We start from the raw sequence: 144,179 nt of genomic DNA, 5'->3' as shown, positions 1-144,179 counted from the left end.
GGGTCACATGGTGGTAATGTCGATTTGCTGTCCTGGGGGGGCTGCGGTGGTGGAAAATATGCAATGGTTCCATGAATAGGGCCTGGATAAGGCATACATTTGAGACAATATGTGGAGGTAAAATGAGTTGCATGGTGCACAGGGTCAAATCTAACGTGGATGGTATCCAGTTTTGTATGTTCTAGGAGTCTATAGTCGGTTGCGGGTAGGAAGGCGGACGGTGAGTTGGAGGAGTTTTTGTGTGCCGCTTTTCTATCTTCTATGGGGTCTATAATAGTGAATCACGGTGGACCGGGGCGGGGGTGAGGGTTTTGGTCTTCTTCCTATATTACCAGTGTTGGGAAGATTTAGTTAAGAATGAAGTGTGATGGAATTGTAAGAGAATTCCTCAGAGGTGAGTATGGTGTGCCGAGGGGGGGTCGATTTTTGTTCCTTTTCATAGTGGCTGTATTTCCGTAAAGGTAAACGGTGTCGTGGCGGGGCTCGGTCTTAATATAAATTTCAGGCCGATAAACCTTTGTAAGTCATCTATAATTTTATTACACAAATCCTGTTAAAGTTGTGAGAATAGCTTTCGTTGGGTGATAGGGTTTGATTAATTTCGTTGTAGGGAACAAGGTTAAAGCTAAGCTAATGTTTGTGAAATGGGAAAGAGTATGTATATCGGTGCAACTAAAGTAACGGCTTGGTGACAACAAAGGATGACAAAAGTTTAAGAATAGGATAACGGCGGGTGGAGAGGTATGGTACTATAATGGTGGGCAAAATGCTTTATAGGACAAGAAAAAAGGTCATATGACAATGGAGGGGTCAGTGTGGTGATCAATCTTGAAATAATCACATAGAACGCGTCTTGGGGGTTTCCAGATTCATGTTTGTAAGTTGATTCAGAATTGTGTATTTGGCGCGGCTCCTTAAGTTTCTCTGATCTGAAGACATACACTTATCAGAGGGTTTCTTCACTTCAAAAAGGGGCGTGATGCAGGAGTGTGGACTACCAATTGTCCGCCGTATATTTTCATCATCTATGAAGAGAAGTATACTGTTGCTTGATGAAATTGGAAAGAAAAAAGCTTGTGTTGTGATAGCGTATATTTAAACCGTTTGCAGACATCCGTGTGGTGCCCTTCTGTAATCGTGATGTGGACTGTGATGTAGACAGAAACAGGATGTGTTGTTATAATTTTGCTAAATGGTTAGAAAAATAGATATGTTAAAACAGAATAAAGTGGAGTGTGATTAAGGAGATAAGGAAAACTGGGACTAGGCCAAAGGGTGAATAAGATAATGCAGGCGAACGTTTTTTTCTGGTCTGCGAAAGAAAAAGTTGTGGGTGTGCAAAGGAATGGAGAAATTCCTCAGACACTGGGTTTGTTGGTAATGTACGTGTGAAATCCTTTTACTGTATTTGTTTGGTGTGCCGTGCTGAGGGGTTGATTGTAAGTGGTATATAGGGCTGTTATTTGTGAGCAGAAGAAACTTTATTCAAACAAATAAGTAAAATAGGAAATTAGGGGGCTGGAACAGTAGGATTGTGTTGTCTCTCAAGTAGGTTAAGTCGTGCTGTGTTTGGGTTGGAAAATGTGAGACAAATATATGGCTTGTCGACAATTTGGTCTTTGCTCTGTTAAACTGTGTCTGAAGGGAAACAATAAGGTAACAAAACTAGGCACAAGGCATGGGGTAACAATAAAAAGAGAAGAAAAAGACATACGGATGGTATGGGGTGTTTGCAATTTTTGCATTATTGAATTCCTGGGTAAATTGTTAATGGTGATGGAAAACATAAAAATCTCAAATTTAATGGGTGGTGGGTGAAGAAATACAATTACATGAAAAATATAGCTCCTGTGAGGAGGAGGGCCTTGGCATTAAAAAAGGAACACATATATTCGGAATATAATCACACGGATTCTGTAAATGTGTGCGGTGGGAACAGGAAGGAAAAAGGTTGTGAGTGTGAATTTAGCCATTATTTTTAAAACTCAAAACTCTTTGCTTGGCTCGATATTGTTTTTACTGCTGAGATGGTAAGTTAAAGTGGAAAGGTAATCATATTGCTCTTTGCAATCCTGCATGGGGAGCGGGAAATTCTGACAATGGAGTCACGGTGGAATATGGTGGAAAAGATAAGAGGAAACAGATTCTATGAAAGTGGTAGTGGCACATAAGATTTCTTACAAAGTCAGGTCTAAGTGGAAGGGTAGAGAAGGAGATGTAAAATTGTAGTATGATAAATTTCTAGATTCAGGACCTTTGTTTGCAGAGTGTCCAGATGGTGCGCATTCACATATCAGATTGAATAATTTGGTTATCAATAATGAGTGGGATGTGAAATATTTTCAGAGGATTCTGAGGTATAATAAAGCAGAAGAAGTGATGGAAAAGGTGGGATATCTTAGAAACTCTTCGGACCTACTGCTATAGCTCCCGAAAAAGGATGGTAGCTTTAATACAAAGTCTGCATAGGATGTTATCAGAGTTAGAGCTCCAAAGTTTTATTGGGCAAAGTGGGTTTGGAATAAATGGTTACCAAATAAAATTGCTATCAGCATGTGGAAGGCCGCTTTTGAGTGCTTAAGTGTTGATGAAAAGGTGAGAAGGGTGAGGGTTTCGCTGGCTTCGGCATGTAACTGTTGTGAGATAAGGCAGCCAGAAGATATGGAGCATGTGTTAAATAAGAGAGACCTTGCTACTGAGGTTTGGAGGAAGGTTTCGGTGGAGGTAGGTGTCCCTTTCCTTAGACAACAAAGTTGGAAAGAAAGAGTCCAAATGTGATTTAATAGGGCTTCCATATTTTCTCAAATGGGATCATTAATGGGTTATGGGGAGGAATAGTTTGTTTACAAATATTAGTAAACTCCCTAGAGTTATCAATGAGTTGTATAAACTAGAGAAGATGGGTACGGCTTATATGAGGTATGTTTAGCTAATTTCCTGTTGGTTTTTGGTTTGTACTTTATGTTATTTACCTTTTGTTTGTTTTGTTGCTTGAGATTTGTTTTGTAGGTCCTTGTTTTGTTTTGTTTTTCTTGGACTTGTAATCCTGTTTTGGCTGGTTATTGGTGTTGTTTGTTTGGGAGACCTTTATTGCTTTGTCTTTTGTTCCTCCCATTGACTGTCTTGTAACCACGGTATTCCTCCGTCAAAAGTGAGGGTTTATCAATAAATAAATAAAGGTGCCGCCCTTCTTAAATATATATATATATATATATATATATATATATATATCAATGTTTCACATATTAGTATTTCTCAGAAAATACTCATTAATATTTTTCACTTTTCATCACCTCTTGTATTTCAAAAACCAAAACACCACAATTCAATATAAATCATGTCACACAACTTTATCTAATATTCATATCATAATAATTTCAGGCAAAATATCATATTCTCATTTTCACATATTAACTAAATTAGTAGTTTTCAAAATAACTGTAATAATTTATTCTCCTTACCTGGTTTCCAGAAACTATGCCAGCAGGGACCCCAAAATTATACCCGTGGCGCTCACCCGAACCCTGTATTCCAAAAAACCTACTTACTCAGTTCAACCCCAAAATGCCCAATATTTTAACATTTCCAAATCTACATTAATTAAATAAAAATTAATTTCTAAATAGCCCCCTTATCCTAATTTTGGGGTTATGCCTACGATGACCCCACGAGAAATCTACTCCGCTAGACTTATAGAGAATCATCTCTAGATTCTCGTGGTGGTGTCTGATCGTCAATCTAACTTAAGATTTAAAAAAATTGAGGTAAGAAGGAGAATTTATCTTACCCTCAGGGGATATGCCTACGTCGCTCCCACGATAAATCCGCTCCGATAGAAATGTCAGTGGCGGAGAATAGAGTTCAGTGGTATTTTCTAATTTTTGATCGGCCAAATATTCGTCAAGAAAATGAGGAGAGAGAGAGAGAGTGGGGAGCGTGAGGAGAGAGAAGGTGTGAGAGAGAGCACAGAGAAGCTCTCTACTTCTCAGAAGGAAAAAGGAAAAAAAAAATCTTCCTAAAGGATATGTTAATCCTTCAGGTGAATGGATATATTATATATATATATATATATATATATATATAATATTATAATAATCTATTATATTATATCATTATATTAGTATATTATATTATATTATTTAATTAATAATAATTAATTAATTAACCCACCCCCCCTTTTTTTTTACACTTCCATTCATATTATTATTCTGGGGTGTTGCATGTTCCATAAAGATATATTTCTCTAACTCACCATGAAGGAAAGCTGTCTTTACATCCATCTGTTCCAGATCTAAATCATGCATGATAACCAATGCTAATAAGGATCTAATAGAAGCATGCTTAATAACAGGAGAAAAGATTTCATTATAATCTATATCTTCTTCTTGTTTGTATCCTTTTGCTACTATCCTGACCTTATATTTTATCCCTTCTGATTCTGAAGTAGGTTCTTTCTTTTTGAAAACCCACTTACAACCAATCAGCTCCTGTCCTTGGGCTTTTGAACCAACACCCAAGTGTCATTCTTATGAAGAGACTTCATCTCCTCAACCATTGCTCCAAGCCAACTATCTCGTTTAGAACTCTGAACTGCTTCTTGAAAATCAAAAGGATCTCCACTACTAGTAATCAGAGCAAATGCAACTAAGTCTTCAGACCCATACCTAACTAAAGGCTTAACATTCCTCCTTTCTTTGCCAGTGGCTAGCCCTGTAGGCTCATGTCTATCACCTGTCTGAGGAATTTCTCGTGGAACTATAGCCTGTCTCACTGTATCCTGTGCAATAGAATCAACATCAGTAGTCTGAGTATTACCCATACCTGAATTTTGAATACTATCTAGCTCGACCTGAATAGGTACTCCCGCTGAATCAGACTCCACCTTCTTATCAGCATTCTCCTTTAACATGGCTTCCTCATTGAAGACCACATCCCTGCTAATGACCACCTTTCGTGCTATAGGGTCCCACAACCGGTATTCCTTCACTTCTTCTTGGAAACCAAGAAATATGCATGGTTTGGACTTAGAGTCCAACTTTGATATGTCATGTTTCTACTAGCTTACATATCCATACCTCCTCAGGAACCTTTGCGTTAATAGCTGCAGAAGGAGACCTGTTTACCAGGTAGCATGCCATACTCACTGCTTCTACCCATAATGACTTAGGTAGATTAGCCTGAATCCTCATACACCTTGCCCTCTCTAGTAATGTTATGTTCATCCTTTCAGCCACCCTATTCTGTTGTGGCCCATGTGGAACTGTATAGTGCCTAGTGATCCCCTCTTCCTTACAGAAGTCAATGAACTAGCTGTTTTTGTACTCTAGACCATTGCCAAATCTCAGAAACTTCATTTGTTTCCCTATTTGCTTCTCAACTTGAGCTTTCCATTCCCTGAACTTATTGAATACCTCACTCCTGTGCTTCAGAAAATACACCTAGACTTTCCTGGAAAAGTCATCAATAAACGAGACAAAATAGATAGCACCACTGTGAGACTATACCTGTACTGGACCCCATACATTTGAATGAATGTACTCCAGCACCTCCTTGCTCCTATGTTTTCTTGTTCTGAGACTCACCCTACATTTTTTACCAAACAAACAGTATTTACAGAACTTAAACTTACAACAAGAATTACCTCCCAATAAGTTCCGCCTGTGCAGCTCCTGCAAACCATGCTCACTCATGTGACCTAACCTCATATGCCATAAAGTAGTATCATCTGTATCTGTATCTGAAGAGGTACTAGCTGCAGCTCCACCTATCATTGTGCTACCCACCAGAGTGTACAAATTGTTCCTCAAATGACCCTTCATTACTACTAGTGAACCTCTAACGACTTTTAGCACACCATCCCTAGCTGAAAAAGAGAAACCATTACTGTCCAAAAAGCCCAAGGAAATAAGATTCTTTTTTAAATCTGGAACATGCCTTACATCCCTGATCGTTCTAACCACACCATCAAACATCCTGATTCTGACCGTTCCAATACCAAGAATACCACAGAAAGCATCATTACCCATCAACACTGTCCCTTTAGAGATTGGTTCATAGGAGTCAAACCAATCCCTATATGGACACATATGATAAAAGCACGTCGAACCCAAAGTCCAGGTGTAAAAATTCGAACCGTGATAAATGGGTTTGAATAAATAAGAGAGGGGCAAATTGGGGATTTAGCAGGATTCGTCGACGAAGTCTATGTAAGTCTCGTCGTCGAAGTTCAGAGGCTCATCGATGAGGAGAAGCCGAAAGATTTTAGGAAACCATGGATTTCAGGCTCGTCGACGAGGCCACCGCTTCATCGACGAAGGCAATGGCAGACTCGTCGACAAGTACGCCATTTCGTCAACGAGGACACCCGAGTCAAAGGGCTATAAATAGGAATCTCTTTACTTCCAAGCTAAGAAAACTCAAATATCTTCTCTCTCTCTCTCTCTAGAACTCTCTCTACTCTCTACTCTTTATCTCTCTAGATTTCTTCGCCGTTCGTCTATAGAATTGTGAATCTAAAGTTACCACGAGGATCATGGAAGGATTCTCTACAAGTTCTACGGATCGGAATCCCGTTTCGGAGATTTTTGGGTTTTGGCGTAAAATCGAGGTATGGCTCGATTTTCAGTTCTGATCCTGTAGTTTAGTAGAGAACACTATTGTGAGTATATTCTATACTGTTGATTGTAGGTTTTGGAACTCCATTTGCTGTTTAGGGGCCTTAGAGTTCAGGATTTGCTATTCGGGGAAAAGGTAAGGGGAATTGTGTTTATATTAGTTATTTTTGAAATTGAACTTGGTAGAACATTGGTTAACGGTCCTGTGTGTATTTTGGTTACTCATTTAGGGGGATCTAACGGGAAAAATTGTGGGTTTTTCATGATTACAGTTTTGGGAAAAGGGGGCAACGGGCTGCATCCCTAGTTTTGTTGAAAACCAAGCGTATATGTTGATTTATACTGTGTTATAGGGATGGTCATGCCTTGACTTGTTTAAACTGAATTTTTTGGAAAACCATGATTTTAGATTACCAAATGGGTGTAGTTTGTTTGGTTATATAAGCATGCATATGTGTGTGATTGGTTGAAATGCTTGTAGGAACGCGGTTTCGAAATTGTTCCAGGTAGTGAGAGTGTCCGGCTCTATATCCGAGGGCATATGAAATCGCTAGCCATAGATTGGCAGAGGTCCGGCTCTATATCCGAGGGCATGAGCCTATTCCGAAAAATCAGGCCGAAGGGTGTGGATCCACTAATTAGCGCCGGTACGATGCCATGGGAGTCAGGGACTAGCCATGTGCTGGTGGCGCCATGTTCGCGGGTTGGCTACAGGCCAACATCGTATGTCGCGGGCCGGCTTCGGGTCGATGGGTGTGATGACACCGGGATTTCTGATCATGTGTGTGTTTGTACGTGTATGCACTGTTTTGAAATTAGTACTGGAACTGCATTTAACTACGTGTATGTTGCATCATGATAACACCCAAATGCCACACACCAATATAACATGTGTTCTTCCTTACTGAGAGGTGTCTCACCCCTACTGTACATACATTTTTACAGGTCCTTCGAGTAATCGGAACTAGCGTCCTGGTGTGGGGAGCATAGTGGCCGGTGTACTGCGGTTAGCGCTTGGGTAAGTGCTAGGACTGTATTTTGGTGGGTTGCCATTTTGAGATGTATTTGGGTACCCATTTGTACATTTGTGATAGAGCTTTGTTTCTGCTCTTGTATAGACTCTGGTATGGTACCGCATATATATATAGAATGACCTTTTCCACTGCGTATATTTTGTTATGATTGGATGTGTATAGGGTGCCTAGGAACCCCGTGAGGTCGGACCCTCATCCCTTGTCCTATATCTTTGGATGTTTTGTATGATACAGGGACTGGTTGGTTTACATTTTCACCCCTGGGTCCTATTTCCGGGTTTGGGGCGTGACACCAGGTATCGACTAAGTAACTAGAACCTGTAGTAACAGCCAAAAGATCCCCATCAAAAACTGATAAACTGCTGTCCACTACAGTAGCCTGCTCAGTCTTCTTCCTGTTTTTTTCCTCCTTAGACAATCCTTCTTCATATGCCCTTCTTTCCCACAATAAAAACAATCACTCCTCAAGTTCCTACTCTTACCCCTAGATTTGGATTGAGATTTCCATCGATTCCAATTACCTCTGCTAGAACTCTTGCCCCGCTGTTGGCTAGACTCACCCTTAGCCACCAACCCTTCTCTATGTCTTGGATGATCTGGCTTGTAAAAATTCTCACTCTCCAGAATGGCAGTAGTCACCTCATCAACTATAAGAGTCTCCTTACCTAGCAGTAGTGTGGTTTTCAAAGTATCAAGTGAACTAGGAAGCAAATACAACAGAATCAGTGTTTTATCTTCTTCCTCAATTTTTACCTCAATACTCAACAACTGCGTAATTATCTTATTGAAATAATTGAGGTGGTCTCTGACTTCTGTGTCCTCAGTCATCCTCAACTGATACAATTGTTTCTTCAAATACAGTTTATTAACAAGGGACTTGGACAAATAAATATTCTCCAATTTTTTTCCAAAGTTCAGCTGGTGATGTTTCATTCGACACACTGTATTTAATTTATGGAGCTAAACTTAAGTGAATGGTACTTACCACTTTCATTTTCAGCTCCTCCCACTGATCATCTGAAATGGTCTCTGACTTTTTTTTTTTCCCTATACAGTGCCTTAATTAGTCCCTATTGGACCAACACATCCTTCACAGTGCTTTGCCACAAACTGAAATTATTTTTCCTATTAAAAGGCTCCACCTCAAACTTGGCCGTCGAAGTACTCGCCATTAAAAAAAAAAAAAATTTCTCTGCTCTGACATCAGCAGTGACGTCAACACCTGTTAAGATTATGTCAACAACAACGCCTGCATCAACTTCTACGTCAGCGTGACCCAATTCTGAATCCGTGTTTGTCACTCAATTATGGCACTATTCATCATGTTCTTCATCTGCGAAAAAAAAAATTTTTCTTCCAAATTTTTTTTTCACACCTTCAATTGAAAAAATGATCCTCCTTCAATTGAATAATTTTGAAATAATTTTTTCAGCAACTGATCTGAATCTTTGCGTACCTCAATCTGATCTAAACGAACCACCCTGATCTTGAGCACTCCCGCGAAAAAATTTTAAATCCAAAAAATTTCTTTCGATTTGATCTGATTTATCAGATCTGCACCCAATCGAAATCGTGCTCTGATACCACTTGTTGACGCACAACAATTTTAATCTTCCGATCAACAAAATAAATTACAAAAAGAACATTTACAGAAAAATGGAGACAAAAGATTTTACGAGGTTCGGCAAGGTTGCCTATGTCCACAGAGCGTGCACCTAAAGAAAAATCCACTATGAAACGATGGTAGTACAAGATCTAATCAGTCTCTCCCCAATCCCAGATCCCCTGTACACCCCTTCACTTTCAACCTGTTGAAGAAAAGTTCTTCCTAGAGAGAACCCTTCTTTATCTCTCCTTGCACAAAATGACAACCAATCTCTATATTTTCTCATGACTTACAAACATATATATGATACCACACAATCATTGGATTTAGAGATGATCCAATAGTTATGATAAAAGTCATAATAAATAAATAAAAATAAACATATTTTTAACATGTGCAAACTCTTTGTTCTGATTTTTAATAATTATAATTTGTGACTGCCAAAAAGCTACAAATTCATTTTAAGGCGTTGTGAAAATTTGGCAACTTGGGGGCTATTGTAGAATTTACAAAGAGTATGGGGGTGCAGCCACAATTTCCGGCATTCAACTTTCCCGAGTCTCTCTCTTGGGATCCCACCATTTCGCGCCACTCTGTCCATCCCCTTTGCCGTCACAATCACCTCTGTTCTCCTGCCACCCCTCACATGCCGCTTTGACTCTCTCTTCTTCCTCTCTGGGAATCCCCTGTTCCTCTTTCTCCAACACGGAGGGACGGATTTCTCAAGAAGAGAGAATTAGAGAAGAGCAATTAGATCGATCGACCTATACGTGAATATCAGAGTTTATTTTGAAGCTCATATGTTCATGGATTCCGTCTCCTTTGGTAATAATTATGGAAACAATAAGGTGGTCGCAGTTCAATCCAACATTGCTCTGCCACCAGAGGCTCTGTCTCATCTCCGGGAAGGGATATCGGTGCTTCTCTCCCGGTGGAACGGCCTACAGATGGCCGTCCAGAACCAGTGGGGCGGCCGAGACTCCCTTCAGAAATCCCACCAGCTCGCCGCCGACATCCTCTCTTGGCTCTATCCGCCCACAGGTCAATTTCCTTCCTACCTCCCATCTTCTTCTAAGCCCTAGTGCCTTTCTCCGATCTCTCATCAATTGAAAATGTTCATTTCCATTACGTACAGAGAAAGGCATTTTCTATGCAAATTCTGGGCTGAGTTTATATCTCATGATCTGCTAATGTTCTTTTACAGCTACAGCCCCACTTGATGTTGAAGATTTAGAGAACTTGCTCCATGAAAGCATGCTACTTTCTTTCAATACAGAGGTTGAGGACGGCAGCATCGAAGAGGCATGAATATATTCCCATGCTTTTAAATGAAGTTCTGCTTGTGTTCTACCACTAGCAAAAAAGTTCCTTTGATTTGTGTGAGGGGTTAAGATACTCATGAGTTTAATTTTCGGTGATTTCAAACAGGTAGCAGAGGAATTGATGATTATGCATGAAGAGTGGCTGCAGCAAGGCAATTGATCATCTGTGGATGAAGAACGTCAACTGAGGGAATCCAATCTTGAGGAGGGAGGCATGCATGCTTGCAACAATTTGCTGAATTTTGAAGCAAGTTAAGATCCAAGACCTACTGGTTTGTACTATTGGGTGAACATTCAGAGGGACAGAGATAATATAAAATGGTTAATTTGAAGCAAAGGATGAATGGAAGTTGCTGCTGCGGGAAACACGCAAACCAGACGGAAGCAATACTTTGGTTGAAAATTGCTAGAAACCTGTCTTTGTCCTGTTAATTAATTCCATCGTCTTTGTTTTATTTTGTTTTGTTTTATGTTCCTCTTTCTTCTTTTTTTTGGGTTCATTGAGTGTAGGGAAAGAAAAATTCATTAATACGAATTGAATTGAATCCACTTAAATCGAACCATAATCAATCCACATATTACATCAGTCCAAACATAATTTAAACATTTTTTATCTGTTCTAAATGAGTTGATTGGCTGATTTCGGAGTTTTATTGGATGAAAATATGTCCTTCCCATAATAACTAATACCTTAATTCAATGATGATCCTCCTAATCCATAAATTAAAAAATAAAAAAATTATAATTTTGTGACTAGTGCCAAATTATAATTTTAAAATTAACTTCGATTATTATATTATGAAAAAATTGTTCCTCGAATGGTAAAAAAATAAAAAATTATGCTAGGAATAGGAAAGACGGATTATCGGTCATCTACTCCAGATTATCTAATTCAAATCGTCAATAAATTTGTCACTTAATTAAGTTAAATATGAATTGCAATATTTTCATCTGAAATCTAATTCCTTATGAATTATCTTACTTGACCTGCTCCTACACGTAAAAGGTCTGTTGTAGAGAATTATTTTATTTTTTGAATCCCACCCCTCCCCCCTCTCCTTTCTCAATATTAAAACTTTCAAACATTTTTACAAGAATCCTAGACATTATCTCTTTCATTTGAGAAGCTAAACTTAAAATAAAATCAAATTTTAGAAATGGAATCATCCTATGTTTGTTTTGCAAAATTAAGAACGAAATTATATTCCAACTAAATATAATTTTTACAAATGGGAAAATTATAATTCCAACCCGGATGAGCTGTAATCCATGGAATCAAAGTTATTTTATAATAAAAAATTATAAAATAACAAAAGATATTAACAATACTAATTATTATTATACTATAACAAAAATAATAATCATTGTAATAACAATAATATTCATTATTATAAAAATAACAAATAGTAAAAATATGAAAGGCAAAAATAATAAAAATTAATAACAACTAATTATAATTGCAACAAAAATAATATTTTTCATTGTAAAATAATAATAACAACATGAACAATAAGAATAAAAAAAAAAAGGCAAAACTAACAATAATTATTCTTTTAAGGATGATTATTATAAAAATAATAAAAAATAGTAATAACAACAATAAAAAACAATAATTACTCTAATGATAGTCACTATTATGAAAAAAATAACTATCAAACAAAAATAAAAATAAATAATAATATAACACTAATTGTTATTATTATTATAAAAACAATAACAACTCATAATAATTACAATAGAAATATGAAAGTTAAAATTGTGTAACAATAAGGACAATAATAATAAAACTGCAAAAAAATAAAATAATTATTGTTATTTTAAGGATAATAATAATTATTAAAATAATAAATAATAATAATAACGATTAATTAATAAAAATTACAATGATATTAATATTTATTACTATAAAATAACAATAACATTAAAAAACCTTGTTTAACTATAGAATTTAATTTAAGTCTTTTTCCTTTATCTCAAGAGTTGATCACTCTTTGTGTGATGACCCAAAAATATATATATGATTAAAGCACAATAATAATAAAATAATAAAAATGGTCATTAAGTTAATATCAATACAGAAGTGTTTTTCTGTATGATCCTTAATTTCATGTTTGATGCTTAAGAAAGACCTTATTTTAGCGAGTGCTCAGAGACCATTGCAGCTCAGTCGCTCCCTGGAGGTCGGCCTGGTCAATATGAAATTTCATAGGATAAATAGGATAGACATTGTTTGTACACGTAAATAAGTATATATACATAAAATAGTATTTTGACAGACATAATTTATAGAAATACATAGTAAGATAATAATAATAATATAGGTATCATATGTGAGGCCCACAAAACTGTGTGGGGCCCACATGAGTCCCTAAGCCATGTGGAGGTTTACACGAGTCTTGAAACTGCATAGGGCTCATAAATCGTATGAGAATTATTGGAGTTACGTAGGATCCATTTTTGTCTCGAAATTATGTGGGGCCCACAAGACCATGTGGGGCCCACATGAGTTTTCAAAATTCAAATTTAATTCTTATTCAAAAATAAATAAATACTAAAAATAGTTTAAAATTAATAACGATGATAATAATAATGATTAAGAAAAATAATAAAATAATTAATTAACTAATTGATTAATTAATTAGGTAAATAATTAATTACAATTTTATTTAATGGAAATGGTGGCAAGCACTCCCACATGGCCTCCATCCTCATCCTATACTCAACCCATACCTTGCCTATTCTTTAATTTTTAAAAATTATAATTTCACCCATCTCCCCACACTTTTACAAATTTCATTTCTTCCCCAAAATTTTCCTATAAATAGGGAGCTCACAACCTTCATTTTTCACAACAATTTTCCAAAAAAGAGAAGGATTAGTGAGTGAAAGAATTTGTGGTAGAGAGAGAATTTTTGAGTAAGTTCTCACTCACCCACTCTTTCCGATCTCATCTCTTAGAGATAGTTACAGTGTTCGTAGCACAAGGTAAAAGAAGAAGGTAAGTAAATTTTGATTATGTTAGTTTTTTTTTATTTAAAATTCATACCCGAATTTATTTTATAAATAAATTTCAATTATGTTAATTAGTTCCACAAAATTCCCATGAGTTTATTTTTACGTATATTTAATTATACCAATTCTATCTTTAATATATTTGCATCTATTTTTGGGATAAGAAATGTTCTAATCCTCTCGGGTAAATTTTTAACATTTCTTTCTATTCAAAAATAAAATTATATATATTTTTAACACAAAATTTGTGTGACATGAGTTTATTTCTATGTTGCATTTTTTTATGAAAATATGAGTAAAGATGAGATTTTCACGATATTATTTTAAATTGCATAAATTATAATAAGATGATTTTAAAACCCTTTATGACAATGAAAGTTCAAAGTTACAGATGTTTGGTACCGCAGCTTAAAGTTTAAACGGATCAGAGTGCACCCACACTGTTTACAAAGTAATTATTTATGTCAATGGATTTCTCCTGAGTGCACACCTGGTTCCGGACCAGGACTTAATAAGGAAAATCTCACTTAAAGTTTACGTACGTTGATTTAGCTTGGTCGGCCAGCCAGCTAAGTTCAGTCTTCGGACCGCACAACCCAGTCATGAGGGTAAACATGACTTACGGCAAATAGGCCTAAGGGTGGTTTTTATAATATATGTTTAATTACGTGTACAAAGTTATTGATGATTTGAAGGGAAAGTGTAAGTTTACATGAAAATGATCATTCTTATGCTTAAATGACGATCTAAAGAAAACGTATAAGGAAAAGTATATGTATGTATATAGTTAAATATTTTTACAGTTTTAAAGTTAAACGTGTAATTTAACAGTCACAGTATATGATTATTAAATTTTACTGTTATAGTTGATGGTAAAAGTTTTATGCAAAAATTTTTAGATCTACATTTATTTTAGAAGCAAATTTGGAAGTTATAGTATTAAATATTGTTTTACGAAATTTTTAAAAAACTCATTTTGGCCACACGCTAATAATAATCTTATTTACTTACTGAGTGTCGTCTCACTCCAATCATATTTTTATTTCAGATAACTCTGAAGGGCATGTTGGAAATCAGGTTTAACAAGCATGCAGATGGGGATTAGAAAAATAAAGATTGATTAGAAATATTAGTATGATGCTAGATATTTATGCTTGTATAATTTTTCTTCTTTTAAAATAAATGATTGTAATATGGATAATTAGCGCTTTGGTTTAATAATAATTGAGTTTATTTGCTTCCACTGTAAATCAATAGTAAAAAGTTAATATCCCAGACCCTTCGGGGTCGGGGTGTTACACTTTGGCTCACTTTGAGTCAGTTTGGTTCTATTTAAGCCAATTGACCTACTTTTAGCTCAATTTGAGTAGTTCTTTTGTCTACTGAATAGCTCTTTTTATCTGTTGAGCAACTCTTTTATTAAGTAGATTTTATTTGTTGAGCAATTCTTTTTATTGAGCAGTTGTTTTATCTGTTGAGTTGTTCTTTTATTTATTGAGCAACTCTTTTGCTAAGCAGATTTTATCTACTAAGAAGCTCTTTATCTGTTGAGCAGATCTTTTACCTGCTGAACAACTATTTTATCTGTTAAAATAGCTCTTTTGTTGAGCAAATTCTATTTGCTGAGCAACTCTTTTAATTGCTAAGCAGTTTTATCTATCGAGTAGCTCTTTTATCTACTACGTAGATTTTGTCTATTATGATTCTATCTATTGAGCAACTCTTTTAATTTGTTAAGCACATTCTATTTGTTGAGCAACTCTTTTATCCGCTGAGTAGCTCTTTTATCTGTTGAACAACTCTTTTATTTGTTGAACAACTCTTTTGCTAAGCAAATTTTATCTGCCAAGTAGCTCTTTTATCTATTGAGCAGTTCTTTTATCCGCTAAGTAGCTTTTTTATCTGTTGAGCAACTCTTTTGTTGAGCAGATTCTATTTGCTCAGCAACTCTTTTATCTGTTGAGTAACTCTTTAATCTACTGAGTAGCTCTTTTATTTGCTAAGAAAATTCTATCTGCCAAGCAACTCTTCTTTTTTTTTGTTGAGCAGATTTTATTTGCTAAGCAACTCTTTTATTTACTGAGCAGTTCTTTCATCTGTTGTGCAGCTCTTTTTACAAACAAATTCTATTTATTGTGCAATTCTTTTATCTGCTAGGCAGTTCTTTATCACTAAGCAACTCTTTTTCTTTTTTTCTTTTTTTTGCTAAGCAGATTTTTTTGCTAAGCAACTCTTTTATCTGCCAAGCAGTTCTTTCATATGTTGTGCAGCTCTTTTGTCAAACATATTCTATCTATTAAGCAGTTTTTTCATCACTGAGTAACTCTTTTGTCAAGGAAATAATCCTATCTACTTAGCAACTTTCATCAAGCATGCATTTTTTGGCCTTATGAATGCTTATTGGATAAGTTCTAGTTTGGTGAGTTGTGCTCTTTTGTTGCCTCATGAGTTGTGCTCATCAAGTGGGCATGTCTTCAGGTTTTATGAGTAGTGCTTATCAAATGGGTCATTCCTAGTGAGTCGTACTCACTCTTGCATTGCCTCATGAGTTGTACTCATCAAGCGGGCATATATTTGGGCCTTATGAGTGGAGCTTATTAGATGGGACATTCTTGGTGAGTTGTGCTCACTTCTAGTGAGTTGCCTCATGAGCGGTGCTCATTAGATGGGACATTTTTAGTGAGTCGTGCTCATTGTTAGGTTGCCTCATAAGTTGTGCTCATCAAGTGGGCATGTCTTTGGGCCTTATGAGCGGAGCTCATTAGATGGGTCATTCCTAGTGATTTGTGTTCACTCCAGAGTTACCTTATGAGTTGTGCTTTTAAGTGAGCATGTCTTTAGGCCTCGTGAGCGATGATTGTTGACCTTATTGGTCATATCCCTGTTTTGATTATGACAAATACTCTAATATTTAATATCCATCAAGTTTGTCTACAAGTTAATATTAGCAAGATCACTTGATGGCATATGAAGACATAAAGATCAAAGGATTCATTTTTGTTGTAATTTATTTTACGCTTATTAGGGTCTGTAATATTTTAATATGGTCTATAATAACTGTATCTGCATGCATGATAGGGATGAATGCTCAAGACTGTAGATTGACCTTAGGGATCACCTTTCGGTCGACTGACGCCGGATTTTTTCGGTAGACCTCAAAAGACCTTAGAAAGACCTTAGGTTCTTGCACATACACATAAGATAGTCCTCAATATCATATATACTATCAGGGGAAGAAATTGAATTGAAATAGGATGTAAATAGCTAAATGAATGAGGTTTCGGGCGACCGAACTATGGTGTTCAAAACACCTCGGGCGACCGAACCTTTGACTAGTCAGAAAGTTGACTTAGGCTTCGGGCGACTGAACCAAAAATGACTGTAATGTCCTCGGGGATAGGGAAGATTACTCGCCCATACAAGTAGCTTCCCTCTGCTCTAGTACCATTACTGCTACCAGGGCACTCACCTTTCTTAGTAAGCCCTCAAAGTTATCTTATTAATTAACCATATTCACATAAATTTACAGAGATGCATATAAGACACTCCCTGTGACAAACACGCCATTTACATCCCCATGGCACGGGTTGTGCGGCTCGAAGACTGGACTAATGTCCTAGGGGATCCACCCAAACAGTAGTCATCCATACTCTCCGCTAACATACACCGCGAGTACATGCAGCTACAACTGCTGGTCCGATTGCCCTCACCCAAGGGTGCATTCTCCTCGCGTAGGCAAATAGAACAAGGCTACCCTACACCTCTCAGCACAGATGTGAGCGCACATGGGCACATAACAAATCTCTAGCAACGGTACCGTGCTCACAACACATTGGTCCCTAGGATTCCTAAAGCATATCATGCAATTTAAATAATAGAAATATCATTTAAAACATCATTTCACATATATTTCTTGTTATTCCAAAAACCCGGCCCCCGGCCAAAAATGCAATTCGGCATATAGCCATCAATTAAAACTCAGCCCTCGGCCATCAAATAATAATCCTGGCCCTTGGCCAATCAAACAATACCCGGCCACTAGCCGTTAGTTCAAACCCCTGCATTTCATAAACAGTTCCAGTATTTTCACAAGCATTTCCAGTATTTTTCACAATAATTCTAGTATTTCAAAATCCCAAATCCAGATATACAATAATCCATACAAATTAAATCATCTGCCACACAATTTTCCACATTCTAACATATCTATATAAATAAACAAGCTTTCCGCCGTTCATTTTATTCAAAAATATCATACCGTATATCCTACGTTTGTAAAACCCATTTCGAACGGTTGGTTTTCAAAATAGTATTTAAATTCTCAAATGAATAAATAAATAAATATATTAATTTAATCTTTTCAAATTAAATAAAATTCCTAACTTAACTTAATCCCCTTACCTGATTCCTCCAAAAAGTACACTAACACCCCAGCCTACGCCCCAGATGTTCAAAAATCCCTAAACCCTGGAATTCAAATTTCACCATATTATTCGTTATAATTCCTAGAACAACTTTCCCCAAAATTTCCCTAAGTTTTGAATACCCTAAATAGTCTAATAAAAACCTAATATCAAACTTACCCCCGATTTAGGATTGGTACCCCAGAACTCCAATTCGAAAACTCGCTCCGGCTAGATTGTAGAGAATCTCCCCATGAGTCTCCTGACAATTTTCGTTTGTTAATGGGGCATATAATTTAAGAGAAATTGAGGTAAGTTTGAGATTTGGCCTTATCCTAGGAGATATGCTTACACTGCTCCCACAACAGATCTGCTCCAGTAGAAGTGTCGGTGGCGGCGAGTAGAGCCCAATGGTATTTTCGGATTTCCGATTAGACAAATATCAGAGACGAAATTGAGAGAGTGGGAGAGAGGGGATGAGGAGACGAAGCTGTCCCTTCCTCTGCGTTTCTTCTTCCTGAAGGATCTTAGATCCTTCAGGATATACATAACATATATATATATATATATATATATATATATCATTATAATATTATATTATATTATTTAATTAATAATTATTATTTAATTAATTAATTTTATTATTTTAATTTTAATTTTACTTATTACTTTTTTTAATTATTTTTTTATTTTTTATTTTTTTAGGATCACTACATTCTCCCCTCCTTACAAAAATTTCATCCTCAAAATTTGTTAACTATCACCAATCACATTCTTAACTCACTACCCCTATCTATAGAAGAGTCGGTAGCCACCCACATAGCAGCCACATCCTGAGTTTATTAACTACCCTCATTTATGGCGGAGGAATACCATGGTTACAATTCTGCCTTTGGGAAATTATAATAATCATAACAAAGTTTCCCAAATACTATCCATGATTAAAACTATACACAATTAATCACACAACCTACTCTAATCCCTCTATATACAACCATACCCTTACCCATTTGGCACTATCCCTCGCTGAACAGTTGTGGGTACTTCTAATGTATTTCTGTTTCTAACTCCTAAGAAGTCTCCTCAACTGCATAATTTCGCCACAACACCTTCACTAATGGTATATCCTTAGTACGCAATTCCTGTATTTTTCGATCCAAAATTTGAACTAGTACCTCCTCGTATGCTAGAGCATCCCCGATCTCCAACGACTCATAACTAATCACATGTGAGGGGTCTGGAACATACCTCCTCAACATGGACACTTGGAACACGTTGTGTATCCTAGACAGCGCCGGGGATAGAGCTATCATGTACGCCGCCGAACCAATCCTTTCCAGGATCTCAAACAGCCCAATGTATATAGGGCTCAGCTTACCATTCTTTCCATACCTTATCACTCCCTTCATCGAAGCAATCCTCAAGAATATCATATCCCCTATTTCGAATTATAACTCCCGTCGGCGAGTATTCGAATAACTCTTCTACCGACTCTGGGCTACTTTAATCATTTCCCTAATAAGTTCAACCTTTCTAGAGGCCTACTGAACAAGTTCTGGTCCCAAAATTTGCCGCTCGCCTACTTCATCCCAGTACAACAAAGATCTGCACCGGCGACCATACAAAGCCTCGTATGGTGCCATTCCAATGCTGGCCTAGTGACTGTTATTGTATGCAAACTCAATCGACGGCAGATATCGATTCCAACTACCCCCAAAATCTAACACACATGCCCGTAGCATATCCTCGAGAATCTAAATGGTTCGTTCGGACTGTCCATCCGTATGAGGGTGAAATGCAGTACTGAAAGTGAGTTGAGAACTCGACGCTCCCTGCAAACTCTTCCAGAAACGGGAAGTAAACCGCGGATCCTGATCTGAAACGATGGACATGGGCACGCCATGTATTTTGATTATCTCCTGAACATAAAGTTCAACTAGCTTATCCATGGAATAACTGGTTCTAACCAGAATGAAATGGGTAGTCTTCATCAATCTGTCAACCACTACCCATATGGCATTCTGCCCATGCAACGCTGAAGGCAACCCCGATACAAAGTCCATCGAGATATGCTCCCACTTCCACGTAGGGATGTCCAGTGGTTGAAGTGGTCCTGCTGGCCTCTGGTGTTCTGCCTTCACCTGCTGACATGTCAAGCATTGACCCACAAATTTAGCAATTTCCCTCTTCATGTTACTCCACTAGAATGTTTCACGCAATTCTATATACATCTTCGTGCTACCTGGGTGAACAGTATAGAGAGAATGGTGAGCTTCCCCTAGAATCATCCTCTTTATCTCTGCATCATCTGGCACACACAATCAAGTGTGAAATCTAAGAACTCCATCCTCAGCAACATTAAAGTCTGTGTGTTGCTCATCCTGTATCTTATCTACAATCTTCATCAACTTTGCATCTTTCAACTGAGTTGTTCTGATTCTTTCCCGTAAAGTCGGTTGAACCACCAAACTAGAAATGAGCGCCTGATGATTCCCTTCTACCAAATCTACACCCAACCTCTCCAGGTCCATCACAATATGATAAGAAGCCATAACTGCTGAGGCTGATGTACCCCTAGATTTCCGGCTCAATGCATCAGCTACCACGTTCGCCTTTCCTGGGTGATAGCTAATGGTGCAGTCATAATCTTTTATCAACTCAAGCCACCTGCACTGCCTCATATTCAACTCCTTCTGGGTGAAGAAATACTTAAGAATCTTATGGTCAGTACAGATCTCGCACCTTACACCATAAAGGTAGTGTCGCTAGATCTTCAATGCAAACACAACTGCTGCAAACTCCAAGTCGTGCGTAGGATAGTTCTTTTAGTACTCTTTCAACTGGCGAGATGCATATGCAATGACTTTTCCCTACTGCATTAGAACACAACCAAGTCCCTTTTGTGATGCGTCACTGTAAATTACAAATCCACCCTCACCTGATGGAAGGGTCAACACTGGGGCAGTGACTAGACGCTGCTTCAACACCTGGAAGCTCTGCTCGCACTCGTCAGTCCAATCAAACTTCACATTCTTCCTTGTGAATCATTTCAAAGATCCTGATAATCTGAAGAACCCCTCGACAAATCGGCGGTAGTATCTGGCAAGACCTAGAAAACTTCTGACTTCCTGCACGTTCTTCGACCTTGCCCAATCAACTACAACCTCCACTTTGCTTGGATCCATTGAAATCCCTTCCTTGGATATCACATAATCCAGAAATGCAACCTGCTCCAGCTAGAATTCACATTTCTTAAGTTTAGCAAATAACTTCTTTTCCCTGAGCACCTGAAGTATTAGTCTCAGATGAGCTTCATGCTCCTCAAGGCTCCTCGAGTAAACCAAAATATCATCTATGAACAAAACAACAAATTGGTCTAAGTACTCATGGAATACCTTGTTCATCAAATCCATAAATACCGCTAGAGCATTCGTCAACCCGAATGGCATAACCAAGAACTTGTAATGGTCGTACCGAGTTCGAAAAGCAGTCTTCGATACATCATCTGATCTAACCTTCACTTGAAGATATCCAGATCACAGATCGATTTTAGAGAAAATATGCCTACCCTGAAGCTGATCAAATAGGTCGTCAATTCGGGGTAATTGATACTTGTTCTTCACCGTTACCTTATTAATCTCTCGGTAGTCGATGCACATCCTCATCAACCCGTCCTTCTTCTTCACAAACAACACCGGTGTACCCCAAGGCGATACACTCAGTTTGATAAACCCCCTGTCTAGAAGCTCCTGTAGTTGTTCCTTTAACTCCTTTAATTCAGCTGGAGCCATTCTGTATAGGGCTTTGGAGATTGGTGTTGTCCCTGGGATCAAATCAATTGCAAATTCCACCTCACGATCAGGAGGCAACCCTAGTAAATCCTCTAGAAAAACATCTAAGAACTCCCTTATCATTGCGATATCTTCCAACTTAAGTTCCTCCTTCGGCACTTCCTTCACCACTGCAAGGTAACCCTAGCATCCCCCCAAAAGAAACCTCTTTGCCTGGATAGCCGAAAGGATCCGTGGTGCCGAACGCACACACGACCCAACAAATACAAACTCCTACTCCCCAGGAGGTCTGAATACCACCTCCTTCCCGTGATAGTTAATGCTCGCGTAGCTGGATGTTAGCCAGTCTATGCCCAGAATAATGTCAAAACCATGCATATCAAGGACTATCAAACTAGCAGGCAGCACTCTCCCCTGAATCTCTATTGGATAATCCCTGATCACCTTACTACATACTAGCACTGACCCTGTCGGTGTGCCCACTACTAACTCTGTCTCCAATAGTTGAGCCTCTAACCCACATAGTTTAACAAATCCCCGAGACACAAACGAGTGAGTTGGTCCTGAATCAAATAATACAATGACACTATCTGATAAAATGTAAATAGGATATAACTTGACTTAGAAATTCACCTTTAACATAATTAATGTAAATATGAAATAATGGAATTGATATAATATGCAGATTTTAATTTAATAATTCATACTCCAATTCTATCACAAAACCATTAGGGTAAAAATCTCCATCCTAACATTAACTTCACACACATACCCACTCATCCTAACATTGCAACCTAAATTTTTCGAGTTCAAGTCCCTCTACCTAGAAACGAAACCATCGATGGATTTACCATGGTTTTCTGAAACTCGCGACTAATTCAGAAAATCACAGAATTCCATCAATAAATTTCTGCCTCCAAGCTTCCAAACTAAAACTCATCTTAACCTACCCAATTCTATCCCTATCTTATTTCAACCTATACTTTGGTAATTATCAATCCTCAAAGTTTGTAGAACCTAACAAACCTAGGCTCTAATACCACCTGTAACATCCCCGACCCGCCACGTTGGCCCGGAGTGCTACTTTAATAACGTTAATGTACCTAACACCTTATTCATAAAATATAAAACACACATACGCAACGAAAATAAAATATAAAATCCTCAAATTACATTACTAGAGTTCTAATTATCTTTATACACAAATATATCCATTTTCACATAATTACATCCCACAAAACTAAACAAAAATAAAATCTCTATCTACACACTACCTACATAAAATTCACACCACTAGCCCGGCTCCTCTAGCCTGCTAGACCCGATCTATAGGATTCCCTGAAAAGACAGTTTGTAAAGTAGGGGTGAGGCATAACTCAGTAAGGGAAAGAGTAAGTTAATGTCAGTGTGTGGCCAGTATGCATTTAGTGTACAGAAAATAACCAGTTCACCAAGCAGTTAAACATATTTATGAAAACATTCTTGTTTCACACTCACACACACAATTAGCCGAGGATAGGGAAGATTACCCGCCCATACAAGTAGCTTCCCTCTGCTCTAGTACCATTACTGCTATCGTGGAACTCACCTTTCTCAGTAAGCCCTCGAAGTTATCTTATTAATTAACCATATTCACATAAATTAACAGCTATGCATATAAGACACTCCCTGTGACAAACACGCCATTTACATCGCCATGGCACGGATTGGGCGGCCCGAAGGTTGGACTAATGTCCTGTGGGATCCACCTAGATAATAGTCATCCATACTCTCCGCTAACATACTCTGCGGGTACACGCAGCAACAACTGCTGGTCCAATTGCCCTCACCCAAGGGTGCATTCTCCTCACGTAGGCAAATCGGATAAGGCCACCCTACACCTCTCAGCACAGGTGTGGGTGAACACGGCCACATAACAAATCTCTAGCAACGGTACCATGCTCACAACACACTGGTCCCCAGGGTTCCTAAAGCATATCATGCAATTTAAATAATACAAATATCATTTAAAACATCATTTCACATATATTTCTTGTTATTCCAAAAACTCGGCCCTCGGCTGTCAAATAATAATCTTGACCCTTGGCCAATCAAACAATACCCGGCCACTAGCCATTAGTTCAAACCCCTGCATTTCATAAACAGTTCCAGTATTTTCACAAGCATTTTCAATATTTTTCACAACAATTCCAGTATTTCAAAATCCCAAATCCAGATATACATTAATCCATACAAATTAAATCATCTGCCACACAATTTTCCACATTCTAACATATCTATATAAATAAACAAGCTTTCCACCGTTCATTTTATTCAAAAATATCATACCGTATATCCCACGTTTGTAAAACCCATTTCGAACAGTTGGTTTTCAAAATAGTATTTAAATTCTCAAATGAATAAATAAATAAATATATTAATTTAATCGGTTTAAATTAAATAAAATTCCTGACTTAACTTAATCCCCTTACCTGATTCCTGCAAAAAATCCGCTAACACCCCAACCTACGCCCCAGGCGTTCAAAAATCCCTAAACCCTGGAATTCAAATTTCACCATATTATTTGTCATAATTTCTAGAACAACTTTCCCTAAAATTTCCCTAAGTTTTGAATACCCTAAATAGCCTAATAAAAGCCTAAATTATTAAATTTACCCCTGATTTAGGATTGGTACCCCGGAACTCCAATTCGAAAACTCGCTCCGGCTAGATTGTAGAGAATCTCCCTACGAGTCTCTTGGCAATTTCCGTTCGTTAATGGGGCTTATAATTTAAGATAAATAGAGGTAAGTTTGAGATTTGACCTTACCCTAGGAGATATGCTTACGTCATTCCCACGACAGATATGCTCCAGTAGAAGTGTCGGTGGCGACGAGCAGAGCCCAACGGTATTTTTGGATTTCCGGTCGGACGAATATCAGTGACAAAATTGGGGAGAGTGGGAGAGAGGGGACGAGGAGACGGAGCTGCCCCTTCCTTTGCGTTTCTTCTTCTTGAAGGATCTTAGATCCTTTAGGATATATATATCATTATAATATTATATTATATTTTTTTAATTAATAATTATTAATAATTAATTAATTAATTATATTATTTTTTAATTTTAATTTTAATTTTAATTTTTTTAATTTTTTCTAATTACTTTTTTTTAATTATTATTATTTTTTTATGTTTCTTTTTTTTTTTTAGGATCACTACACAGATCGATTTACCAAACTTCAATACCAAGTTGAATGCATAACAATCGTTAGAATGCCTTTTGAAGATCAATCTAGCCTTAGCTCAGATTTGACGTATAAGCTTTGAAATCCCAAGTAAGAATTCAGCAGTGTGTTCAATGCTTTCCCAAGTTGTGCTAAACGTTCAATATACTCAATCGTATGCCAAAAGTTGAGGCACTAGGATTTAGAGGTTGATTATATAGGTAATCTTGGCCTTAAGATAAGTCCTGACCATTGGATCAAATTGATCAAGTGTACAACCCACGTGTTCTCTCACTAAAAATCAAAATTTTAAACTTCCCGCAGGTTCAGACGTCTAAGGTCTCCGGTTCATACGACTAAAGTTCCTTAAAGCTTTGAAAAATTGAACTAGACACATGGTCAGACGTCTGAAGTTGGGGTTCAGACTTCTGAAGTTGTGGGTTCAAACAACTAAAGTCAAGGTTTAGTCTTCTGATGTGCTTCTGCCTGTTTCTGTGTTTCTCTAATAAATTTTCAGACGACTGAACTTAATCTTTGGTCTTCTAAAGAAATTCTTCAGACGACAAAGCTTAAACTTCAGTCTTCTGAAGTTGAATCTTCAGACGACTGAGCGTAGACTTCGGTCTTCTGAACAGTACACTTTCTAGGTTTTTTTATTATTTTAGTTTCAAAAATCTGTTTTGCTCTCTTTTTTTGCTCTTTTATAAAATATTTTTCGGGGTTTTAAAAAAGGTCTCTAAGTCCATAAATATCCCCTAAATATTTTCATGAGAAGTAAGAGTCCTAAGGTCTGTCTAGGGTATATTTTGAGTTTCGAATTAAATCATATGAAATATGCAAATACATTCACTTCTAAATACCCATTCCCATGACAATCTTGAACTTGCAGCTTGCATCTTCATTCTCCTATTCTTTTAGTTCCATGGATTGTGCTAAGATGTATATACTTTAATCTTCATGACATCCATGACTTTCTAGCCTTTCGTGCATGCTAAATATTGTTCCTGTTCACAATTGCAATGCACAAATCAAATACCAAGTGATTTGTCATTATCAAAACAAGATTGAACTCATAGAGTCAACAATCTCCCCATTTTTTATGATGACAAATACACAAGCAAAAATATAGAATGGGTTACACCTAACAAGACTCCCCCTCAAATAATGCACAATCAAATATGCAGCAATATGAAATATGCTCATACACAATTAGTTTTGCCAACTATTTTTGCTATAACCTGATATTCTTCTCCCCATTTTAACATCAACAAAAAGGTGTATAACAAAACATAAGTGGATATAACCTTATATTCTTCTCCCCCTTTAAATCTTAAATTTTTTTTAAAAATATTCAATCGTTAGATTTTAAAAATTGTACTATGAAATATGTCTCCCTGTGTTAATTCAATTTACTTCTCCCCCTTGCTAATGCAGAAAGCTGTGTTGTTGAATTAAATTGTAATGTGAACATATACAGTGTCTCAAATTTCATAAACATGGATAAGCAAAAACAGTCACTAAAGTTCAAAGATTATGTGAGGATTAACATGTGTAAGTTAATATGCTCTCATCATGATATGAGTTTAATACCAAACGTGAACAAATGTGATACTAAATGGAAACAAATGAGCCAAATTTGAAATTTTTAACCAATTGTGAATATTAAGTGATGTTGCTCCCCTTGAATTATGTCATCTAATATAATTCTAGGCAACCTCTCGACTATGCATCAAGCCTAATTCATGCCTAATTTGGATAAACCTATCCTTCACAAGTGGTATCGTGAATATGTCTGCCCATTGTTCATTTGTGCATACAAACTCAAGTGTCACATCTCCTTTTTGTACATGATCACGACGAAAATGATGTCTTGTTTCTCTATGTTTTTTTCGTAAATGTAATATAGGATTCTTTGAAATGTTTATTGCACTCATATTGTCGCATCTTATAAGAATTGTGTCATAACTTAATCCAAAATCCGTCAGTTGTTGCTTCATGTATAGTGTTTGAGTACAACAACTTCCTACCGCTACATATTCTGTCTCAACTATGGAAAGAGCAACTGAATTTTGCTTATTAGAAAACCAAGAGACTAACGAATGTCCTAAGAAATGACATGCACCACTCGTGCTTTTCCTATCCACTTTGCTAATCAGCATCTGAATAGCTGATAATCTCAAAAGATGTATACTTAGGATACCATAACCCAAGTTCCACGGTTCCTATCAGGTATCTAAGCATTCGTTTGACAGCTAACAAATGTGACTCTTTTGGTGCAGCTTGAAATCTTGCACACAACATACGCTGAACATTATGTTAGGTCTTCTAGCAGTCAGATATAGTAAGCTATCGATCATTTCACGATAGAGCTTGACATATACTGGTATACCTTGTTCATCTTTGTCTAATTTCAAAGACGAGCTCATAGGTGTCCCTTGTATTTTTCCATCTTCCATATTAAACTTTTTAAGCAGAATTCTGATGTACTACGATTGATTTATAAAAATTTCATGTTTCACTTGTTTGATCTGAAGTCCTAGGAAGAAATTTAGTTCACCCATCATACTCATCTCAAATTCATTTTGCATAGTATTGCAAACTCATTGCACAAGTTTTTATTTGTAGCTCCAAAAATGATATCATCTACGTATACTTGAACTAGGAGCATGTCATCTTTCTTAGACTTTATGAAAAGTGTTGTGTCTATCCTCCCTATGATAAATCCATTGTCCAATAGAAAGCCGCTTAGTCTCTCATACCAAGCTCTAGGAGCTTGCTTTAAATTGTACAAGGCTTTAGTTAGTCTATAAACATGTTTTGGATACTCATGGTTTTCAAAGCCTGGGGTTTGTTCTACATATACCTCTTCACTTATGTAGCCATTTAAAAATGCGCTTTTGACATCCATTTGATGCAGCTTGAAATGCTTAAAAGCAGCATAGGCTAAAAACATTCCAATGGCTTCCATTCTAGCTACAGGTGCAAAGATTTCTTCAAAATCTATTCCTTCTTCCTGGTTATATCCCTAAGCTACTAGTCTTGCCTTATTTCTAACATCTATTCCATGTTCATCTTTCTTGTTCCTTTATATCCATTTTGTTCTAATATTTGTCTTATCCTCAGGTCTAGGAACTAATGTTCATACTTTGTTTCTCTCAAACTGATTTAACTCTTCTTGCTTGGACATCACCCACGATTCATCCTCAATTGCTTCACTCACATTCCTAGGTTCTTCTTAAGATTGAAAGGCAAAATGACTAATCATATTCCTAAGTGAGGATCGTGTGGCTACTCCACGTAATGGCTCACCTATTATTTGATCAGTGGGATGACTCTTTATGTACTTCCATTCTCTAGGTAGTTCATTAACCTCATTTTCAATTTGATTAGTTTCAGCAGATGGTTCCTTAATTTCATTTCTCTTTTTTGAATCATTTTTAATGGACAGTTTTTCAAATTCCTTATTTATCTCAATTTCATCTTCATCAGTCCTTTTGGAGAAGGGATTTGACTCATCGAATACTACATGAATGGATTCTATAACGGTTAATGTTCGTTTATTATATACTCTGTAGGCTTTACTATCTAAGGCATACCTTAGGAAGATACCTTCATCTGATTTCACATCAAATTTTCCTAAATGTTCATTATCTCTAAGCATAAAACATTTACAGTCAAAGACAAGAAAATATGATATGTTTGGTCTATGGCCATTCCATAATTTGTAAGAAGTCTTATTTAGAGATGGTCTAATCAAAACTTTATTTAGTGTAGCAGACAGTATTTACTGTCTCAGCCCATAAGTATTTAGGTAGTTTATGTTTATTAAGCATAGTTCTGGCCATTTCTTGTATAGACTTATTCTTCCTTTCAATTACACCATTCTGCCGTGGTGTTCTAGGAGCCGAAAAATTATGAACTATTCCTAATGAATTGCAGTAATCTTCTATGTTTTGATTTTTAAATTCTCGACCCCTATCACTTCAGATTTTAGTGACAACATAACCCTTTTCATTTTGAATTTTCTTACACAGATTTATGAATTGTTCACACGCTTCATCTTTGTGACTTAAAAATAGTACCCATGTATATCTTGAATAATCATCAACTATGACGAATGCGTATGATTTTCCTCATAAACTCTAAGTTGGGTTTGGACCAAATAAATCTAAGTGTAGCATTTGAAGTGGCCTAGTAGTAGAGAGTACTTTCTTCTTCTTAAAGCTCATTCTTGCTTGTTTTCCTAGTTGGCGTGCAGATTCACGTCATGACCAATAATCAGAATACTCAAGCCATTGATGAACTGAGAGAAACTATTAATAAGATAAGTACAAAACTGAATACCTTAGAAAAAGGAAAATTTCTAGCACAACCTCAGCCTAATCCCAGGTATATCGACAACAACAACAACCATTGCATAATGTTTCAAGGGATTCCTTTGAGTCAGCAAAGGCCATCATTACCTTGAGGAGCAGAAAAGAAGTTTCCAGTCCTAAAATACCCATTAACCAAAAAATAGTTGCTCCAACACCTGAAGTCACAACTGCGATAGATGAAGCAAAAGAAAAATTAGATGAAGCAAGCTCAAATTCAAAGAAGTCGGGTAATAAGGAGGATGAGACTATTAAGGAGTATCAACTTGTGGTACCTTATCCTCAGAGGTCGACATTTGGTCAGAAGAATAAGTATCACACTGAGATTCAAGAAATATTCAAGCAAGTGAAGATCAATATCTCGCTTTTGGATGCCACACAACAAGTTCTTGAATTTTCCGAAGGATCTATGCACAGTGAAAAGAAAACTGAATGTAAAGAAGAAGGCTTTCTTAACTGAGCAAGTCAGTGCTTTGATATTGAGTCAAACTCTTCAGAAACTCAGAGATCCTGGTTCTCCCACTATTTTTATCATGATTGGTGAATCTCCTATCAGGAGAGCTTTACTTGATTTGGGGAGTAGTGTGAACTTGCTCCCATTTTCGATATATGAGCAATTGGGATTAGGTGAGCTGAAGAAAACATCCATGATGCTACAAATGGAAGACAGATCAGTAAAAGTTCCACGGGGCGTTATTGAGGATGTATTGGTTCAAGTTGACAAATTTTACTACCCAGTGGACTTTGTTGTTTTGGACATGCAGCAGCCTGCCTCCACCATATACCAGGCCCCAATTATTCTTAGGGCGACCATTCATTGCTACCTCCAATGCCTTGATTAAGTACTTAAGCTCACATTCGGGAAGATGACATTGGAGATGAACGTGTTCAATGCTCACAAAATGTCGAGTGGGTGTGATGATGCAGAAGTACATGCAGTTGATGTAATAGATGATTTGGATATTTTAGAGATATTGTTAGTACTTGATGTTGATGGTGTGTTTGAGAATGACTCTTCCGAGCAGCCTAAGGTACTCGATTAAAAAGTTCCCTTGATTTAAGAGTTGCCAAAATCAGAGGGGCAGTTCACAGAGATAGATGGTTCCCCTCACTTGTTGGATGCGAGTTGCACGAGTAGTTGACGTAAGCCAACTTTTGAAGCTATTGACCTACCATAAGTTATGAAGTCATCAGAAGAAGAAGTTCCGACACTTGAGTTGAAACCATTGCCTGAAGAGCTAAAGTATGTTTTCCTGGGTCCAGCAGAGGGCATATTTCCGGTGATAATCTCTTCTCGCCTTACTCTTAAACAAGAAATTGAGTTATTGTACTAAGGAAGCATGGAGGAGTGATAAGATGGACCATTGCAGACATCAAGGGTATCGACCCTTCAATTTGTACTCACAACATCTTCCTAGAAGGAGATGCTAGACCAGTTTGTGATGTGCAACAAAGACTGAATCCAACCATGAAGGAGATGGTAAAGAAAGATGTGTTGAAATTATTAGCTACCAACATCATCTATTCGATCTTCAATAGCAAGTGGGTAAGCTCGACACAGGTAGTTCCAAAAAAATCTAGTTTGACTGTCATTGAAAATGCTAATGGAGAGTTGATCTCATCTAGGAAAGTAACGGGTTGGAGAATGTGCATTGATTATCGTAAATTAAATTCGGTAAGCCGAAAAGATCACTTCACGTTACCCTTCCTAGATCAGATACTCGAAAAAGTAGCCAGTAATGCCTTTTACTTTTTCTTGGATGGATTTTCTAGCTATTATCTAATTGTTGTAGCACCTGAGAATCAAGAGAAGACTACCTTCACTTGTCCCATCAGTACTTTTGCCTTTCACAGAATACTATTCGGTCTATGTAATGCACTTGCTACTTTCCAGCACTACATGATGAGTATTTTCTTTGATATGTTAGATGGCATGTGTGAAATTTTCATGGATAACTTTTTTGTGTTTGGTAAGTCCTTTGATATTTGTCTAAAAAATTTGACTGCTATTCTGAAAATATATGAAGAAAAGAATTTGCTTTTGAATTGGGAAAAATGTCAATTTATGGTAATTAGTGGTTTAGTACTTGTTCATTTGATTTCTGAGTGTGGTATAGAGGTTGACAGGGCCAAGGTAAAGCTGATTTCCTAGTTACTTTTCCCTATGACAGTTGGGATATCTGTTCTTTCCTTGGTTATGCTGGCTTCTATAGGCGTTTCATTCAGGGCTTTAGTAGTATTGTTAAACCACTGTGTACTTTATTGCAAAATGAGACTGAATTTTTGTGGATTAATGAATGCCAACAGGCTTTTGAGACACTGAAGAAACATTTGACTATTGCACCCATTATGCAACCTCCTTGGTGGGACTTGCCATTTGAAATCATGACTAATGCTAGTGATTTTGCTTTTGGTGCCGTTCCAGGTCAAAGAGTCAATAACAAGCTGTCTGTCATCTATTATGCGAGCCGTACTTTAAATGATGCTTAGAAAAATTATACCACCACTGAGAAGGAATTGTTGGCTGTTGTGTTTGCTTTAGAAAAATTTCGTTCTTATGTCATTGGATCTGTTAGCTTTACCGTGATCCCAAGAGGGGGGGTGAATTGGTATTTTTAAAATTTATCCCCTAGTTATTCCTCCTAACAGCAGTATGTTCACAATCCTATGGTCACTCTAGTGCAAGTAATATAAATATATCAGAAATTAAATAAAGTGGATTAATCAACAACACATGCACCAGAAAGCAGTAAAGAGAGGGTGACACACAGATATGTTATCAAGGTTTGGCCAACTGCCTACGTCCCCACCTTGGCTAACCAGCACAAGGATTACCACAATAACTTGCTCACTTAAACGGGTGAAGCAGCACCTATACAAACCAGGTCAATTAGCACAGAGCTGACCTCAACCTTTACACCAATCCTTATCGGGCTGGATTACTGCCCCCTCGGGCCACACTTGGAATCACTCAGATATACAATCAAATGGTACAATATAAGGATGCTTTCACGTAAAGCAAATTTGTACCCAAAATGCACACAATCACAAACACCACAAATGATGTAAAATGTAAGCTCAGTGTGGTCTAAATAGTTTAACTCTCAAATATATTTTTTATCAGTGTGATGCGTACGTAAGAGTGTCAACGACAATCTGTGTATATCAAAATATTCAATCAAACATGCTCACACAGTATATCAAGCAGGCCTCAAAAGTATTGATCAGCAGAATATCTCAATCACATAAATATGTATATGCTTGTACTTGCAAAATATATATAATCTTTGTTTTCAGAAAATAACATATGAGTGAATGAATATTGCAACAAAGACGTTTCCTCTCAAAAACAAAGATCTCCTCAAATGGTTTTTAAGATAAAGGATACTAGATATTTGTAAATGATTTTGAAAATATTTCGCAACCAAAAGCAAATATGAGCTTCTTAAGATGTTGCAACAAATATGCAATCTCAGAAGATCTAATAAAGTTTTCTTAGGAAGAACTTATAAGCAAAGTCCCCTAAGAATCCTTTTGGGTTTGGCTCTCAACAAAATGAATCAATCTCACAACAATGAGAGAGCAAACCTTCCTATCTAAACACTCAAGAACACTTACAGATGATTTAATGACTTTTGAATGTAAGCTATAGTGTTTGGGAAAGAGTATGAGCAGTGAGAAATGTTTTGCTTGAGAGAGAATTTGATTTTCTAATTGTATCTTAATTTTTACAAATGATCTCATATATATAGACGTGAGAGGAAATATGACCGTTAGGGACCTATTGGGTATTATTAGGAAAGTTTAATAATGTTTAAAACATTTTAACGCTGTTTAAAAAATATTTAACTACAGTAAAAATCAGGGCAACCCGAGAGATCCGGTCGACCAGGTCTCATATGGTTTGGTTGACCAGGAGAAGGTGATTTTTCAAATCTCCGAGGTTCGGTCGACTAGGCCATTTTGAACTGGTTGGTTCGGTCGACCAGACTGTTGGGATTTTTCCCAAGGACCCTCGGTCGACCAGGTAGTTGGAGTACAAAAATAGCTCGGTTGATCAGATGGTCAAAATGTTAACCCAAGGAGGTTTCGGTCGACTGGGGCTTTATGAACTACCTAGTACGGTCGACTAGGGCCTTGGTCAACAGTTGACCCAGTTCCAATTCAGTCAACTAGGCCAAAATGAACTGTGTTGGCCGGTCGACCGAAAGTGCACCAAGTGTGCATTTCGGTCCCGTTTTGAAACATACAAACCCTATTCAAGTACCTAATACATGCAAGTGCAAATGTGTGTGTCCTAGGGTCACTTGGGGTCCAATTTTGAATACACCGAAAAAGTCTGGTGTCGGTCGATCGGACCCTATTGTCTTTCTATTGTCACTTTTAGTTCATTTTTGGTTTGAGCTTACAAAATAAACCATGCATGTGTTGTGTGTGCTTATTACAAACCAAATATCCTAATTACTATTATAGACAAATTTCACTACTGAATATTACAATTGAAAATATGAACCACTTCAAGCTTTCACGTGCCGTCAATGTGTCTGCTAATATAGACCTGCACATGAACTAGATATTCATTAAATACAAGAGTATTTGTCATTATCAAAACCAAGGCTTGACCTATAAGGTCAACAGGATCACCTGTCATTGTTTTTACTAATTACTCTGCTTTGAAATATTTGTTGGCAAAGAAGGATGCTAAACCCAGGTTGATTATATGTATTCTACTTTTTCAGAAATTTGACATCACCATTCGAGATAAAAATAGAGTAGAAAATGTTGTAGCTGACCATCTCTCTCGTTTGTAGCTACCTGATGTCTTTGTATCTCTTTATCCCTTAAATGATGATTTTCTTGATGAGCGTCTTTTTGCAGTGTCACACACTCCATGGTTTGCTGACATTGTGAACTACCTTATCATCAACTGAATGCCAGAACATTGGTTAACTCAAGATAAGCATAAGTTTCTTGAGGAAGTACGACATTATTATTTTGACAACCCATATCTATTTAAATACTGCTCTGATTAGTTGGTTCGTAGATGTGTTCTTCATTATGAATTCATTTCTGTGATGCATTTTTGTCACAGTGGAGCATGTGGAAGCCACTTTGCTGCAAAGAAAACTGTTTCAAAAATTTTGTAAAGTGGACTTTACTGGCCTACTATGTTCAAAGATGTTGAGAATTTTTGTAAAACTTGTGAGGCATGTCAGAAACTAAGGAAAATCACAGCCAAGAATAAAATGTCTATGTCTCCCATTTTAACTCTTGAAATCTTTTACTGTTGAGGAATTGACTTTACGAGACCTTTCCTAAACTCTTTTGGGAATTCTTATATTTTAGTTGTTGCGGATCATGTTTCAAAATGGGTGGAAGCTATACCTTGTACAACAAATGACCACAGGGTTGTCATCTGGTTTCTCAAGGAGTTATTTGCACATTTTGGCATGCCCAAAGCGATCATTAGTGATGATGGGTTGCACTTTTGTAACAAACCATTTGAAAAACTAATGCAAAAATATGGAGTTACCTATAAGGTCCTTGCTCCATACCACCCTCAAACTAATGGTCAAGCCGAGCTAGCCAATAGAGAGATCAAGATCATACTTGAGAAAACGGTTCATCCTAATCAAAAAAACTAGTCAAAAAAGCTGGTTGATGCACTCTGGGCTTACCGAACTACTTTCAAGACAAATTTAGGGATGCCTCCCTACAGTTTAGTTTACAGTAAGGCATGTCATTTACCTATTGAGATTCAACATCGTGCATTATGGGCTATTAAATAGATTAACTTTTCGCTTGATGATGCTAAAGGTTTAAGAAAGTTGCAGGTATGTAAGCTTCAAGAATTCATGAGGGAAGCCTATGACAATGCTCGCTTAGCGAAGGAACGAATGAAGCTGCTGCATGACAGGAAAATCAAGGATAAACACCTTTTCCCAAATCAGCAAGTTGTTCTCTACGACTCTAGATTACATTTGTTTCCTAGGAAGCTGAAATCCTAATGGGGTAGCCCATACATCATTAAATATGTTCATCCTCATGGTGCACTAGACATTGTGGATCCAAAGAATGGTAATGGCTTCACGGTCAATGGACAGCGGCTCAAGCCTTTCATAACTCCCTTCGATCCAAATGAAGAGCTCTCTCCTATTACTTTTCTTTTTCTTTTTACTTTATTTGTTTCTTTATTTGCATTTTTCTTTTATTTTTCTGTTGCATTAGTTGGTAGTGATTTTCTGTGTTTTTTTAGCTTGTTTCCCCCGTGCACAGTTTTTTTTTATTTCCCCTATGCTTTCACATTGAGGACAATGTTCCACTTTAATTGGGGGGGATGAGAATTTGCATGTGACACTGTGCGCTTCTACTTGCTGAGTTTTTACTATTTTTTTTTTAAAAAAAGAAGGAGTATTGAAGATGGATGATTGCTATGATTAACACTGACTTATACCCTTCACATACTTGCATATAACCTAAGAGTTACACACTCGAGTTATTTATGTGTAGTTTTTCTTTATATGGCTTTGTAACTCCATGAAGGTTGACTGGTAGTTCATTCGTGTTAATATGACAATATAAACTCTTGTATTTACATGGTATCTCATGAGGTTGAATATACACATTCACGTGATTCGTAGCACTTAGGGTTTCTTGTGAGCACTGAGAGAACACCTGTGGTGACTATGACACCTTGTGAGGTATTCTTGAGCCATTTGTCGTTCTTTTGAGTCGTTAACATCAAATCAGGCTTCATAGAACTCAATTTTCTTTTTCTTTTTTTTTCTAGATATTCTTTGTACACTAGTCTCAGTTTTTGACTTGCTAGCCTAGAGGTGACATCTAGTGGGGAGATAGAAACTTAAGTCTTGTAACCTACTCAAGATGTGAAGGCTGAGCACCCCCTAGAAATAGACTTAGTTCATGGACTACTATTCGAACTTATTTTGCATAGGTGGTATGAATATAATAAAAGAAATGTAATGATTTTCTTAACTGACCATGAAAAGATAGAAATTGAAGAATGAGCAGAAAAAAGAAAAAGAGAAACAAAAATGCATAAGAATGAAGTGAAAGATTAATACCTGCTCCACACAAATACCACAAAAGGTCATGGACATGACACGTGTTCTCCACATATGAAGACTCTTCAACTGCCTAATGCCTCAGATATATTCACGTCTGGTTTGTAAATAAGTTGATCTAGGGTGGTCTTGGTTGGATATGGTGAGTAGGTGAGAAGATGCTAGGGTGAAGGACCTGACACCTCACAAATAGATTGGATCCTTTTCAGACTAGTCTCCTCCATACATTTAGTGTTTTTTTCTTACAATATGTGAGATATTTGATCATGACACTCCTCCTCACATATGATGAGTGAACCCATCCTTTTTGAGTATTTTTTAGGGTATACCAATTAGGCCGAGTCAAAACGACCGTTCTGTAGGTGTCCACTGGAATCCTGGATGTAACGAGTCATACACATTACATATGCTTCGAAATTTCCTTATTTATACTCGAATTTATATGGCTACATCAACTCTAAATTGTAATTGCTGGTTGAATTTATGTGAGTATGTTGTTCTTAATGACTATATAATGATGAAACTTGCATGAGTGACTTGCTTCGGAGTTGCGTGAATTGTGTATAGGTTGTGTGTAATCTGGTGATATTCATGTATGTGAAATGATACATTTGGGTCGCATGTGCATTCATTTAATATTCATTGGAATTAGAGTTTGTGAGTACCACCTTGAATTTCATTCATGTTATTTGCTAGAGACTACCAAAACGTTAGTTGGGGGTGTGATTACGTGTCAAAGTTGCATATTTAGGCATTTAAAATTGTATATTAAAGATTATATTTTTAATAAAATGCCTTAGTATATTCAATATTTTAGCATTGCGCCCAATTTGTAATATTTAATCTTATTTCAAATAATTTATAGATTTTTGTATTTTATTATTGCAGGAAAAATTCTGGAGATTAAATCCGAGATTAGAATGTACACGGGGTCGTAAGCATGAAGAGGTGTCGTGTACGTGAGCATTGAATGAGATTACGAGCCAGAGGACCTCTTAGACAAAAATATAAAAAAAAAGAAAAAAAATGTGTGTGTGTGTGTGTGTGTATTGAAGCCGTGAAGTGGGCTGTTGGAGCATGCTTGAAGGCCGAATGGTGGGCTGGTAGCATTGCAAGGAGGCTGAAGAGAGGTCGGGTTTGGAAACCAAAAAAAAAAAAACAAGAAAACAAGAAAACAAAAAAGAGAGGCCTTTGGGCTTGATGTGACCCGGCCATGCATGGAGTGTGCGTGCGTTGGGGGCTGCTGGGAGCTGTTCTGAGGGGCATTAAAGGGAAAGGAAGTATGGTTTAGAGGGGGATACTTTTCTTGGAGCTTTTGGTAGGGTTTGGGGATTTGTTTTTTTTCTACTAGAGCAGCAATGCAGCAAGGGGTCTTCAACATAGCAGGGGGTCCTCACGCTCAGTAGGGGGCAGAGAGCAAGCTACTGTGTTGCATCTTTTGGAGGGGACCCAAAAGCAACACGACAGGGAGGACACGAGCAGCTTCATCTCACAACTTGTAGCTTCTCCTTTTTTTTTTTCTCTTCTCTTGTCATCTATTCTCTTATCTCTTTTATCTCTCTTTACTCTCTCTCTCTCTCTCTCTCTTCTCTTGCTCTTCTCTCTTTTGTCATCTTACTTTTTCACTTTGATTTTATTTTAACGTTTTGTTTTACATTAATCCTCTTTAATTATTGTTGAAGTTGGTATTTTTATTTGAGTTATTTTATTGTGAGTTTAATTTGCCTCTACTTATTTCCTTTGTTCTACTTCATTATCATTGCCATACTTAATTTAATAATTAGTTTGGGTTGATTAGTGAATTGAGTATTTTTGTTTAAGTATTGTTAGGCTTATTTATGCTCGAGATTTTGTTTGGTTAATTTATTTAATGGGCTGTTTTGTTCAAATGTTAGTTAAATATTTTGTTTAAGCCTATCATTGAGTTTAGTTTAATTTTGTTTAAGAATTTATTTGGATATTTCTTTAGTAATATTTGATTGGGATTTTGTGGTTGAGAGCTTAATTTGGTTAGTAAAGTTTTGATCTTTAGGTTTTTGTTCAGAATTTTCATATGCAGTATTTATTTATTGTCTGAATAGGATTTTATTACTGTCATTCGTTTCTTGTTATTTTATGCGTATTAGGATCTTAATTTATGTTTTAATTTTGTCACAAAAATCTCAAACATCCAAGAACCGAATATGAATTGTGTTCAGTATACCTTTCGTTTCTTATTTTCTTTTGGAATTACACAAAATTTGGAACTAAACTGCATTCTCTAAGGAGACGATCTGTCCCTTAGGCTAATTATTACACGACTAAACTCCTATACTTGGGATAGCTTCCGAGATGCTCATTTTTAGAGTGAGCCAATACTGTTAAAATGTCATAACACAAGTGCCATAAACATTTCCAGAAATCCCATCTCTCACTCAAGGAATAAGCATATTGATATTCATCATCATTTCCTAAGAGATCATGTGCAAAAATGATACATAATTCTTGAATTCGTAAATACGGATAAACAATGGGCTGACATTTTTACAAAACCTCTTTCAGAGGATAGATTCATCTCAATATGACGAGAATTAGGCCTTTTACATAGTAAAGAAGTGAGTTAAGAAGAAGACGTTAAAGTGAATGAGTGGTTGAGCTAAAAGAATATGTATGTCACTAGCCTAAAGGGCAGGTGACTGACTCTTTGGAGCGTAGTCGACAAACTTGTGAAAATTCTGAGAATTACATAGGGTAGGCGACTGACTCTTCGAGCACAGTTGACTGACCTGCGACGGTATATATATTTACTGTTCGTAAAAATCCTAACTTTTCACATCTTAATCTACTGGCCATATATCCCCACTCTCCTGAGCTCTCTATCTTTCGTCTCAAAGTCAGATTTCACGAAGATTCAACCGATTAAACTTCAAGATATCCTTCAATATTTAATTTCCACGTCGTTTTCAAGGATTTCACTGTTTAGTTCATCAAGAACATGCCTAGATCAAAACTTCAAGCAAGCTGAGGTTCTTCTTCTAGAAAATACGATGCAAACAACATCGAGAAATGGTTGGTGACTCCTCAAGCAAAGCAAATCGATAGGAAACATCTTTGATCTATCGAACCCATTTTTGGTAAGGTTTTGAACCTTAAGTTCTTTAGAGATGATTTTCTAGATATTTTACCAATGTTTAATGCTCTGGGTTGGGAAAGATTTGTAACCTATCAAGTTAGGGGCATGTATTCGAATCTTGTTAAGATTTTTTATGCAAATCTGGTGAAAGGAGAAAATGTAATCTCTACTCAAGTTATGGGTAATATTATAGCTTTGACTCCACAGATTTTAGCTGTTAGATTTGGAATTCAAAACGGAGAACTTGAATATCCTTTGATTGGTTCATCTTGAATAATGACACAAGGTTTTACTCTTGAGGAATTTTTGCCATTAATCATGAAAGAAGCTCTTGTATATTTTGGTAATCCTCCGTTGTACCATCAACTTAACTTTCGAGCACAAATTCTACAAAAACTCATCACGTACAATATTTTGCCTAGGGTAGGATCTCATGATGACATTTTCGACCTTGACTGTTTTGTGATGTGGTGTCTACTAAAAAGAAAGAAACTTGATCTACCTAGTCTTATTTTAAAATGGATGATCACGCGAGAAGAGGCTAGACGAGTTATTCTACCTTATGGAGGAGTGTTGAATAAAATTTTTGATCATTTAGGTGTTCCACTTCATCTACCGTATTCATAACTCGTTCTCGCTATGATATGTTTTCATCTACTACGGTTAAGCAAATGGGGTACGAACGACATAATCAATGGTGATTTCTAAAAGGTGGTAGGAGACGTAAATAAGCTCTGGAACCTCAACAGGCTCCTGAACCACAGCAAGATGCACCACCAGCAGATGACGCTCCCTCCTAATTTGTCACTTATCAGCAGTAGCAGAATGCCTTATATGGTGAAGTGCATACTAGTTTTAGTTCACCTTAGTCGTGTTATAATTCTTTGGATCAGCGTATTGGATGCATTAAATAGTATATGGATAGTTCTTCATCACGTGGCAAAGCTCCTATGGAAACAAACTCTGGAGATGAAGATGAAGATGATGAGGAAAACATTGACTTAGATGATGGAAATACAAATTAGCTTTCTGAACTTTTAACTAATTTAAGTTGTAATATTTGAGTTGTTTACAGCTCTTTACAATTTCTTTATCCTTGATTCTTTTGAACATTACCCTTTCGTGTTGAATTTTGATTATATTGAATATCTTTTGCATGAAACTTGAATATTTGTTGAATGTTTGCTTTGAGAAATGGCATGTTGACTACTAGACTATGATAGTGTACAAAATTCTGATTTTTGGTCCTTTGTTGCATTGCATGTTCATTTTTTTTTAAAACTCTTTTTGCTGATGTCAAAAGGGGGAGAAATATGTGCAAAATGAGATACATGTTTGAGAAATACTGAAATGTTTGAACATGAGATATGTTGACATAATGGAGAAATATGTGCAAAATGAGATACATGTTTGAGAAATACTGAAATGTTTGAACAGATATGTTGACATGGTTGAGAAATAATATATATGCAAATTTTATGATTGAGTTTATTAGTCACATATGAACAATCAAGGGGAGTTACTATGGATGATATGAGTATTGAAAAGCATGATATACATTGAAAATTCTGAATGCTTGATTGACATGATTTATTGAAAGCATGATATATATTGAAAATTCTCAATGCTTGAAATTGCTCTCATATGAATGTTGAAAGCATGATATTCTGAACACTTGAAATATTATGGAATGCGTGTAACGACCTACTATTTTACTGGGTTTTTTTTTATATACAATGACATTCTACATGCTCTGATACCATACTTAGGTAAACCCAATCATTAGCCTAGGCAGCGAGAAGCAGAAATCAAATAAACATATCCATATATAATTATATATAATACCAGAGTGCTAACAGGTTTCCCAAAATATACATATATATATATATATCTGTTTTCCCAAAACACCCTCAACTGGCTAGGGTTATACAAAAACACTCCCAAAATATACTCACTCTCTCAGACAGGGCAGTACTATGACCCCTCTATCTACGAGCCTGGTCCGCTCGCCCAACTAGCTCACCTGAAAAATAATCCAACACTGGGATGAGCCAAAGCTCAGTAAGACGAAATATGCTATTACTAGTGTGTGGCAATTGAGTTACAATACTGAGAAAATATATTATTATATAGTCATGTATCACTGAATCTGTAAAGCACAATACTAAAGATATAGTCTTCATCTTTTACCTGTTGCTTAACATTTCTGTATTTTAGGTTTCTATTCAAAATACTGCTAATATATGTATATATTTTCTGTTTCTGTAAAGCTGTATAACATAATAATAACTGTAAACTTCCCTGTGGATAACTGTGTATCATGTTTAACCCCTCATGACAGGGTTGTGCGGCCCGTAGGCGGGATTTACCCTGGCTGGCCAATTAGGAATAAATCACTATACTCCATAGTCTGATCAGCCCTCCTCAACCCATATCTGATAGGGAGCCTGTCCACTCGTGGGCTCTATGTGATCGATCTTTATACCACATATTATCTGAATAGGTGGTTGCACTCTATAAACTGTATGTAACTACGGTACCGTGCTCTGTAATTGTATGGTCCAATAGGGTCTGATACTATATAATACACCTCTATATACAACTATCTGTTTTACCATGATTCTATAATAACTGTATAAATCGTGACGTTGTAGAAAACTGTATCTATATCAACTGTGTTTCTGTACTAAACTATAAAACTATATGTCATTGTACTGTAAGTTATATCTGTATCAACTGTATTATCATGGTATTTTGTAATTACTATAAAACATAGCCACTGTCTGTATATTCAGTAAAATATAACATAGGAAAATAATATATAACATATTTCTATACTATATCTATATTCTCAAGCCACACAGTACTTTTAAAACATATTTAACATACTTGATAAAATGTGTAAATTTCTGTTGTGAACAATAATCTAGTAAAAATATATTTACTATACTGAAAATCATAATAACTTTGCCTAGCATAGCATATTTCCCTTATTTGTCTACTGGAAAGCCCCTATGGTATATTGGCCTAACCCCCGCAGGGCTTCCTACACAACACCCTAAAAACAACATTTGTCATAACAGAATATCAGTATTTCTTTGCCTACATCATTTACTATAATTGTTAGAAAGCCAAAAACTGAATAAAAGGCCTTACCCTATATTTGGGATGAATTCCAACTTCGTTTCACCAATGATCTACTCCGGTAGACTTGAAGAGAACTCCGTTAGGAGCATCGTGGTGGCCTCAAATCGTCAATCCGGCGACTGATGAGGCCAGAATCAAAGAGTGAAGAGGGAGAGGCCGTAGGAGAGAGAGAGAGAGAGAGAGGAGAGGGTCTGCGGCTAATTTTATGTGATTAAATTGATTTTAGGGATATTTATATTGTGGAATTCGTTGACGAGCCATGTCATCTTATCAACGAGTCCTTAAGGAAATTCGTCGATGAACCTTACCCTTCGTCGATGAAATTCAGAGTAGCCCAAATTCTTCCCTCGATATTTTCTCGTCGACGAACCCCTATATTCGTCGACGAAACCTGGAAATTCCTTGAAATTATATTCTCCAAAATACAATGTCGTTGATGAACGCTCTACTGCCTCCTTCTGTTACTGATTCCATTTCTCTCTCTCTTTTTATTATTTAAATACCATTATTTTCTAGGTCGATACAATGCATGTATGACTTGTTAAGGGTATGCTTATTGTAAGGAGGAGCCTTTTAAGGTTTTCTTATTTTTGCTCATTATTTGTCATCATAAAAAAAAGGGGAGATTGTTGGCCTAACAAGGTTTAATCTCATTTTGATGATAACAAATCAAGGTTACTTAACATGTCTATGCAAGTTTGAGTTTCAGGATTTAAGTGATCTTAAGGTTTCAAGAGGATATGCTTGAAGAGTTTGAATATATAATCACAATTAAGGCTATGAGGCATGATTAACATGAAAGTTCAAGTCATGTGAGACATAAAGCTCGTTGAAGCAGTGCACAAAGCTCAGAAGACATATTGGAAACTTCACAACATGAAGACTTAAGCACTTAAATAGAATAGTCAAATAGAAGTCTCATGTAAGTACTTCAAAACTCAATATCAATTGATTAAAGCTCCTAGGATATGTCATTGGACTTAGATACCTGATTTTATTCATAGAAAATGTTTTCTTAAAGTCCAAATTAAGTCTTCCAATATATGAATTAAGTTTGGAACCAAAATTATTGAAAAAACAAGTATTGTTGAAAGGCAAGCGACTGATGTTAAGTCATCAGGCGACTGTGGTGCTTCTGTGTTTGAAAATATACAAACAGAATAGGCACAGGAGACTGACCTATCGAGCACAGTCGACTGACCCCATTTTGACTTTCAGAATGCGCTAATTTTAAAAGAGTACATGTAACGACCTCCTTATAGGAATAAAAATCTTTTCTACTATTTTAAATTAAAACAATTTCCTACACAACGGTAAGCAAATAACATGAAAAACAACCTTATATATATATATATACACAATACCAGAGTGTCTAAATATTCCACAAATATTACATATTTCATTGTACTCTCGAGAACTACTCTTACTACTACCAGGGCTAAAAAAATTGTACCCCAAAAACACTCACCCTCAAAAAGGGCAGACTAACAACTCCTCTATTTGCGAGCCAGCTCCGCTCGCCCAATTGGCTCACTTGAAAAATAATTCAACACTGGGATAAGCCAAAGTTCAGTAAGACAAAACACGCTATCACTAGTGTGTGGCTACTAAGATGTAGATCTGTAAAAATTAATCCGAGTTAAGAGTAGTACAAATAACTAAAATTGAAAATGCTGATACTACATAACATATTATAAAACCTTTAACTACATAATTTAACATGTCAAACTATATGAAATTACTTTTCATAATAATACTTTTAATTCGAAAAAATCTGATAATACCATAATATTTGAGAATATTTCCCTGGATGGCTGTATGTCATGATTTAACCCCTCATCACTGGGTTATGCGGCCCAAAGGCTGGATCTATCCTAGTTGGCCTATCAAGGTAAACCACTTTACTCCTCGATCAGATCGGCCCTCCTCAACCCATATCTTATAGGGAGCCTGTCCACAACGAGGCACGATCGACCTCATACCACTTACTATTTAAGTTAAGTGGTTGCACTCTGAACTGAATATCTGTATATCTATAGCTACGGTACCGTGCTCTGCTGTTTGATCCTTCAGGGTGTGATACTATATAATACGTTTCTATATACAACTAACTGTTTTACCATGATTCTGTAATAACTGCATAAACCATAACACTGTAATAATCTGTAACTATATCAACTATATGTTTTCTGAGATAATTGTAAATCTACTTGTTATGGTGCTGTAAAACTATAAAATCATGGTATGTTGAAAAATATTGTAAATGCATTTCACTGTTTATATATCTGTAAAACACATTCCTGAAAATACTGTATATGTAAGGACCCAAATTAAAATGGAATTTAAATGATAAAGAGGAAGGAAATGGAAACTGAAAATAGAAGGAGGCAGTCGACTTCGTCGACGAACGCTTCGACATTGAACTTTGGAAGGGAAAACTGAGGGGAGGTCATCAGGGCTTCGTCGACGAATACAGGGGATTCGTTGACGAAGAAATACCGAGAGAGGTTTTTGAGCCACCTGAATTTCATCGATGAGGACTGAATTTCGTCGATGAAATTAATGAAGGATTCGTCGACGAAGGACGTGGCTCGTCGACGAATCCAGTTCTATATATATATATATGTGAAAAATCCGGATTTTTACTTCTAACTTAAGAAATCTTTTTCCTCTCTCTCTCCCCTTCGGCTCTCCCTCTCTCTCTTTCGTCTATTTTAGGCCATATTTACGCCAAATCGACAGTACGAAGTCACCACGACGCTCCTAGGGAAGTTCTCTCCAAATCTACCAGAGCGGATCGTTGGTGAAATCAAGTTGGAAATCATCCCTAAGTTGATATATATACATATATGTTTTTCCAGATTTGATAAAACAGTACTGAATATGTTATGTATCGCATATATAGAACACGGAATACTCATGTTGCCACACACTGGTATTAGTTTATTTCCCTTACTGAGAGGTGTCTCACCCTAAATCTTATAAACTTTTCAGGAGCCCCAGATAGGAGAATGGGAAAAGCCCCGCTGATATAGTGTTGTTTATCTGCCCTTTTTGAAGGGTAAGTTTTGTAGGGACAGTTAGATTTTGTGGGGAATGTCCCTAGATCTTATTTTTGGGTTGTATATACTGATATACAGTGATTGTAGTAACTTTGGTATGGTAATATATGATATGATGGGATGTATATGATTGTATGTTTCCTACTGCTTAGGCTTCCATTTTGTGTTCTGATATATCCCTAGTACCCACGGGTCCATATGGATTGTGACCTACTGAGCTGGAATGTATGATGTTAATTTTATTATTATATATAAAAAAATGTGAAAAATAAGCAGGTCGTCACAGTTTGGTATCAGAGCCTAGGTTGCTATGTTCTGTAGACTTTAGAATGCAGCGGAAACAATACCAGTGTTTAGGAAATGATTTGAGGTTTTGTTCTACAGCCTAGAGACAGGACTTCCGTGGTAGTTTCTATGTTTTTCCTGGGGTGACGATTTCAGGAAAACCATAGCAAGCTATTGTCGGGTTGTGTTCCTAGAATATAGGACTAGGGATTAGAAATAAGTCAAAGATGTTGAGATAAGTGGGGAGGATAAGTGAGTAAATTATGAGGATATAATCTCTGAGTTGTGTTTGTTGTTTTCAGAATGGATTCAGGAGGAAATAGTGCCCATGCGAGTGGAAGTGATGGAGCAGGGCCTTCGGGTGCAGCTAGGACCGACTCTGATGCGGTATTACGTAGCGTGACTCAGCAGGTTATGGCTGAGATCGCTAGAAGCTCAAGGGAACATAGTGGTCCATCTATAGGCCATGGGTGCACCATAGAGAAGTTTACGAAGATAAATCCTCTGGTGTTCTCAGGTGGGATTAATTCGGTTGCTGCTGAGAACTGGATGCAGGAGACCGAGAAAATCTTGGCTGTGTTACAGTGTACTGAGGAACAGAGAGTCCTCTTCGCCACCTATAGACTGACAGGAGAGGTCGAGAGGTGGTGGACTGCGGTGAGACTATTGGAGCAGCAGAGGGTGACTCCGATAGCCATGACATGGGACCGGTTCAAAGATTTGTTCTTTGATAGGTATTTTCCAGCTACTGTCAGGGAGGCTAAGGTAGAAGAGTTCCTGAGTCTGAAGTAGAGATAGCTATCTGTCCAACAGTATGCAGCACGTTTTATCGAGCTCCCTCGTTTCGCCCAATATATTGTTCCCGATGAAGTGAAGAAGGCGAGGCAGTTTGAGAGAGGCTTGAGGTGGAGTATATTCAGCAGGTAGTGGTGCTGCGGATCCAGGACTTTGCTGAGTTAGTCGACAGGGCAGCCTTGGCAGAGATTGGTGAACGTCTTGATACAGAAGAGCAGGGACAGAGGAAGAGATCTGCATCTACCGGCTATTAGCAGGGTCATAGACCGAGTCAGTGAAGGAGAGGAAATCATGGTAGAGGACGGAGACAGGAGATGGGAGGACGTGAGGTGCAAACAGGGCAGAGTCCTCCAGTTTTTTAGACTTGTGGTAGGAGGCACTGGGGAGAGTGCCGAGCTGGGGGTGTAGTGTGCTATCGCTGCGGTAGGTCAGAGCATATGGTGCAAGACTGTCCTACCCCACCAGATGCAGTTCCAGCTCCAGCTCCTAGACCATATCGGGGAGGTTATCAGGCGCCACGTGAGGGTCAGCAGAGGAATATGGCTCTAGGCAGAGTGTTCACTCTAACGCCGGGTGAGGCTGAGACGTTAGGTGATGTGGTGATAGGTATGGTCATTATGCTTTCTTTTAAAGTTATTGCATTATTTGATTGAGGAGCTACACACTCGTTCATGTCATTAGGATGTGTTAAATTATGTGGAGCTAAAACACAATCATTAGATGTTGAATTGTTGGTATCTACACCGACTGGGTCGGTAGTGAAATGTAGTAGGGTGCTTCAAGGTTGTTTAGTTGATATTCAAGGAAAGACTTTGTCTGCTGATTCGATAGTACTAGACATGCACGGGTTTGATGTTATATTTGGCATGGATTGGCTAGCAGCTAATTTTTCCAGCATAGATTGTCGAGCACGAGAAGTGATATTCAAATCTTCGGGGAAAGCAGAGTTCAAGTTCGTAGGGTTGCGAGTGCATTCCTCGCCTCAGCTAGTTTCAGTTATTCAAGCCAGGAGACTACTACCGAGTGGTTGTCAAGGGTTGGTGGCTGTTGTGAAAGAGATGTCAGAGAATGAATTGAAACTTGCTAGCACGCCTGTAGTAAAGGAGTTTACAAATGTTTTTCCAGATGAGTTACCGGATTTGCCACCTGACCGTGAGATAGATTTCACTATTGATCTACCTTTTGGTACAGTGCCGATTTCTAAAGTACTGTACCGGATGGCACCAGTAAAGTTGGCAGAATTAAAGAATCAGTTGCAAGATCTGCTTGACAAGGGCTTCATACGGCCCAGTGTATCTTCATGGGGAGCTCCAGTGCTATTTGTAAAGAAGAAAGACGGGTTTATGAGGATGTGTATAGACTATAGGGAGATTAATAATGTGACAATCAAGAACAAGTATCCTTTACCCCGTATCGACGATTTATTTGACCAGCTCCAAGGTACACGGGTGTATTCAAAGATTGACCTCAGATTCGGCTACCATCAAGTAAAGGTGAAAGCAGAAGACGTCTCGAAGACTGCCTTCAGGACCAGGTACGGGCATTACGAGTTTCTTGTTATGCCGTTTGGTTTGACGAATGCTCCTGCGATATTTATGGACTTGATGAACAGAGTCTTCCACCAATACCTAGACCAGTTTGTGGTTGTTTTTATTGATGATGTACATGTCTATTCAAGGAGCTATGAGGAGCATGAGGCGCACTTGAGGCAGGTATTGCAGACACTTCGGGAAAAGAAGTTGTATGCCAAGTTCAATAAATGTGAATTCTAACTTGAGAATGTCATGTTCTTGGGGCATGTTGTATCGGGAGACGATATTTTTTGTGGATCCTAGCAAGATTGAGGCGGTAGTGAACTAGGTTAGACCGAGGAACGTCCAGGAGATTAGGAGTTTTTTGGGGTTAGCCGATTATTATCGTCGTTTTGTTGAGGGGTTCTCAGCTTTGTCAGGACCTTTGACACAACTGACAAGGAAGAATGTCATATTTAAGTGAGACGACAGCTGTGAGCAGAGTTTTTTGGAACTAAAGCAGAGGTTAGTTACAGCACCAGTATTGGTTATCCCATCAGGGGGTGAGGGGTATGTCATTTACAGTGATGCGTCCTTGAAGGGACTTGGTTGTGTATTAATGCAGTATGGCAGGGTAGTGGCGTGTGTGTCCAGGCAATTGAAAGAATATGAAAAGAACTACCCTACCTATGATCTTGAATTAGCTACAGTGGTACACACATTGAAAATTTGGAGGCATTACTTATACGACGAGCAGTGTGAGATTTTCTCTGACCACAAAAGTTTAAAGTATTTCTTCATGCATAAAGAACTGAATATGAGGCAGAGAAGGTGGTTGGAGCTTATTAAGGATTTTTATTGTACCATCAGTTATCACCCAGGGAAAGCAAACGTGGTAGCTGATGCATTGAGCAGGAAATCCAAGAAACCAGTGTTGATGGCTATAGAGATCCAGTATCCGATCATAATGGATCTGGAGAGACTCGGCATAGAATTGGTAGAGAGTGATCCTCCAGTGTGTATTGCCAGCTTAGTAGTACAGCCTACTCTACAAGAAAGAATTAAAGTTGCTCAAAAGGAAGATCCAGAATTAGTAGAGGTGATAGACAGAGTACAGAGTGGGCAGGGGGAGGAATTCAGTATTCGCAGATGACGGAGCCCTGCTGTTCTGTACCAGATTATGCGTTCCTGCCGACACTGAGATCAGGAAGACTATTTTAGAGGAGGCTCACAGATCCTTGTATACAGTTCATCCCGATAGTACGAAGATGTACAGAGACCTGCGAGAGTCGTACTGGTGGAGTGGTATGAAAAGGGAGATTGCAAAGTATGTAGCCTAGTGTTTAACGTGCCAGCGGGTAAAGGCTGAGCACCAAAGGCCGGCAGGGCAATTGCAGTCGTTATTTATCCTAGAGTTGAAGTAGGATCATATATCTATGGATTTTGTGTCAGGACTGCCGACGGCATTATATGGCCAGAATGTCATTTGGATGATTGTTGACCGTTTGACTAAGACCGCCCACTTTATTCCTATCAAGTTCAGCTATTCTCTCATCCATTTAGTAGATATTTACATTCACGAGATAGTTCATTCTCATAAGGTGCCAATATCTATAGTTCAGATTGAGACCTACGTTTTACATCACGTTTTTGGAGGAGCTTGCAGGAAGCACTAGGGTCTCAGTTATCGTTTAGCCTGACATTCCATCCGCAGTCAGATGGACAGACTGAGAGGACGATACAGATACTAGAGAATATGCTACGAGCGTGTGTATTAGGTTTTGGGGGTAGTTGGACTCAGTTCATGCCACTGGTAGAATTCACGTATAATAACAGTTATCAGTCCAGTATTGGCATGGCACCATTTGAAGCACTGTACGGTAGGAGATGTCATTTTCCTTTATTTTGGGATGAAGTGGGTGAGCGGGGAGTAGTGGGGCCAGAGCTTGTGCAGCAAACGTGTGATAAAGTTCAATTTATCAAGGACAGGATTAGTGCAACTCAGTGCCGATAGAAAAGTTATGCTGATAATCGTTGTAGGAATCTAGAATTTGATGTGGGCAATCATGTGTTTTTGAAGATAGTTCCATTGAAAGGGGTTATGTGATTTGGGAAGAAGGGTAAACTTAGTCTTAGGTTTATCGGTCCATTTGAGATTCTAGATAAAGTGGGGCCGGTAACCTACAGACTAACTTTGCCACTGGTGTTGTCCAGGATCCACGACGTATTTCATGTTGCTATGTTAAGGAAATACGTCCTAGACCCTTCTCATGTCATCAGTTATGACGAATTAGAGTTTAGTGATTCACTGGTGTATGAGGAGGTACCCATACAGATTTTGGATAGGAAAGTATAGGAACTACATAACAAGAAGATTCCTCAAGTAAAAGTTTTGTGGAGGAATCATGCAATTGAAGAAGCATCTTGGGAATTTGAGGAGCAAACGAGACAAAGGTATCCGCATCTATTCCAAGAAGTTTGATTGGATAAAATGTAAGTAGTTAGGTAGTTTTCTTTTCCAGGTACATGTAATGGTTTAATTAGTGAAGTATTTTAGTTTTGGGAGAATTTCTCTTTTGTATAAGTAATCTCCCAGGACTCAGAATGTAACCACGGTATTCTTCTGCCATAAGTGAGGGTAGGTAATAAAATAAGTAGACCATTTTCTTATTAAGGGATGACGAGTTATGTACATAGTAAATTTCGAGGATGAAATTTTATAAGGAGGGGAGAATGTAACAACCCGAATTTAAAATGGAATTTAAATGATAAAGAGGAAGGGAAATGGAAATCGGAAATAGAAGGAGACAGTCGACTTCGTCGACAAACGCTTCAACATTGAACTTTGGAAGGGATAACTGAGCGGAGGTCATCAGGGCTTCGTCGACGAATACAGGGGATTCGTCGACGAAGAAATACCGAGCAAGGTTTCTGAGCTGCCTGAATTTCGTTGACGAAATTAATGAAGGATTCTTTGACAAAGGACGTGGCTCGTCGACGAATCCAGTTATATATATATATATATATGAAAAATCCGGATTTTTACTTCTAACTTAAGAAATTTTTTTCCTCTCTCTCCCCTTTGGCTCTCTTTCTCTCTTTTGTTGATTTTAGGCCGGATTTACGCCAGATCGACAGTACGAAGTCACCACGACGCTCCTGGGGAAGTTCTCTCGAAATTTACTGGAGCATATCGTTGGTGAAATCAAGTTGGAAATCATCCCTAGGTTGAGGTAAGACTTTTTAAGCCAAATTTGGTCTTGTGGTAGTTATAGGAAATGATATACACGTAAAAATATTGACATTTAATACTAAGAATTTTCAGTTTCAGGGTATTTATTAGGAAATTCTACAGGGGTTAGATTAGGATATTTTGGGGGGTCTTTTTAGGAATCAGGTAAGGGGATAAACTAAACTAGTTCTTTTTGAGAAAATGTATGTATATATGTATAACATTTGGTTTCAGGAAAATAAATATATTTATATATGATTTATATTTGGGAAAAATACTGTGAAAATGATCGTATGTTGAATATGCGAAAAATCTGTTAGTGTGGCATGAGTATTAAATGTATGAGATACTGTTTCCTGGAAATGTGATTATGATATGGATTTTTATGATGGAAAACTGGCATATGGACTGAGATTTTATATATATATATTTTTTCGGTGTACAGGCCGTGCTATGTGTATGATTTGCCAACGTACGAGCTGGGCTATGATATGATTTGCCGGCGTACGGGCCGTGCTATGGATGTGATTTGCCAGCGTATGGGCTGGGCTATGGTATGATTTGCCGGCGTATGGGCCGAGCTATGGATGTGATTTGTTAGCGTACGAGCTGTGCTATGATTTGCCGGCGTACGGGCCGAGCTATGATAAAATGTGTAATACCGGTGTACGGGCCGATGATTTTCATGATACACGTATATATGCAAAATGATATGATTGATGTGAAAATAAATGATATGGACATCTATGTATCACAGTTTTAGTATATGTTATATGATATCAAAACCTGATTGGCTTGGACTAGGCTAGCACTTCCACGGTACTGTTGCTATGTGTCCACGGTCTTCGTGATCATGATATTTGTGTTAACGCTGCTGTACGGAGTGGTGTGAGATTGGATGGTCGATGTGGTTATTAAGAAGTGTGTGTGATCGCCCCTGGTGTACGGACCAGGTCAAGAAAACCCATCGGACTTACAGACTGTACGTTTGATTTGGCCGTAGTCGATCAACCATTGTCAAGTCCCACCTTCGGGTCACACAACCCAGTCATGTGAGGGTAATACATGACAACAACCAGCTAACCTATCAGGAATGTTTTTGTGTTATTATTATTATATGAGATGAGATATGTTTATGAAAATACAGTATGTTCTACCATGTGTTGATATATATATATATATATATATATATATATATGTTTTTCCAGATTTGATAAAACAGCACTGAATATGTTATGTATGGTATATATAGAACACGGAATACTCATGTTGCCACACACTGGTGTTAATTTATTTCCCTTATTAAGAGGTATCTCACTCCTAATATTTATAAACTTTTCAGGAGCCTAAGATAGGAGAGCGGGAAAAGCCCCGCTGATATAGTGCTGTTTATCTGCCCTTTTTGAAGGGTAAGTTTTGTAGGGACAGTTAGATTTTGTGGAGAATATCCCTAGATCTGATTTTTGGGTTGTATATACTGATATACAGTGATTGTAGTAACTCTGGTATGGTAATGTATGATATGATGGGATGTATATGATTGTATATTTCCTGCTGCTTAGTGTAACGACCGAAAAAAAAATTTTAAAAATTAATTAATATTATTAAGAAAATTAATTAAATTAAGAAATTTGAGGATTGTGGATATATATATATATATATATGTATATTTAATTATATATATATATATGTATGTATATATGTAAGTAATATATATAAGTATGTATAAGTATATATTTAAGTTTAAAGTAAAGGATAAAGGAAAGAAAAAAAAAAGGAAAAAGAAAACTTAAAGGCTAAGAAAGAAAAAAAAAAGACTCACGCTAGGCAGACAGAAAAAGAAAAAGAAAATAATGGAAAATATATATATATATATATATATATGTATATATATATTCTCTCACATTCTCCACTCTACTTCTTTCTACGATTTCGTGGTGGATTCTCGCCCAATTAAAAATCCAAAAATACCACCGAACTCCATTCTCCGCCACCGACATATCTATCGAAGTGGATTTGTCGTAAGAGCACCGTGGGCATATCTTCTAGTGTAGGACAAATTCTCATTCTTACCTCAATTTTTCTTAAATTTTAAGCCAAATGGGCAATCGGACACCACCACGAGAATCTAAGGATGATTCTCTACAAGTCTAGCGGAGCAAATTTCTTGTGGGATCGTTGTAAAAATAGCCCCAAAACTAGGATATATGAGTTATTTAGAAATTAATTGCTATTTAATTATTATAAATTAGGAAATATTAAAATAATATTTTATTGGGGTTGATATGATTGAATCAGGATTCGGGTGAGCGCTGCGGGTATAATTTTGGGAACCCTGCAGGCATGATTCAGGAAATCAGGTAAGGGGGAATAAAATTATATCAGTATTTTATTAAGGTGAACGGGTTATTTACGAGCATATGAAATTTATTATTTATCTATATGATCTTCAGAATAGCATGATTACTAGAAAAATGATGATTATGGTTTAAGGTTATATTTGGGATTATTGCTTTGGATATTAAATTCGTGTGACATGAGAACAATTTTTCCTAATAAATTGAATCTGAATTACTGTGGTATTTGGGTTTGCATGTGGGGTTGTTTGGAATGATGATGACATGATGAATGAATTGTTATGTTTGACTTCTGTATGAAAATGTATTGATCTGTTGGGATACTGTGTGGGAAATGAATTGATCTGTTGGATTCCTGTGTGGAAATGTATTGATGCATTTGTGTGAACTAACTGGTTTGGTTATTCGTATGCATCTCAATATAACGTTGGCATGAGGGGGTTCTTATATTGCCTAGATGTAAATCATGATATGACGTTGGCAGGTTGAGGAGCTTGTCATATTATCATTTATATGGGATAGGACATTGGCAGGTTGAGGAGCTTGTTCTACTGATGTATGACGGGTAGGTCATGGGGATTGGATACTGGTGAATAACGGCGTCTGTGTGGGTCATGTTATATACCCTGTGTTGGTAGTGGTGCTTGTGTGGGCCACGTTATATCCTGTGTGGATAATGGCGCCTGTGTGAGCCATGTTATATACCCTTTATGGGCAGTGGTGCCTGTGTGGGCCACATTATATACTGTGTGGATAATGGCGCCTGTGTGGGCCATGTTATATACCCTGTGTGGGTAGTGGTGCCTGTGTGGGCCACGTTATATCCTGTGTGGATAATGGCGCTTGTGTGAGCCATGTTGTGTACCCTATGTGGTTAGCGGTGCCTGTGTGGGCCACGTGTAGATAAGAAGTACATAGGTGCTTGTGTGGGCCACGTACTGACATGTACGCAGTTGCTCTGTGTGGACCATGTACCGAGGACATTGGAAGACGAAGTATAAGTTGCATGATTCCTGTGTGGATGTGTTGTGCGCATGTGAATTTAATTATATCATAAAAATAATGGTATAGCATATTGTGAATACATATGTGTGCATGCGGCGAGGTAAACATACCACCAGGGGCTTGCTAAGAAAGGGGAGTGCTCTACTAGGTAGTTTATTGGTATCAGTGCAAAGGGATGCTACTTGTATAGGCGGTTAGACATCTCAATCCTCGGAAACCTCCGCCTTTAAAATAATAAAGATGTGTGTACTGGCGGCGAGGTAATACTTCACCTGAGGGCTTACTGAGTAAGGTAAGTGCTCTGATAGATAGTTTTTAGTACTAGAGCAGAGGGAAGCTACTTGTATGGGCAGGTAATCTTCCCTATCCTTAGAGACTTTTGTAACACCCTGAACCCTTAAACCCGGGTCCAGCGTGTTATACCTTATAAAATTTGCATTCTAATATCATTTATGCAACGGAAAACATACCTATAATCTTCCAACAAAATAATATCAAAGTTTTCTAACCCTATCTAAATTTCACAATATCCATCCAACACCTGCATTTCCATAAATACACAAATTTCCAAAACAATTCAGTATTTTCACAATCATTCTTTACTCAATAGCCTTAAAACATAAAGGTATAAAACATAAATATTTACATTCCCCAAAATTAACATAGAAATATATCCTTTTCTTTTTCTATTTCCCAATAATGCTATAAAAATCTCGAGCTCTCAAAGCTTGATCTCGAGGAAATCCTGAAAAAAAAAAAAAAAATTCATATTCGGGTGAGACACATCTCAGTAAAGGAAGAAACAATATATTAAAGAAGTGTGTGGCCAACATGAGTTTATAATCAACATAATATTTAACATTTGAAAATTCTTAACATAATTTCCGAAATCATTTTCTGATCCTATTCAAACACATGTAAGATATTTTACCCACGAGATTACCTAAGAATAGGGGTGATTACTCGCCCATACAAGTAGCACCCCTCTGCTCTGATACATTTGGCAACCCAAAGGTCACAACTAAAGCATACCAGGGCACTCACCTTACTCAGTAAGCCCTCAAGTGATAAATTGATCTCGTTCTCACACAGTTCATACAAAAGTTTACCAACAAAGGCCCTACAGATAGGGAAATCTACCCGCCCATACAAGTAGGTTCCCTCTACCCTAGTGCGTTATACGACTACTGCCACTTCTGTAGCTACTAGTGCACTCGCCTTACTCAGTAAGCCCTCAGGCGAAAGGTGCGCCTCGCCCAATCCTAACATGTTCTACGTACATACATACTTCTAATATCATAATACATCATTCTTTCTATCATTATTCAATCATACACATCTATTCATATTCATGACTTAACATTGCATTACATTTCACTTCAAGTGACTTTTTCCCATTTTACATTGTTCACATTTCACATTTCATTTCCATTTCATTCATTTCTCATTTCATTTCATTTCATACCCAGCATCTTTCAGTTGTTTTACCCAACATTTTTCAATTGTTATACATTTACCCAGCCACTTTCAGCTGTTTCACATTTATCCAGCCACTTTTAGCTGTGACACATTTACCTAGCCACTTTCAGCCGTGACACATTTACCCAGCCACTTTCAACGGTGACACATTTACCCAGCTACTTTCAGCTGTTACGCATTTACCCAGCCACTTTCAACTGTTACACATTTTCCCAACCACTTTCAGCTGTTACACATTTACCCAGCCACTTTCAGTTGTTACACATTTACCTAACCACTTTCAGCCGTTACACATTTACCCAGCCACTTTCATCAGTTCATTTTCACACATACATATCTAATAAATAGTCCTAAACTCGAAACAAAAAAATAATTTAAAAAATTGGCATTTTACCCATACTGAAACTTATACACGTACATATAATACAATTTATTTTTCCATTAAATTCATAAAAATTCTTATTTAATATATATTTGTCCCCTTGCCTGGTTGAACTACGCCAACAGGGACTTCGAAAAATATCTGTGGCGCTCACCTGAACCCTGAAATTAAATTCCTAGTTCCAATAAATTATTCATGAATAAAATATTATTTAAATATTTCCTAGGGTCATAATTCCTAAATAAATAATAATACCCTTAAATATAGCCAAATTTTTCGAATCCCACTCTCGCTTTGGAGTAGGGCCTAAAAAACCCCAATTGAAAAATCACCTACGCCAAAATGATGATAACGATGACTAGGACCACGTGGTGGTGCCCGATCGTCGATTTAACCGCATATTTATAGCGAAATTGGAAAAATGGGAAAAAATTACATTTCTCCATGAGCAGTGCCAAAGTCGTTTCCATGAAAAATCTATTCAAGTAGAAATGTCGGCAGCGGAACCAGGAATCCAACGACACCTTCCGTTTCCCGATCCGCTACAAACTCATCGAGAAATTGAAAGAGAGAGAGACGGAGACGGAGGTGGCTAGCACGCGCAGGAAATATTTAGGGGGGGCGTTCTGTTCTGCTTCTTCTTTCTTCTTTCACTTTATATATATATATATATATATTACTTAACTTAAACTTATTTTATATATATATATATATATATATATTTCTCTTATTTCAATTAGTTTTTTTTAAATTCAATGTAAAAATGTTTAATTTAATAACTAATTATTTAATTTATCTTAATTTAATTTAATTTCTTTAATTTTAATTTTTGTTTTCTTCTTTTTCCCGCATCATTCCTTTTATTTCTTTATCTGTTATTTTATTCATTATTTTTTTTTCCAAATTATTTTAATCCATTTAAATTTTTGGGTCTTTATATTCTCCCCTCCTTAAGAAATTTCGTCCTCAAAATTTGTTACCTGGTCTTTCATTCCCATAATTCTACAATTTACCATATCCCACACCATAATTTTAACAACACAATTATATACTTTAAATCCAATACACATCCAAGTTCTCCATATAAGGACCAGTCTCACGGCTAAGAAACATCACCGTTGATGGATTTACCGTGGTTTTTAGAAACTTTCGAATGAATCAGAAAATTACAGAAGTCTGCCAAGGGATTTCCGCCTCCAAGTTATAAGACAAAATCCTATACTTCCCTACACCATACCTACTTCTCAACACCTAACCTAACCCATCCATTTAGCATCCTTATCTTAACTGTTTCCTATACTCTGGTATAAATCATTTCTAACCTAATACTCTAACATTTCCATATCCAGGCGATGTGAAATTAATCACACTTCCGGCTGGACATTGCTCTGATACCATAATGTAACACCCCGAACCCTTAAACCCGAGTCCAACGCGTTATACCTGATAAAATTCACATTCTAATATCATTTATGCAGCGGAATCTTCCAAAAAAATAATACTAGAGTTTTCTAACCCTATCTAAATTTCATAATATCCATTCAACACTTGCATTTTCATAAATACACAAATCTCCAAAATAATTCAGTATTTTCACAATCATTCCTTACTCAATAGCCTTAAAACATAAATGTATAAAGCATAAATATTTACATTCCTCAAAATTAACATAGAAATATACCCTTTTCTTTTTCTATTTCCTAATAATACTATAAAAACCTCGAACTCTCAAAGTTCGATCTCGTGGAAATCTTGAAAAAAAATAAATTCACATTCGGGTGAGACACATCTCAGTAAATGAAGAAACAATATATTAAAGCAGTGTGTAGCCAACATGAGTTTATAATCAACATAATATTTAACATTTGCAAATTTTTAACATAATTTTCGAAATCATTTTCTGATCCTATTCAAACACATGTAAGATATTTTACCCACGAGATTACCCAAGGATATGGGTGATTACCCGCCCATACAAGTAACACCCCTCTGCTCTGATACATTTGGCAACCCAAATGTCACAACTAAAGCATACTAGGGCACTCACCTTACTCAGTAAGCCCTCAAGTGATAAATTGATCTCGTACTCACACAATTCATACAAAAGTTTACCGGCAAAGGCCCTAAGGACAGGAAAATCTACCCTCCCATACAAGTAGGTTTCCTCTGCCCTAGTGCGTTATGTGACTATTGCCACTTTTGTAGCTACTAGTGCATTCGCCTTACTCAGCAAGCGCTCAAGCGAAAGGTGTGCCTCGCCCAATCATAACATGTTCTACGTACATACATACTTTTAATATCATAATACATCATTCTTTATATCATTAGTCAATCATACACATCTGTTTATATTCATGACTTAACATTGTATTACATTTCACTTTAAGTGACTCTTTCCTATTTTACATTGTTCACATTTCACATTTCATTTCCATTTCATTCGTTTCCCTTTTCATTTCATTTCATTTTATACCCAGCATCTCTCAGTTGTTTTACACAGCATTTTTCAACTATCATACATTTACCTAACCACTTTCAGCTGTGACACATTTACCCAACCACTTTCAGCTGTGACACATTTACCTAGCCACTTTCAGCTGTGACACATTTACCTAGCCACTTTCAGCTGTGACACATTTACTCAGCCACTTTCAGCTGTTACACATTTACCCAACTATTTTTAGCTGTTACACATTTTCCCAGCCACTTTTAGTTGTTACACATTTACCCAGCCACTTTCAGCTGTTACACATTTACCCAGCTACTTTCAGTTGTTACACATTTACCCAGCCACTTTCATCAGTTCATTTTCACACATAAATATCTAATAAATAGCCCTAAACTCGAAAAAAAAATATAATTTAAACAGCTGACATTTTACCCATGCTGAAACTTATACACGTACATATAACACAGTTTATTTTTCCATTCAATTCATAAAAATTCTGATTTAATATATATTTTTTCCCTTACCTGGTTTCTTGAACTACGTCAACAGGGACTCCAAAAAATATCAGTGGCGCTCACCCGGACATTGAAATTAAATTCCTAATTCCAATAAATTATTCCTGAATAAAAATTATTTAAATATTTCATAGGGCCATAATTTCTAAATAAATAATAATACCCTTAAATATAGTCAAATTTATCAAATCTCACTCTCGCTTTGGAGTAGGGTTTAGAAAACCCCAATTGGAAAATTACCTATGCCAAAATGATAACAACGACGACTAGGACCACGTCGTGGTGCCCGATCGTCTATTTAACCGCATATTTATAGCGAAATTGAGAAAATAGGGAAAAATTACCTTTCTCCAGGAGCAGTGCCAAAGTCATTCTCATGAAAAATCTGCTCCAGTAGAAATGTCGGCAGCGGAACCAGGAATCCAATGGCACCTTCCGTTTCCCGATCCGCTGTAGACTCATTGAGAAATTGAGAGAGAGAGAGACGGAGACGGAGGTGGCTGGCGCGCGCAGGAAATATTCAAGTGGGGCTTTCTGTTCTACTTCTTCTTTCACTTTATATATATATATATATATTATTTAACTTATACTTATTTTTTATATATATATATATATACACATATATATATATATATTTATATATTATATTAACTTACTATATAAGTGTATATATATATATATTTCTCTTATTTCAATTAGTTTTTTTTTAAATCCAATGTAAAAATGTTTAATTTAATAACTAATTATTTAATTATTTAATTTATCTTAATTTAATTTAATTTCTATAATTTTAATTTTTGTTTTCTTCTTTTTCCCAAACTATTCCTTTTATTTCTTTATCTGTTATTTTATTCATTATTTTTTTTCTAAATTATTTTAATCCTTGTAAATTTCCGGGTCTTTACAATTTTCGCCTGTATAAAAATTATGTACTTGTGCATATTGAATGTGTGTATGATATTAGATGTCGGGAATGTTATTAATGGTACATTTTCTCAGTTGTTATTGATATTATGTAAGAAGTAGTTTATTTTGATATGTAAATATTAAAACTCATTTGTCACACACTCTTATAATTTATTCCACCCTTACTGAGAAGTGTTTCACCCTAGTGGATTAACAATTTTTCTCAGTTGGGATTGTTTTTGCTGGTTTCTTTTTGGTATGTATATACAAATATATATTTGTACGGGATTATGTTTTAAATATTGGTCGTGGATATGGATATCTGGATGTTGTAGTATTCGTTTTTGGGTTGTTATATAGAACTATGGTATTTATTTGAGGTTATTTATTTATGTTCCGCTGCGTGCATGATAATTATGGTATCAAATGTAGGTGATTGGAACACTTGACACCCGGGCCCCGCTTGGCGGGTTTCAGGGCGTCATACTTAGGCTTCCGTTTTGTATTCTAATGTATCCTTGGTACCCACGGGTTCAGGTGGATTGTGACCTACTGAGCTGGAATGTATGATGTTGATTTTATTATTATATATATAAAAAAAATGTGGAAAATAAGCAGGTCGTCACAGTATAAACATGTTTCTATACTATATTCATACTCTAATGCTACACAATAATTTAAAATACTTTAACTTCAATAATAAATTGCATAAATTTATGTTCTGAATAATAATCTAGTAAAAACATAATCTTCAGACTGAAATCATACTAAGTTTTCCTAACATAGCATGTTTCTCTTACCAAACTGTCGAAAAGCCCCTATCGTATACTGGTCCTACACCCACAGGGCTTCCTATTTCACACCCTGAAAATCACATTTGCCAAAACAGAATATAAATATTTATTGGCTTACATCATTTCCTACAACTGCCAGAAGGGCAAAAACTGAATAAAAGACCCATTTATATACACTTGTTTAGTATTTTGCTATAAAGTATTCAAGGTATTTTAAATTACTTTTGCTACTTTGTATTTATTACGTCATTTATAGAATATTTATGAAAAATCGCACCTCAGACCCAACTGGGTTCGAGGGCATGACAAAAGTTGTCTTTAATTTGATTGGAAATCTTTTCCAAGTATAAAAGTAGATTGTTTTGACATTCTTAAATGAAGTTTCTTAGTGACAAAAATGATGTACAATCTTGACAACTTATCTAAGTGCAACCTTGCTGATAAAATGACATATATAACACATACTAATATAATAAAAATAGATATATTGTGTACACTTACAATACGTAAATTTATGTTGTATAATAATATTGATTGTGTCATTCTTATGCACTTTTTTGGAATATAATGATTGTCCTTCATTTAAGATAATTGTCTAAAAAAAGAAGTGGCTTAGATAAGGTGAATCATCACATGTTGTCTAGTCACAAATAATCTAAATAATGAAATCACTTACTAAGCGATAGAGAAATTGTAAGTAGCCACTCAGTGTACAGTCATTAGGCGAGAATGGCCGCTTAAATCATCAGGTGAAGTTTGCCTATTATCAAATGACAAGACAAATAAACATCAGACAATCATATTAACTATGATAAATTTGACTTTAAATGTTTTAAATGATATCAATTTGTGATTAAATTTTAAATGTTTTATTAACGTCTCTTATTATTATAGTTTGTTATTTTGAATTTAAATTCATATTTATAAAGTTAATATAAATACGTCTGATGATTATTGTAAAGAGATATTCGAGTCAACCAACAAATATCATACAATAGCTCATCTACAATTCTTACTATCACTATCATTATACTTTTAATAGGAATTGACATAACAAATCTATTCACAACCAAACAAACATCTATCCATCTAAATTTATATCATTCCTTAAAATGTTATTTTATTTTTTATCAAATAAATATATATAACTAGAAAATATACTAATAAAATTTAAATTATTTTAAGAATTTTTATTTTATTATTAAAAATAAAATGTTTTTGTACACAAAATAATATATATTATTTGTATTTTAATATATATCTTTTTAAGAAGAAAAAATAGCTAATTTATTTATGTACCGAAAATACCCTTAAAATGGAGCTTAGTTCAAAGGTAAAACGGCCTTTCAAGTTTTTATAGCTGAAGAGCATTAAACGAGATAGAATGCGGACAATATTTCAAATGTTTTTTAGAGGGGCAAGACGATCATTATCATCATCTTCTCCATTTGCTCCGCTTTCATGGCTAGGGTGGCAAAGCGGGTCGGGATCCAATGGGTGACCCGTGATGGATTTGGGTTTACTTGTGACCCGGCCCGTTTATAAACGGGGTGAACTCGGGTTCGGGCCGGGTCACCAGGGAGGTGACCCGTTTACTTATTATTATTATTTTTAACCGCATTACCAATTTACCCATTTATGATTTAACCTAACCGGCCAGCGAAAGCCCTGGGCCATTGCCATTTTCCTCCTGCCGTTCTTCGTTGCGGCTGCCTCTGGGTCCTCCTCCTCCTACAGGCTGCAGGCTGCTGCTCCTCGAGTGACCATGACCGAGACTCCGAGTCGTCGTCTCCTACAGTGTCCACAGGCCCCAGCTCCAGTCTCCACTCCACAGGTCGTCTGGCGTGTTTCACCTCTCGTCTAGCCGTCTGGTCGTGGTCGCTCCTCACACGCAGACTCGTAGTTCTTCTTCTTCTTCAACGTAGAGAGAGAGAGAGAGATTTACGTAACCAAGGAGAAGAAAAACAATCAAAGATTGAACATTCTGGCATGTTATTTTTGTTCCTACTTTATCTATTGCCGTAGAGTTTTTTCAATATGTTCAGCAACAGTTCCAAAATACTGTGGCAAAAGTAAAATATGATTTTTTTTCTTTCAATATTCAGCAACGTCTCGAAAAACATAAGCAGAGGTTGCGTTTTTGACTACTGCACTTCCTTTAAAATCTTAAAATAAATAAATTATATATTTTAAACGTGTAATCCTAAACAGGCGGGTTAAGATGTGCATAGTTGTGAACCCCATTTACTATCCGTCCGGACCCTACCGTGAACCCGTTTTGCCATCCCTATTCATGGCCCAGCCCCTGCCCGATTGCAGCCATCCGAATGTGGAAGGCTACCCTTTAATTTTGTGTCGTCTCTTTTGTAGGACTCTATTCGTCGCACAGCTCTAATTTCCCCTCTCCTGCTCCTGCTTCTGCTCCTGCTCTTCATTTTCTCTCCCTCATCAGAATAGCCACAGAGCTTGTTTCAGCTCCGTCTCAGGTAATTAGTGCTTGATCACAACCTCAGAATTATTTTCAATATTTTTTCATGCTTTCTGTGTTTTTTCTATTCTGAAGAAACTTATCTGTAATGGATGCAAGTTGTTTTAAAACTTCAAGCTTTACTTTTGAGGTTTTTTGAAATGCATGTGGTGCTCATGGTGAAGAGAGAGCCATGGAGTTCTTTTGGCTCTGAGGGCTGCAATTAGATGACCCAGGCTCGTCAGAGGACTCTCCCTCTGCCACATTTTGGGCAATTTAACTTACCCGTGTGCTCAATGATCTTGATTCTCGAATGTTGTTCATTTAGGGTCCATTTGGATCAAAGATTTCTGGGAGGAAAAGAAAAGAAAAGGAAAATGAGAAGAAAACCCATTTTCTACTATATTTTTTTTTATATCAAATACTACTAAAAATAAAAGTTTATTTTAATATAATTAAAAATTAAGGAAAATCAAATGAGGATGGTGTATAAAACTAAATTTTTGTTCATTGATTTGATATATTTTTTATTTTCTTTTTCAATTTCCTTGATAACCAAACATGAGAAATTGGATTCATTTATGTTTTCCTTTCTTTTCCCTTGTATTTTTCAAGTTTCAAACGGGGCGTTAATGTCTTATTCATTTTCATTTTCACTTCATTTTTTTTCGGTAACACTTACTTTTCATGAAATATTTATAACCTACATTATTGGTGGTGGAATCAAAGAGGAGCAAAAGATTGGGAGAAGAAAAAGTTTTCATTGAATTATTAGGGTTTTACAAGAGATAAAGATGACTTATATAGCTTACAAGAATAAAAGGAAAAATGGCTATTCTACCCTGATATAATGCAAATAACTATTATCACTAACATCCCCCCCTTAAACTCACGATGCGGCAGCAAGAAGCATTGAGAGTTTGTCAACCCAAAAATGAAAGCACTGGACGGTGTGGGACTTTGTAAAGAAGTTAGTGACCTACATGGAGGAGGGAACAAATGGCAAAGTAATAGTCCCTTGTTGAAGGTGGTGTTCAGTGACATGACAATCAATTTCAATGTGTTTGGTCCGTTCATGAAACACTGAATTCCTTGCAATCTGGATAGCACTCCTATTGTCACGATACAAAGGAGTAGGAGCAAAAAATATAACACACATATCAGCCAACAACCAACGTAACCACTCAATCTCAGTCGTGGTAGACGCCATTGCACGATATTGAGCTTCAGTGGAAGAGCGCGAAACAACTGCTTGCTTCATGCTTTTCCAAGAAATAAGGGAGTCGCCTAAAAATGTGCAAAAACCGGTAGTGGATTTTCGATCAGTAGGATCAGGAGCCCAATCCGCATCAGAGTAGGCAGAAAGCTTCAATAACGAGGTTGAAGAAAATAGAAGATTCTGATAGAGTGTCCCTCGAAGATATCACAAGATGTGCAAAACAGCTGACTAATGCACAGATGTAGGTGAAGCAACAAACTGACTCACGATGTGGACAACATATGCAATATCTGGGCGAGTAATAGTTAGATAGATCAAACTACCAACAATAGTACGATACAAGGTGGGAGCAGGTATGGGAATACCATTAGTGGGAGTGTAGCGGGCATTAACCTCAAGAGGAGTATCAACAGTCCGACTATTTGTGAGACGAGCGGGGTCAAGAATATTTGCAACATATTTCGATTGGGAGAGCAAGTAACCTTTTGGGGAGTTGGCTACTTCAATTCCCAAGAAGTAGCCGAGTGGCCCCATATCTTTTATGTCAAACTCCTAAGCCAACTTCTTTTTCAAGTCCACAATACCATCAATATCATCACTCGTAATAATCATATCATCAACATGCAAAGAAAGAATGATACGACCAACAGAAGTACACTTAACAAATAAAGCATAATCATGAGCATTGGAAGAGAAGCTAAGAGAAGTGACAACCATCGAAAGCTTCTCAAACTAAGCTCGAGGGGCTTGTTTGAGACCATATAAAGCCTTCTTGAGTTTGCAAACCTCACCTGGGTTATGAAAGACGCTAGGCGGAGGTACCATGTAAACTTCTTCCTTCAAATCCCCATTTAAGAAGGCATTTTTAACATCCAACTGAGAAATAGCCCACCGACGAATAGAAGCTACAACAATAAGAGCACGAACAGTTGTCATCTTGGCAACCGGGGCAAAAATCTCCTCATAATCCATACCATACTCTTGGGTAAAACCCTTAGCAACCAAACAAGCTTTGTATCGCTCAATAGAACCATTTGACTTCATTTTGATTTTGTAAACCCAACGAGAACCAATCGATTTCTTACCAGGAGGGAGTGACACCAAGGCCCAAGTATGAGTTTTATACAACGCAGAAATTTCCTCAGTCATAGCCTGTTGCCAAAGAGGATCAAAAGCAGCCTCCTTATACAAGGTAGGCTCACAAAGTGGGTGAATAGCTGCTAAAAAAGGAAGTGAAAGAATTAGAATAACAAGAATAAGCAAAATCTGGTATCTGAGTGGGAGTTACGAGCACGCTTGGGATAGTGAGACTGATGAGAATTCACAACCAGAGGAGATTCTTTGGGGACCACAAGAGGGGCATCATCATCACCACCACCATCGCCGCCATTTTCGTCGTTAGAGAAAGGGTCAATACGAATAAGGTCTGGCTGCGCCATACGAGGAGAGCTAGTAGGAACGGTAAATAAAGGAATGTGTTCGAGGAAGACAATATGACGAGAGACATATAGCTTCTGAGCAACTAGATCAAAACACCTATAACTCTTTTGTCCCTCTCCATAACCAAGGAAGACACACTTGGTAGAACGTGGCGATAATTTAGTACGCTCAATAGTGGGATGAAGGACAAAACATTGGCAACCAAAGACTTTTAGAGAGGAGTAATCAGGCGGGACTCATATAATTTTTCCCAAGGAGAGAGACCAGAATTTTGGGATGTGGGGATTCTATTAATCAAGTGTACCACTGTAAGAAATGCTTCCCCCCATAATTCACTAGGAACCTTAGCAGATAAGAGAAGAGAGCGAGCTGTTTCAACAATATGAAGATTTTTTCTTTCGGCAATACCATTTTGTTGATGAGTATTAGTATAAGAAGATTGATGAAATAGTACCATAAGAGATGAGCAACTCAGAAAGTGTCTTAGAAATATACTCACTACGCGACTCGGAACAACAAGACTTAACTACATCAGAGTGTTGAGTACGAACAAATGATCGGAAGACAGTATAGATATGGATGAAATCAGATCGATGTTTCATTAAATAGACCCAACAATACCGAGTATAATCATCAATAAAAAAAACATAGTATCTAAACCCCCCTTTTGTGTCAACAGAGCTTTTGTGTCAACAGAGGTAGGACCCCACACATTAGAGTGCATTAAATGAAAAGGTTTAACAAACTTAGACTTGTTGTGATTAAAAGTTAATGCAGTATACTTTTCTAATTTGCAACCACTACAATCAAATATGTCATGTATCTGTTAATCACCCAAACATCACTAGATACCAAAAATTTTAAATGAGAGACCGACACATGACCAAGTCTAGAATGCCACAAGTAAAAAGCAGAAGATGATGAATTCAAGCGGAAAGAGGAGAGGTCTACTCTCGATGCTGCCACATGATCAGGAACACATAGCTCATCCAAAACATATATGCCACCCTCACGACCAGTCCAAATTAGCTTCCTGAATTGAGGATCCTGCACATGACAAGAAGTAGAGGAAAAATGAACAGAATAACCAGCATCACACAATTGACCAACAGAGACAAGACTCATGATTAGTTTAGGAATGCAATGAATATCTGAAAGTGAAAAATTATGAGTACGAATGGAACCAACACCCTTTAAAACCATAAGTGTGCCATCAATAGTTAACACAGAATTTGAAGAAAATGATGGATGTATAGACGCCAATGAAGAGGAGCTAGGGGACATATGATGAGATGCACTAGATTCTAAAACCCACAAAGAAGAGGATATACCTGAGGGAGTAGACGATGACAAACTTACTGCAGATGGAGTGGACATGACATTTGGTTGTGAAGCAATAAACTTTTGGAACTATTTTGCAATGACACTCATACGAGGGTCAAATGAGGAATCATTCCTCCCTGAGTTATTCGATTATGAAAGGGGCAGGCAACAACTGCTTTTGTATTGGATTGGTTTTGCCCTTACTTGGTCGACCTTGCTGGGGGCATGGGACCCCTTGAAACGCTTGAGATTTTGTCTTTCCTTCCATTTCGCCAACAAACTGTTGAAGTTTGAGTCCTTACTTTTATTTCAACAATGTTGGACACTGAGCCTTCCAAATGTTCCCTTTCTCCTTACAGAAAGGGAAAGTTGCACTCAATATTGGGGTGAGGCAAAGATCGATTCTGACTGGAAAAGAAGATGGGTTTAGAGGAAAAAAAGGAAACATCCAAAAAAGAATGCAGGAAGATGGGGGGATATGTTTCCTTTTCCAGTCTGACGATTTTTTGATGATGGGATTCTTCCTTTTTGCCAAAGAAACTCATTGACCACCGAACAAAACTGAAAGGCAAGTGGAACGCATTGTTTAAAAATCGATCAATGAAATGCCCTCGGAATCATCACGGGAGCCATACATAAGGAAAATTGGATTCAATCGCATCTCTTCCCACAGCAATATATGGACCGCGAAACTTCTTGGTAATTTCCATAGATTATTGTGAGAGCCAATTGATCCCAAAAAATCAGTCAATTGTTAGAGAATAAATAAAAAAATCATGAAACACTCCTATCCTTTGTTCAAAGTGGGCTCGAATATCCATTTCCAAATTGATACTGTAACAGCAAAAAAGAGTTAAGACGAAAAACATACAATCTTTGCCAAAGGACCCAAAACTTAGCGTTTCATATTTTCAACCAATTGAATTTCCCCATGCAACATCAACAGGAATTGTTTTCCAAGTAATAACCTTAGGAGTTATGCGTTTTCCGAGGAGCATCCAATAAGGTCCTAAATATTTATCAATTCCCCCCACAGGTTTTAACAAAGCCAGACCCGAGGCATAAACTCCCATTCTTCGTACCCTTTAAGAAATTTTCATCACATAACTCCAATAAGAGATAATTTTACCATCCACCGTACAATTACACTAATAGATTGTAGAGAATCATCCTGTTCACTAGACATTTACGAAACAAAAAAAACAACAAATATACCCCAAGATAATAAAGAAACAAATCAAATCTGAGAATGACGAGCGAAACCAAACATGGCCAATACCGAGCCAAGCAGGAATCCAACAAAATCATGAGTCAAACTTCGAACCAAAAGGCAAAAAACCACAGTCCACCAAATTCCTTCTATTTAACTTCTAAAGCCAGAATCCACTAGAAAAAACCATAAGTTTCGAACCATTTTAAATCCAAAAACATGTCGAGCCCGGGAAGGGGGGAAAATCGATTTTACCCACCTCAAGTTCTTGTATCCCAGCAAAACCCAAGTGTAAAAAAGTAAAACAAGGCGGATTCCATGATGACAATAACGAATTCAGAAAAAACAGGTTTTATGTTGGTAAGAACCCAGGAAAACACCAATGACTACACGAGGAGTCGTTGGAGATGCAGAACATAGCGGGCGGACAATTCCCCAGAAATGGGACAAATTTTTTGGTGTGCGCGGAGTCTATGCAGTTCAAATTTCAAGGGTTCTAATAAATTCCAAGTTCTGGGTCAGTGTAGGTAGTTTAGAGTTTTAGAGTGCGAGTAAGGAGTCCAGTTTCTTTGCGAGAAACGGCCATCGAAACAGGATAAAGCGGGGATAGAGACAACGAAGGAAGGAAGGAAAACGATAACGATTTGCATGAGGAACAACAAAAATGATGGTTTGACGGGAAAAACGAAACGGGAAAAACGACGCTCCTTCGGGAAAGAAGGGAAACGTATCTGAAGAACATAGATGTGAGGATGATGGGAACAAAAAAAACCAAAGTAAAACCTGACCATGGCTCTGATACCATGGTTCTTAGAATCAAAGAGGAGCAAAAAAAGTTGGAAAAGAAAAAAAGCTTTCATTGAATCATTAGGGGGTTTCTAATAAAGAGACTTAAAATATGGGCTTTATAGCGCCTACAAAGGGAAATAAAAAGGGGAGGGGAAAAAGGACTATTTACCTGATTATAACAACAAACAAACAAAACCAGCCTTAGTCACACTAAGTGGGGGTCGCGCGCTATATGAATCCTTTCCGCCAATTATTAATGCGATCATGGACCATTTTCTTTTGGATAGATTCAAAAGACATTAATCCTTACTCACTATCTTCTCCCAAGGTTATTTAGGTCTACCCTACCCTTCAACTGCCTCCCACAGTAACTAAGGTGTCACTCTTCCTTCACAGGTGCACTAATAGGGCTCCACGTTGCAAAGTGTTCATAACAATTCTGAGGTGTGTCCTTCCCTATCTTATATTCTATAGGAGCTACACCAACTTACACGAATATGTTCATTCCTTAATTATCTTTTTAATGTTATTACCACTCAACCTCCATCTACAGCATCCCCATCTTGGCAACTTTTACTTTTGGATATTATGTTTCTTCATCGCCCAAACATTCTGAATCCATATAGCATTAGGCTGGTTCTTATAAAGCTGTCCTTATAAAAATTTCCCATTCAATTTTAAGGGTATTCTAAGATCAATAGAACACTTGAAAGGAAACTTTCTCCATTTACCCAAACTTGCTTTTTAACTCTATTTTGCATACATCATCTTCCAATTCTCCGTCAGGCTGGGCATAATAGATCCAAGGTATCGAAAAAATCTACAAGTAGGTATATTTATTTCTTCATCAATCCAGTTTGTTTAACTTTGTCTCCATATTCATCCTATCATACTTTAAAAATTAACATTTCATATATTCTGTTTTATTTCTATTTATCTTTTCTTAAAGCCTCTCGATTTCCCAAAGCTTCTTCTCTCTCCATAATTCTAACTCAGCATTACTCCATCCTAGTTTCGTCAATTATTTTTAATACAATATTCATCTGCAAACAAAAATACACCATGGAACCTCCCTTTTGATACTCTTAGTCAATTTGGTCCATCACTAAAGCAAAAAAAGATAAGGACTCAAAAGCAGAGAGATCCTTGATGACACCTATGGTAATTGGAAATTCTCTAGTTCTCATCTTATTAGTCTTTACACAGTCATTACCTCCATCGTACATTATCCTTAATGACATCGTTATGTTTTTTTTATACCTACAAACATACACCATTTTTTCTAAAACCCACCATTTATAAAAACTTTCCTAGGGATCCTATCATATGCTTTTTCAAGGTCAACAAATAAATATCATATGCAAGTCCCTCTTCTTTTCCCTAAAACTTTTCCATAATCTTCTTAAAAGAATAAATAGCTTCTATGGTAGATCTCCCAGGCAATTAAAACCAATTGATTTTCTTTTTCTGAGATCTTCGTTTTCTAAACCTTAATCTTTGTTCAACACTCTTTCCCATAGTTTCAATCGTATGAACTCATAGTTATTATCCACGATAGTTATTTTTTTTTTACAATTTGGATATCTTCCCTTTTTTATTTTTGTATATTATCAAGGTATTTAATTTTTTAATATTTTATTATTTAAAGTGCTTTTCCTCAATTTCCATCTGCGCAATTTTCTTAGTTTTTACAATTGTAAAAATTAATAAATTAAGTGAACCATATTTATAATTCCCGTTATCAACCAAGCATTTCCAAAACTTCAATTGGGGAATGTATCTGGTCATAGCTTTCCATTTTTCATCGTTTTAGTGCAAAAACTTAACTTCGTTAATCTAATTTTTCGAATAAATCTTATATTTTAGTCTTTCCTCATTTGACAATTCTACAATTAAAAGCCTTCTTTCTATTTGGTTTCATTTAAAAAACTTACTTAAAGTAACTTCGCCATCTTTTCTTTTTTAAATATCTTCGTCCTTAACAAGACAATATCATCCTCCACTTTTATACATTTTACATTTCCCTAAGTCCTTGTTCTTACTTTCTCTAGCTTTTATTTTAGCAAGTTTTAAATATATCTCTTTACCCTTTTCTTTTGACCTAAATCTATCATACAAAAAACTATTAAATGATCTATATTTAGCTTTCACTAACGGGCCCTTTTTGCATCTTCTTGCCTTCCTTATTATTTTTCAAGTTATCGTTTGTTTCGACATTTTTGCCACGTTTTTACCAAATTCTTTTTGTCTTTATGATTTTTGTACATCTTATTCCCACCACCAAACTTCTTGCTAATTGAGAAATCTTCCCCTGATTCGCCTAAAATCTTCTTTTGCTATCTTTTTTAATAGAGTGTTAGCTAATCTATTCCAAAAGAGTAAGAGAGTAATTGGAATCTATCCATCCTCTAAGCGTCCAATCCCCATCTTTGTTGATCATGGTATCTTAAAATTTTATTATATTTTCTCCTTTAGGTTCACCATCTAGTTCTCCTAAAACTGGTTTATTTTATCCTTTTTCTTCCATTTTTTAAATGCATATATCTAACACTAAGAACTCTATGTTGTTTGTGGTTAGACTTTCACCTGAAAATAAACTTTACAAATACTTTGATGATACACGGATCTACCCTCCTAGTTAAAAAAAAACTCTATTTGACTTCTATTTTTGTCCACTTTTAATGGTTTTTATTAAGTGTTCTTTTCTCTTCCTTAAAGCAAAGAAAGTATTCATATACTAAATCATATGCATAGCAAAGTCTAAGATCATCCTCCCCAGACTCATTTTTTGTCTTCCATATCCATATCCTCTTATTTGGATCCTTCATATAATTTATTATCTCTTCCAACGTGTCCATTCAGATCCTCCTAATAAAAATATTTTCTTCAAGTTCCCTGGTTATGCCTGTGTATAATTACTATCCATATCTTCCCAAAAAATTGTCTCTTAATTAAGATTTTCTGCTAAGCCAAAATTGAAGGAGCCATAAGCACTAAATGAATTTAATTATCTTGGTCATTATTAACCATTTTGATTTTTTATAATTCTATCCCTTACTCTAATTACATCCACAACGCGATTTTCTTAAGTTTTTGTCTATAATAATGGGCCTACTCCATTCTTATGTTTTTCTTTTCAAGTGTAACCAAAGGTTTTTTTTTATAATTTTTTTTTTAAAAACCTGTTATTTTTATCGATTTTTCTCTAGCTTCTCCCCACCACTTGCTTCTTGAAAGGCAAATATATTATTTCTTTTCTAAATCATTGTATTCCACAATTTCATGCTTTTTTACCCGGTAAAGTGTCCCTATATTCCAAAAGTTGCTAATCTAATCATAGTTTCCTGAAAACTAATTGTCTTACTACACAGGTCCAGAAATGATTTGCAGGAAACCCTCGCATTAATAATTTGACACCGTACCCGGGCCGGCCGACCACGGGCGCGTCGCTTCGGGGGGCGGAACGGACCCTAGCCCACCCTCGCCACTTTTCGCCTTTTAGACCCGGGGTGGTTCAAGTGCAAACGCGTCGCTCGTAGGGGACGCACCAGCAAAAATTCGGGTTAAGGAGTTCATATCATGTGATCTGGACAAAATTTTACGCTGGCTGTCACTGGTAGCTTACCTAACGCAACCTCCTCCTTAAACCCGGGGCTTGGGACCGGCTTGTGTGTGGAAAAAAAATTAGGGACCATTTAGTGCATCACAGCGCGGGAGTTTTATTTTTACCCTGATATAATGCAAGGCCAAATAATTATTATCACTAACAATGGAAACCCCTGCCAAAAAGTCTCTCACTTTTGATGACGTTTTTTTAAGTCTTTGTCATCAGTTGGTTCCAATTTTAACGTTGTAGAGAAATTACAGAAACTCGTTTGGGGGGGACAACAGCTTCTTTCTTCACCTAACTCTTCACAGGGTTTAAGAAAATAGTTTCAATTGATATTGATTGTGTATTTCTTATGCAATTATGAAGGGTCATATTTCCTACTTCGATGTCCCAAAATGGGCCTGCAGCACCTGTCCTTTGTGGGCAGCCAGGACAGGGCAGAGGATGATGGCTATATTCCCAAAAATAAAATAAAAAAATTACTGCCCTGGTTATCTAACAAAAACTATCATTTTGGTTTTTTAGACCAAAAAAAAAACTGCTCATGCCATTTTTTGTTTTGCTTCCATTTTACTTCCCTTGTGAATCGTGTCATTGAAGAAGATATTTTGGAGAAATTCAAATTTGGTGGAATATTTTGTGGGCCCGAAGAAGAAAAAACTTGAATTGTAGGGGATATGAGCAGCTGCTTAAGAAAAGCACCCTTGAATTCAATAAGCTTGCTTTATGAAACTTCCTTCGATTTCCTTGCACGACGGCGCAACAAAGCTCTGCAACTTCTCTTGGTTTGAGCTGTTTTGAGCTAGTACAGCCTTCTTTTTTTATTGCCTGGAATCGAAAAACAAATCAAATTTCTCGGAAACTAAACCTATCTTCCTCTTCCACCATCCCCAAAAAAGCAATCTTCTCTGAGTGACTGAAACCTGCTTTAGAAAACCAAACTGAAAATAACAAAACGGAATGAGGCCAAAGATAAAAAGATAACGAGAGATTCACTAAGATTTATATCCTTCATCAATTTCTAGGCGGTAATGGACAGTCTCTGCATAACCGCTGCAAGCAGACAACAGTTATAAACCTTTATGAATTTCCATTTTCCCTTTGCGTAATCATTCTTCAACTGCTTCCCTCTCCTTCCTATGGCCTCCATTCCCTCCTCTCCCCCCTCCTACCACATTTCCATTATTACCATCCTCTCTCTCTCTCTCTTCTCAAAAAAATATTAAATTTTTAATTAGTTAAGTAATGATCATCTATACTAGGAAGAGGATTTTGATCCATTCTTCATTTCCCAAACATGTGTCTTCTCATTCTCTCTCCGAACAAAACTGAGATGGATGAGTTGGCAAAAATATAAGGAAAAGTGCAGCTATTCTTCTTCATCCTCTTCAATCTAAGTAGGGCGGCCCTGACGCGACCACACGGAGAAGAACAATAGGGGGGGAAAGGAAAAAAACAACAATACCAAGTCCACCTCATCGTAAGCAAGTAAAAGTAAGAGTACTGTACTCAGTCCGGAAACACCTGACAAAAGGTACCGAGGTTGGAAACCCTAAAAAAAAACTTCAAGGGATTGTTGCTGCAGAAGGCTCACCCGGCACATTCTAAGTTTCCTGCCCAGCAGTGTTTACAGGGGCACACAACCCACTCCATCAAATCTAATTTCCCACAAACCCCCCATTTTGTTGAAAAAAAAAAAACATAATTAACGACATAAATAGACCCCATATAAGATATTCATTTACTAGCAGCAGAAACCGTATTTCAAAAGCTGCTTTCATTTATGTATCATATTCACAAAATCTGACTGTTCCCAAAAAAAAAAAAATATCTTCTCATTCAGGACATAACCAGGTGGGGCGCGGGGAATATGCAGGGAGGAGATGGTTTCAGGTGAATTAATAAAAAAAAAATGAACCATGTTTTGTTAATTTTATAAAAGGGGCACAATATTTTTTTTTTTGGGAACATTAGACCAATCATTTTTTGGTTTTGGGAATTGGGAAAATGACCAGATTGTTGCAACAGCTGGTGTTTGTTTTTTTTTTGTTGTTTAGAGGACCAATCGTCCTCTTGCTGCCTGCGGAGGAAGGAGAGGGGAGAGGAGCCAGGCCCCCTAAAAAATATTCCTTTTGCACAACTATTAATTGGAATAGTATAACGATAACTTTAGTTATTGAAATATGGCCAAAATTCATGGCTATTTTAAACCTAAGGCATAAATTATTTATAACTGCCAACTCATTCCTTGATACGAGAGTGAAAAAACTGTAAAAATAAAGGACTCTCTGTGTTATTAGGATTAGGAATCCTCTTAATCGTAACTCACAGGATGATATGTTTAGTTCTTGGACCCAATGCAAGTTGAGAGGTTATGTTTGTTGTGGGGTCCTTACTTGATACATCCTTTTAATTGGTTGATGTGTGCTTGATTCTAAAATCGTAAACGTGGAGGAAACCATTCGGAAGGAACCATTCCTTACAAGTATTATCACGTGTGTGTATGGAAAATGTTCAAGGAACTTCAAACTTTAATTTAAAAAAATTACTAGATCCTATTTTGGTTCCGATGATCACTTATGATAAGGAAGAAGTAGGAAGTGATAAAAATGAAATTAGTGATACAAGAAAGAAGAAACAATTTTGTTTTAAAAATAAAAAAAAAAAAAAAAATTTAATAAATTTATATAAAAAATAAACACAAATTAAAAGTATTTTTCAAAAGAACATTAAGGTTTGGGAGAATTTGGTTTTTTAATTTTTAAAGGTTGGATTTTCTTTTGAGGTCTTGGGACTTCAATCCTGGTTTTTATTTTTAAAGGCTTGGGACTTGTATATATTTAGAGCTCTTCACTCCAATTATAAATGGTTATTATTTTATATTTTTAAGTGCAGGACTTTTTAAAAATGGTTATGTATTGTGTATACATTAGAATATTATATTTTTATTTTTTCATTCTGGCTAGCGAAGGGAAAAAAAAGGGAAAAAATCTATGGAAAGCTTGTTGAAAATTCCTATTGGGAAAGTAATGAAAGCACGGCTGGTTATGGCTGGGTAAATAAAGGAGAAATGGGCCTTTTCTCTTAGGGGCTAGTTCACGTTATTGCTTATGGTGGTGAAGGATTTAACCACTTTTACAACATATGCTCTCAATTGATTGGCCTAATCCTGGCAATACCTGGAGGCTGGGAAGGTGGGGAGGGAGGAATCTCGAATTCTGGCTACTATTGTGACCAGATATATGTTTCTTCCAAAATGGCTTCAGAGGCCTGGACGAGAGTTAGAAAAGAGGACGGTGTTTTTGGCAAGCACCTCGCTTTGTTGAGCGGTAAAATCCGAGGCAAAAAATTTTCTGGTTGGCTGACGTGGGGGGATCCACTCAAGAAAGTCCTATTCGGGGCTTAAAGGTTCAGATTTGATAATTACCCTGTTCTTTTTATTTTTAACAGTTTCAAAAGAGTTTACTAATTATTTACTGATATTTTATGTGAATTTAGGTAGTTATGTATGTTTGTGATGATTATGCAAAATTTTTTAGTTGGCTTGCCTTGTGTTCTCTCATCACTAGCTTCCACCGTAAGTTCCAAGGGGCCTTGGGCTTGTCACTCAGTAAAATCAAGTAGTGGTGAACAACCAGAACCCTTCCTTTAGGAAAACAGTTACATCAGTGTCAAATATTGGGTCACTAATTACAATTGGATGGGTCCATCATAATGTTGGTTCCCTAGTTGAGGGGCTTAAGAAATTGTTTATTTGTCAAATTTCTGTACTAGTTTTGGTTTAATGACTTTGGAGTTCCACTTGACTTCCAAATTAATGTTGTATTTCTAACCAAATTTACCAGGGAAGTAAAGTAAAAATGTGGCCCCCTCATCCCCCTTCAACCCCCCCCTAAAAAAAAACAAATAAATAAAATGAAATATATATAAATGAATAAATAAAAAATAAAAAAGTATGTATATAAAACCCCCATCCTGAACAAAAAAAAAAAAAAAAAAAAAGGGTAGTGTATAGTCAATGAGTCATTTATCAAGGATGATGTTATTTTCTAATATGGGGAGTATATTACTTGGGAAGGCCTGATAGTGCTACTGGTAAGGACGTGCAAAGCAATTACAATTTTAAGATGAATATGGGGACTTGAGTGATAATTAAAATTTAGGTATCCATGATGTCAATAAGGTGGATTCTAATTTCAGTCTATTGTTGGGCAAGTGGCGTTGGAATTATTAGGCGTTTTTTTGTTTTTTTTAAAAACATTTTTTTTTTTTTTAAAAAAACATTTCAGTTGTTTCGTTTGATTACTTTTCCTGACTCCCAGAGACCACTAAACAAAGGAGTTCAGGAATTTGGTTTTTATATTACTCTTTGCAACATTTTGTGTTAATGCACATTACATGTGAAGAGAATCCAAAAAAATTTTCTGAATTTTGGGCTTATTTTATTATCTTTATAGACATAAATGTTTTCCAATTGAATTTGTATAATGATGAACACAGTCAGACTATACATCGATTTAGTTTCTTATTACCCAAACGACTCCGCCTTGTCTCATAAGACTTATACTAAAATGGTAACACCTTGAGGGGGCCAGCGTTTTCACGGGTCGGCCCCACACCTTCCCTGAGTGGAGTACTACATAATTACTGTGTGTTTTTGCGAATAATTATTGGGTATCGTGGTAGGTCACCACGACGCCTTCGTCGGGTTTACACCTCCTTCCGAATATCTCCATGGTGAGCCGACCTTCTCTGTCCATCAAATAGGAGCCCCAAAGGAATAATTCAGCAAAAGAAGGTCCTACTCGCGAGTCTGCCGACAGATCCGGAACCGCACAAGCTCAATCCAAAACATAATTGCCACCTCTGCTCTTCTAACGGACGTAGGCCATTAGCTTCCTTGATGAGGCTCCTCCATGACAAGAATTAGGAAAAAGAACAGAGAACACAACATCACAAACCATATTTATCAACAAAGACAAACTCATGCAGTTATTTAGGTAAAGGCAATAAATATATGAAAGGTGAAAAAATATGAGGACAGAATTGGATACCTAACAGCCCTTTAAAAAATCCAAGTGTGTCCTATGCAACAGGAAAGCACAGATTCATGAAGAAAAACATGATGGATGTTAGACGCCCAAAGAGAGACGCTAGGGGCATATATAGAATTCCTAGATCTACAACCCCCACATAAGAGGATAGACCTTAGGGATAGACTATGACAAACTTACTCCTGCAGATGCGAGTGGACAATCATTTGGTTGTGAAGCAATAAACTTTTGGACTATATTTGCAATGACAACTCTTCGAGGTCAATGAGTCATTCCTGCCCTGGGTTATTCGATGAAGGCACAACTGCCCCGCTATTGGAATTGGTGCCCTCCTGGTCCGCGCCCTTGCTCGGGGCATTGGAACCCCCATGACGCGAGGAATGTCAACTCTTCCGCCTCCATTTCGTCCACATCAGGTATTACGTGAAGTTTGAGTCTTGTTCAACAATTTTGGAGCACTGCAGCCTTCCAATGTCCCTCTTCTCTCTTATCCGACCATAATTGCTACTCATATCTAGGGGTGAGGCAAGACGTTCCTCGACTGAAAGCGGGGTTGTGTAGAGGAACAGAGCCAAAACGGATGCAGATGGGGATATGTTTCCTTTCCTCTGAGATTTGAGATGATCTCCTTTGGGCAAAACTTAGTGACCACCCCGACTAACTGAGGGCACAGTGGAACTCAATGCTAATCGATTTTCCATGAAATGCACCACGACAATTCATACACGGGAGAGCCATATAAGAAATATGGATCATCGTCATCTCTGTCCCGTACATGCAATAGTAGGGAGCGATGACTTCTCTGACCGGTAATTCCTCCATCAGATTCTGTGAGAGACATTGATCCCAAAGATGCAGTCATTGTAGAAATAAAATCCTGAACACTCCCTCCTTTGTTCGTGCTCGATAGCCATTTCCAATTTCTCTGAACAGCAAGTTAGACTGAACTCACATCTTGCCAAGTGGCACCCAAACTCTTAGCAGTTTCCTTTCACACTATCATAGAAATACACCAATCGCAACTACAACAAAAATTGTTGTTCAAGTACTAACCTTAGATTATGCGTATTCCAATCCCGTACACATGCAACCAATATCAGCCCCTAAATTACTCATCTGCACCTCCACAAGTTTACAAAAACCCCAGACCTGGCATAACTCCATATCTATCTTCCCATTTAAGAAATTTTTTTCTGCACTAACCTCAATACGGAATATTTTTATAAAACCATCCCACCGTACAGCTAATAGATTGTAGAGATGCATCTAATCCCCCTCCCCTGTTCACTAAGGCCATTACGAACAACAACACATAACCCACAGATATAAGAACAAATCATCAATGAGACATGCCGACGCGAAAACCAAACATACGCATCCGACCAATCAAGGTTGTGCCAACAAATTCGATGAGTCACAGCTCCATGAACCACCTAAATAATAAAAAGTCAAATCCACCGTGCCAAATTTCGCTAAGAGCACAGAATCCACTAGAAAACAATAACGAACATAACCGCATTCTTTGTCCAAACACATGTATCCCGAAAATCGATTTTTACAACCTCAGTTCGTTTGGTGCTATCCCATCCCAGCAAACCCAGTAAAAAGCGATTCCATGATGACAATAACGAATTCAGAAAAAACAGGTTTTATGTTTTGTAAGTGAACCCAGGGAAACCCAATGACTACAACAAGGTCAGATCTTTGGAGATGCAAACACAGCTGCGTACAATTTTCCCCAGGATGGTGGACAAATTTTTTGGTGTGCGCGTAGACTATTCAGTTCAAATTTCAAGGGTTCTAATAAATTACAAGTTCTGGGTCGTAAATGAGATTAATAGTACCGTTTCTTGTGGCTATCAGATCACGTGCCCTCGAACAGAACGCTAGTAACAAACGAAGGAAACCGCATGCACTGAGAACTACCAAATGATGGTGACGGAAACGACCTCCGAAAACGGGAACACGGCGCGATGGTCTAGTGGAATTCAACACAATAGTAACCTGACCGATACTTGCAAGTCGCTCTGATACCACTATTAGGAATCAAGAGGACGCAAAAGTTATGTAGCGGATATAAGACACAAGCTTTCTTGCATCATTAGGCGTGCAATATAAGAGATAAAATATGGCTTATTTAGTCCTACTCAAGTATTACAAAGGGAAAAAATACTCTCTCCCTGATAATAACAACAGACAACAAAACCACGGCCGTAGGTCCCACGAAGTTGTGAGGTTCCGGCTATATGAATCCTTTTATCCCACCGCCATTACGTTTATGCTATCTGGATCTGCATTTCTTGGGATAGATGTTCAAAGCCATTAAAGCCTTGCCACTATCCTTCCTCCCAAGTTATTTTAAAGTCTACTTACATAGCCCCCTACCCTACCTTCGAACTGCCACCCGCCGTAACTAAGTCTCCTCTTCCTCACATGTTGCAGACGTATCAGGCCTACTTGGCAAGTGTTCCATGCAATTACCAGTCTGACGTCGATCCTTACACAATTATGAATAGAGTGTCTGTGTAATCTCATTACTTATCGTTATCTAACGAATATAAATAGGATGCTATTCAACACCTAATACTTACCACGACTAGTTCATAGCCTATAATATTATCATATTATATACTTAATGTTATATACACCACTGCGTTGGTCACCACTCTGAAAGCATCCTCCAATTAACCAGGCAACAACCGAGAGGGCATGACTGTTTTGGATATCATATGTTTTCTTAGCGCCCACATTCCTGTCGCTATATATCATGGCCTTGGTCTTTACTAGCATAGCTCCTATCAAACTTCCCTTGTCTCAACTTTCTAGGTGTGAGGGCACTATCTATATAGGTTACATAGGTGGGCAGTCGTGGTGAAAGAACGTCTTGATCCCATTTTACTCTCAAACCTTATGCTTTAACGCTATGCATAATCATCATCTTCAATGTCTCCTTCGAGCTTGCTAATATAGATCCAAGAGGAATCGGAATATCTTCAAGTACTATTTATGGTTTCATCATCAATTGTAACTTTGGCATCAGATATGCCTCCTATCATTACGAAAATGACCTGGCAATATAGTCTGGTTTACTTTCTATTATCTTAACGCCGTCTCGATTCCAAAGCGTCTCTCCATAGAGGCTAACCTCCGCCTCGACGACCATCCGGCTATTTGCTCAGTAATACAATATCTCTGCAAACACTACACCATTGGAAACCTCCTTTTGAAATACTCTTCGTCTGGGTCCATCACTAAAGCAAAATGATAAGGGACTCAAAGCAGATCCTTGATGTACTCACCTATGTAATTGGAAATTCTCGTTTTCTTTCCAGCTATAGTCTTTAACATCTTACTGCCCATCGTCCATAGCCTTAATGAATCGTGTATACCTACAACATACAACACCATTTTTTTCTACAACCTCACCCATAAAACTTTTCCTAGTACGCCTATCATATTCTTTGTTCAAGGGCAATATGTACATAAAGCAACGGCCACAGGGGTCTGGCGTGTATTCTCCTAGAACTGTTCCATTAATCTTCTTAAAGTCCATACTTCTATGTAGATCTCACCGACATAAAAACCAAATTGGATTTGCATAGAAAGCAGTAGGTCGGTATCTGAAACCTGTAACTCTGGTTCAATCCGTAGCTCAGGGGTTTTCCCCATAGTGAATGTGATAGCTGGCTCATACAAGCGGAGACGCAGAAGTGGTACGTCAGCTAGGACAAAATAGGTAGGACTATGGTGGAAAGCTCCGTGGGATTGGTGCGAGGTGTAGGAAAGGGCGGGCCGCCAAGGCAGCGGGCAGTGTTCTGTAATGGGACAAGGGTATTAAAGAAATTAGGACCAGATAAGGCCGTTGATCACCACAGCATCGTCCAAACTTGCAAGTCGGGGATGTTTCTCTGGTCCAAAGCGTGCCCCAGTTTCTCCTGCTAGGTTTGAGGCAAACTAAGCTTCGGACTGGCGGAATGTTAGCGAATAAATCTTATATTGTGAGTCTTTTTCCTCGCGGGCCGGCTCATTGGACATGCGAATTGAAGCCTTGCTCTGGATGGGGTTTGCAGGCAGTTTAATAACACTTACTAAGGCTAACTCAACTTCGCACATCTTTCTCTATTCATGCTTTCGGTCCTTAACCAAGACAATTCATTCCCAGTTTTATCATTTATACTGTCCGAAGGCCTGGATTCTTCTTCTCTAGCTTTAGCAAGTTTAATATATCTCTTTGCCCCTTCTTTTGTACTATCTATCATACGACAGACTACTAATGCTGCTAGATTTCGTCAGACTACGACGTGCCGCGGTTTGCATGTACTTTTCTGTGTCCTCTTATTACAGGGCTTCAAAGTTTCGTTGTTTAACATACATTTTTGCCCGATTTTATACGCAAAATTCTTTTGTCTCTTATGTCATTTTGTGTACAATCTTTATTCCCACACCACTTTCTTTGATTGTGACAGAAACTCTTCCCCATGGTCTGCGCCTAAAATCTCTTTGAGGCCTAGATCGTACTGTTTATAGAGTTAGCTAATTCTACGTCAAAGAGTACTTGAATCTATCGCCCTACCCATAGGGCCTCCCCATCTGTGATCATTTTATCTTTATTGGATTAGGTTTCTCCATTTTGAGGGTTCCATCCATTCATACGTTCTCGAGTTCCTCCTAACTGGTTTTATTTTTATCCTTTTTCTTATCCTTTTTCTTCCATTTTTTAAGGCATATACTAACACGCGAAACTCTAGGTTGTGTGGGAGCTTTTCACCTGAACTAACTTAGCAAGCCTTGTCATGATTGCACGACCATACCCATAACCTATTAAAAAAACTATTGACTCTCGATTTTGTGTCCGCGTGAATTGCTTCGTAAGTGTTCCTATTTCATCTTCTTGCAGGCAATTTTCTTCTAAGTCTAGACTAAAATCAGGATACACTAAGGCAAAGTGGCGATAGATCATCATACAATCATAGTACTCTGCTTCTGCTCTCCAATCCATATCCTCTATGTCTCCTCTTCACGAATTGTGTCTCACTCTATTCTCGCTTCCAACGTTCCGTCCCAGATCGACCTCCTGTTACTAATATTTCTAAGTCCCTGGTAAATGCCTTGTATCATACTCAGCCATCTCATCGTTCCAAAGGGCGTCCCTTCCCTTCCCGCTCACTCGCGTTTCGTTTTGTCTCATCCCGCCGTTGCAACCTACACCCTTGTCTCTCTTCTTTCGGGGTGACTCTCGGTCTCGATGCAACTTCGTAGTCTCCTAGGCGTCCCACTGTTAGAAACACAAATCATGATATTAGTTATACATGGGACGAGTAAGGGGGAGTGTTATAATCTCTAGCTGCCCGTAACTATTACATCCACAACGCGAAGTCGTTTAAGTTGTTCTATAAGAATGCCTACTCCATTCTTATGTTTTTTCTTTTCCAGTGTACCAAAGTTTAAAACCTGATTTATCGATTTCTCTAGCTTTCTCCCCCACCCACTTAGCTTCTTGAAGGCAAATTATATTAATTCTTCTTCTAATCATTGTATCCACAATTTCCATGCTTTTTTACCCGTAAGTGTCCCTATATTCCAAGTTGCTAATCTAATCCTAGTTTCCTGAACTAATGTCTTTACCTACACAGGTCCAGAATGATGCAGGAACCCTCGCATATTTGACACCGTACCCGGGCGCCGACACGGCGCGTCGCTTCGGGGCGACGACCTAGCCCACCCTCGCCCACTTTTCGCTAGACCCGGGTGGTTCAAGTGCAACGCGTCGCTCGTAGGGGACGCACCAGCAAATATTCGGTAAGGATTCATATCATAGTGATCTGACAAATTTTACGCTGGCTGTCAGCTACCTAACGCAACCCTCCTCCTTAACCCGGGCTTGGGACCGGCTGTGTGTGAAAAAATTAGGACATTTAAGTGCATCACAGGCGGAGTTATTTTACCCTGATATAATGCAAATAATTATTATCACTAACAATTGGAACCCCTGCCAAAATGTCTCTCACTTTTGTGCGTTTAAGTCTTTTGTCATCAGTTGGTTCCCAATTTTACGTGTAGAAATCGTTTGACACAAGTCTTTCTTCACCTACTCTTCACAGGGTTTAAGAAAATAGTTCAATTGATTGTGTATTTCTTACGCATATGAAGGTCATTTCCTTCTTCGATGTCCCAAAGTGGCTGCAGCACCTGTCCTTTGTGGGCAGCAGAGGATGATGGCTATGATTCCAAAAAATAAAAAATAAAAAATTACTGCCCTGTTAATCTAACAAAACTATCATTTTGTTTAGACAAAAACTGCTCATGCCATTTGCTCCCTTGTACTCCCTTGTGAATCTGTTTCATTGAAGAAGATATTTTGGGAATCAGATTTGGTGAATCTTTTGTGGGCCGAAGAACTTGAATGTAGGGTATATGAGCAGCTGCTAGAACGCACCTTGAATCAATAGCTTGCTTTATGAACTTCCTCAGTTCCTTGCACAGACGCAAAGCTCTGAACTTCTCTGGTTTTGAGCTAGTACAGCCTTTTTTTTTTGCCTGGAATCGAACAAATCACTTCTCGAAACTAACCTTATCTTCCTCTTCCACCATCCCCAAAAGCAATCTCTCTGAGTGACTGAAAACCTGCTTTAGAAAAACCACTGAAATTAACAAAACAGGAATGAGGCCAAAGTATAAGATAACCGAGAGATTCACAAGATTTATATCCTTCATCAATTTCTAGCGGTAATGGACAGTCTCTGCATACGCTGGCAGCAGACAACAGTATAACCTTTATGAATTTCCATTTTCCCTTTGCGTAATCATTCTTCAACTGCTTCACCTCTCCTTCCTATGCCTCCAATTCCCTCCTCTCCCCCCTCCTATCCACATTTCACATTATTACCATCTCTCTCTCTCTCTCTCTCTCAAATTATTTAATTAGTAATTGATCATCTATATATAGGAAGAGATTTTGATCCATTCTCATTTCCCATAACATGTGTCTTCTCATTCTCTCTCCGCATAACACTGAGATAGAGTTGGCAAAATATAATGGAAAAGTGCAGCTATTCTTCTTCATCCTCTTCAATCTAGCGGCTGCTGCCGACACCACTGGAAGACAATAGGAAAACAAATACAAGTTCCTCATCGTCAGCAGTACTGTACTCAGTCCGGAAACCCCTGACAAAGTGTACGAGGTGGAACCTAAAAACTTCAAGGATGTGCTGCAGAAGCTCACCGGCACATCCAAGTTCCTGCCCAGCAGTGTTTACAGGGCACACCACCTCCTCCCATCAATCTAATTCCCACACCCCCATTGTTGAAAAACATTAACGACATAATAGATATTCATTTACTAGCAGAACAGTAATTTCAAGCTGCTGTTCATGTATCATATTCACAAAATCTGATTCCCAAAATATCTTCTTCATCAGACATAACAGGTGCTGCGGGAATGCAAGGGAGGAGATGGTTTCCGTTGAATAAAATGACCATGTTTTGTTAATTTAAAAGGGCAATATTTTTTTTTTTTTGGAATCATAGCCATTCATTTTTGGAATGACCAATTGTTGCACAGCTGGGGGTGTAGAGGACCATCGTCCTCTGCTGCCTGCGGAGGAGAGGAGCCAGGCCCCTAAAAATATCCTTGCACAACTATTAATTGAATAGTAACGATACTTTAGTATGAAAATATGGCAATTCATGGCTAATTTTAACTAAGACATAAATATGTTATAACTGCCAACTCATTCCTGAATACGAGAAAAACTTGTAAATAATGACTTCTCTGTGTAGGATTTAGAATCCTCTAATCAGTACTCACAGGATGATATGTTAGTACTTGGACCCATGCAAGTGAGAGGTATGGTTTGTTGTGGGTCTTACTGCTACATCCTTTAATTGGTTGATTCTAAATCGTACGTGGAGGAACCATTCCTTACAAGTATTTATCACGTGTGTGTATGAAATGTTCAAGTGAACTTCAAACTTTAATTTAAAAAATTACTAGATCCTATTTTGTCCGATCACTTATGATAATTCATAATTTAAGTAAAATTAACTTAGTTATACAAGAGAAGAAACAATAAAAATACAAAAATTAATTGATTATATAAAAATAAACACATAAAAGTATTTTAAAGAACATTAAGGTTTGGGAGATTTGGTTAAAGGTTGGGACTTTTGGAGGTCTTGGACTTCAATCCTGGTTAAAGCTTGGGACTTGTATATATTAGAGCTCTCAAACTCAAATTATAATGGTTAAGGTGCAGACTTTTTAAAATGGTTATGTATTGTAGTATACATAGAATATTATATTTTTATTTGTTTTCATTTCTGCTAGCGAAGAAAGGAATCTATGGAAGCTGAAATTCCTATTGAAAGTAATGAAAGCCCGGCTGGTATAAAGGAGAATGGCTTTCTTCTTAGGCTAGTTTCACGTTATGCTTCTGGTGAAGGCTTAACATATGCTCTCATTGATTGGCCTAATCCTGGCAATACCTGGAGCTGGAAGGTGGGAGGGAGAATCTCGAATTCTGGCTACTATTGTGACAGATATATGTTTCTTCCAAAATGTCTTCAGAGGCCTGGACGTAGAAGGGAGTGTTTTGCAAGCCAGCCTCGCTTGAGCGGTATATCCGAGCAAAATTTCCTGGTGCTGACGTGGATCCACTCAAGAAAGTCCTATTCGGCTAAAGGTCAGATTTGATAATACCCTGTTCTTTTTATTTTTTAACAGTTCAAGAGTATAATTATTTACTTGATAATTTTATGTGAATTTTAGCTATGTTATGTGATTATGCAAAATTTTTTAGTTGTGCTCCTTGTTCTCTCATCACTAGCTTCCACCTGTAAGTTCCAAGTGGCTTGGCTGTCACTCAGTAGTTGGTACAACCAGAACCCTTAGAAACAGTTACATCAGTGCAAATATTGGGTCACTAATTACAATTGATGGGTCATCATAATGTTGGTTCCTAGTTTGAGGGGCTTAAGAAATTGTTTTGTCATAATTTTCTGTAGTTTTGGTTAATGACTTGAGTCACTTGACTTCAAAATTAAATGTTGTATTCTAACAAATTTACCAGAGTAAATGTGCCCCCTCATCCCCCTTCACCCCCCCTAAAAAAACATAAATAAATGAATAAAATAAAGTATGTATATAACCCCCTTCTGAACAAAAAAAAAAGGGTATTGTATAGTCATTGAGTTCATTTATCAAGATGATGTTATTTTCTAATATGGTAGTATATTACTGAAGGCTGAAGTGCTAATGTAAGGAAGTGCAAGCAATAAGATGACTTGGGACTTGAGATAATTAAATAAGGTATCCAGATGTCAATAGGTGATCTAATTTCAGTCTATCTGTTGAGCAAGTGGGTTGGAATTATTAGGGTTTTAAAAATCAATTTCAGTTTGATACTTTTCCTGACTATGTACTAACAAGAGTTCTGGCATTTTGGTTATTACTCCTTTTGCACATTGTAATGCACATTACATGTGAAGAATCCAAAAAATTTTCTGAATTTGGGCTTATAGACATAAATATGTTTTTCCAATTGCCTTTCATAATGAACTTTTAATTGTAGATGAATGTCGGGTTGAGGCTCTCCCTATCTTGTTCTCTTTTGCTTTCATGTAGGGTGCAGAGTGTCAGACCCAAACATGTTCTACATGTTCATTGGGTAATTGTAGTTCATGGGTCGGTGAGGAGCCAACTCTTGATTCTCAGAACGACAGAGGTTTACTCGAGACTTCACTTATCTTGTAGGGAAAAAGAATGGAGAAAAAACTGAAGGGAAATTTATCTTTCTAAGCAAAAAAAAAAAAAAAAAGAAAAGAGAGGGGGAGATTTCATTGATGGTTAGGATAAGAGGACTAGTTCGGGAGACTAACTGAACGTAAAGTTCAGAACTAAGTTTCAAGATGGGAAGGGGTTAGGCATCCAATTCGCCCAAATTTGCCTTATTATTGTATTGGATTCTTCTATGATATGTAAAATTAGCAGGACAAAGTGAAAGCAAGACATTGAATCCTTTGAGAAACAGGATTTGGACTTCAGGTAAAATCCCGAGTGGCTTACGCACCCATTATGGGGATTGACTCTAGGTAATATTAAGAATGTTTGCCATGAGACAATGTCAAAAGAAGCTTTCAAACAACTACATTGGTTTATTTTGTTTTGTTTTCGTTTTTTTGGGAAAAGAAGGGTTTTTTCAAAGGAATTTTCAGATATTATAAGAGTGTGAGCTTTCTATAAAAGAACTTCATTTGAAAATTATGATTTTCATGAATTCCTTTCTTTTTCAAAATTCCTTTTGAATAAAATCCTTAATAATATCCACAATCAAAGAGGAGAGAGAGAAAACACATGCACCACTTTTTGCAGCAATCAAATTGCCCTTCAGCCCATTGAGTAGGTGAATGATTGTTTTGGGATGGGCGGCTGTCTTCAGCTACTCTAAAATCTTGTAGAAGGGGTAAGGCAATATCCTTCCAAATCAAAAAAAGGTTAAAAAAATTTTACTGGAGGAAATCTTAAATACTGGAGGAATATTTGCAAGTCTCAAACGGCTGTTGATGATTTTGCAACAAATGAGGAGTATTAATTTATCACTATTTATAGTGCTTCAAGAGGGATTAAGTTTTTGTGACCAACATCAACATAGGGCAAGACTAAAAAATAGATTTTTCTTTTCAGATTTTAATGACCTAAGGGCTGCGTCTTGAGCAAAAAATGATGTAAAATCTTGTTTTATGAAGAAAACATATGCAGCCTGAAAGGAAACACAGTTAGCCATCCAAGCTTTGGACAACTTTCATCATAGTCACAACTTTCATCATAGTCATCCAAGTTGGATGGCCATCACCATTAGCCGTGCTAAATTGGGGAAGCCATTTGCAGACTTCCATCACTGCTTTTGAAAATAAAAAGTTTTTCCTAGTGAAAAGGATCAAATTAATAGTAAAATATCCCAAACACTACAAATCTTCTTCAAACCTAATGCAAAGCTCAAAACCAAATTGGTGGAGAAAAATGGGTGTCCATGCAATCATTGTGAAGAATTCAGTATAATGTGAATGACATAAATTACTCAGTATTTTCATCTGCAATGCTGTTCTTTCTCATCCACACTGTTTTGATGACACACCTAATACATATAATATATACAGAAATATGCACACACACACACACACACACACACACATATCTGATGGCATCATTCAACAAACACTGCCAAGCTAGTAAATTATAAGTTTGTTCAAGTGATTTGTTTAGTGAATCATTTCTATCAATATTAGTCCCTTTCATTTGCCAAATGTGTAATCTATCATATTGAGTCAATTGCTTACAGTAAGTTACGTGAACAATTTGTAGTGGTGAACTTGGGATAATTTGCTTCAATTAAACTCCTTCGATCTTCATGGATGCCTTCTTTCCAAGCAGTTTGACTGTATATGCTCATACAATTGACAGAGCTGTATGATTTGAAATTCTGATGGATAGAGATGATTTAGTGAAATGACTGAAGTTTTTGTGCAAATGTTTATCAAAATTACCATTTGATTTGATGACATCTGAAATCCACAAAAGTCTAAGCTGAATTGTTAAAAAAATTTTATACTGAAAGTGTTTAACATTCTTGTACCACAGTAGAATAAGTCCAAATATGGTTTGAGTTAAGCAAGTCCTATTCCCCAGGAAGGGAATTTTTCACCGTTGAAAATCATCGAAATTTGAAATAGATGCTAGTATTATAAATACTCTTGTTTAAAGATTATGTCAAAGCCTTTATCACTTAATTGACTTATACTAAGTATATTATGTTTTAACCCATCTACTAGTAAAACATCATCAATGGTTAAGGAAGGTTCTTTACCTACTTTCCCGATACCGATAATTTTACCTTTGCCATTGTCGCCGAAGGTGACATATCCACAATCTTTTCGCATTAGTGTAGTAAATTTTGATTTGTCTCCAGTCATGTGCTTTGAACACCTGCTGTCCAAGTACAATTTGTCTTCTTTTGATGGAGTGGTCCTAAAGCATACCTACAAGAAGGGTTTAAGGTGTTACCTTTTTGTACCCAAACCTTCTTAGGTCTTTTTATTTCAGGTTTATTTTCAGTTTTGACTCTCCATACTTTCTTGATTTTAACATTTTTCCTTTTAAATGGACATTCAAACTTTATATGTCCCTTTTTCTTACATAAGAAGCAAGTAGTATGTTCATAAGCATTTGTGGAAGATGTGCTGGCATAATATTTTGATTCTTTTACGAAGTATACCATATAGAATTTTTTTTTCTTCTTTTTTCAACTCCATTGTATCCAATTCCTTCTTTATCTATTGACATTCTTTGTGTTCCAACTAGCTTTTCAATATTTTCTTTTCCTTTTGTGAAATTGTAGATGATTTTGTCTTTATCCTCAATTTTACTTTTAAGTTTACTCAATTCTAAATCCTTCTTACTTTCACCATCAACTCTACTAGGTCTCAAGACATCTCATTTATTTTATCCACGAGATCATCAATGTGTGAGTCATTTTCTTTTTCAGTCGATTTTGAAGTTTCAAGTTGATTTTTGACTATTTCATTTTGTTCTTTCAAAGCTAAGTTTCTTTTGATTACTTTTATGAACATTTTATGCAAAGTAAATAGTTCAGCCTAAATTTCTCTATATGAAGGCATGCTTTTGCACGAGTCACTACATGATTCATCACTAGATTTTTCAGATGAACTAGTATAGGAATTTACCTCACTATCTTTAGCCATGAAGCAGAGGTTTGCCACATCTCGATCATTTGATTCGGTTTCTGATTTGCTTGAGCTTGTGTCATCCCACGTAGTAGCTTTCATTGCCTTCTTTTTCTTCTTGTCTTTCTTGAGTTGTGGACAATCATGTTTTATATGCCCAACCTTTTTGCAGTTATAACATGTAGGAGGTTCATTCTTGGTTTCCTTTTTGCTTGTTTCTCCTTTATCAAATTTTGAGTCTCTAAATTTTTGAGTAAATTTCTTATTTTTTTTGAAGAAATTTTCAAGTCTCCTAGTAATTAAGGCTATATCATCATCGTCTAATTCATTTGCTTCTTCTTCTTCACTAGAGCTTTCTTTAACAGCTTTAAGGGTTATTGATTTCTTAGGTTTGTTACTTTCTGAATTTCTTTCATTTATGACCATCTCATATGTTAGAAGTGATCCAATCAATTCATCAAAAGAGGTGTTTTTCAAGTTTCTTCCTTCCGTAATTGCTGTGGCCTTAAGTTCCCAAATTGGTGGAAGTCCTCTAAGGATTTTTCGGATCATCTCATAAGTTGAGTAAATTTTCCCTAAGGCATTGAGGAAGTTTATAATATGGGTGAACCTAGTGCACATACTAGTAATGGTCTCATCAGGGTTCATCCTAAATGCTTCATACTCGCTAATGAGCATATCGATTCTACTATCTCTTACATGAACCGTTCCTTCATAAGTTACTTCAAGTTTATCCCAAATTTCTTTGGCTGATTGGCATGCCATGACCCTATTGAATTCATTTACATCAAGGGGGCAATATAGTGCATTCATTGCACTTGAGTTAATTTGCAGCATCTTTAAGTCATTATCTATCATCTCTTTTTCTTCTTTTGGTATTTCTTTATTATCTACGGTTTTGTTAGGGACAAGGTCACCATGTGTGACAACTTTCCAAGCTTTCCAATCCATGGTTTGCAGGTATATCCTCATTCGTTGTTTCCAAAAAGTGTAGTTAACACGGCAGAAGATGGGTGGTCTCGGGGAGGATTGACCCTTAGCAAAAGGAGATACACCTAGGTGTGCCATAGGGAATCTTTATGTCTCTTATTTAAAATTTCTTTGTTTACTTTGTATTTAAAAATTCCTTAGTTGAATTTTAATCTCAGCAATATATACTCTTAGCAATTTACCAATAACCACAATACTAATGATAATCAATTAAGTTTAACCAATATTCAATCTCAAGTTCAAATCTTTGATATTGACACTCAGCTAATTAAATTCCAAAAATCAGATTAGGATATTTTAAAAATAAAACTTAGATTCCAAATTTAAAAACTCTGATTTTATTCCTTTACTCCAGTCAATATAATTTTCAGATATTTGATTTTTTGAAAACTTTTAATTTAAAATACCTTGCAGCTGTTTTAATATTCAAAATCAGGACTTTGATGAATTTGTAAAACCAACTAATTAAGTAATGTATGCTGAATTTAACTATGCTTCAAAATCAAAATTCCAGCACTCCCAAAGGTTTAGCAAGATATAAAGTTCATACACGCATTTAATATCTTTGCAGAAATTTATAAAGATTTAGGGAGAAGAGCTTAGAATCAGATTTTTACAAGGTTCGACTTGCAGTCTACGTCCTTGCGGATTCCAACTTTTTTATTAGGCCAAGTTACAACCTCTCTCCTTCTCAGGCGGAGATCCCTCTAACAAGAATACCCCTTCTCGTTAGCCAACGATTCAACAACCTTGAATCGTAAAAAACAACAAGAAAAAACAAGAAACAATCTTGTGTACAAGAAGAACTCTCAACACGAGCAGATTAGTACAGTTAAAAAATAATATACTTCAATCAAAATCAATATAGATAGATGAAGCTCGAAGTAAATATCATCCGGGTTCTTTCTGAGATTGTAAAACTTAGTTAGAGCACAAGAACCGTAAGCTTTAATTCAGCAAATACTCAGTAATAGCTTGTTAGCAAATATTCAGCAATAACTCTTTGAAATTATGGGAATTAGATCAATAGCTAATTGCTTGTAATTGTTGGTGTGTGTAATCCTTGGGTTTAGTATGTATTTATAGATATAAAAAGTAATATTTCGTGTTCCCCAAGTTTACTTGCAGTATTTCCCCAGTATTTATAAAGTTTGGTGGCCAAGAAATCAAATTTGAAAACTTTCTCTCGCTGTTAAAATACGATAGTTAGTCAACTATGGTTTAGGTCAGTTGCCTGTCCCTTTTGAAATCAACGTATTTTTCAAACACAGAATGGGGTCAGTCACCTGATGCTATTTTGTTTGCTCAATTTATTCAGCATAAAAATATCAGTCAATTGATCAAACATGGTTAGTCGCCTCAAGTTACAACATTTCAAAAACTTCAATTTTTAACACTTTGAAGGTGTCAGTCTACTAATCCATTTAGGTCAGTCGTTTGAACTCGCAATGTTTCAAAAACTTTGTTTTTCAACACATTAAACCTTTGATTTTGTAAAACTTAAATAAGACTTATTTAAAAACATTTTACGGGGTTTTCAAAAACAGATCTCTTAAGTCCATAATATTTCCTAAGAGTTTCAACCATTTATATTGAAATTTAATGAAGTAGTTACATGAGACTTCTTAAGATTCTAACTTTCTATAACACTAACTCTTCATGCTTTTGCGTCCATTCTATCTTGACTTCTTTCTTCAAAGGACTTTACGCTTCATTTGATCTTCTATTTTTGAGTCCAAGCTTTTAATGAACTTCATCAAGTACTTGAGATCTTGAACCTTTTATTAAAATCAATTGAATCCTGAAACATCATCACTTAACCAAATATGTTAAGTTCCCTTGATTTGTTATCTTCAAAATAAGATTATTAAGCCTTGTTAGACAACAGAGCAACTTCGTTGAACCATTTTCATTGTGGTCTGCTCCTTCACTGGACCTTGCATACGCAGGAGCATTATGCATCGGGCTGCCCTTTTTATGGTTTAATGGCTTGGATTGATTTATTTTGGCTACTTGGTGATCCTCTGACCCAATGTGTAGAACAAAGGCCGTGTGGTAACAGTGTTGGTGCTGGGGCCAGGAAAAAAGAGAAGAATAATGAATCTACAAGATTCAATCGTGTGTCTGCCTCTATGGAGATACTGTGCAATTGTCACTATATCATCAAGAGAAAAGTATTTTAGGGTTTTAATCTAGGGCTATGATATGTATATATTGTTTTATATGAAAACTCCAACATAATCTCATATGATAATATAATTAAACTACACCTCGACTAAAATGTTTCGTATCTTATCTTATTGTGGGGGCATCCTTCCAAAGCACTTTCGTTGGACTTGATTTAAGTGTGTTGGAGAGTATAACACACTAGATGCGCTTGTACTCTATCCCTTCCTGTTAGTGAAATTTTCTTGTCATCTTTGCGGATGGATAGAGGCTACAATTTGAACAACACATATCTTTTGCCTCATTTCTTGTATTTTTCTTTTATCATTCACTTATTTTCTCAAGTCGAAACCCTACCAAATATAAAGCTATAACATCACCAAGTAGTCAAGATAAATTAGCCCAAGCCATTAAATCATAAAAGGGCAGCCAGATGCATAAAGCTCCCGCGTATGCAGGGTCTGGGGAAGGAGCGGACCACAATGAAAATGGTTCAACGAAGTTGCTCAAAGGATAAACCAAATGGAGGGTCATAAGTTAGAATATCTCACTCATGCTTGGCGGAATTTGCTTTTTTCATCTTCATTCCCGCATGTTGGAGTTAGCTAGCTGAATTTCATGGATCAGTTTTGGAAGAACCATGGCCACCATTCTCTGAGTTGAGGTCAACAAAGCCGCAATCATCTTTTTGATCTCCATGTCACGAGCGAGCTCAGCACGTTCGGATTGAAGGGGGGCGATTACAGAGCGAATTTCTTGTATGACTGATGACTTTGAGTCTAATTCAGTTTGGATGAGAGCTGCTTTTTCCTTGGGCTCTTTATACTTCTTTCTTAGAGAAGTAGCCTTGGGCTTGCTGGCCTCAAGGTCTTCAAAGAATTCGTTAGCTTCATCTATAATTTTTTCGGCCTTTAGCAAATTCTTACTAGTCAATGAGATCTCTTTAATCAGCTTTAACTTGGAAAATCTATCAGCATCAAGGTCGGGATCCTTCTGAAGCTTGGAAGACGAAGTTGAAAGCTCAAGGAGGTTTTGACAAGATATTAGAGAAGGATAGTCCGTGGCAAGGATAGAAGAAAGCTTCCTTCGGGCTTTGGCCAATTTCTCTAGGGAGGGAGAATCATTGATTGGCAAGGGTGATGCATTCACAATTAGGGGTTGATAAAAAATATGCTCCAAAGAATTGACGTACCCATCAAAATCCTTTAGGATAACTTTGGTTAGAGATTCCTGATGGGGGTCCAAAGGAAGCTCCTTGTAGGCAAGAAGAGAATGATGAGTAGCAACAAAACTTTTGGCAGGAGGATTTGCAACATGGGGGTTGGAAACTTGATTGCACTCCGAATCGGTGCTACTTTTCAAGTCGTTGGTGGTTAAGTCACTTGAGTTAGTTTTTCTTGGGGCTTTCCTTTCTCTCTCTTTCCCTTCACTTCCACCGCCACGGTAGTACTGTCCCCTACACAACAGAGTTGTATTAGTATATATTAGTTTAAGAATATCAAAAAGATTAAGGACAAAAAAAAAAGAGTATTTATCATAAACAGTCAACGATTTGAAAAGTAGCACCGATTTTGAGTGCAATCAAGTTTCCAGCCCACATGCTGCAGTTTCTCCTGGCCAAAGTCTTGTTGTTACTCATCATTTCCTTCTTGCCTGTAGGGAGCTTCCTTTGGACCCCCATTAGGAATGTCCAACCAAAGTGATCTCAGAGGATTTTGATGAGTATATCGATTCTATTGAGGATATTCTTGATCAACCCAAATGTGATAATGCATCACCCCTGACAATCAATGATTTTCCTTCCCTAGAGAAATTGGGCAAAGGCCGAAGGAAGATTTCTTCTGTCCTTCCCACGGACTATCCTTTTCTAATATCCTGTCAAAACCCTGTTGAGCTTTCAATTTTGTCTTCCAAGGTTCAGAAGGATCCCAACCTTGATGCTGATAAACTTTCCAAGTTAAAGCTGATTGAAGAGATCCCATTGACCAGGAAGGATTTCGTAGAGGCCAAGAAAATTATAGATGAGGCTAACGGAGTCTTTGATGACCTTGAGGCCAGCAAGGGCAAAGCTACTTCTGTAAGAATGAAGTATAATGAGTTAATGGAAAAAGCAACTCTCATTGAAACTGAATTAGACTCAAATTCACCTGTCATACAGGAAATTGACTCTGTAATCGCCCGCCTTCAATCTGAACGTGTTGAGCTCGCTTGTGGCATGGATATTAAAAAGGTGATTGCGGTTTTGTTGACCTCAACCTAGAAAATAGTTGTCATTGTTCTTCCAAAACTGGTCAATGAAATTTAGCTAGCTTTCTCCAAAAGGCAGGAATGGGAGATGAAAAATGGAAATTGTACCAAGCATGATTGAAATATTCTAGCTTATGCCCCTCTATTGGGTTTATCCTTTGAGCAATTTCGTTGAACCATTTTCATTGTGGTCCACTCCTTGCCCTGACCCTGCGTATGAGGGAGCTCTATGCATCCGACTGCCCTTTTATGGTTTAATTGCTTGGACTTATTTATTTTTGCTACTTCTTGATGTTATGGCTTTATCTTTGGCATGTTTTGGACTTGATCATCTCTCCCTTTTATGGTGAGATAATTTTGCTATTTAGAAATTGATTTTTTATTTTTCAATCTATTTTCTTTACTATGCATTCCGTGGAATGTCACTTGCATTTTCTAGATTTTTATTGGTTTGATGTGTTGCTTTTCCCCTATCACTATTTTTCATTCCTATGACGCGATGTGTAGTGCAAAGGGCGTGTGGTAACAATGTTGGTGCTGGGGCCAGGAAAAGAGAGAAGAATAATGAATCTACAAGATTCAATCGTGTGTCTGCGTCTATGGAGATACTGTGCAATTGTCACTATATCATGAAGAGAAAAGTATTTTAGGGTTTTAATCTTGGGCTATGATATGTATATATTGTTTTATATGAAAACTCCAACATAATCTCATATGATAATATAATTAAACTACACCTCGACTAAAATGTTTCGTATCTTATCTTATCGTGGGGGCATCCTTCCAAAGCACTTTCGTCGGACTTGATTTAGGTGTGTTGGAGAGTATAACACACTAGATGCGCTTGTACTCTATCCCTTCCTGTTAGTGAAATTTTCTTGTCATCTTTGCGGATGGATAGAGGCTACAATTTGAACAACACATATCTTTTGCCTCGTTTCTTGTATTTTTCTTTTATCATTCACTTATTTTCTAAAGTCGAAACCCTACCAAATATAAAGCTATAACATCACCAAGTAGTCAAGATAAATTAGCCCAAGCCATTAAATCATAAAATGGCAGCCCGATGCATAAAGCTCCCGCGTATGCAGGTTCTGGGGAAGGAGCGGACCACAATGAAAATGGTTCAACGAAGTTGCTCAAAGGATAAACCAAATGGAGGGTCATAAGTTAGAATATCTCACTCATGCTTGGCGGAATTTGCTTTTTTCATCTTCATTCCCGCATGTTGGAGTTAGCTAGCTGAATTTCATGGATCAGTTTTGGAAGAACCATGGCCACCATTCTCTGAGTTGAGGTCAACAAAGCCGCAATCATCTTTTTGATCTCCATGTCAGGAGCGAGCTCAGCACGTTCGGATTGAAGGCGGGAGATTACAGAACCAATTTCTTGTATGACCGATGACTTTGAGTCTAATTCAGTTTGGATGAGAGCTGCTTTTTCCTTGGACTCTTTATACTTCTTTCTTAGAGAAGTAGCCTTGGGCTTGCTGGCCTCAAGGTCTTCAAAGAATTCGTTAGCTTCATCTATAATTTTTTCGGCCTGTAGCAAATTCTTACTAGTCAATGGGATCTCTTCAATCAGCTTTAACTTGGAAAATCTATCAGCATCAAGGTCGGGATCCTTCTGAAGCTTGGAAGACGAAGTTGAAAGCTCAAGGAGGTTTTGACAAGATATTAGAGAAGGATAGTCCGTGGCAAGGATAGAAGAAAGCTTCCTTCGGGCTTTGGCCAATTTCTCTAGGGAGGGAGAATCATTGATTGGCAAGGGTGATGCATTCACAATTAGGGGTTGATAAAAAATATCCTCCAAAGAATTGACGTACCCATCAAAATCCTTTAGGATAACTTTGGTTGGAGATTCCTGATGGGGGTCCAAAGGAAGCTCCCTGCAGGCAAGAAGAGAATGATGAGTAGCAACAAAACTTTTGGCAGGAGGATTTGCAGCATGGGGGTTGGAAACTTGATTGCACTCAAAATCGGTGCTACTTTTCAAGTCGTTGGTGGTTGAGTCACTTGAGTTAGTTTTTCTTGGGGCTTTCCTTTCTCTCTCTTTCCCTTCACTTCCACCGCCACCGTAGTACTGTCCCCTACACAACAGAGTTGTATTAGTATATATTAGTTTAAGAATATCAAAAAGATTAAGGACAGAAAAAAAAGGGTATTTATCATAAACAGTCAACGATTTGAAAAGTAGCACCGATTTTGAGCGCAATCAAGTTTCCAGCCCGCATGCTGCAGTTTCTCCTGGCCAAAGTCTTGTTGTTGCTCATCATTTCCTTCTTGCCTGTAGGGAGCTTCCTTTGGACCCCCATTAGGAATCTCCAACCAAAGTGATCTTAGAGGATTTTGATGAGTATATCGATTCCATTGAGGATATTCTTGATCAATCCAAATGTGATAATGCATTACCCCTGACAATCAATGATTTTCCTTCCCTAGAGAAATTGGGCAAAGGTTGAAGGAAGATTTCTTCTGTCCTTCCCACGGACTATCCTTTTCTAATATCCTGTCAAAACCCTGTTGAGCTTTCAATTTTGTCTTCCTAGCTTTAGAAGGATCCCAACCTTGATGCTGATAAACTTTCCAAGTTAAAGCTGATTGAAGAGATCCCATTGAGCAGTAAGGATTTCGTAGAGGCCAAGAAAATTATAGATGAGGCTAACGGATTCTTTGATGACCTTGAGGCCAGCAAGGGCAAGGCTACTTCTCTAAGAATGAAGTATAATGAGTTAATGGAAAAAGCAACTCTCATTGAAACTGAATTAGACTCGAAGTCACCTGTCATATAGGAAATTGACTCTCTGTAATCGCCCGCCTTCAATCTGAGCGTGCTGAGCTCGCTTGTGACATGGATATCAAAAAGGTGATTGCGGTTTTGTTGACCTGAACTTAGAGAATAGTTGTCATGGTTCTTCCAAAACTGGTCCATGAAATGCAGCTAGCTAACTCCAAAAGGCAAGAATGGGAGATGGAAAAAGGGAAATTGGACCAAGCATGATTGAAATATTCTAGCTTATGCCCCTCTATTGGGTTTATCCTTTGAGCAATTTCGTAGAACCATTTTCATTGTGGTCCACTCCTTACCCTGACCCTGCGTACGAGGGAGCTCTATGCATCCTACTGCCTTTTTTATGGTTTAATTGCTTGGACTTATTTATGTTTGCTACTTGGTGATGCTATAGCTTTATCTTTGGTAGGTTTTGAACTTGATCTTCTCTCCCATTTATGGTGGGATAATTTTCCTTTTTTGAAATTGATTGTTTATTTTTCAATGTATTTTCTTTACTTTGCAATCTAGATTTTTATTGGTTTGATGTGTTGGTTTTTCCCAATCAGTGTTTTTCAATCGTATGATGCAATGCGAAGAACAATGGCCGCATGGTAACAGTGTTAGTGCTGGGGCCAAGAAAAGTGAGAGGAAGAATGAATCTACAAGGTTCAATAGTGTGTCGGCGTTTTGGAGATACTGTGCAATTGTCACTATATCATCAAGAGAAAAGTATTTTAGGGTTTTAATCTAGGGCTATAATATGTATATATTGTTTTATGTGAAAACTCCAAAATAGTCTCATATGATAATATAATTAAACTTTCGTCGGACTTGATTTAAGTGTGTTGGAGAGTATAACACACTAGATGCGCTTGTACTCTATCCCTTCCTGTTAGTGAAATTTTCTTGTCATCTTTGGCGATGGATAGAGGCTATAATTTGAACAACACATATCTTTTGCCTCGTTTCTTGTATTTTTCTTTTATCATTCACTTATTTTCTCAAGTCGAAACCCTACCAAATATAAAGCTATAACATCACCAAGTAGTCAAGATAAATCAGCCCAAGCCATTAAATCATAAAAGGGCAGCCCGATGCATAAAGCTACCGCGTATGCAGGGTCTGGGGAAGGAGCGGACCACAATGAAAATGGTTCAACGAAGTTGCTCAAAGGATAAACCAAATGGAGGGTCATAAGTTAGAATATCTCACTCATGCTTGGCGGAATTTGCTTTTTTCATCTTCATTCCTGCATGTTGGAGTTAGCTGGCTGAATTTCATGGATCAGTTTTGGAAGAACCATGGCCACCATTCTCTGAGTTGAGGTCAACAAAGCCACAATCATCTTTTTGATCTCCATCTCACGAGCGAGCTCAGCACGTTCGGATTGAAGGGGGGCGATTACAGAGCCAATTTCTTGTATGACTGATGACTTTGAGTCTAATTCAGTTTGGATGAGAGCTGCTTTTTCCTTGGACTTTTTATACTTCTTTCTTAGAGAAGTAGCCTTGGGCTTGCTGGCCTCAAGGTCTTCAAAGAATTCGTTAGCTTCGTCTATAATTTTTTCGGCCTGTAGGAAATTCTTACTAGTCAATGGGATCTCTTCAATCAGCTTTAACTTGGAAAATCTATTAGCATCAAGGTCGGGATCCTTCTGAAGCTTGGAAGACGAAGTTGAAAGCTCAAGGAGGTTTTGACAAGATATTAGAGAAGGATAGTCCGTGGCAAGGATAGAAGAAAGCTTCCTTCGGGCTTTGGCCAATTTCTCTAGGGAGGGAGGATCATTGATTGGCAAGGGTGATGCATTCACAATTAGGGGTTGATAAAAAATATGCTCCAAAGAATTGACGTACCCATCAAAATCCTTTAGGATAACTTTGGTTGGAGATTCCTGATGGGGGTCCAAAGGAAGCTCCCTGCAGGCAAGAAGAGAATGATGAGTAGCAACAAAACTTTTGGCAGGAGGATTTGCAACATGGGGGTTGGAAACTTGATTGCACTCAAAATCGGTGCTACTTTTCAAGTCGTTGGTGGTTGAGTCACTTGAGTTAGTTTTTCTTGGGGCTTTCCTTTCTCTCTCTTTCCCTTCACCTCCACCACCACGGTAGTACTGTCCCCTACACAACAGAGTTGTATTAGTATATATTAGTTTAAGAATATCAAAAAGATTAAGGACAAAAAAAAAGAGTATTTATCATAAACAGTGAATGATTTGAAAAGTAGCGCCGATTTTGAGTGCAATCAAGTTTCCAGCCCACATGCTGCAGTTTCTCCTGGCCAAAGTCTTGTTGTTGCTCATCATTTCCTTCGTGCCTGTGGGGAGCTTCCTTTGGACCCCCATTAGGAATCTCCAACCAAAGTGATCTCAGAGGATTTTGATGCGTGTATCGATTCTATTGAGGATATTCTTGACCAACCCAGATGTGATAATGTATCACCGCTTAGAATCAATGATTTTCCTTCCCTAGAGAAATTGGGCAAAGGCGGAAGCAAGATTTCTTCTGTCCTTCCCACGGACTATCTTTTTCTAATATCCTGTCAAAACCCTGTTGAGCTTTCAATTTTGTCTTCCTAGCTTCAGAAGGATCCCAACCTTGATGCTGATAAACTTTCCAAGTTAAAGCTGATTGAAGAGATCCCATTGAGCAGTAAGGATTTCGTAGAGGCCAAGAAAATTATAGATGAGGCTAACGGATTCTTTGATGACCTTGAGGCCAGCAAGGGCAAGGCTACTTCTCTAAGAATGAAGTATAATGAGTTAATGGAAAAATCAACTCTTATTGAAACTGAATTAGACTCAAAGTCACCTTTCATACAGGAAATTGACTCTCTGTAATCGCCCGCCTTCAATCTGAACGTGCTGAGCTCGCTTGTGACGTGGATATCAAAAAGGTAATTGCGGTTTTGTTGACCTCAACTTAGAGAATAGTTGTCATGGTTCTTCCAAAATTGGTCCATGAAACTCAGCTAGCTAACTCCAAAAGGCAGGAATGGGAGATGAAAAAGGGAAATTGGACCAAGCATGATTGAAATATTCTAGCTTATGCCGCTCTATTGGATTTATCCTTTGAGCAACTTCGTTGAATAACTTTCATTGTGGTCCACTCCTTACCCTGACCCTGCGTACGAGGGAGCTCTATGCATCCGACTGCCCTTTTTATGGTTCAATTGCTTGGACTTATTTATTTTTGGTACTTGGTGATGCTATAGCTTTATCTTTGGCAGGTTTTGGACTTGATCTTCTCTCCCATTTATGGTGGGATAATTTTCCTTTTTCAAATTTAATACTTTATTTTTCAATGTATTTTCTTTACTTTGCAATCTAGATTTTTATTGGTTTGATGTGTTGGTTTTTCCCAATCAGTGTTTTTCAATCGTATGATGCAATGTGTAGAACAATGGCCGCATGGTAACAGTGTTAGTGCTGGGGCCAGGAAAAGAGAGAGGAACAATGAATCTACAAGATTCAATAGTGTGTCTGCGTCTTTGGAGATACTGTGCAATTGTCACTATATCATCAAGAGAAAAGTATTTTAGGATTTTAATCTAGGGCTATAATATGTATATGTTGTTTTATGTGAAAACTCCAGAATAGTCTCATATGATAATGTAATTAAACTTTCGTCGAACTTGATTTAAGTGTGTTGGAGAGTATAACACACTAGATGCGCTTGTACTCTATCCCTTCCTGTTAGTGAAATTTTCTTGTCATCTTTGTCGATGGATAAAGGCTATAATTTGAACAACACATATCTTTTGCCTCGTTTCTTGTATTTTTCTTTTTTCATTCACTTATTTTGTCAAGTCGAAACCCTACCAAATATAAAGCTATAACATCACCAGGTAGTCAAGATAAATCAGCCCAAGCCATTAAATCATAAAAGGGCAGCCCGATGCATAAAGCTCCCACGTATGCAGGGTCTGGGGAAGGAGCGGACCACAATGAAAATGGTTCAACGAAGTTGCTCAAAGGATAAACCAAATGGAGGGTCATAAGTTAGAATATCTCACTCATGCTTGGCAGAATTTGCTTTTTTTCATCTTCATTCCCGCATGTTGGAGTTAGCTGGCTGAATTTCATGGATCAGTTTTGGAAGAACCATGGCCACCATTCTCTAAGTTGAGGTCAACAAAGCCGCAATAATCTTTTTGATCTCCATGTCACGAGCGAGCTCAGCACGTTCGGATTGAAGGCGGGCGATTACAGAGCCAATTTCTTGTATGACTGATGACTTTGAGTCTAATTCAGTTTGGATGAGAGCTGCTTTTTCCTTGGGCTCTTTATACTTCTTTCTTAGAGAAGTAGCCTTGGGCTTGCTGGCCTCAAGGTCTTCAAAGAATTCGTTAGCTTCATCTATAATTTTTTCGGCCTGTAGGAAATTCTTACTACTCAATGGGATCTCTTCAATCAGCTTTAACTTGGAAAATCTATCAGCATCAAGGTCGGGATCCTTCTGAAGTTTGGAGGACGAAGTTGAAAGCTCAAGAAGGTTTTGACAAGATATTAGAGAAGGATAGTCCGTGGCAAGGATAGAAGAAAGCTTCCTTCGGGCTTTGGCCAATTTCTCTAGGGAGGGAGAATCATTGATTGGCAAGGGTGATGCATTCACAATTAGGGGTTGATAAAAAATATCCTCCAAAGAATTGACGTAGCCATCAAAATCCTTTCGGATAACTTTGGTTGGAGATACCTGATGGGGGTCCAAAGGAAGCTTCCTGCAGGCAAGAAGAGAATGATGTGTAGCGACAAAACTTTTGGTAGGAGGATTTGCCACATGGGGGTTGGAAACTTGATTGCACTCAAAATCGGTGCTACTTTTGAAGTCGTTGGTGGTTGAGTCACTTGAGTGAGTTTTTCTTGGGGCTTTCCTTTCTCTCTCTTTCCCTTCACTTCCACCGCCACGGTAGTACTATCCCCTACACAACAGAGTTGTATTAGTATATATTAGTTTAAGACTATCAAAAAGATTAAGGACCAAAAAAAAAGAGTATTTATCATAAACAGTCAACGATTTGAAAAGTAGCACCGATTTTGAGTGGAATCAAGTTTTCAGCCCACATGCTGCAGTTTCTCCTGGCCATAGTCTTGTTGTTGCTCATCATTTCCTTCTTGCCTGTAGGGAGCTTCCTTTGGACCCCCATTAGGAATCTCCAACCAAAGTGATCTCAGAGGAATTTGATGAGTATATCGATTCTATTGAGGATATTCTTGATCATCCCAAATGTGATAATGCATCACCCCTTACAATCAATGATTTTCCTTCCCTAGAGAAATTGGGCAAAGGCGGAAGCAAGATTTCTTCTGTCCTTCCCACGGACTATCCTTTTCTAATATCCTGTCAAAACCCTGTTGAGCTTTCAATTTTGTCTTCCAAGGTTCAGAAGGATTGCAACCTTGATGCTGATAAACTTTCCAAGTTAAAGTTGATTGAAGAGATCCCATTGAGCAGTAAGTATTTCGTAGAGGCCAAGAAAATTTTAGATGAGGCTAACGGATTCTTTGATGACCTTGAGGCCAGCAAGGGCAAGGCTACTTCTCTAAGAATGAAGTATAATGAGTTAATGGAAAAAGCAACTCTCATTGAAACTGAATTAGACTCAAAGTCACCTGTCATACAAGAAATTGACTCTGTAATCGCCCGCCTTCAATCTGAATGTGCTGAGCTCGCTTGTGACATGGATATCAAAAAGGTAATTGCGGTTTTGTTGACCTCAACTTAGAGTATAGTTGTCATGGTTCTTTCAAAACTGGTGCATGAAATTCAGCTAGCTAACTCCAAAAGGCAGGAATGGGAGATGAAAAAGGGAAATTGGACCAAGCATGATTGAAATATTCTAGCTTATGCCCCTCTATTGGGTTTATCCTTTGAGCAACTTCGTTGAACCACTTTCATTGTGGTCCACTCCTTACCCTGACCCTGCGTACGAGGGAGCTCTATGCATCCGACTGCCCTTTTTATGGTTTAATTTCTTGGACTTATTTATTTTTGGTACTAGGTGATGCTATAGCTTTATCTTTGGCAGGTTTTGGACTTGATCTTCTCTCCCATTTATGGTGGGATAATTTTCCTTTTTCGAAATTGATTGTTTATTTTTCAATGTATTTTCTTTACTTTGCAATCTAGATTTTTATTGGTTTGATGTGTTGGTTTTTCCCAATCAGTGTTTTTCAATCGTATGATGCAATGTGTAGAACAATAGCCGCATGGTAACAGTGTTAGTGCTGGGGCCACGAAAAGAGAAAGGAACAATAAATCTACAAGATTCAATAGTGTGTCTGCATCTTTGGAGATACTGTGCAATTGTCACTATATCATTAACAGAAAAGTATTTTAGGGTTTTAATCTAGGGCTATAATATGTATATATTGTTTTATGTGAAAACTCCAAAATAGTCTCATATGATAATATAATTAAACTTTCGTCGGACTTGATTTAACTGTGTTGGAGAGTATAACACACTAGATGCGCTTGTACTCTATCCCTTCCTGTTAGTGAAATTTTCTTGTCATCTTTGTCGATGGATAGAGGCTATAATTTGAACAACACATATCTTTTGCCTCGTTTCTTGTATTTTTATTTTATCATTCACTTATTTTCTCAAGTCGAAACCCTACCAAATATAAAGCTATAACATCACCAAGTAGTAATGATAAATCAGCCCAAGCCATTAAATCATAAAAGGGCAGCCCCATGCATAAAGCTCCCGCGTATGCAGTGTCTGGGGAAGGAGCGGACCACAATGAAAATGGTTCAGCGAAGTTGCTCAAAGGATAAACCAAATGGAGGGTCATAAGTTAGAATATCTCACTCATGCTTGGCGGAATTTGCTTTTTTCATCTTCATTCCCGCATGTTGGAGTTAGCTGGGTGAATTTCATGGATCAATTTTGGAAGAACCATGGCCACCATTCTCTAAGTTGAGGTCAACAAAGCCGCAATCTTCTTTTTGATCTCCATGTCACGAGCGAGCTCAGCACGTTCGGATTGAAGGCGGGCGATTACAGAGCCAATTTCTTGTATGACTGATGACTTTGAGTCTTGCTCAGTTTGGATGAGAGCTGCTTTTTCCTTGGACTCTTTATACTTCTTTCTTAGAGAAGTAGCCTTGGGCTTGCTGGCCTCAAGGTCTTCAAAGAATTCGTTAGCTTCATCTATAATTTTTTCGGCCTCTAGGAAATTCTTACTAGTCAATGGGATCTCTTCAATCAGCTTTAACTTGGAAAATCTATCAGCATCAAGGTCGGGATCCTTCTGAAGCTTGGAAGACGAAGTTGAAAGCTCAAGGAGGTTTTGACAAGATATTAGAGAAGGATAGTTCGTGGCAAGGATAGAAGAAAGCTTCCTTCGGGCTTTGGCCAATTTCTCTAGGGAGGGAGAATCATTGATTGGCAAGGGTGATGCATTCACAATTAGGGGTTGATAAAAAATATCCTCCAAAGAATTGACGTACCCATCAAAATCCTTTAGGATAACTTTGGTTGGAGATTCCTGATGGGGGTCCAAAGGAAGCTCCCTGCAGGCAAGAAGAGAATGATGAGTAGCAACAAAACTTTTGGCAGGAGGATTTGCAACATGGGGGTTGGAAACTTGATTGCACTCAAAATCGGTGCTACTTTTCAAGTTGTTGGTGGTTGAGTCACTTGAGTTAGTTTTTCTTGGGGCTTTCCTTTCTCTCTCTTTCCCTTCACTTCCACCGCCACGGTAGTACTGTCCCCTACACAACAGAGTTGTATTAGTATATATTAGTTTAAGAATATAAAAAAGATTAAGGACAAAAAAAAAAGAGTATTTATCATAAATAGTCAACGATTTGAAAAGTAGCACCGATTTTGAGTGCAATCAATTTTCCAGCCCCCATGCTGCAGTTTCTCCTGGCCAAAGTCTTGTTGTTGCTCATCATTTCCTTCTTGCCTGTAGGGAGCTTCCTTTGGACCCCCATTAGGAATATCCAACCAAACTGATCTCAGAGGATTTTGATGAGTATATCGATTCTATTGAGGATATTCTTGATCAACCCAAATGTGATAATGCATCACCCCTGAGAATCAATGATTTTCCTTCCCTAGAGAAATTGGGCAAAGGCGGAAGCAAGATTTCTTCTGTCCTTCTCACGGACTATCCTTTTCTAATATCCTGTCAAAACCGTGTTGAGCTTTGAATTTTGTCTTCCTAGCTTCAGAAGGATCCCAACCTTGATGCTGATAAACTTTCCAAGTTAAAGCTGATTGAAGAGATCCCATTGACCAGGAAGGATTTCGTAGAGGCCAAGAAAATTATAGATGAGGCTAACGGATTCTTTGATGACCTTGAGGCCAGCAAGGGCAAAGCTACTTCTCTAAGAATGAAGTATAATGAGTTAATGGAAAAAGCAACTCTCATTGAAACTGAATTAGACTCAAAGTCACCTGTCATACAGGAAATTGACTCTGTAATCGCCCGCCTTCAATCTGAACGTGCTGAGCTCGCTTGTGACATGGATATCAAAAAGGTGATTGCGGTTTTGTTGACCTCAACTTAGAGAATAGTTGTCATGGTTCTTCCAAAACTGGTCCATGAAATTCAGCTAGCTAACTCCAAAAGGCAGGAATGGGAGATGAAAAAGGGAAATTGGACCAAGCATGATTGAAATATCCTAGCTTATGCCCCTCTATTGGGTTTATCGTTTGAGCAACTTCGTTGAACCACTTTCATTGTGGTCCACTCCTTACCCTGACCCTGCGTAAGAGGGAGCTCTATGCATCCGACTGCCCTTTTAATTGTTTAATTTCTTGGACTTATTTATTTTTGCTACTTGGTGATGTTATGGCTTTATCTTTGGCAGGTTTTGGACTTGATCTTCTCTCCCATTTATGGTGGGATAATTTTCCTTTTTCAAATTTAATACTTTATTTTTCAATGTATTTTCTTTACTTTGCAATCTAGATTTTTATTGGTTTGATGTGTTGGTTTTTCCCAATCAGTGTTTTTCAATCGGATGATGCAATGTGTAGAACAGTGGCCGCATGGTAACAGTGTTAGTGCTGGAGCCAGGAAAAGAGAGAGGAACAATGAATCTACAAGATTCAATAGTGTGTTTGCGTCTTTGGAGATACTGTGCAATTGTCACTATTTCATCAAGAGAAAAGTATTTTAGGGTTTTAATCTAGGGCTATAATATGTATATATTGTTTTATGTGAAAACTCCAAAATAGTCTCATATGATAATATAATTAAACTTTCGTTGGACTTGGTTTAAGTGTGTTGGAGAGTAGAACACACTAGATGCGCTTGTACTCTATCCCTTCCTGTTATTGAAATTTTCTTGTCATCTTTGTCGATGGATAAAGGCTATAATTTGAACAACACATATCTTTTGCCTCGTTTCTTGTATTTTTATTTTATCATTCACTTATTTTCTCAAGTCGAAACCCTACCAAATATAAAGCTATAACATCACCAAGTAGTCAAGATAAATCAGCCCAAGCCATTGAATCATAAAAGGGCAGCCCGATGCATAAAGCTCCCGCGTATGCAGGGTCTGGGGAAGGAGCGGACCACAATGAAAATGGTTCAACGAAGTTGCTCAAAGGATAAACCAAATGGAGGGTCATAAGTTAGAATATCTCACTCATGCTTGGCGGAATTTGCTTTTTTCATCTTCATTCCCGCATGTTGGAGTTAGCTAGCTGAATTTCATGGATCAGTTTTGGAAGGACCATGGCCACCATTCTCTGAGTTGAGGTCAACAAAGCCACAATCATCTTTTTGATCTCCATGTCACGAGCGAGCTCAGCACGTTCGGATTGAAGGGGGGCGATTACAGAGCCAATTTCTTGTATGACTGATGACTTTGAGTCTAATTCAGTTTGGATGGGAGCTGCTTTTTCCTTGGACTCTTTATACTTCTTTCTTAGAGAAGTAGCCTTGGGCTTGTTGGCCTCAAGGTCTTCAAAGAATTCGTTAGCTTCATCTATAATTTTTGTGGCCTTTCGGAAATTCTTACTAGTCAATGAGATCTCTTCAATCAGCTTTAACTTGGAAAATCTTTCAGCATCAACGTCGGGATCCTTCTGAAGCTTGGAAGACGAAGTTGAAAGCTCAAGGAGGTTTTGACAAGATATTAGAGAAGGATAGTCCGTGGCAAGGATAGAAGAAAGCTTCCTTCGGGCTTTGGCCAATTTCTCTAGGGAGGGAGAATCATTGATTGGCAAGGATGATGCATTCACAATTAGGGGTTGGTAAAAAATATCCTCCAAAGAATTGACGTACCCATCAAAATCCTTTAGGATAACTTTGGTTGGAGATTCCCGATGGGGGTCGAAAGCAAGCTCCTTGCAGGCAAGAAGAGAATGATGAGTAGCAACAAAACTTTTGGCAGGAGGATTTGCAACATGGGGGTTGGAAACTTGATTGCACTCAAAATCGGTGCTACTTTTCAAGTCGTTGGTGGTGAGTCACGTGAGTTAGTTTTTCTTGGGGTTTTCCTTTCTCTCTCTTTCCCTTCACTTCCACCGCCACAGTAGTACTGTCCCCTACACAACAGAGTTGTATTAGTATATATTAGTTTAAGAATATCAAAAAGATTAAGGACCAAAAAAAAATAGTATTTATGATAAACAGTCAACGACTTGAAAAGTAGCACCGATTTTGAGTGCAATCAAGTTTCTAGCCCACATGCTGCAATTTCTCTTGGCCAGAGTTTTGTTGTTACTTATCATTTCCCTCTTACGTGTAGGGAGCTTCGTTTAGACCCTCATTAGGAATCTCCAACCAAAATGATCTCAGAGGATTTTGATGAGTATATCAATTCTATTGATGATATTCTTGATCAACCCAAATGTGATAATGCATCACCCCTAAGAATCAATGATTTTCCTACCCTAGAGAAATTGGGCAAAGGCGGAAGCAAGATTTCTTCTGTCCTTCCCACGGACTATCCTTTTCTAATATCCTGTCAAAACCCTATTAAGTTTTCAACTTTTTTTTCCAAGCTTCAGAAGGATCCCAACCTTGATGCTGATAAACTTTCCAAGTTAAAGTTGATTGAAGAGATCCCCTTGACCAGTAAAGATTTTCTAGAGGCCAAGAAAATTATAAATGAGGTTAACGGATTCTTTGATGACCTTGAGGCCAGCAAGGGCAAGACTACTTCTCTAAGAATGAAGTGTAATGATTTATTGGAAAAAGCAGGTTTCGTTGAAATTGAATTAGACTCAAAGTCATATGTCATACCGGAAATTGACTCTGTAATTGCCCGCCTTCAATCTGAACGTGCTGAGCTTGCTTCTGACATGGATTTCAAAAAGATGATTGCGGTTTTGTTGACCTCAACTTAGAGAGTAGTGGTCATGGTTCTTCCAAAACTGGTCCATGAAATTCAGCTAGCTAACTCCAAAAGGCAGGAATGGGAGATGAGAAAAGGAAATTGGACCAAGCATGAGTAAAATATTCTAGCTCATGCCCCTCTATTGGGTTTATCCTTTGAGCAACTTCGTTGAACCATTTTCATTGTGGTCCACTCCTTACCTTGACCCTGCATACGCGGGAGCTCTATGCATCCGACTGCCCTTTTTATGGTTTAATTGCTTGGACTTATTTATTTTGGCTACTTGGTGATGTTATAGCTTTATCTTTGGCAGGTTTTGGACTTGATCATATCTCCCATTTATGGTGGGATAATTTTGTTTTTTAGAATTTGATAGTATATTTTTCAATCTATTTTCTTTACTATGCATTCCTTGGAATGTCACTTGCATTTTCCAGATTTTTGTTGGTTTGATGTGTTGGTTTTCCCCAATCACTATTTTTCAGTCCCATGGCCCGATGTGTAGAACAAAGGCCGCATGGTAACAATGTTAGTGCTGGGGCCAGGAAAAGAGAGAAGAATAATGAATCTACAAGATTTAATAGTGTGTCCGCGTCTATGGAGATGCTGTGCAATTGTCACTATATCATCAAGAGAAAAGTATTTTGGGGTTTTAATCTAGGGCTATAATATGTATATATTGTTTTATATGAAAACTCCAAAATAGTCTCATATGATAGTATAGTTAAACTACACCCTGACTCAAATGGATCTTATCTTATCGTGGGGGCATCCTTCCAATGCACTTTCGTCGGACTTGATTTAAGTGTGTTGGAGAGTATAACACATTAGATGCGCTTGTATTCTACCCCTTCCTGATAGTGAAATTTTCTTGTCATCTTTGCCGATGGATATAGGCTGTAATTTGAGCAACACAAATCTTTTGTCTAGTTTCTTGTATTTTCTTTTATCATTCACTTATTTTCTCAAGTCGAAACGCTACCAAATCGGCCCAAGCCATTAAACCCTAAAAGGGCAGCCCGATGCATAAAGCTCTCGCGTATGCAGGGTCAGGGGATGGGGTGGACCACAATGAAAATGGTTCAATAGAGTTTCTCAAAGGATAAACCCAATAAAGGGGCATAAGCTAGAATATCCTACTTATGCTTGGCCGAATTTGCTTTTTTAACTTGGAAAGTTGATTAGCATGAAGGTTGGGATCCTTCTGAAACTTAGAAAACAAAGTTGAAAGCTCAATGAGATTTCGACAGGATATTAGAGAAGGATAGTCCGTGACAAAGACAGAGGAAAGCTTCCTTCTGCCTTTGGCCAATTCCTCTGGGTAAGGTGATTCATTGATTGCCAGGTGTGACGCATTATCAAATATGGGATGATCAAGAATATCCTCCAAAGAATTAACATTAGTCATCAAAATCCTCTGGGATCACTTTGGTTGGAAATTCCTGACGGGGGTCCAAAGGAAGCTCCTTGCAGGCAAGAGGGGAATGATGAGTACGAACAAAACTTTGGGGAAGAGAAATTGCCACATTGGGGCAGGAAACTTGATTGCCCTCAAAATCCGTGTTATTTTTCAAATCGTTGGTGGTTGGGTCATTTGAGTTAGTTTTTCTCTTGGGGCTTTTCTTTTCTCTCTCTATCCCTTCGCTTTCACCGCCACATCACTAATTTCCCATACACAAAAGGGTAGTATTAGTATTTCAATTAAAGAATATCAAACAGATTATGGAAAAAAAAATGTATTTATAATAAACAGTCAACGACTTGAAAAGTAGCACTGAATTTGAATGCATTCAAGTTTCTAGCCCCCGTGCTGTAATTTCTCCTGCACATAATTTTGTTGCTACTCATTATTCCCCTATTGCCTGCAGGGAGCTTCCATTGGACCCCCATCAGGAATCTCCAACCAAAGTGACACTAGGGCATTTTGATGAGTAATGTTAATTCTTTGGAGGATATTCTTGATCAACTCATATTTGATAATGCATCACCCCTTATAATCAATGATTCTCCTTCCCAAGAGGAATTGGCCAAAGCCCGAAGGAAGCTTTCTTCTGTCCTTGCCACACGTGATTCTTCTCTAATCTCCTGTCAAACCCTCATTTAGCTTTTAACTTTGTCTTTCAAGCTTCAGAAGGATCCCAACCTTGATGCTGACCAACTTTCTAAGTTAATGCTGATTGAAGAGATCACATTGACTAGTAAGGATTTCCTATAGGCCAAGAAAATTGTAGATGAAACTAACAAACTCTTTGAAGACCTTGAGGCCAGCAAGGCCAAAGCTGCTTCTTTTTGCAAGAAGTAGAATGAGTTCAAGGAAAAAGCAGCTCTCATCCAAACTGAATTACACTCAAAGTCATCAACCATATGAGAAATTGACTCTGTAATCACCCTCCTTCAACCTGAACGTGCGGAACTCGCTCGTGACATGGAGATAAAAAAGATGATTGCGGCTTTGTTGACCTCAACTCAGAGAATAGTGGCCATGGTTCTTCCAAAACTGGTCCATGAAATTCAGCTAGCCGCACTAGGGTGGAGGGAAACTACTTGTATGGGCAGGTAGATTTCCTTATTCTCGGGGGCTTTCGCTGGTAAACTTTTGTATGAACTGTGTGAGTACGAGAATAATGTAACACTTGAGGGCTTACTGAGTAAGGTGAGTACTCTGGTATGCTTCGGTTGTGACCTTTGGGTTGCCTATTGTATCAGAGCAGAGGGGTGCTACATGTATGAGCGGATAACTCCAAAAGATTGGAATGAGAGATGAAAAAAGCAAATTCGGGCAAGCATGAGTAAAATATTCTAGCTTATGCCCCTCTATTAGGTTTATGCATCGGACTGCCCTTTTATGGTTTAATTGCTTGGTTTGATTTATTTTGGCTACTTGGTGATGCTATAGCTTTATCTTTGTCTTGGGCAGGCTTTGGACTTGATCATCTCTCCCATTTACGGTGGGATAATTTTGCTTTTTAGAAATTGATTGTTTATTTTTCTATCTATTTCCTTAATTATGAATTCCTTGGATAGTCACTTGCATTTTCTAGATTTTTATTGGTTTGACTTGTTGGTTTTCCCCAATCACTATTTTTCAGTCCTATGACTCGATGTGTAGAACAAAGGCTGCGTGGTAACAATGTTAGTGCTGGGGTCAGGAAAAAAGAGAAGAATAATGAATCTACATGATTCAATTGTGTGTCTGCGTCTATGGAGATACTGTGCAATTGTCACTATATCATCAAGAGAAAAGTATTTTAGGGTTTTAATCTGGGGCTATAATATGTATATATAGTTTTATCTGAAAACTCCAAAATAGTCTCATATGATAATATAATTAAACTACACCCTGACTCAAATGTATCATATCTTATCGCGGGGGCATCCTTCCAATGCACTTTCGTTGGACTTGATTTAAGTGTGTTAGAGTGTATAACACCTTAGATGCTCTTGTATTCTATCCCTTCCTGATAGTGAAATTTTCTTGGCGTCTTTGCCCATAGATATAGGCTATAATTTGAACAATACAAATCTTATGTCTAGTTTCTTGTCATTTCTTTTATCATTCACTTATTTTCTCAAGTAAAAAACCTGCCATATATAAACCTATAGGATCACCAAGTAGCCAAAATAAATCGGTCCAAGCCATTAAACCATAAAAGGGCAGCGCGATGCATAAAGCTCCCGCCTATCCAGGGTCAGGGGAAGGAGTGGGCAACAATGCAAATGGTTCAACGAAGTTTCTCAAAGGATAAACCCAATAGAGGGGCATAAGCTAGAATATCCTACTCATGCTTGGCTGAATTTGGTTTTTTCATCTTCCATTCCTGCCTTTTGGAGTTAGCTAGTTGAATTTCATGGACCAGTTTTGGAAGGACCATGACCACTATTCTCTAAGTTGACGTCAAAAGAGCTGCAATCATCTTTTATTTCTATGTCATGATCGAGCTCAGCATGTTTGATTTGAAGGCGGGCGGTTACAAAGTTAATTTCCTATATGGCTAATGACTTTGAGGCTAATTCAGTTTGGATGAGAGCTGTTTTTTCGTTAGACTCATTGTACTTCTTTCTTATTGGCGTCAAGGTTTTCAAAGAATTCGTTAGCTTCATCTATAATTTTCTTGCCCTCTGGGAAATCCTTACTAGTCAATGAGAGCTTTTCAATCAGCTTTAACTTGGAAAGTTGATTAGCATGAAGGTTGTGATCTTTCTAAAGTTTGGAACACAAAGTTGAAAGCTCAACGAGGTTTTGACAAGATATTAGAGAAGGATACTTCGTGGTAAGGATTGAAGAAAGCTTCCTTCGGGCTTTGACCAATTCCTCTGGGGAAGTAGAATCATTGATTGTCAAGAGTGATGCATTATCAAATATGGGTTGGTCAAGAATATCCTCCAAAATATTGACATTACTCATCAAAATCCTCTGGGATCACTTTGTTGGAAATTCCTGATTGGGTCCAAAGGAAGCTCCTTGCAGGCAAGAGGGAATGATGAGTACCACCAAAACTTTGGGTAGGAGAAATTGCAGCATGGGGGCTGGAAACTTAATTGTACTTAAAATTGGTGCTACTTTTCAAGTTGTTGGTGGTTGTGTCACTTGAGTTTTTCTTGGGGTTTTTCCTTTCTCTCTCCGTCCCTTACTTTCACCACCACACCAGTACTGTCCCCTACACAAAAGGGTAGTATTAGTATTTCAGTTAAAGAATATCAAATAGATTATGGACGAAAAAAAAAGTGTATATATAATAAACAGTCAACGACTTGAAAAGTAGCACCGATTTTGAGTGCATTCAAATTTCCAGCCCCCATGCTGTAATTTCTCTTTCCTATAGTTTTGTTGCTATTCATTATTCCCCTCTTGCTTGCAGTGAGCTTCTTTTGGACCCCCTTTAGGAATCTCCAACCGAAGTGATCGTAGAGGATTTTGATGAGTATTTTAATTCTTTGGAGGATATTCTTGATCATCTCATTTTTGAAAATGCATCATCCCTGATAATCAATGATTCTCTTTCCCCAGAAGAGTTTGCCAAAACTCGAAGGAAGCTTTCTTCTATACTTACCACGAACTATCCCTCTCTAATAGCTTGTCAAAACCCCGTTTAGCTTTCAACTTTGTCTTCCAAGCTTCAAAAGGATCCCGACCTTCATGCTGATCAACTTTCCAAGTTAATGCTGATTGAAGAGATCCTATTCACTAGTAAGGATTTCTTAGAGGCCAAGAAAATTATAGATGAAGCTAACGAACTCTTTGAAGGCGTTGAGGCCAACAAGGTCAAGGCTACTTCTCTAAGAAAGAAGTATAATGAGTCCAAAGAAAAAACAGCTCTCATCCAAACTGAATTAGGCTCAAAGTCATCAGCCATATAGGAAATTGACTCTGTAATTTCAATCTGAACGTGCTGAGCTCGCTCGTGACATGAAGATCAAAAAGATGATTGTTGCCTTTATGACCTCAATTCAGAGAATAGTTGCCATGGTTCTTCTAAAACGGGTCCATGAAATTCAGCTAGCTAACTCCAAAAGATCGGAATGGGAGATGAAAAAAAAAAAATTCGGGCAAGCATGAGTAAGATATTCTAGCTTATACCCCTATATTAGGTTTATCCTTTGAGCAAATTCGTTGAACCATTTTCATTGTGGTTTGCTCCTTCCCTTGAAGCTACATGTGCGAGAGTTTTATTTATCGGACTGCCTTTTTATGGTTTAATTGCTTGGACTGATATATTTTGACTGCTTGGTGATGCTATAGTTTTATCTTTGGCAGGTTTTGGACTTGATCATCTCTCCCATTTACGGTGGGATAATTTTGCTTTTTAGAAATTGACTGTATATTTTTCTATCTATTTCCTTAACTATGAATTCCTTGGATAGTCACTTGCATTTTCCAGATTTTTATTGGTTTGATCAGATGGTTTTCCCCAATCACTGTTTTTCAGTCCTATGACCCGATGTGTAGAACAAAGGCCGCATGGTAACAACGTTAGTGCTGGGGCTAGGAAAAGAGAGAAGAATAATGAATCTACATGATTCAATAGTGTGTCTGCTTCTATGGAGATACTATGCAATTGTCACTATATCATTAAGAGAAATGTATTTTAGGGTTTTAATCTGGGGCTATAATATGTATATATAGTTTTATATGAAAACTCGAAAATAGTCTCGTATGATAATATAATTACACTACACCCGGACTCAAATGCATTGTATCTTATCACGGGGGCATCCTTCCAATGCACTTTCGTTGGGCTTGATTTAAGTGTGTTAGAGAGTATAATACCTTAGATGCTCTTGTATTCTATCCTTTCCTCATAGTGAAATTTTCTTGTCATCCTTGCCCATAGATATAGGCTATAATTTGAACAACACAAATCTTATGTCTAGTTTCTTGTCTTTTCTTTTATCATTCACTTATTTTCTCAAGTCAAAAACCTGCCAAATATAAAGCTATAGCATCACCAAGTAGCCAAAATAAATCAGTCCCAGCCATTAAACCATAAAAAGGATTGCCTGATGCATAAAGCTCCCGCGTATGCAGGGTCAGGGGAAGGAGTGGATAACAATGCAAATTGCTCAACGAAGTTTCTCAAAGGATAAACCCAATAGAGGGGCATAAGCTAGAATATCTTGCTCATGCTTGGCCGAATTTACTTTTTTCAACTTCCATTCCTGCCTTTTGGAGTTAGCTAGGTTAATTTCATGTAGTAGTTTTGGAAGAACCATGTCCACTATTCTCTGAGTTGAGGTCAACAAAGCCACGATCATCTTTTTTATCTCCATGTCACGTGCGAGCTTAGCACGTTCGATTTGAAGGCGGGTGATTACAGAGTCAATTTCCTGTATGATTGATGACTTTGAGTCTAAATCAGTTTGGATGAGAGCTTTTTTTTCCTTGGACTCATTATACTTTTTCTTAGAGAAGTAGTCTTGGCCTTGTTGACCTCAATGTCTTCAAAGAATTCGTTAGCTTCATCTATAATTTTCTTGGCCTCTGGGAGTCCTTACTAGTCAGTGGGATCTCTTCAATTAGCATTAATTTGAAAATTTGATCAGCATGAAGGTTGGAAGACAAAGTTGAAAGCTCAACAAGGTTTTGACAGGATATTAGAGAAGGATAATCCGTGGCAAGGACAAACGAAAGCTTCCTTCGGGCTTTGGCCAATTCCCCTCGGGAAGGAGAATCATTGATTGTCAGGGGTGATGCATTATCAAATATGGGTCGATCAAGAATATCCTCCAAAGAATTGACATTACTCTTCAAAATCTTTTGGGATCACTTTGGTTGGAGAATCCTAATGGGGTCGAAAGAAAGCTCCCTTCAAGCAAGAGGGGAATGATGAGTACCAACAAAGCTTTGGGCAGGAGAAGTTGAAGCATGGGGGTTGGAAACTTGATTGCACTCAAAATCGGTGCTACTTTTCAAGTCGTTGGTGGTTGAGTCACTTGACTTAGTTTTTCTTGGGGCTTTTCCTTTCTCTCCTTTTCCCTTCCCTTTCATTGCCACAACAGTATTGTACCCCTATACAACAGGGTAGTATTAGTATTTCAGTTAAAGGATATCAAACAAATTATGGACTAAAAAAAAAGTGTATTTATAATAAACAGTCAACGACTTGAAAAGTAGCACCGATTTTGATTGTATTCAAGTTTTCAGCCCCCATGCTGCAATCTCTCCTACCCATAGTTTTGTTGCTGCTCATTAGTCCCTTTTTCTTACGGGGAGCTTCCTTTTGACCCCCATCAGGAATCTCCAACCAAAGTGATCCAAGAGGATTTTGATGAGTGTGTCAATTCTTTGGATGATATTCTTGATCAACCCATATTTGATAATGCATCACCCCTGGTAATCAACAATTCTCCTTCCCTAGATGAATTGGCAGAAGCCCAAAGGAAGCTTTCTTCTATCCTTGCCACGAACTATCCTTCTCTAATATCTTGTCAACACCATGTTTAGCTTTCAACTTTGTCTTCCAAGCTTCAGAAGGATCCTAGCCTTGATGCTGATCAACTTTCCAAGTTAATGGTGATTGAAGAGATCTCATTGACTAGTAAGGATTTTCGAGAGGCCACGAAAATTGTAGATGAAGCTAAAGGATTCTTTGAAGACTTTGAGGCCAGCAAGGCCAAGGCTACTTCTCTTTGCAGGAAGAAGAGTGAGTCCAAGGAAAAAGCAGCTCTCATCTAAATTGAAGTAGACTCAAAGTCATCAGCCATACCGGAAATTTACTCTGTAACCGTCTGCCTTCAATCTGAACGTGCCGAGCTCGCTCGTGACATGGATATCAAAAAGATGATGGCGGTTTTGTTGACCTCAACTCAGAGAATAGTGGTCATGGTTCTTCCAAAATTGGCCCCATGAAATTCAGCTAGTTAACTCCAAAAGATAGGAATGAGAGATGAAAAAAGCAAATTCGAGTAAGCATGAATAAAATATTCTTGCTTATGCCCTTCTATTGGGTTTATCCTTTGAGCAATTTCGTTGAACCATTTTCATTGTGGTCCGCTCCTTCCCTTGAACCTGCATACGCGGGAGCTTTATGTATTGGGCTGCCCTTTTTATGGTTTAATGGCTTAGACTGATTTATTTTGGCTACTTGGTGATGCTATAGCTTTATCTTTTGCAGGTTTTGGACTTGATCATCTCTCCTATTTACAATGGGATAATTTTGCTTTTTAGAGATTGACTGTTTATTTTTCTATCTATTTCCTTAACTATGAATTCCTTGGATAGTCATTTGCATTTTCCAGATTTTTATTGGTTATCTGTTGGTTTTCCCTAATCATTGTTTTTCAGTCCTATGACCTGATGTGTAGAACAAAGGCCGCGTGGTAACAATGTTAGTGCTGGGGCCAAGAAAGGAGAGAAGAATAATGAATCTACATGATTCAATAGTGTGTCTGCGTGTATGGAGATGCTGTGCCGCTGTCACTATATCATCAAGCGAAAAGTATTTAAGGGTTTTATTTTGGGGCTATAATGTGTGTATATAGTTTTATATGAAAACTCGAAAATAGTGTCATATGATAATATAATTAAACTACACCTTGACTTAAATCTATCGTATCTTATCGTGGGGGCATCCTTCCAATGCACTTTCGTTGGACTTGATTTAAGTGTGTTATAACACCTTAGATGCTCTTGTATTCTATCCCTTCCTTATAGTGAAATTTTCTTGTCATCTTTGCCCATGGATATAGGCTATAATTTTAACAACACAAATCTTATGTCTAGTTTCTTGTATTTTTCTTTTATCATTCACTTAATTTCTCAAGTCCAAAACCTGCCAAATATAAAGATATAGCATCACTAAGTAGCCAAAATAAATCAATCCAAGGCATTAAACCATAAAAGGGTAGCTCGATGCATAAAGCTCTCGTGTATGCAATGTTAGGGGAAGGAGCGGACCACAATGAAAATGGTTCAACGAAATTACTCAAAGGATAAACCCAATCGAGGGGCATAAGCTAGAATATCTTACTCATGCTTGCCCGAATTTGCATTTTTCATGTCCTATTCCTGCCTTTTGGAGTTAGCTAGTTGAATTTCATGGATCAGTTTTGGAAGAACCATGACTACTATTCTCTATGTTGAGGTTAACAAAGCCGCAATCATCTTTTTTATTTCCATGTCATGAGCAAGCTCAGCACGTTCGATTTGAAGGCGGGCGATTACAGAGTCAATTTCCTCTATGACTGATGACTTTGAGTCTAATTCAGTTTGGACGAGAGCTGCTTTTTCCTTGGACTCATTATACTTATTTCTTAGAGAAGTAGCCTTGGCCTTGCTAGCTTCAAGGTCTTCAAAGAATTCGTTTGCTTCGTCTATAATTTTCTTAGCCTCTAGGAAATCCTTACTAGTCAATGAGATCTCTTCAATCAGCTTTGACTTAGAAAGTTGATTAGCATCAAGGTTGGGATCCTTGTGAAACCTTGAAGACAAAGTTGAAAGCTCAACGTGATTTTGACAGGATATTAGAGAAGGATAGTCCTTGACAAGGATAGAAGAAAGCTTCCTTCGGGCTTTGGTCAATTCCTCTGGGGAAGGAGAATCATTGATTGACAGGGGTGATGCCTTATCAAATATGGGTTGATCAAGAATATCCTCTAAAAAATTGACATACTCATCAAAATCCTCTGCGATCACTTTGGTTGGAGATTGCTGATGGGGGTCCAAAGGAAGCTCCCTGTAGGCAAGAGGAGAATGATGAGTATCAACAAAACTTTGGGCATGAGAAATTGCAGCATGGGGATTGGAAACTTGATTGCACTCAAAATCGGTGCTACTTTTCAAGTCGTTGGTGGTTGAATCACTTTTGTATTTTTCTTGGGGCTTTTCCTTTCTCTATCTGTCCCTTCACTTTCACCACCACAACAATATTGTCCCCTAGACAACAGAGTAGTATTAGTATATCAGTTAAAGAAAATCGAACAGATTATGGAAAAAAAAATGTATTTATAATAAACAATCAACTACTTGAAAAGTTGCATCGATTTTGAGTGTATTCAAGTTTCCAGCCCCCATGCTGCAATTTCTCTTGTCCATAGTTTTGTTGCTACTTATCATTCCCTTCTTGCCTGTAGGGAGCTTCCTTTGGACCCCCATCAGGAATTTCTAACCAAAGTGATTCCAGAGGATTTTGGTGAGTCTGTCAATTCTTTAGAGGATATTTTTTATCAATTTATATTTGATAATGCATCGCCCTTGATAATCAATGATTCTCCTTCCCCAGAGGAATTAGGCAAAGCCCGAAGGAAGCTTTCTTATATCCTTGACACGGATTATCTTTCTCTAATGTCCTGTCAAGATCCCGTTGAGCTTTCAACTTTATCTTCCAAGTTTTAGAAGGATCTCAACCTTGATGCTGATCAACTTTCCAAGTTAATGCTGATTGAAGAGTTCCCATTGACTAGTAAGGATTTCCTAGAGGCCAAGAAAATTATAGATGAAGTTAACGAATTCTTTGAATACCTTGAGGCCAGCAAGGCCAATGCTACTTCTCTTTGAAGGAAGTAGAATGAGTCCAAGGAAAAAGCAACTCTCATCCAAACTGAATTAGATTCAAAGTCATCAGCCATGCCAGAAATTCACTCTGTAATCTCTTGCCTTCAATCCGAACGTGCTGAGCTTGCTTATGACATGGAGATGAAAAAGATAATTGCGGCTTTGTTGACCTCAACTCAGAGAATAGTGATCATGGTTCTTCCAAAACTGGTCCATGAAATTCAGTTAGCTAACTCCAAAAGATAGGAATGGGAGAAGAAAGATGCAAATTCGGGCAAGCATGAGTAAGATATTCTGGCTTATGCCCTTCTATTCAGTTTATCCTTTGTGCAACTAATTGAACCATTTTCATTGTGGTCCGCTCCTTCCCTTGACCTTGCATACGTGGGAGCTTTATGCATCGAGCTGCCCTTTTTATGGTTCAATGGCTTGGACTGATTTATTTTTGCTGCTTGGTGATGCTATAGCTTTATCTTTTGCCAGGTTTTGGACTTGATCATCTCTCCCATTTACGGTGGGATAATTTTTCCTTTAAGAAATTGACTCTTTATTTTTCTATGTATTTCCTTTACTATGAATTCCTTTGATAGTCACTTGCATTTTCCAAATTTTTATTGGTTTGATCTATTTGTTTTCCCCAATCACTATTTTTCAGTCCTATCACCCGATGTGTAGAACAAAGGCCGCGTGGTAACAATGTTAGTGCTAGGGCCAAGAAAAGGGAGAAGAATAATGAATCTACATGATTCAATAGTGTGTTTGTATCTATGGAGATACTGTGCAATTGTCACTATATCATCAAGCGAAAAGTATTTTAGGGTTTTAATCTAAGGCTATAATATGTATATATAGTTTTATATGAAAACTCCAAAATTCTCTCATATGATAATATAATTAAATTACACCCTAACTCAAACGTATCGTACCTTATCGCGGGGGCATCCTTCCAATGCACTTTCGTTGGACTTGATTTAAGTGTGTTAGAGAGTATAACACCTTAGATGCTCTTGTATTCTATCCCTTCCTGATAGTGAAAGTTTCTTGTCATCTTTGCCCATGGATATAGGCTATAATTTGAACAACACAAATCTTATGTCTAGTTTCTTGTATTTTTCTTTTATCATTCACTTATTTTCTCAATTTTTATACTTATTGATCCTGACACTCTTGTCATTCAATTGAGATGCCTTGATTCTAATAGCATCCTAGCCCCCTTTGGGAAAAGCTTGGGGTTCAAATTCATTTGAGAGAATTCCTCCTAATTTTAGAAAGGAATAGGGGATTTTGGGGTAGGAGTAGGGGGGTTGAGGTAGTTTATTGGGCCCCTATGGGGGCTATAGCACCACATATTTCAAACAAAAAAGCCATGTAGACCTATGCCCGCCACTTATTGCTGCCAAAATTGTCCCATCATAGCCTTTACTAGAAGTCAACTTCTTGCACAACCATCACCATGTATGTTTGCAAGACTACTAACAACGTCCATGAACGCGACCACCACCGAGACGTTGCATTGCATCATCACAACTAGCCAAAACCATCCACAGATGCCATTGCAGGGCCATCAAGTGCAATCATCACTGCAGCCAACTTCTTTTTCCTCTCTTGGCCTTACTTCCCTATCTACCTAGTCTCTCACTCCCTCTGTTTGCTACTCATTCTTCTCTATTTCTTAACCATTCTCTTTACTATTTCACATTCTCAACTTTTCTTGATCTAACCTCAGTCATAGGTGCACATCACAGTGTTGGCAGCCATCGCGACCACCACCTAATAGGGCCATCGGTGAATAAATTTTTGTTTTCTTCACTACTTTCACTTTTCCATTTTCCCTTTTCGTCTTCTTATGTATCTTCAAATATTCTTTGCCAACTAGCTTGCTTTCTTAATCTTATTTTTCCTTTTTGTCCTTGGCGCTACTTCTCTTGTCACACACTCACTTTCTCTTAGCCTACCCTTCTCCAAACTACCTTATAACAATGTAAATGTGAAATTAAAGATTCTTAAGAGAGAGAAATATTTTCAGCAAAATGAACTGATGGAGTCTCTCAATTTAGAGGTGGCATACAGAGTGAGGGAAACTAGAAAGCTGTAGCAACTAGCAATGTAGATTGTTCTCTCAACTCCTCTTTGTTTGAATCTTAAAAGTGGTTTGTTGGGGTGGGGAGAAATGATGCTCGAGATTAGGTGAGAGAGTAGCTAACTTTAAGAGCTTAGTCACAATGCCAATGGCATCAAAAAATGATTGTCCTTTCCCCTCCCTCTGTCTCCCCTAAAAAGTGAAAAAGTTAAAGTCCTTATATTTTTAACAAAACTAATATTGTATAAAATTTATATAGTTCTATATCCATTATTTCCCCTTTTGTTATTTGTTAATCATAAATTATGCATGCAGATTTGTTTCTTTATATTCAAGGTTTTCTGCTAATTGTTTACCATACATATAAGTTATTTGTGGTTTCTTTAACTGTAATTGTTTACCAAGTGGTTGGTTTTAAGTTTTGGTTGAGGCAAAGTTTAGTTGCAGCTTTTAAAACTTTTTATTTCATTTTAATGCTGTAATTGAAGCTATTTTTGTCGCTATAATCAGAATTTTTTTTATTATTGTTTTGATTCTAATTTATGATAAAATTTCTGGCTTTATCAAAACATGATATTCTAATTCCTCCTCTTGACATTTGTTATATATCTGATCATATATGCAGTTTGCTAAGTATCTTTTGAAACCTTTTTTTTTTCTTCTAAAGATTGGAGTTGTTTGAATAAGTTATAATTGGAATGTGGTTTCCTTCTTTGTGTAAAATAGGAATAACATAGTAATGTCAACATTTTTTTGGTAATGCGATACATTGATCATGGGCCACTTGTTCCCTATTCACGACTTTTATGTGATAGAGTTCCTTGCCTCTTTTTGGGTGCATTCCTTGGGATTCGTTTGGTGTGTTATCATTGTAAGATGCTGGAGAGCAGCGTTTTCTTGATGGTGTTTCTTTGTTTGTTTTGGTAAAGAATTCTGAAATTGAGGCACTTGTCCACTCAATGGGTACTCTTAAGAAACAAGCTACTTTGTCTAAAAAAAGTTTGTTTTCATTACAGGTTTATCACAATCCCTTTCCCAATTACTAGTGTTTGTTTTCTTCTTCTTCTTCTTCTTCTTCTTCTTCAATTTGCTCAACATAATAAACCGTCTCCAGATACTTCTGCAAGTTCTAATTGAGCAAAATTTTGCATTTGACGAAGACTTGCTGTTAAGCAGAAAAATTGAAGACATGTTCTTTTGTGTGTAAAGAAGGGAAGCCATGGCATATTGAAATGTTGAGAAGGCATTCAGCAGACCCTTCCTACTATACCCTAACAACAAGAGATTTTGAAGTTCATGTTTGTTGGTAAATGGGTCTAATGGAAAATACTAGTTGGAGTAGTTAATTAGACAGTTATGTCGTTTATTTATATTTTGCTTCTATCTTGGAACTAAAGTTGGTTACCCAGTACAGAGAAATAGAATGGTCGTTGTCATGTTTATTATGATGCAGTAAGAAAGGTGCTTGCAGTAACTTTGTGAAATTTGGGCTTGAAGATATAAGGTCTAAAAGCATAGCCGAGCGGCATAAGGCAACAATAGATATTGGCTTTATTGCATGCTAACTAAATTGATTTTATTATTGTGAACAATGAAAAACCTAGAGTGAAGAATATTCTTTTGTAGTTTTGGGTATCTTTAAAGTTACTTGATAAAGTATTGGAATTTTTAATAGATTAGTAGACATTTTCATATTTTAAGATGCGTTTGAAATGTATGATATTGAGAGTTATGAACAGTACAATTTTGTTTGAAGTTAGATTTACATTCGAAGAATGACTATTGATATATTTGTTTACTTCACTGAATGAAATTGTTTGGATTCAATCTATCCCAAATTAGAATTTGCATGTAAGTCAATAGTGGGTGCTTTATTTTTTATTTAGTTAATTAAAAATAATCCTTAAAAGAGATGGAATTTTTTTTTTTATAAAAAAAATAATTTATTAGATTATATACCTTAAAGAACTTTATTTTATTAATAAAAAAGGCATTTTATTCCATTATTATAATTAATTTTATGAAACTTACAAATGGAAATGAGAATATATAGGAATAACCATCCTATTTGTGTCATTTTACTTCTGCCACCATATTAAAACAAATTTTGAATGTGGACCTTCTCCCCGTTCTCAGTTCTTTTCATTTAATTTATTAGTCTAATATTTTTGGAAATATTGTAGTTTCATTTTGAAAAGCAATTCAATTTTTTTCATTACAAAATTGTTTCGACTCCTTGTTTTTCCCCCCCTTTGCTCGTGAGAATTTTGAAAAATATATATATGCATAAAAATGTAAGTTTAAAATTTTTAAAAATAATCATTTACTTGCCATGAATTTTCCAAATTACCATTTTTTATTAGCAATTTATAAAAATATTTATACATTCTAGTAAACTCAAATATAAGAAGTTCTAAATTTATGAATTATTTTTTTTTTAATTCAAAATAAAAATAAAGCATTCCATCCTGTTGTTAAAATTAGTTTTACCAAAAATGAAATGTGAATGTGAATGGAATGTACATTACATTTTAGGGTCATTCTTTTGTTATTTAAACATGAACTGTAAATGAGAATGGAATGCGTCATTCCATTCGTATCTAATTTTATTTTATTTTTTATTTTATTTAATGTTCATTCTATTCCATTCTTGCTTGCTTTACATAACAAAAAGATAAAGTTCCTTGAGAATTTTTATAGGAAACCTCTTGTTTTAAGATGTTTCAATGTTTATTTGGTTTAGTATACTTCATTAATTAAACTAGTGGTGGAATTAAAGGTGGTGTAATAACACTTCAAATTTTATGGGGTGAGACAAAATTTGCATACTTGGCTTGGATATCTAACAAGTTTACTCTCAATATATATATATTGATAAAAAAAAAAAAAAGGTTAGTTAAATGTTGACAGAAAATGAAGAAGGGTTATAGAATGGGAGTGATGGAGGAGCAAATACCTCATTCTATAAATGTATTCACAAACATAATTATGATTACAACCTTTTCTAATCATGATTTTGGATTTTAATTTTAAATCATTGAAGGGGGTGGTTAATTAAGCCTTAGTTTGGTCATCTCTATCTTTTTAAAAGGGATCTTTTGAAAAGGAGTTTTTTAATATTGTTTCAAAAATGTTTGGCTCCACTACAATAAAAGGAGTTATTAAAAAACAATTGACTTTGAGCATTTGATAAAAAAAATTATAAGGTATTTAAAAATATTTAAAATGACTAAAATGAGTATATATTTTTTAGGAAATAATTAATACTTTGATAGTTTTGTAATATTTAAAAAGAATTTAAGGACAATAATGGTGTTAAAGCTTGATATATATTGTTGGTCAATGTTGGGGATGTGACTCATATTTTGAGTGAAACGCATGTACCGTGAAAAGTATCGTGAAGTGAGGGACCAAGAGAGAGGTGCAAGATGGCAGCCTTGAGGGCAAATCGTTGACGGTTTGGAATGTAACCATCGGCGGTTTCAGGCAGTGCTGCAAGGGCAATCTTCTCGGCTTCAAATCGGCGACGGTTTTGCTTGTGGACGTTATGGATTTTCGAATCCGAGATCAGTAGATTGAGAAGTTTTGGAGGAATTTTCTTCGAGGGATTGCTATAGAAGTGTTTTAGATAAACTATAGGTCTTATATACGCATTAGATTTATATATAATCATCATTATGTAACCCTTGATTGATTGGACTTTGTAAGCTACATTGTTCATAGTGAAAACAACTGTTGCTCCATGGACATAGGCAAATTGCCGAACCACTAAATTCTTGTATTTTGATTGTTGCTTTCATTGATTCTCATTGTTGAGTGATTGTTAGGTTCGTATAGTTCATCATCGAGTGCTTGCTTTCTTCTTCCATTGATTGTTCGTGAGAGTTTGGGTGAGTCTTCTGCGGTGCACACTCGGCACCTACAATTGGTTTCTGAGGTCTGATTGTTGAGAACAACAATTGGTATAAGATCTTGGTGGTTGTTGGTGTGGTGAACAACAAGTGGTATTAAAGCTATTGGTTCTCAATGGCTGGGATTTCTTCTATAAGATTCGAGGTTGGTAGGTTTGATGGAACGAGGAACTTCGGCCTGTGGCAAAGGAGGGTGAAGGATTTGCTGGTGTAGCAAGGGATGGTGAAGGGTCTATACGGAAAAAAACCGAAAAGCATGGACGACGCAAGTTGGAATGAACTAGAAGCAAAAGTTGTGTCCACTATCAGGTTTTGTTTGGCCGATGATGTATTGTATCACGTCATGGATGAGGACTCGCCGACAAAAGTTTGGTTGAAACTAGAGCATCAGTACATGTCCAAGTCATTAACGAACAAGTTGTATCTTAAGGAAAAATTATATTGACTTAAGATGGAAGAGGGTTCAGACTTGGTTCAGCACATCAACACATTTAATCAGATCATTAGTGATCTGGGGCGAGTTGATGTGAAGTTTGAGGAAAAGGAAAAAACGTTGATGCTACCGAATTCCCTACTTACGTCGCTTACATATGAGAATCTGGTTACGACGCTGACTTGGGGGAAAGAAACCCTAGTGTTGGAGGAAATCATGAGTGCATTGCTGGGGTTCCATCAAAGGAATAAGGTCAGCGATAAGGGTTCACATGGTGAAGGATTCGTGGCGAAGGGTAATCAAGATCATGGGAAAGGCAAATCCTAGAGTGAATCAAGTGGTAATAAAACTCAGTCTAGGGGGAGGAAGGATGTTCGCTGTTTTAAGTGTGAGAAACTAGGGCACATAAAATCAGAATGTCCAGAGTAGGAGAAGGTTCGTCAAAATCTGCTAATGTAGTTGAAGAAGGGGACTCAAAGAGCAGTGATTGTGAAATGCTTTTTATTTCATCAGGTTCAGAATACCTCACGGGTTCTTGGATCCTAAACTCAAGATGTTCTTTTCACATGGCGCCCAACAAAGGCTGATTCACCACTAACAAATTGGTGAGTCCTGATTTCTTTTTGATGGGAAACGGTGCGGTCAGCAAAGTTGTCAGAATGGGGGATATCAAGATCTAGATATACAATAATGTTGTAAGGACGTTGTGTGGGGTAAGACATGTACTTGATCTACGGAAGAATGTGATATCATTAGGTGCTTTGGATTGTAATGGGTATTGTTACAAGTCTGAAGGCGGGACGATGATGGTCTGTGATGGCGTATTGATGGTGATGAAGGGACATAGGATAGCAGGGAATTTCTATACACTACAAGGTAATACAGTTGTAGGTAGAGCTGTAGTTGGGAGTTTTGAATCAGGTAATACCATTGTGTGTAACATAACCACACACTAAATGGTGGGTATACTTAACTACATTGTTATGGATGTTTAGGGACTTGTGAGGGCAGCATCACGAGCTGGACATGGGTACTTCGTAAGGTTATTACGAAAAGTCTGAGGGTATCTCATGCGGCACAAGTTGGAGATGTTTGTCTAGTGTAACTTATGGCTGAGGTAGAGTACTAGACCAGGAGAGAGTTTCTCAGGTTAGATATTGGTGTTGAGTATGTTGGTGTTCAAAGAGATTGGTGTTGAGTATGTTGGTGTTCAAAGAGTTTTGTGAGCGGGGCATGGTGTTTGCAGGGCTTGCAAGGAACTTCTTGGTGAACTCAGCGAGTATGGCGTGTTTCTCGGTTAATCGATCACCAAATGTATCACTACATGTGAGAGTAGCAAGAGAGGCTTGGACAAGTTATGCGGTAGACCACTCTGATTTGAGAGTGTTCAGAGGTCTAGCCATGCATGTTTCTAGTGAGGTGGGATCTAAGCTTGGTGTGATGTCCGGACAGTGCATCTTTCTGGCATATAAGAAAGATGAGTTCAAGCTGGGTGATCCAATGACAAATAGGGTGGCTATTGGTGGAGACATGACTTTAGGTGGTAAAGTCTGAGATAGTGTACTCAGGTAGATGAATAGAAATATGTGTCAAAAAGTTGCAGTTCTAGCAATGAGCATGTTGTGCAGGTAGAGTTGGCGACTGATGGCAGAAGTGCAGGGAGTTCTAACATAGGAGACTTGCAGTATCACAAGATAAATGGAGTAGAAAGGAGATTATGATGCAGGTGGAGTTTTTGACTAAGGGCAGAGATGTCATTGGTCATGTTGCAGGGAGTTCAAGCTCGAGAGACTAGCAAGATCACAATAGGCTCAGAGGCACTATTAGGCCACTGCCCAGGTATGACTAATGTCTTATGCATCCATTACTACCAGGAAGGATCCTACTACCTTTTAAGAGGCAGTGTACGGCTAGGAGAAGGGTAGGTGGATAGGTGTCTTGGTGGAAGAGATGGAGGTAATGTATAAGTATAAGACATGGGGGTTGGTGGAGCTCCCAGACAGGAAGAGGGAGATAGGATGCAAGCGGACAAGTATTCTGTTATTTTATGTGAGTGACATACCGATTGTTGGGAAGGTTCCAACTGAGGTAAATTAGTCGAGGACTCTATTGAGAAAGGAAATTGTCGTGAAGGTTTTTGGTGCTGTCAAGAGTATTCTTGGGTTGGAGATTTGCAAGTATAGAGTTACAGGGAGATTGTGATTATCTTGGGGTAACTTTGTGGTCATAGCTGCAGGGAGATTGGTGTTATCTTAGGGCGGCTGTGTGGACAAAACTACATGGAGATTATGGTTATCTTAGGGTGGTTTTGAGGATCAAGTGTTGGAGAGGTTTAACATGATTAATGTTAAATCGATTATTGGTACACCATTGGCGAATATAAGTAAACAATATATCGCTCAGTACTCAAGGACGAACGGTGATGTTTGGGATGTGTCAAAGGTTTCCGATGCTAGTGCAGTTAGTTACTTCGGTGTGCAACAGAGGGATCCATCAGTTATGAGATTCATAGATGGAGGCTACGCAGGGGACTTGGATGATAGGAGGCTTGCAATGGGGTATGTTGTGGGAAGGCCTAGGTGTTGAAGTCTAGGGTACGGTCTCAAGGTGCTTTAGTTACAACTAGATCAGAGTTCTTAGCAAAGGCTGAGGCTACCAAGGTGGCTTTGTAGTTTAAATGATCGTTCAAGGAGCTAGGTGTTCAACTAGGTGGAGTTCCTGTTACCACGGTCAAGTTCAAGTGTGGCTTGGACTTGGTTTACGTCTTCAGATGTTAAATAAGAGGCAAGTCCCAATCTATTGGCTTGGGTGGAGCAGCGGGGATTATGCTTTCGGATTTCTCCTAAGTGGTGAATATTTGCCAAGGTGGAGATTGTTGGGGATGTGACTTATATTCTGAGTGGAAAGAATCGTGAAGCAAGGGACCAAGAGAGAGATGGAGGATGACAGTCTTGAGGGAAAACCATCGACGGTATTGTGATGTAACCATCGACGGTTTCAGGAAGTGCTGCAAGGGCAATCTTCTTGGCTTCAAACCATCGACGATTTAGCCTAAACCGTCGACGGTTTCACTCGCAGACGTCCCAAATTTTTGAATTTGAGATCAATAGATTGAGAATTTTTGGAGGAATTTCTCTAGGGGATTGTTATAGAAGTGTTTTAGATCAACCATAAGTCTTTTGTATACATTAGATTGATATATAACCATCATTATGTAACCCTAGATTGATTGGGCTTTGCGAGCTTCATTGTTCATAGTGAAAACAGTCGTTGCTCCCCTGGATGTAGATAAATTGTCTAACCAAATAAATTATTGCGTTTTGATTATTGCTTTCATTGATTCTCATTGTTGAGTGATTGCTGGGCTCATAAAGTTCATCATCGAGTGTTTGTTTGCTTGTTCCATTGATTGTTCGTGAGAGTTTGTGTGAGTCTTCTGCTGCGCACACTCGGCACCGACAACTGGTTTTTGAGGCCTGATTGTTGAGAAAAACAATTGCCATCAGACTCGGGTAGTTGCTAGTGTGGTGAACAACCCACGACCTAACAGCTTAAGTTTTCAGGTAAAGTAGTAATCTAACATGGTATCAGAGTTGGTTACCAGGAGGTTCTAGTTTCTAGTTTTGTTGCCCGCCTTTATTTTTGTGGTGCTATTTATCATTTATTTATCTCTCCACGTGTTGTCGGGCTTCATGTGGGGGGGAGTGTTAAAGTTTGATATACATTGTTGGCCCACAATCTAACAATTTAAACTTTTAAGTAAAGTGGTAATCTAACAAATAGAATAGAATATTTTGTTGGAGAAAAAAGTAACTTTCAACTTTTAAAAATTTTGAATTTGTAGATTTTAAAAACTTTTTAAAAAAGTTAAAATTTGACTTTTAAAAGATAAAAAAACTAATTATCAAACACGTTCAACCCAATTTTTATTTTTAAAAAGGAGAAGTTGGGATAAAGAAAAAAAGAGGGGGACCAAACACACCCTAAACTGACTTAACCATACCTAAGATATAAAAGGAATGATCAATGATTATTTCATTGAACATAAAAGATAAAAAGTTAAAAAAAAAAAAAAAGGTACATACTTTCTCATCAAAGCTTTGGATCCTCGAATCCACGTGTTGCAACGTCTTAGCAAGCTTTTAGGAACAAGAGAAAAGTCAATGCAAACCTTAACCATAAATTATCATTAATTTGATTTTTCTATATTGTTATATGTGTGTGTGTGTGTGTTTGAATTGTTCATCCATTTGATGTTTCATTGAACATGTGTATGCATTCATTTATAAAATGTTGGATGTGGTTTTACACACTTCACTTCACTACAAAAGTCTTGCACTTAAGTCTTTTCTTATAAGAAAACTTGGGGGTGAGAAGTCTCTTCTAACTCCATTCAAATTATACCCTTTCTCATACATAATTTATAATGTGTTAGCACTGAAAGAGTCCATAAGTGGTCAGTGCAACTAAAGATGGGGCATCACCAAATATGTGGCACAAGAGACTCGGACACATGGGAGAGAAACGGTCACGTTGGCAAATAAGGCACTCATCAATGTGTCTAAAGTTACACTATTAAACCCTTGTGATCATTTTTTATTTGGAAAACAACATAGAGTCTTATTTAATTCATCTATAAAGAGAAGTTCAGAGTTGGTGAGTTTGGTACATTTTTATGTTTGTGGTCCTATGGATGTAGAAACTTTAGGCGGTAACAAATATTTTTTGACATTTATTGATGATGCTTTGCGAAAGGTGTGGATATATTTTTTGAGAACAAAGAACCAAGTACTTGACAACTTCTAGATGTTTCATGCCATGATGGAAAGAGAAACAGGAAAGAAGTTGAAGTGTCTTCGATCATATAACGGAGGCAAGTACATTTCTAGAGAGTTCAAAGCATACTGCACTGTTTGTGGTATCCGACATGAGAAGACGGTCCCATGAACCCCACAACAAAATGGTGTAGTCGAGAGGATGAGCTGAACCGTTATGGAAAGAGTTAGAAGTATGCTCAGTTTGGCTAAACTGCCTAAGTCATTCTTGGGTAAATCAGTTCGTTCCACCTGCTACCTCGTTAATAGATCACCTTCTATTCCATTGCAGTTTGAAATTCTAGAGAAAGTGTGGTCTAACAAGGAACCTTCCTGCTCTCATCTAAGAGTGTTTGGGTGCAAAGAATTTGCACATGTATCCAAGGAGCAGAGATAGAAACTTGTCGTGATGTCAACTCCATGCATTTTATTGGCTATGGAGAGAAATAATTTGGATACAGGCTATGGTATCCAATAACAAAGAAGCTGATAAGAAGTAGAGATGTCTTTTTTTCAAGAAAATCATATGTATGAATATTTTGGAAAGTCCACAGAGTCTACTAGTTCCAGTTCCAGTACTCAGAATTTCATTCTTGTTCCTGCACCCGTATAGTTGCCTACAGACAACGAATATTTGCAGGATGAAAATCCAGAAACAAAACAGGAAGTAGATACCAAGGGTGTTGAGCAGGGGGAACAACAATCTCCTCCGCTAGAAGCTACATAACTAGAAGTAGCTCTTGAGTAGGGGAGCAACAATCCCCTCTGCCATAAGCTATAGAACCAGAAGTAGCTCCATCAGTTGAAGAGCCTCAACCAAGATGATCACAGAGAAATCGCATGTTGATTCCATCGAAGAAATATCCAGAGTCTGAATGTATTCTCCTTACTGATGAGGGAGAGCCAGAGAGTTTTCAAGAAACTCATAATCATTTAGACAAAGGTAAATGGTTGTAGGCTATGCAAGAAGAGATGAACTCTTTACAAAAGAATCAGACATATAAATTGGTAAGACTTCCTAAAGGAAAGAAAGCGCTGAGAAACAAATGGGTGTACAAGTTGAAGAAAGATGGTAGTGGAAAGATCATCAAACATAAATCTCGGTTGGTCATCAAAGGCTTTTAGCAGAAGAAGGGTATTGACTTTGACGAGATTTTCTCACTGGTGGTGAAGATGACTTCAATACGAGTGATACTCGGATTGACAGTAAGTTTGAACTTGGAGCTTGAACAGTTGGATGTTAAGACAACCTTTCTCCATGGAGATTTACAGGGAGAAATCTACATGAAACAACTTGAAGGTTTTGAAGTTTCAGGGAAGGGGCATATGGTTTGCAAGTTGGAAAAGAGTCCATATGGCCTCAAGCAAGTGATGAGACAGTTGTATAAAAAGTTTTGACTCATTCATGGTGGGTCATGGTTACAAGAGCACTGCAGCGGATCAACGCTTCTACATTCAAAAATTCCTTGATGATAACATCATTATATTGATGCTTTATGTTGATGACATGTTGATTGTTGGACAAGATGTAGATATGATTATCAAACTAAAGAAAAAACTATCCAAGTTTTTTAATATGAAGGACCTAGGTCTAGCTCAACAGATATTGGACATGAAAATTGTTCGTGATAGGAAAGCTAAGAAATTGTAGTTGTCACAGGAAAATTATGTTGAACGGGTGCTTGAAAAGTTCAACATGAAGAATGCAAAGCTAGTCACTACTCCATTGGCAAGTCACTTCAAGTTGAGTAAAAGATTATGTCCCTCTTCGAGGAAAGAAGTAGAAGAAATGGAAGCAGTTCTATACTCATCAGCAGTTGCTAGTCTGATGTATGCAATGATTTGTATAAGGTGGAATATTTCCCACGCGGTAGGTGTTGTGAGTAGGTTTCTTTTAAATCCAGGCAAAGACCATTAAAAAGCAGTTAAGTAGATTTTTAGGCACTTGAAGAATACATCAAAGGTGTGCTTATGTTTTAAGGGAGCTGAACTAGTCTTGGAAGGATATTCTAATTCCAATATGGTAGGTGATCTTGATAGTAGGAAATCTACATCAGGATTTTTTTTCACTTTTGTAGGGGGAGTAATCTCATGACAATCCAAGTTGTAGAAGTATGTTACTTTATCTACAACAGAGGCAGAGTACATTGCCGCAACGGAAGCTCGTAAAGAAATGTTGTGGTCGAAGAATGATTGCATGCATTCTCCTCTAATGGGTATGGAGGGGGAGAATTGATGGGTCCATGCCCTAATTAAGGCAGTAATTATGGAGCCGGTATTCAGGATCCTACGATTTTTTCTTCCATTAATCACTTACGGATGATTCTTGATTATGAGCTCAAATTGCGTAATTAGGTGTTTTAATTCATGCATTACGAATTATAATTTGAATTAAATTCTTAATTACTCTCAATATTTTAACATTGTATCCTATTTATAATATTTGAATTTTATTGAGTAATTTATGAATTTTTAGTATTTTTTTTATTGTAGGGCAACTATTGGAAGCTAAAGAAATCGACGGTACTTCATAATCTGTGCGTAACTCTCTCATACGACCTCCAATTCCAATGATTTAAGATGCTATAGAAAGAGAAAAAAACGCTCTACAATTTTCATGTTTTGAGTTTTGAGAAATACTGACTGCATCAAGGTCCAAATCAGATGTGAAGTTATCATATGCTGTTTTATGGACTATTTCGACATTACTTTATAATCTGGGCGTAACTTTCTTGTCTAAGCTCCGATTGAGACGATTCAAAATTCTAACGAAAGCTAAGAAAGAGCTCTACAACTTTTATGTTTCGAGTTTTAAAAGATACGAACGTTTACTAGGTAAAAATTGGGTTTGAAGTGCAGAACCGACCATGTGTTAATAAAAAAAAAGAAAGAATGAAAACCTACTTTGATGTGACCACGTGAATGGGCTTGAAGCCCATGCAAAAGCCATGTACTAAGGCTCCTTGAGGCAGCCGAATATACAAATAAAAAATATATATATATATAAAAGTCAAATTGAAGGGTTAAAAAGGTGGGGCTAGGCTTTAGGTTTTAGTATAAATAAAGGGCTAGACTTTCTTTTAGAGAGGAGGTTTGGTAGTTTGGTTTTGTTTTATGTTTTGGGGAGGCCTTTGGAGGCCGTGGGCAGCAAGGGGAGCTCCCTCCTCATGGCTAAGCTCTCTCTCTCTCTCTCTCTCTCTCTCTCTCTCTCTCTCTCTCTCTCTCTCTTTCTCTCTCTCTCTCTTTATTTTTTATTTGAATCTTAAACAATTGTTAGATCTATTTTTATTATAAAAAATTAGTTTGATTTTCTTGTTATTTAAATATTATTAATTAGTTTTTAAATTGAATCTTTCTCTCTTCTACTCCATTTCTTTAGTTTATTTGTTTAATAAAAAGTTGTGGTTGGAATTTTATTTTAGTTTAAATTATTCAGTTTAAATTTTTTTCTTTAAGTCCTACGTTGAATCTTTAATATTTGTTTGGGTCATTATTCAGTTTGTTTTTCTTATTTGGAGTCTTTGTTACCATTTAAATACTTTCTTTGGGTATTTTTACTATTAAAGTTAGAGTTTTTATTTAGTTAGAGTTTATTTTTATTTGGTTTTATGTTTAAGGTTAGTATTTTTATTTAATAGAATGATTGTAGGATTTGTTCCTTTTATTATTCTAGCATTTAATCTAGTATTTATTTACTTATTTTTATGCATGATAAATTTTCAGTTAGGATTTACATTATTTTAAGTTTCATTGCAAAAATCCTAAAAGTCCTAGGAACTAAATCTGAGCTGCGTTCAATAATTTATCTTTTCTTAATTTCTTTTGAAATTATATAAATTTTGGAATTAAACTACATTCCCTGAAAAGACGATCTGGCCCTTGGGTTAATTATTACACAATAAAACTCCTATACTTGGGATAACTTCTGAGCTGCTCATTTTTAGAGTGATTATGTGTTCAAATTGCGTAATTAGGTGTTTTAATTCATACATTACGAATTATATTTTTAATTAAATGCCTAATTACTCTCAATATTTTGACATTGTGTCATATTTCTAATATTTAGATTTTATTGAGTAATTTATGAATTTTTGGTTTTTTTTTTTATTGTAAGGCAACTATTGAAAGCTAAAAAAACCGACAGTACTTTGTAATCTATGCCTAACTCTCTCATTCGAGCTCCGATTCCAATGATTCAAGAAGCTAAGAAAACGCTCTATAATTTTCATGTTTTGAGTTTTGAGAAATATTGGCTGCATCAAGGTCGAAATTAGACGTGAAGTTACCATACACTATTTTATGGACTATTTCGGCATCACTTCGTAATTTGAGTGTAACTTTTTCATCCAAACTCTGATCGAGATGATTCAAAATTTTAGCAAAAGCTGAGAAAGAGCTTTACAACTTTTATGTTTCGATCTTTAAGAGATACAGACATTTACTAAGCCAAAATTGGGCTTGAAGTGTAGAACCAACCATGTATCAACAAAAAGAAATAAAAAATGAAGGCCTACTTTGATGTGACCACGTGAATGGGCTTGAAGCCCATGCAAAAGCCATGCGCTGGAGCTCCTTGGGGCAGCCAAATATACAAATATATATATATATAAAAGTCAAATTGGAGGGTCAAAAAGGCTAGGCTTTAGGTTTTAGTATAAACAAAGGGCTAGACTTTCTTTTAGAGAGGAGGTTTGGTAGCTAGGTTTTGTTTTATGTTTTGGGGAGGCTTTTGGAGGCCGTGGGCAACAACTCTCTCTCTCTCTCTCTCTCTCTCTTTATTTTTTATTTGAATCTTAAACAATTGTTGGATCTATTTTTATTATAAAAAAATTAGTTTGATTTTCTTGTTATTTAAATATTATTAATTAATTTTTAAATTGAATCTTTCTCTCTCTTCTACTCCCTTTCTTTAGTTTATTTGTTTAATAAAAAGTTGTGGTTGAAATTTTATTTTAGGTTAAATTATTCAGTTTAGATTTTTTTTCTTGAAGTCTTGCGTTGAATTTTTAATATTTGTTTGGGTTATTACTCAGTTTATTTTTCTTATTTGGAGTCTTTGTTACCATTTAAATACTTTCTTTGGGTTTAGAGTTTTTTTTTTTGGTTTATGTTTAAAGTTAGTATTTTTATTTAATAGAATGATTGTAGGATTTGTTTCTTTCATTATTCTAGCATTGAACCTGACATTTATTTACTTATTTTTATGCATGATAAATTTTCAGTTAGGATTTACATTATTTCAAGTTTCATTGCAAAAATCCCAAAAATCCTAGAACTGAATCTGAACCGTGTTCAATAATTTGTCTTTTCTTAATTTCTTTTGGAATTACACAAATTTTGAAACTAAACTGCATTCCCTGAGGAAATGATCTGATCATTGGGCTAATTATTACACGACAGAACTCCTATACTTGGGATAGTTTTCGAGCTGCTCATTTTTAGAGTGAGTCAGTTCTCAACAAAATCAGAAACGAAATTGAAGCATGATTGTGGCAGTTATTCTCAAATGATTAATCATTCTCTGTGTATAAATAGGTGTGTGTTGTGAATGTAAAATATAACAGCGGAGAATAAGTTTAGGGAAGTGAGCGTGTAGGCGGAGAGAGCTGTGAGAGTTGAGAGAGTTTTGAGTGAGAATTTTGTCTTCTCCTCCTCCTCTATATTTTCGGAAAATACATACAATAGTTATCTCACCTGTGGATGTAGGCTGCAATTGGTTGAATCACGTATATCTTGTCGTCTTTTTGTGTATGTTTTTATCTCTAATTTCTGTCCAGGTTTCCCAACATAATGAATGAGGATTAGAGACTGTACTAGTCCAAATTGTGGTTGATATTAAGGAGAATTTGGAAACCATTAGTATTGAGGGATGAGAGTTAAAACAATGAACAAAATTTATACATCGTGCTTTAGGATAGAGCCTCGTAAACTATGCAAACATATGATCCAACCAAACTGAGGATCAGGGGATTAGGTATCACTTATTCTACATTTATTAAGATATCTAATTTGTTATTGGTTGCTCTAAACTAGCCCTACTTATTTAACGAGCTAGAATTGCACAGGAGAGAATTTTGTTACCCTTAAAGACTAAATAGCGGCTCATTAAATCATTAATTTGCAAGGATAATAGAATATTTTCTCATCTGTACCTGATGAATTCAATAACACTCTCTTGTTTCTTGTTATATGTGTCATTTTGCTGTAATTATACATCATTGTATTTCTTGCAATAAGGTTTCCAATAGGACAATGAATCTTGAAAAGTTCAAAGTAATTTTCCCCCCTAAATCTCGCATAGTACATTGCGCTTGCGAGCTAGGTCGTTAAAAGTTTGATATTATGTTCCTTTATTATACTTGTGAGCTAACTCAACAAACAAGCTATATATTAGATTCACAAAACATATTTATTTTTAAATTTTAAAACATATTTCCCAATTATATTTATTATATTTTTAAATATTATGTCAATTTTACTTTTATAACACGAAACTACAATTCAAATATAAATACAAAAAATTATGAAATGCTTGAGCTTGAAACTAGGTTTTCAGACTATGCACATGTTTGAGTCATTTGTTAATGGGAAATGAAATCTAATGAAGTTAAGCTCCGATTGAGCTCAAGTTAAACATATGTTAATAAGTTGAGTTCAAGAAATGCAAATTTAAGCTCAGTTTGGGCTCTAACCAAGCTTGAGCTCCCTTTAAAGCATTAAAATCAAGTTCGAGTAGGTCTAAGCTCCTCTTAGTTTGAGTTTGCTTGACTCTAGCTAATGCTCTACTTCTCATCTCACCAAATTAAGCGCACTAAAAATCAAAAAATCATAATTGATCTTTTAATACTTGCATTAGAGTTGGATCCATGGGGGAACTTTTGTGAGAACATATTGACCTTTAATTCAATTAATGGATAATATGCCTAGTTCACTTGATCAATTTTTTAAGTCAAACAAACACGAGACTAGACCATAATAAGATTGTTAAATTTCCTATAATGATGGGATGTTCATTAGAGTATTAATGATGCAACCTCTAAAAGTTTATGACCATGGCCATAAGAAATCTAAATGATTTGGTGCACTTTTTTACTCAATTTTTTTTTGTCTTCCTTATATTCTCTTGCGATTATGAGCCACACTTTCTTATTTTACTTCTACACATATTAAAGCTAGGATGCTAATTCTACCAATGGTAATGATAACCTAGGATTAACTTGAAGCACCACATTCATGCCACGGGAACAAAAGGAAGATGTTGACAACCTTTTGTCATGGATAATTCTACCAAAAGCAGTCACCTTCAAAAATCAAGTGTTGAAGAAGGTTCTTCCTATATACAACGATTAACGAGGAACAGATGCCAAATTTTTTAAGGGTAATATGTAGCAAAGAAGACATTTTCAAGAGACACCCATATTTTAGGAGATAATGGATTGAGATCATTTGTCAAAGCTTGTCAATTCAAATATCATGCATGAAAAATGTATGTACTTTTAACAATGTCATTATTCATTAGAACTCTTCTCTAGGCAATTGTTACAATGCTAATCAAATTAAATGATACTTGACTTTGATAGGAATGATGTATTTTCAAGAGGGGGGTGAATTGAGTATTAAAAAATCTTCCTAGGTTAAGCGTGTTGAGTTTTAAACTGTATCCAATATTACATAACCTAAGGACTTTCTAAGCAATCTCTATTCACCCAAATTATCAAGTATGCGAATATTTAAAGCAAATATGACATTCATAACAAATTAAATATTAGCATACAAACCCACATCATATCCCATTTAAAATTAAATGTGTGTATGCAAAATAATTATAACAATAAAAGAATAAGCATACATGTGTAGAAATTAGCTGAATGCTATTATCCATTACTTACTAGATGTTATATCATTTGATGGATAATTTATATTGATTGGCTATACTAAAATGCATGCAAATTATTTGAATAAGTTGGTGCATGTTAAATCCTTAATGCTATATTCCAAATTGAAAAACATGCAAAATTTTAAATAATCTCTTGAATTTTCCTAGAGTGCCCTAAATTATGCATATTCTTTAAGTCTAGGAAATTCTAGTTAATGTACACCATTTGGACCTATTCCTCAGCACGAATGACGAATGCCATATGGAAGCTATAAGAGCGCCTAAATGAATAGATCCCGGATTGGCCCCGATTAAGAAAGTTAGGAGGTGCACCTTCCTATAAATGGTGTACGATTTGGTTCCGCCTAAAAATTGAATTGAGGTGTCTCCGCCTCGTAAGGAGAATGGGTTGTGGCATAGCCTCGTAATTTGAGTTGGGGAGTCTCCGCTCCGTAAGGAGAGGTGTAAATGGCGTCGCTCCGCTCGATTAAGTGAGCATATAGTGAATCCTTGGGGTATGCCCAAAGCGGGGAAGTAGGCAGGATTGACCGAACTATAACAATAAAAGAATAAGCATACACATGTAGAAATTAAAGTGTGTAAATTTAAATGAGAGAGAGAGAGAGAGAGAGAGAGAGAGAGACATTTGTTATCGAGGTTCGGTGCCTAAGGACTCAAAAACAAAGACAATGATGATCTGATGCACATGATTCTTCATGAATGTTATGTTAAAGCTTTCATTTTCTAATGATGGGGCTCAACTCCCCTGTATATTTGCATGCACACATGAATGCATTTTAAGTTTAAGGATGATGTTCTTTCAAAAACACATTCATCATATGTTCATCTTTCAAAATATTTCAGCATGCAATAAATATTAATCGTTTAGTACACATGCATGACATATTGCATTTTAATCAGCACTTGATAACCAATCAAGGCTATACAAAAAATTATACAATAATTGTGTAGTAGGGGTTTTTCATGAAAAGACACAACTCCAATGAGTGTGTGAGATGAAAAACTACCCCTATGTCATGCAATTTTTCACAATTACATGGACTTGAATTTTATACCATGATAATTAACCATTTGGGTCCTACATGAAGTTCATAACCCAAGGATTAGGTCCAAATGGTGTCCATGAACAAACTGCATCCAGTATTACACAACCTAGGGATTTTCTAAACAATCTCAATTCACCCAAATTATCAAGTATGCGAATATTTAAAACAAATATGACATTCACAACAAATTAAATATTAGCATACAAACCCGCATCATATCCCATTTAAAATTAAATGTGTGTATGCAAAATAATTATAACAATAAAAGAATAAGCATACACGTGCAATAATTAAAGTGTAGAAATTTAAATGAGATAGAGAGAGAGACACGCACACATTATTAATATTGAAGTTCGGCCAATCCTACCTATACAAACCCACATCATATCCCATTTAAAATTAAATGTGTGTATGTAAAATAATTATAACAATAAAAGAATAATCATACACGTACAGAAATTAAAGTGCGGAAATTTAAATGAGAGAGAGAGAGAGAGAGAGAGAGAGAGAGAGAGAGAGAGTGTGTGTGTGTGTGTGTGTAACGCCCTGAACCCTTAAATCCGGGTCCGATGCGTTATACCTGATAAAACCTTGATAATCCATAATTCATAATATACGTAGCGGAAAACGTAAATATAATCTCCATATAACATAATATCAGAGTTTACTAATTCTAATTATAATTTATAATAAATCATCAATCACCTACATTTCCATAAATCTACATAACTTCCAAAACATTTCAGTATTTTCACAATCATTCTTTACTCAACAGCCTTAAAACATAAAGACATAAAACATAAGATATATTCATCCCCAAGTATTAACAAACATATACTCTTTATCTTTATGTTTCTCAAAAATGCTAAATACCCTCGAGCTCCCTAAGCTTGACCTCGAGGATAACCTGAAAAAGAAATAATCATATTCGAGTGAGACACATCTCAGTAAGGGAAGAAACAATATATTAAAACAACATGTGGTTAATATGAGGTATATAAATATTATTTTAATAATATTTTTCAAATTTTGAATATAACACTGAAATCATTCTCTGAACCTAATCAATTATATGTAAAAGATTTAACTCACGAGATTACCCAAGGATAGGGGTGATTACCCGCCCATACAAGTAGCACCCCTCTGCTCTGATACCTAGGCAATCCAAAGGTCACAACTAAAGCATACCAGGGCACTCACCTTACTCAGTAAGCTTTCAAGTGATAAATTGATTTCGTACTCACACAGTTCATACAAAAGTTTATCAGCGAAGGCCTTAAGGATAGGAAAATCTACCCACCCATACAAGTAGTTTCTCTCTGCCCTAACATGTTATGCAGCCTACTGCTACACCTGATACAACTAGGGCACTCGCCTTTCTCAGCAAGCCCTCGGGCGAAGAGTACATCCGACCCAATCGTAACATGTTCTACAAGTATAGATACTTCTAGTATCATAATACATTGTTCTTTCTGTCATTACTCAACCATTCACATATGTTCATGTTCATAACTTTAACATTTCATTTCATTTCACTTTAAGTGACTCTTTCTCATTTTACATTGTTCTCATTTCACATTTCATTTTCGTTTCATTCATTTCCATTTCCATTTCATTTCATTATATACCCAACATCTTTCAATTGTTTTACCCCGTATTTTTCAGCTGTTATACATTTACCTAACATCTTTCAACTGTTTTACTCAACATCTTTCAGCTGTTTTACTCAACATCTTTCAGTTGTTTTACCCAACATTTTTCAGTTGTCATACATTTATCCAACATATTTCAGTTATTTATATGGTTGCATTAACACACACAAGCAACATAGTTCATATCATATTTTATTCTCAATACTTTACTGACTTAGCCTGCATCTCATATATTTAACATATATTTATACAGAATCTCATGCCACACAATTTAACAAGAAAATTCATACATATTCCTGTAAAATAGCCAACCCACATTTAACATTTATATGCAGAAAATACATTTCATTTCTTACATAATTATTTTGAAAATATTTTCCACTTTCATTAGTTCATTTTTGTATATACGTATCTAATAAACAGTTCTAAACTCGAAAAAAATATAATTTAAATGGTTGGCATTTTAAATTCATACTGAAACATATACACGTATATATAACATAATTCATTTTCCATTAAATTCATAAAAATTCTGATTTAATATATATTTT

The 144,179-nt window shown here is 37.1% G+C and overlaps 1 protein-coding gene and 1 long non-coding RNA gene across 3 annotated transcripts; both read left to right on the top strand.

The window, feature by feature from the left end:
* The first annotated feature begins 10,060 nt into the window (after positions 1 to 10,060).
* Positions 10,061 to 10,832, top strand: LOC131151163 (uncharacterized). Its single transcript, XM_058102413.1, is given in 3 exon segments — positions 10,061 to 10,295; positions 10,465 to 10,556; positions 10,683 to 10,832. Coding segments are annotated over 3 exon segments (477 nt in total).
* Positions 10,833 to 63,843: 53,011 nt separating this feature from the next.
* On the top strand, positions 63,844 to 120,840 carry LOC131151015 (uncharacterized). Of its 2 annotated transcripts, none has more exons than XR_009135673.1 (4): positions 63,844 to 63,960; positions 84,220 to 84,385; positions 86,913 to 87,267; positions 119,588 to 120,840. It is a non-coding gene; the product is annotated as an uncharacterized LOC131151015 (long non-coding RNA). The 2 variants fall into 2 exon arrangements; XR_009135674.1 differs by lacking the exon at positions 119,588 to 120,840 and adding an exon at positions 116,733 to 116,931.
* Positions 120,841 to 144,179: the final 23,339 nt, after the last annotated feature.

The sequence above is a fragment of the Malania oleifera genome, chromosome 3, assembly GCF_029873635.1.
Source record: "Malania oleifera isolate guangnan ecotype guangnan chromosome 3, ASM2987363v1, whole genome shotgun sequence".
Lineage (NCBI taxonomy): Eukaryota > Viridiplantae > Streptophyta > Magnoliopsida > Santalales > Ximeniaceae > Malania > Malania oleifera.
The sequence above is the reverse complement of the archived record's forward strand: the minus strand, read 5'-3'. Positions and strand labels throughout refer to the sequence as shown.